Raw genomic sequence first — 144,179 nt, forward strand, 5'->3', positions numbered from 1 at the left:
ACATGTCGTGAATGGCACAGCCATCTGGAGGCTGGGGGAATGAAGCCCAGATTCCAGGATTCCCACATTGCACTGCATGAGGAGCATGGCGCATTGGGGATTGATTTATTTAACATATTCATATACTGCCCTAACTCACGTCTCTGAGAGGATTTCCCTGATGCCGAGCGCAGCGGAGCGCTGCCAGGCACTCTTGTTACCCAACACTATGAATGCTCGGGCTGCGGGCAGCCTGAGTGGGGCGGAGGCGTGCTCATGCCCTTCAATCTCACTATAAGCCTGGGAACAAAATCTGGGCTAACCTGGTGAAGAATGCAGGAATCGGGACCAATCCCAGCACCCCACATGAGCAGCCTATGCGGGTAGAGCTGTGCAAGCCCAGATAGAGCTACCTGTGTGAATGACCTCTTAGAATAACAAATAAGGTGGTTTCCTGTCCCTAGACATCATGAACCCCACAGAGGAGTCCCAGAATAAAGGGGTTATGACCTCTGAGACTGACTCTGACCGAGAAGACTCACAGGACAAGGCAAACTTTGAGGGGCCCTCTCACCCCCACCAGTGGAAATGTCAGAACCTACTGACCCACTCAACATATCCTTGGCTTCGTCCTCTGTTGGAAAATGCACCCAAAAGCATCTTTTTGGAAGATGCACCCCAAACCACCACAATCCCCACCAGCAGCCACACAGCTACACCGCAACCAATGATTAAGAAATAGGCTGCAGCCCCTTTAAGACATTCTAGGCTCAGGTGGGCTGCAGTTAGGAGTGTGCATGGTTCGGTCCGGAGGCCATTGACAAGGCCTCCGGACCAGTCCAGATACCCCACGGTTCGGTTCGGAAGGGCCGGGGGGGAGTTTCTCTTTAAGGGGGGGTGGTAGTACTTACCCCCCCCTCGCCGCCACTCTTCCCCCCTCCAGCACTGGCGGTTTCCAAAATGCCCCCGTCATTGTCCTTGCTAGCGTAAAAGTAAACAGAGCTGGTGGCGCACATGCGCCCTTTGCGGCGCATGCGCTCGTCCCCACCGCTGGCGCGCGCGCGCAACGTGACGTATGCTGCGTGCGCCAGCGGCGGGGATGAGCGCTTCTCTTCAGAGATGGCTGTTTGTTTTGGTCTCTCTCTTCAGCCATGAGCTACAGCTGAAATTAAGCTGCAGGCTTTTTTACATTCCTTTGTAACCTCTTCTTTAAATAAATCTTTGTAGTTCTTCAGTCCTAAAGAGAATTGTCTCAAGACCTCTTGCTTTGCTGCTTTCTCACCAACCTGGTTTTGTTTGCTATCTGGGGATTGAACTGCCATTCTTCCCCTAGATTTTGAAGTGTCACCTTTTCAGCCTCAAAAAGATCTTATCATACCAATAGTAGCAGTTCATTTATTTGTTTGTTTGTTTGTTTATTTATTTGTTTGTTTATTGTTAAATTTATATACCGCCTTTCATTAAAGCTACCCCAAGGTGGTTAACAGCAAAAAAAAATTAACACAAGATGGTTAAAAAGACACAATTAAAATATTAAGTGGGGGAAATATTAAACAAACCTGATTTAAAAATTTAAAACAAAAGCATAAAAGCAATAAAAACTATAAAGAGCAGCAGCAGAGAATCAAATAAATCCCTGGGGAAAAAGCCAAGATTTTACACTTTTTCTAAAAGCTGTGATGGAGACCAAGGAGTGAATAGCCACTGGGAGAGCATTCCAGAGTCTGGGGGCAGCAACAGAGAAGGCCCTGTCCCGCGTGCACAACAACCGAGCCTCACTCATTGTCGGCACCCAGAGCAGAGCCCCCTCAGGTGACCTTGTCAAGTGGGCAGCAACCCTTGGGAGCAGGCGGTCCCTCAGGTATCCCAGGCCCAAACCGTTTAGGGCTTTAAAGGTCAAAACCAGTACCTTGAATTGGACCAGTGCAGCTCTTTTAAAATGGGTGTGATGTGCTCCCACTGGGCAGCTCTGGATAAAACCCTAGCTGCCGCATTTTGCACTAGCTGCAGTTTCCGGATGTTCTTCAAGGGCAGCCCCACATAGAGTGCGTTACAGTAATCCAGCCTTGATGTGACTAAGGCATGGGTAACTATGGCCAGATCTGCCTTCTCAAGAAAGGGACGCAGCTGGCGCACTAGCCGAAGCCATGCAAAGGTACCCCTGGCCACTGCCTCCACCTGAGCTTCCAAAAGCAGAGCCAGGTCCAGTAATACCCACAAGCTGTGTACTTGCTCCTTCAAGGGGAGTGCACCCCATCCAGAACCGGTAAAATCTCCTCATCCCGATTGGCTCTCCTACTGACCAACATTACCTCCATCTTGTCTGGATTCAATTTCAGTTTATTAGCCCACATCCAAACCATCACGGCCTCCAGCCCCCGATTCAGGACATCCACCGCCTCCCTAGGATCAGGTGACAAGGAGAGATAGCTGAGTGTCATCCGCATATTGCTGACAACTCAGTCCAAGTCCCCGGATGACCTCTCCCAGCGGTTTCATGTAGATGTTAAACAGCATGGGGGACAAGACCGATCCCTGCGGGACCCCACAGGCCAATGGCCACGGAGCCGAGCAGTAGTCCCCCAGCATCACCTTCTGGACCCTCCCCACAAGAAAGGACCGGAAACACTGCAACACAGTACCTCTGATTCCCATATTTGAGAGGCGGCCCAGAAGGATACCATGGTCGATGGCATCAAATGCCGCCGAGAGGTCCAGCAGAACCAACAGGGATGCACTCCCCCTGTCTGGTTCCCGGCATAGGTCATCCACTGGAGCGACCAAAGCAGTCTCAGTCCCATATCCGGGGCGGAAGCCAGATTGAAAAGGGTCCAGATAATCCATATCATCCAAGACCCTCTGCAGCTGGGACTCCACCACAAGCTCTATCACCTTGCCCAAAAAGGGCAGGTTAGAGACTGGTCTATAGTTGTTCAGGTTGGAGGAATCAAGGAAGGGTTTTTTTTAATAATGGTCTCACCATCGCCTCCTTGAGGCACGATGGCATCTTGCCCTCCCTTAATGAGGCATTGATAATCATCTCCAACCATCTACCTGCCCCCTCCCTGGCAGCTGTTATTAGCCATGAAGGACAAGGGTCAAGAGCACATGATGTCGCCCGCACACTGCCCAGGATCTTGTCCACATCTTCAGGTTGTACCAACTGAAAAGAATACAATACAATAGGACCAGATGGTACTAGAGGCACGTCTGCCGGAACTGCCAAAACTCTGGAGTCCAAGTCAGCGCGGATGCGAGCGACTTTATCCGCAAAGTGACACACAAACTGATCACAGCGGGCTGTGGATAGTTCCTCCCCCATTACCTGGGGGGGATGTGTGCAGCAATGTCTTAGCTACACGAAACAGCTCCACCGGTCTGCACTGAGCAGATGCAATGGAGGCAGAGAAAAAGAGTTTCTTCGCTGCCCCCCCCCCCACGGAGTAGTCCCTAAAATGGGCTCTAGCCCGTGTTCGGTCGGATTTGTGACGACTCTTCCTCCAGCGTCGTTCCAGCCATCACCCGAGTTGTTTCATTGCCCTAAGCTCCAAGGAAAACCAAGGAGCTGAACAGGCTCCACCAAGCCGGAGAAGGCATTTAGGAGCAACCATGTCAACAGCCATGGCCATCTCTCCATTCCAGAGATCAACCAGGGCCTCGACAGGGTCACAAACTCTGGACACTGGAAACTCCCTGAGAGCCTTCTGGAATCCAAGCGGACCCATAAGCCTTCGGGGGCGGACCATTCTAATCGGTCCACCACCCCTGCAGAGGGCAGACAGAGCAGTCAAACGAAACCCCACCAGATGATGATCTGTCCATGACAAGGGAGTTATCTCAAACTCCCCCACCTCCAGATCATTTATTCCCCGGTCGGCAAAAACCAGATCCAGAGTATGTCTTGCCATGTGAGTAGGGCCCGATACCAATTGAGACAGGCCCATGGTTGCCATGGAGGCCATGAAATCCTGAGCCGCACCCATAGGGGGGCCTCAGCATGGACATTGAAATCCCCCAAGACAATAAGCTTGGGGGAACTCAAGGCCACCTCCGAGATCACCCCCGCCAATACTGTCCTACCCAGCATTTGACCAAGTTACATAGGAACATAGGAAACTGCCATCTACTGAGGCAGACCATTGATCAATCTAGCTCAGTATTGTCTTCACAGACTGGCAGCAGCTTCTCCAAGGTTGCAGGCACGAATCTCTCTCAGCCCTATCTTGGAGAAGCCAGGGAGGGAACCTGAGGGGAAGATCTTGCAGTGCTCACACATCAAGTCTCCCATTCAGATGTAACCAGGGCAGACCCTGCTTAGCTATGGGGACAAGTCATGCTTGCTACCACAAGACCAGCTCTCCTCTCCTGTAGGAGAGGTAGGAGGAAAACCTGTCATACCCATTTCCTCCTACCTTGATTCCCCATAATCACTTCTCCCCCCTATTACCTTGTTGTTTGCACCCACAAAACAAAACCAAAACTTGGAAGCACTCACACACCTCCCAAACCTGGGTAAGACACTTGTCTTACCCAGTTTTCAGTTGTGTGAATGACCTCCTTATTTCATTTGCAAATGTCGGAGGGTATGGGCTTGGCTCATCTGCATTGGTAATGTGAAATAAATGTGCTCTCCATGCACTTTATTACCTGCTTTCCATTTGTGGCATGCGTCTCATTACAATCGTGTGCCACACCTTCCAGAATGCTTGGCCACACCCCATTTTCAGTTGAGGAATAGCTATTGCTACCTAAAATAAAAAGCAATCAAAGAAAACACGGATTTCCTTGACCAGCTTTCCTCTGTTTACATTCTCTGTCTTGTAATTTAGCAGTAAAACAGAAGATAAATAGAGATTTTTTTTAAAAAAACCCCACAAATAATGTTGTTACAGAACTCTTATTCATCTGTTATACATATGGATAAAATCAGGATTTGAATTTTACACTTTTATGCTCAAAGTAATATTTTACTTTATCTGTAAAATATATTATACACTGTGCACAAGAGCCTTAAATTATCCAGTGCTTTATACTGTTGGAAGATGGTGAGGTTTAACTTGGAGGAACAACAGTCAGCTGAAAGTTGGGTGGTCTGGAGCTTATTGGACACCCAGATATTATATGGTTTCCAGAAAGACTGTGGTTTAGCTGTGGCTATTTCATTTTGGTTCTGAACACTAAACCATCATTATACATATATGTGTTTTACTGGGGAGGTAATTGCAACTCTATTGGCCTCAGCATGATATAATTATAGTCAATATCACACAGGCCTCCATTGTAATTGAAAAGATTTTGGCTTTTAGAATTATCTTGTGCACACCTGTCACTGTGTACACATTGCACACCACACAGACACACAATTGAGGTTAACAAGGAGAATGTATTGCCAATTATTATTAATAGTTCTTCTCAGCAAGCATGCTTTGTAAGAGATAATCCTTTTGAGCACCATGGGATATTTCCAGGGATTGTTTATCTTCTTTATATCCTGCATTTCTTCCAGTATAGAACTCAAAGCTGCCTACATGGATCCCAGGTGGTCACCCATCCAGGCCCTGACCAGACCTAGACCTGCCTAGCTTCAACAAAGCAGATGTATCATGTGCCCTCAGACCATGCCCCTGGGACCCTGCCTAGGTAAGCATGTTTAGGAGTGTAAACTAATCTAATCCCAGAGAAATTTCGACCTTTCTTGGTATTTTTCATCCCCAAGGGGACATTCTGAGCATTGGGACAATTTTCACTCCTCGTGCTTTGGCCTTTCACCATTATCTTCTCAATCTTCGCAAATTGCATGTCCTATTAAAGTTATTGATTAATTAATTTAAAAGGTATGCATACTGCCCCCTTCAGTATTTCTGCACCCCGTCACAATTCATAGATGATAGTAAAACAATCAAAACAGTACAATCGGGCAGTAAAAGGGGCAGAGAAATTAAAGTAGATTAATTGGCTCTTTGTGGGGCTGAGGCTCTGAGGGTATCATTTCTGGGGGCTCCAGTTCTAGAGAATCCTTTTGGCTCTGACCCAGGGTAGGGGCTGGGTTGCTATGCAGGGCTGGGATTATGACATAAGAACAGCCCTGCTGGATCTGGTACAAAGCCTATCTAGTCCAGCATCCTGTCTCACACAGTGGCCCACCAGATGCTTCTGGGGAGCCTACAGGCAAGAGGTGAGGCCATGCCCTCTCTCCTGCTGCTGTTCCCCTGCAACTGGTACTGAGAGGCATCTTGTCCTTGAGGCTGGAGGTGGCCCATAGTCACCAGACTAGTAGCCTTTATAGTGTTGGCTAGTGTTCTGAGTTTAATGAGATTTCCTTCCAAGTATGGGCCCCCATCTCCCATTAGGTTTTTGGTGGGGGAGACTCTGCACAGTGACTCTTTCCTGCACCACTTTAGTAAATATGAAGAATCCCAGGACACATAAGATGAGTGGGGTTATTTCCCCTTGCCAGCATTGTCTCTCCCAGAAACTGAAGCAATGTTGGTTTGGGGAGGAGCCACAATTAGAGATGTGTACGGATGTGCAGCCTGGTTCAGTTTGAATCCAAACTGAATTTAAACCAATCCGAACTTGGATTCAAATCCAAACTTGATTTGAACTGCCCCGACTTGGTCCAATTCCAGTTGAACTGGACCTGGTCCGGTTCAACTGCCGGACTGGTTTGGGGGGTCTACTCATAAAGGGGACTCCTGTGAGGCAACAGGGGGGCTTCCTAGAGCTAGAGAGTGTGGGAGGGGAGTCAAGGCTACTTACTTTAATTGGTGGGGGTGGCAGCAGGTCACCCCCTCCCCGCCGGCCTCCTCCAGAGTAGCCTGTGCCAGCTGTGATATGATTCAGGCCTTTGCACATGCACGGAGGCCATTTTAGTGACCTAAATGAGGTAAACAAAATGGCCTCCACACCAAACCAGGCAGGAGAAGGCCTGAACTGGGCCACAGTCAGCCCAAGCTCTTCTGCGCACACTTAAGAGAGTGAGCCCTATGGAACTCCTTGGGACGTGCTTCTGAGTGAACAAAAAGCTGCTCTTAATATGCTCAGAGGCTAGACAGACACTTCTCATTGATGCGCATGTTTATTCTTCACCCACCACCCGCTTTTTCTTTGCCTCTCTGCTTCTTCTGGAATTCTTCCTGGGAATAATTCTTTTTTGAAAGTATAGCAAGCATAGGATGTATTGGGAAAGGATAATCTTTTCTGTGGGAGCTCCATTGTACAGAAAATCAAAATCCCATCAGCTACTTGAAGGGTTTGAACCCTAGGACATCTAACAAATTTTCAAAATGAATGATGACTCCCAAGTATTTCTTTAAGACCTTCAAATTTACTGCGTAAAAAACAGATGATAAAACTTGTTAAAACGTTGTTTAAAATGTTGTTAAAAGCATAATAAATACAGATGTTTCAGCGTCAAACACCAGCCTCAGTGTTGTGAGGCTGAGTGTTGTGAACACTCAGTTGTTCACAACACTGAGTGCTGTGAACACTGAGGCTGGTGCTTGATGCCGAAATGTCTGTTTTTATTATGCTTTTAACAACATTTTAACACGTTTTTTCATCTGTTTTTTACACAATAAACTTGAAGGTCTTAAGGAAATACTTGGGAGTCCTTTTGCATCTCCAGCTTACCAATTTATTTGAATGATGACTGCAAATGAGCTCAAGGAACCATGGATGTTCTCCTTATGTGTGCATGTCATGACCTCACACTTCATTTACTATTTGTCTGGAAAAGGAGAGCTCTTGATAGGCTTCATTGTGGCTCTCGAAGAGCCATCCTCCCCACTTGCTGCTTAGCCAGTTGATTTTGGTTTTGGTTTTGTTTTCTCACTGATAACTTTCTTGAAGTGGATCTAACTGTCGTTCTTTGACGTAGTGATATAATTAACCTAATAGAAAAATCTAACTTGTGGCTCAAGGACTAGGGAAATTCATTTTCCTAGCAACAAAGGCAATAGCTGGGGGAAAGATGTCTGGATTATTCCTCAAGGGATCCAGTAACATGGAGAGCATCACCTGGGCTCCTATTTCTAATGCGAACAAACCCTCACCTGGAAAGGTCCTTAGCGCTACATCTCTAAATGATCAAATCTTTGAATATAACCAATCATTGCTCAGTGATGAGGTGTTTGTCGTGCCATTGTCGAAGGGGGAAAAGATGCTGTCCATAGTCTGTGACCTTCTCTATCTATATTTGACTAGTTGGTATGTAGTTTAAACCTGCTGTATGGCAAGGCCGGCTTAAGGCAGTGGCCAAAGTGGCTCTGGCCAAGGGTGCTGAGGGTTAATGGGTGCTAAAAAGAGCACAGCCAAGGTTGTCTCCTTGTCCTGTCCTGCACCCAGTCAGTGGGTTCGCCGTCTGGGAGTGTGCGCCCCAGCGAGCACTCCGTTAAGCTCATTCCGTTGCTCGCATGTCGCTACAGTGTGTGGCGAACACATGAGTAGACCCCCCGGCCGGGAGGCTGCAAGCAACCTCCCAGGCTCAGGGGTCTCTCCAGGTTGCCCTGCGCGCTTGTGCAGGGCATCCTGGGACTTCCGGGTCCACGCGGCTCCCGATCCCCGCAGCACCCGCTGGCTCCGTGACAGAGCTGGCAGTCATGTGGGTGGCTGATCCAGCCGCTGAGCTATGAGCGGCGGCTCATCTTCAGGGAGAGCAGGCTAAGCCCGCTCTCCCCTCAGAACCCCATCAGGCGCTTCACAGGTGTCATGTGAAGTGCCTCACTGTGTTTGTGATACCAGGGCGTAGGGGACTATTTTGGCCAAGAGCGTCACAACCCCTTGAGCCAGCACTGCTGTATTGTATGTAGGAAGCAATGGTGAACATTTCCTAAATATAATGTCAGCCCTTAATAGTAAGTGCAACTGTATATAGTATTTACCAGATAAAACTATCGAAGAAAGCAACATTTTATTTCAGTCTGCTCACACATTGCTCAAAAGTCCTCTTGGTTTTGGCACCCTTGCATGTGATTTAAGGAGGAAGGCATTACAGGATGTGTCTCCTGATGAGATAGTACTTTCCGTGGATGTTCTGCAAGATACAAGCCCAGCGGCCAAGTGACATCACCCAGCTCAGAAATAGCAATGACACATCCTGGAATGTCATCTTGCAATGTTAAAATGGTCTGGCCAGACATTTCCCTCAGTCCCTGTAAAGATATACTTACAGGCAATTTAAAATGTTTGTTCATATAGTTTGGGCACCATTCTCTGGAGGAATAATGGTGAACTTCTGCTGGTGAAACAAGAAGCCATTTAGTTGCTTAAACAGTAGGTCTGGAGAGGGAATATAATCTTGCTGCAGACTTCTGTGGAATGGTTCTCTCAGGGCCCACCCACCTAGGAGAGAACGCATGAAGGGCAGTTTGCTAAGCACCCCATGGCTGGCATTGTTGGGCAACTTCCGCGGGTCAAGACCTGCTGCTCATGCCTGAAACCACCTCTGTGCCCATAGCCTTCATGTGGTGGTGGCGGTGTGGGGCTACTGGGGCCCATGGAGGGCAACTTGCTGAGGATCACTTGATCTCTAAAGGCAGTCCTGTCTGTCAGGTTATAGAATTGCAGAGGACACAGCTCCTGGTACCAGAATATTTTAAAAAGACATAAAATGGGAAGGCACTTAAAGAGTGTATACTATAATTATAATAGATCAGAACACCCAATAAGACTTTCTCCCCCCACTGCTCTCTCTCTAGATATAGATATGTGTGTGTGCGCACGCGCACACACACACACACACACAGATATAGATATAGATATAGATATAGATATAGATATAGATAGGTTGTTCTATCTGGGAGGGCTCTATGGTGGGGGGTAAACCACAACAGAATACTCAGACAATTCAAAGGTTTTGCCCTGTCTATGGGAGCAAAAGGAAATTAAACCTATGATGAGATTTTCAAACGTACTCCCTCATTTTCAAGCTGTACTTCATGTTTATTTCACTTAATACTATGTTACATTTTATGGGTATAATCAGCAGCTGCTAAGGATAATGAATTCAAAACATTACAAATAATGTTGAATTTAAAATGCTTCTCTGTTATGATAGATAGATAGATAGATAGATAGATAGATAGATAGATAGATAGATAGATAGATAGATAGATAATGTGTATGTAATCATGTGGTGAGCTGGCACCAACCAGATTCTCCCCTGAATCTAGAAACTTAAAAATAAATAGATTATCACCCACGTTTGCAGAAGATTTTCAGCTTTCCAAGAACTGATGTATATCCTACTTGGATTCCAAACATTGAAAAGAGTTTGAGATGGTTCAGATAATCAAAGGTCTTAAAGCAGCACTACATATAATGATATCAGGCCACTGGCATGAACATGCCTGCATCAACACATTCTTGACATCACTCAAGAATGTGCTGATGTGATTGCGGCATGTCCTTTACTTGTGTGAGAGGGGTGATCATGTTACATCTCTACAAAATCCAGATTCAGATTATCAACCCTCTCACATGGGTAAAGGACATGCCATGATCGTGCTGGCACATCCTTGAATGATGTCACCAGCAGTCCCAATGTTATCGCATGTAGGGCTACTATGGGACCCTTGATCATCTGAACTGACCTTCTGTAAAGAAAATAAGCAAAATTATTAGCATAATAAATGCTATATATTTCTCATACTCTTGCTATATAAACTACTTTGTGAATCATTTTTGTTGTAAAGTGGTACATAATAATACATAATAATAATAAATTAATAATAATGTTGGCCAACATCCAGACTAGTATTGCAATAGCATAATTAGCACTGTTGTGCTAATGCAAGGATGTAGTGCAAAGAAACGAATGTCTGTTCTAGACTACTACTACAAATATTTATATACTGCTTTTCAACAAAAGGTCCCAAAGTGGTTTACATAGAGAAATAAAAATAAATAAATAAAATGGCACCCTGTCCCCAAGGGGCTCACAATCTTAAAAAGAAACCTAAAATAGACACCAGCAACAGCCACTGGAGGATTTTTGTGCTGGGGATGGATAGGGCCAGTGGCTCTCTCCCTGCTAAATAAAGAGAATCACCATTAGTCCTTGCACTAGCAGAAGCGGATGACAAGTCCTCAGTTGATAATGCTCACTGGGTGACTAATGGTCTAATCACTTCTTCTGAACCAAAGCTTGTGAGGACAAAATGAATAAAGAAAGAATTGTATATATTGTCTGGAGCTCCTTGGAGGGCAGCTGGGATATAGATGTAACAAATGAAAATATGAGAGTAATATATCTCTCTATATATAATTCTCAAAGGCATACCCGTGGCTAATCCTGTGTGTGGCAGCTCTCATGAGAGTTTGAGAGCAGAAACACCTGACTGGGCAGTGGGAATTCCATATGCAGATAGGGAGGAGGAGCCTGTGGCACCGTGGTGATTGGGCAATGGGGATTCCATATGCAGATAGGGAGGGGGAGCCTGTGGCACCATGGTGATTGGGCAGTGGGGATTCCATATGCAGATAGGGAGGAGGAGCCTGTGGCACCATGGTGATTGGGCAGTGGGGATTCCATATGCAGATAGGGAGGAGGAGCCTGTGGCACCATGGTGATTGGGCAGTGGGGATTCCATATGCAGATAGGGAGGAGGGGCCTGTGATGGTTAAGGTCAGTCTGAATGCAACTGTTACTGGTCGGATGTTGTTCTTAGAGGAGATTAATATATACTAGCTGACCCTGCACAGAGCATCTGTGTGCTCTTTGGGGCCAGCAATTACCTCTCTCCCCCCCCAGTCTCCACTTCCAGGCCCAGCTGCCTCTCCTCCCCACCGCCACTTCTGCCCCTCCTCCCCCCGCCCGGGCCTTGCCTTCGCAGCTGAGCTGGGCCCGCCGCTGCCTCTGGCCTCTGGCCTCTGTGGCCAGGCCTGACGCTGCCACAGCGACCAATCCTCCTGGGTACACCTCAGCCAATCAGGCGCTTCCGCCGCCCAGCCAAACAGCTGGGCGTGGGGATGCACATTCCAAGGCACACCCAGGAGAATTAATATAATCCTCTATAATAAGATGGTTAGGTGTGCGTCCGTGCCTTAGAAGGCTGGTGTCTGTGTCCGTGTCTCCCTTGGCTGTTCTGGGCATGCGTGGAGCGCATGCCCAGAACACGCTGAGGGAGACACGACCGCCAGCACCAGTCGACCATGTTGGGTGGTTGTTTGCCCAGCCGTGGAAAGGCCAGAAGCGGTCGCTGCGAAGCCGGGGAGGAGGCGAAGCCAGGGAAGCCCAGCGAAGCCGGGGAAGCCAGGGAAGAGGCGGGGGGGGGGGAAGCTGGCCGAGGTGTGGCCGAGGTGGCGGCGGAGCCATGGCCGAGGCCTGGCGGCACCACTGAAACCGGGCCAGGGGGGGAGACTTTGGGGCCATTACCCGGCCGGGGAGACCGGCCGCGGCATGGAGGCTGGCGGCGGTGGAAGGGGGAATGGCGGCGGGGGCCCGGAGCGCACAACTCTACTAGCGCCCGTTATTTAACGGGCCTCAAATCACTAGTAGATATATAAAAGGATAGTGGGCAGGGGTCTGCGAAGAGAGGGGTCATGAGGGAGAAAAGAGCCCCTACAGGAGAAGGAGGCTGCCGTTGTGTGAATTAGATGAGGAAACAAGATCAACAAGATCTGTTAACTCAGGAAGGGTGGGAGGGAGGGAGAAAGAAAGAGAGAGAGGGAGAGGGAGGGAAGGAGAAGGGAGGGAAGAAAGACAGAAGGCAAGAGCAAGTGGAGGAGAAAGAAAGAGAGAACAAGTAGAGAGCGGAAGAGATAAAGAAGGACGGGCAAGGGATGGGCCTGAGCCTGTCAGCAGCCTGAGGGGAATGAGTGGCCATGATGGTGGCAGCAGCAAGGAAGGGCCCAGTCAGCCGCCGCCGCCGCTGCTTCTGTGGGGAGGAGCAGGAGTGGGGCTCGGGTGAGGGTGGGGAGGTCTCTGGGGATAGGGGGCTGTAGCTTGGCCTAGGTGTCACAACACTGCAGCCGAAACCAAGAGGGGTGAGGGGGGTGGAGTAAAGGGATAGAGGAGTGACCAAGAGGGGTGAGGGGGATGGAAGCAATGGGATGGAGGGGGAGGAGCAGGAGTGTGGCTCAGGTGAGGGTGGCAAGATCTCTGAGGTGAGGGGGGCTGTGGCAGGGGGTGAGGGGAGCAATCAAGTACTAGTACGCAGATGCTCTATGAGGGTTAAGCTAGTTGTTCTTTAATTTGAGAAGTGTCGAATTGTTCATTTGTGCAGTGATGTGTGTGTAAAACCCCCAGTAATTTTTTTTAAAGTCTAAATGTACCAATCAGCCCAAGAGATGAAACCCATATGCAACCCTTATTCCAAACGGCTGTCTCTAAATGTCTGAAAGAATATTGTCCTGGGGGGAAAGCAGCACATTAGCCAAGTAATTATTTAGTTCTTATGTAGAATTGTAACAGGAAGAGAGTATTCACTGTGTCACTACAAATAGTCTGTTTCATCTCCTTCAGTGACATGTTTCTAGACACTGCAGCTGAAGCATTACTCTTCAAGAGACCTGCAGATTCAAATTGCATGGATAAGGCTACTGGATGGATAATACTAATGAGGAAGGTACTTCTCAATGGACAATGACAGACAAGGTACAACAGTACTCAATTCCTTAATGCAGAAGTTCTTCAGCTTCGGTTCCCAGAATCTGTTGAACTATAGCTTCAGGAACTGACATAAATTTCCAGGTGACTAATGAAAGCAATCCAGGAGCTTTCAATGGCTTGATGGTGTGAAATACATTTGAAAAAAAATATTGCAAAATAATGGAGCCATTCACACAACTGGTGTGACTGTTGCTGGTGTCTCTCTTATGTGTGTTTTAGATTGTGAGCCCTTTGAGGACAGGGATCCATCTTATTTATTTTTTATTTCTCTGTGTAAACCGCCCTGAGGCATTTTTGGAAGGGCGGTATAGAAACTTAATAAATAAATAATAATAATAATAATAACAATAGCAATAACATGGGAGTGAGGTGGCAGGCGGGCAGGAGGAGAGGGAAGGATGCTTAAACTCACCTCCCTGCCAGACGAGCAAGGAAATAGTGCTGGGAACGCGGACACCACGCAGCACAGAATTCTGGAGACCGGGACGACATGTCCCAGCCTCCAGATATCCCACAATGCATCATTCGACGTGTGGTGCATTGGGGGATTCCCCAGGAAATGGGCGCTCTAGGCAGCCGTCTCTGTGTCCACTGGCCTCAGGAAACACACGATGCCAGAGCCTGGGTTAAGGGCTTGCTTGAGACTTTAACCCCAGCTAAAAGCTGGGTTTAAAAGCTGGGCTAAGCGGTGCTGCCCTGCTGGGATCGGGCCCGATCCCCACGGTTTTCACATACAGCCTAACCCAGCAGGCTGGGCTTCCCTAGCCTGGGTTTGGATGGACATGAGAACAGTCTCAATATATCTTAAGGAATAAGGACAGTCAGTTGGCAAACCTGGCACTTACACATATTAGAATGTTAAATGTACACATATTAGTTTTATTTAGAATGTAATTTTAATACTGTCTTGTTTTGCATGTTTTTGTACACTGCCCAGAGTCTTCAGAGTGTGCAGTATATCAAATGTTTCAGATAGATAGATAGATAGATAGATAGATAGATAGATAGATAGATAGATAGATAGATAGATATGCTGCACAACTATCGGACAGAAATTTTGACAGCTTCTAACCTGTTTCTAATTTACAGCTTAAATAACATTTTATTCTGCTTGCAAGTAAACATGCCAACAGAAATCACAACCTGAGCTTTATTAACACCAGCATCCAATCCAGGAATGTTGAAGTGAGCCAGACGTCACATGCAGTTATCGATGGAGCTCTTCAATACCCCAGGGAATGTGAGTTATACCATGTGCTCATTTTTATAGAGTGTATCAGCAGATCATAACACAACACACCCCACCTGTCAATGAGCCTCAAAAAGAATAATCTTATCTAATAATTTAAGAATAACCTTAGAGGGGAAAATAAAAACTGCAGCATTCCAGTTAAGAAGATCCTTTGATAGTTTTAAAATAATTATTCCACCCCTGTTTTTAGAGATCACACAGAATACTAGGAAGGAGGAGGGTCAGGAGGAGAGGAAGACCCTCACGACATACATTCCAAAGTGGAAGAGCATCTGCCTTGCATGCAGCATGTCCCAGGTTCAATCCCTGGCATCTCCGAGAAGGGCTGGGAAAGACTCCTGCCCCAAAACTTGGAGAGACACTGCCAGTCAGTGCAGCCTATACTGAGCTAGAGAGACGAAGCGTCTGACTCGGTATAAGGCAGGTTCTTATGTTCAAAGAGCACCCCGTGGTAGGAAGGGACCCAGGAGGGCACTTTAGCGATAGTTCTCTGAAAACTGGAGCTTGCCTGGTTTATACTCTTGCGATTTTATCTGAAGAACGGTGCAAATCATAGTTTGATGAGGGTGCAAATCATCCCCTATTAGAGATCTCTGGCGCAAAGAACTATGCTGGGGGCAGACTATTAAACCAATTAAGTCTGTAGTGTACATTGAGTACAGAACGCCTAGAGGCTATAAACCAGGAGCCCAGCCCGGTTTCTGCTGCTCGTGTGTTGTAACAGGAGACACCCCCCACCTTAAATGAGGTAAGCTAACCAAATTCTTTTGGTCATGGGTCGCTGTGGCGCGACTCACGAGTACACCCCTGATGGGGAGGCTACAACAAGCCTCCCGGTGTCGGTGGGCTCCCCGGAATGCCCACTTGTATGGGGCGTTCTGGGACTTCTGGGGGCCAGGAGGCCCCCGATCCCCACCACCGCAGTGACGGAGCCGGTAATCGTGTGGGCAGCTGATCCGGCCACCCAGGGCGAGCTGCCTGCTTGTGTGTGGGGAGGAGAGCCTGCTCTCCCCACAAACCCCACAAACTGCTCGTGTGGCGAGCCTCATTGTGCGGTGGAAATCCATGTTGAACTGGCTTATGAAAGCAATGAGCCGACACTGAATTATGCAAGGTTTGGTGCCCATCTGATTATATATTTATTTATTACATTTATTACATATCAGGCTTTTCCTCCAAGAAGCCCACAGCAGCATACAGGGTTATATTTATCCCCACAACAACCCTGTGAGGTAGGTTAGGCTGAGAGAGAAGTGATTGGCCCAGAGTCACCTGGTGAGTTTCATGACTGAGTGGGGATTTGAATTTCGATCTCCCCAATCTAAGTCCAGCGCTCTAACCACTATGCGTGTGTGTATGCACATGTATGCACATTGGCAACTGCTCTGGACAGCAGGAGTGTGGGTGCCCTGACTTATTTGGCTCATGCGGAACCTGCAGTTTTGTATGTCAGTTGAGCAGCTAGATGGAACTCTCAGGTCTTTCTTGTGGTCAGTGAGGAAGGGCAAGAGGGCTAGTGGGGAAGAAGCCTTAAAAAGCTTACCTCCCCGCAGACAATCGGGGGCTCTGCCCAGATGATTGCTGGCTATTGCCAGAAGCTTGGAGGACTGGGGTGCTGCGACACGTCGCCTGCCCTGCCCCCCAGAACTCCCATAATGCACTGTGCAAGTGCATGGTGCATTATGGGAATTCCTCTCCCTGAAGCCGACCAGGAGCCCCTCAGTCTGGTAGCCCCAGCTCCTGGCACCAGGGCTGGCAGACAATCAGGAGCGCTCGCTCTCCTAACCTCATTTAGGAGGGTAGCCAAGGCGCTGCTGGGATCAGGCCCGATGCTGGTGATACGCATGTCTACGACAAAACTGGGCTGGGCTTCCTTAGCCTGGTTTTGCCTGCCTGTGTGAATAGCGTCTCTAGGCTTTATTCTCAGTGAATGAATAGCCCATCGGCCAGAAGTTGTGGTCAGCAGGCCCAACTGATTAATTTACAAAAAACTGTAATTGCTATGAGCAGGGTGGTTTTGTGTGTGTGCAGGCCTTGAAACCAGCATGAGGACATGTTTGAGTGACCACTGAGTTCATTCCTGACTCAGAGATACAATCATGGATGCTGATTGCATTAGGGCTAATATTGTGTGGTGCAAGGGTTCCCAGTCTTGGCTCTCCTAATGTCTTGGGAGCAGTGCAATGCGTAATCCATAGCGGGTATATTGTCTTATTCTCCCAAGGTTCTTGGACTTCAACCTCCATCATCCCCAGTCACCATGGGACCCAAGGTTGGGAATTACTGGTGGAGTGGATAGTTGTGGGGATACTGTAGATAGAATCACCACTGAGCGATGACTTTCTCTGGACTAGTCAGATTAAACCATTTGGGCTAATTTACACAGTTCTCGCTTGTTCTGAAGGCATTCTCAATCACACCAACTCTAGTCCCCTATTCAAACATTATGTTGTAAGAGTGTACAGCAGTGGTGTAACTACGGGCCTGTTTGCCACCTCCTCCTCCACAGTGCATGTGGCCTCTTCTCTGGCCACCTACTGCTGCTGTTGCTCTGATGGCCGCCTACCAGGAATCACCCACTCATGCAGCTTCTGGCGGGATCAGGAAGGGCGGGAAAGTGGCAGGGGCAGCAGAGTAGGAGGAAGAGGAGGCAGGCAGATGGAGGAGGAGGCGGTAGGTAGGTGGATGGATGGATGGCTGCAGCAGGTGGGTGGATAACAGCAGAAGGGGGAGCAGCTGGCTGGAGTGGGGGGGGGGAGAAGCAAGGTGGCCCTCAGGAGCAGCGCAGCTTGTGTTCCAAGGACACTTTGGAACACTGGTATCTCTGCCCCTCATGTACAGATGTCTGTACACTCATACATGCTTTTGTGTGATTGACTGTATCTGCAATTGTTTTAAAAGAGAACATGGGTAAAGGCCCCTCAAATACATGGTACAGAAAGGAGATGTTCCGCTGTGTCTGTGTTCAGCATAATGTGTGAATAACTGTACCCGGGTACAGATCTGTACCTGCATACACTGTACACTCATACAAGTGCTTAAGATAATGTCTGTATAGGGCTCCATGTTCAGGGTTCCCCCACATGGAATTCTTCAGAGTTGACTATAATGAGTTTTATTGACTCAGCCAGAGACTTGCAGTGGGTGAGAATAGATCCTTCGACCACAGTACTTCTGCATCATTTTAGGTCCAAACAGCACATTGCCTACTTTCCCATTCAAGTCCCACATACCAAACTGAGAGGGAAGACAGTTGTGGGACTTCTCCAAAGTGATGGCCATAGTGATAAAAAAACAATCAATGGCAAGCAGCAGGTTGATTAGTCATAAAGATCTTTCCAACTCTAAAATGATAAAAAACCAAAATATTTTGTTTTAGTTTCAGAGGAACACTGGTACATTTTTGAGTGGAATACTGGACTGGTCACTTTCTCTCAGCGTGTTTTACCTCACAGGTTTGATGTGAGGAAAGATGGGATAAATGTAAACCATCCTGAGCCATGTTTGAAAGGGCATTATATCAAACAAACAAACAAACAAACAAACATGTACCATATTTACGCCAAGAGGGTTCTGTGGGGAGAGCGGGCTTGACCTGCTCTCCCCCGCAGACAAGCCCTGGGCGGCCAGATTGGCCACCCACACAATTCCCGGCTCTGTCACAGAGCCGGTTGGAGTGGCTGGGATCAGGGGCTGTCCGCCTTGAGAAGTCCCAGAATGCCCTGCATTAGTGCGCGGGGCATTCTGGGGAGCCCCCTGATGCCAGGAGGCTTGTTGTAGCCTCCCAGTTGGGGGGTCTCCTCATGAGTCACCATGGCACGAAGCCGCGCTGCTGCAGCACACAATCAAAACAACAAGGTTAGTGGAGTGCTTGCTCCACCAACCTCATTTAAGGGTAGGGGGAATTAAGTGGGCTTGCCGGTGGGAACCACGCAGCTCTCGCCGGTTCACACTGTGCGAGTGAATAGCCTCACTGTTTCTTCCAAGTTTTTTGATGTTTGAATCTGAGGGTCATCTTAAATTCAGAGTCCTCTTTGTTTTAGGTAAATACAGTTATAACCTATATTTACTCTGTATTTTTTAAGGGGTCGTCTTACATTCAAAGTAATCTAATGTTCAGCTAAATACGTAATGTTAGCATGACCTCCTTGCAAGGCAGGTATAAATGTACTAATTATGTCCAGTGGTTAAACTATGAAGAGCCAGTGGGAAATAAACACAATCATGTTTGCCAGGCAACAACACTTTTGCTCAATAGTATCTCTCTGTATGGCAAACATACTGTATAGCAGATTGAAGTTGCAATTTTATTGTGAACTGACTCAAAAGATATGGTCCTTTTCTTTTGCCTCAGTTGCACATAATGTTTATGCACATCTGCTCCAGGTCAACTGCTCGCCGTCCACCAATGATGTCAGGTTACCAAATGCAACACACATTTGGAATTGCATGTCCAGGAAGCAAACGTTCCATAATAAAGCACAGGGTTTCTGCACGAAAGTCCTGCTTCAAATCTGCATTTCATCTTGGAGGTGCTCCATGTTTGTAGGCAGGCCCCATAGTTCATTCCAAGGAGGCTAATTCATTAATAGAAACCGTCAGGGAAGTTATGGCATGAAGTGGGTTGATCTATATGACCTTGGCTCTTCCTTAAAGTCTTGTGATTGCAAGATTCTGCAGACATCTGCCCCATATTTTACCACACCACAGACGTTGTCTCTTTCTGCTATATAAAAATGGTGTTTAATCATGGGCATGGAGTCAAGGGACAGTTAAGGTTGCTGTGCCTTATAGTGTGAAACCCACTGAGGTCATTCACATGACCAGAAGGAGGAAGCAAGGCAGAAACCTACCTGCCTTCCCCCAGATAACCAGTTGCCCATCAGGGCTCTGCCACTCACATGGCCACACAAGAGGCAAAGTAGTGAGCCCAGCAGCAAGCTGGGGATGGGGAGAGCAAACTTGAACTGCCACGTATCACTCATGGCAAGCTGCACACTGCCTGGCCGCTCTTCCTCCCCAGCTCTATCATAAAGATGGCTGTCAGCAGCCTGGGAGCAGCTTCTGGCAGCACAACAACCCAGACGGACCAGAGTGTGAGGTCAGAGGTGTGCAATTGTCCTCCTACCTCACTTTGAGCTTGGGTAGCTCATCAGGGCTACTCAGGGCAGGAGCAGCGGGATCAGGAGCAATCCCGGGGCCCCAGATAACCAGCCGTACCTCAGCTAGCTCTATCCTACCCGGGCATGGCTGTTCATGAGAATGGGCTCACTGCTGAATTAGATACATTAGCTCTGTTTGTTGGATTTTCCCACTGGCTGTCCACCAAGACAAGGCGATATTCACCAGCTGAGTTGTTTTTCAAGGGAATTTTGCACAAAAGCCTTGCTTCTCTCGAGTTAAAAATTTCCATTCTGTGGTTTTTGCATTCAGAATAAGCCAGGAGATGAAGAGCCCTACTGCAAAGCGGAGGCTTCTGACGTTAAAAGCTTACTTAAGCAGTGACTGGCACACAGCATGCTTGAACAACGGCTCCTTTGGAGAAGAATGTGAGTCGAAAGCATCAATGTTTGATTATGTTATGCAGCTACAGAAGGGTTTGGGTTATGTGGGCAGTTTGGTCAATCTGCTGTCAACCCCTGCTAACTTGGGAAAGAGGCACCTTTTAACATGGTGATTCCCTTTATTTAGCAGGGGGAGAGTAACTGGCCCTCTCCACCCCCAGCACAGTGCCTCCAGTGACTGTTGCTGGTGTCTATTTTGTGTTTCTTTTTAGATTGTGAGCCCTTCGGGGAGAGGGATCCATCTTATTTATTTATTATTTCTCTGTGTAAACCACCCTGAGCCATTTTTGGAAGGGCAGTATAGAAATCAAATAATAATAATAATAAGTCAAGGACCGAGTAGAAAAATGGAAAAATAAGCCGCTGCATGGTCAGTATTTGCACAATATAAGTGGAAAATCAGACATCACCAAGACCTGGCAATGGCTTAAGAATGGCAACTTGAAGGAAGAAACAGAGGGTTTAATACTGGCTGCACAAGAACAGGCACTAAGAACAAATGCAATAAGACCAAAAGTTGAAAAATCAACAACAAGAAGCAGATGAAACCATGGACCACCTAATCAGCTGTTGTAAAAAGATCGCACAGACTGACTACAAACAAAGGCATGACAAGGTAGCAGGGATGATACACTGGAACATCTGCAAAAAATACAAGCTACCTGTAGCCAGAAATTGGTGGGACCATCAAATTGAAAAAGTGGTAGAAAATGAAGATGCAAAAATATTATGGGACTTCCAACTACAAACAGACAAACATCTGCCACACAATACACCAGATATAACTGTAGTCGAGAAGAAAGAAAAACAAGTCAAAATAATCGACATAGCAATAACAGGGGATAGCAGAACAGAAGAAAAAGAAATAGGGAAAAAAACACAACAAAATACAAAGATCTAGAAATTGAAATTGAAAGGCTGTGGCAGAAGAAGACCAAAATAATCCCAGTAGTAACTGGCACCCTGGGTGCAGTTCCAAAAGACCTTGAAGAGCACCTCACACCATAGGGGCCACAGAAATCACCATCAGCCAATTACAAAAATTAGCTTTACTGGGAACAGCCTATATTCTGCGACGATATCTATAACAACAACAAGAACAATATTGATAACAAAATTCAGAAATCCCAGGTCCTTGGGAAGGACTCGATGTCTGGATAAAACAAACCAGTCAATAACACCGGCCTGACTGTGTAAACAAGACATAATAAAGCACCTACTCTACAGTAGCATAGAAGTAAGAACTGGCCATGTGCTCTACACATTTGTTATTTCGTGGCAGTCTATTTTTCATTCTCATACATCCTGTTTATCTTTGTTGGGGGGCGGGCACATGACATCTTTTTATGCTCCAATCCACCTTTTGCAGGACTTTTCAGGCCACTGGAGAGATGGAAATGCAGATGAAAATGAAAGTATATCTTTCATTGCCATATTCTGACTCTCCAAATTGGGGTGCCCTAATTTGCATATTATGTAAATTAACCTACATATAATTTGCATATTGTGCAAATCAGCAGGTGCACTTTTTATTTGACTTGCATTGCTCTGGATATCTACCAACAATAGTTGGGGAAGATATCTTTGACCATTTTCCTTTACATATTAACAGCAGCAATAGAAGAGAAAATGCACAGCTTTTCAGTTAAGATTGCAATTCTGTACACACTTACTTGAGAGAAGATCTGATTGAAACCAAGAGTACTTCCTTCTAAGTAGGCATGCATAAAGCCAAAGTCCTTAAACATTACAATACACAGCCTGGTAGGCAGGCAGTGATTTACATAAAAAGCAAGCTATCCTATCAACTGCCTGATAGAGATCCCCTGCTGATAAACAACAAAGGCAACATTCCTCAGGGGCTTATTGCATTTGTTAACCCCTCCCAGCTAGGCTCCTGTGCTTTACCGGCCTTAATCCAAGTCCAATGGTTGAACAGAATAGTGACCACATGTTTTGCTCCATAACTCCACTTCTACAAGGACTAGAGCTTATCTTAAAAAAAAAAAAAAAAATTAAAAAAGAAGAAAAAAGAAAGCTGAAATCCAGGAATCCGGGTAGGCCAGGTGATTTGCTTAAAATCCGGGTACTACCTGAAAATTTGGGGAAGATGGCAACTGTGATCTAACAGGATGCTTCTTCAGTGACTAGCTGACTGTTCAGTTTGCAACAGCATTCAGTAAAAAAAGAGCTTTCCTTTCCTTGTTGATGTCCTTCAGTTTGACAGAGAGCTTTGCACAAGTAATGAATTTAAGTTTTGGCCCCAAATCTACTGATACTAACACATTAACCTCATTGTCCCAAAGCAGAACAAGCAGGTGTTTCTTAGCATATGTTTGGAAGGCATGCCCTTGGATTTTACAGTGGCTTGTTGCCAAGCATTAAATAGAATCAAGCTTGCTTACATGACTGTTTCAGGTATGTGCTGTTGCAAAATCGCCTCCTGGCCCAGAATTTTGCTTTTCCATAGAAGATGGAATTAATTCCCTCTCACTTGCTGCTGGGTTTAAATGGTCATTGGACAGGGTCTAGACTCCAGATTGCTCTTAGACAGAACTGGTTGTTTCTCCTGCCAATGAAGCTGGTTCCTGGATATACGGAAAAAGCAACAGCCCAGTGACAGAACCTGAAAAGTCTTGCAGAAGCAGACCTAAAGTAGTGTCATGAGCAACTCTGAGATGCATGTTTTGCCTGCATGAGGGTCTCAGGCCCAGTCCTTGACATCAGCCAGCGTGGTGTAGTGGTTGGAGTGCTGGACTAGGACTGGGGAGACCCGAATTCAAATCCCCATTCAGCCATGATACTTGCTGGGTGACTCTGGGATAGTCACTTTCTCTCTCAGCCTAACCTACTTCACAGGGTTGTTCTGAGGAGAAACCTATGTATGTAGTACACCGCTCTGGGCTCCTTGGAGGAAGAGCGGGATATAAATGTAAATAAATAAATAAAAATAAATTTCCACTTATTCATTTATTTATCAAATTTGTATACCGCCCCAAACTTTCATCTCTGGGCGGTTTACAAGAACATAAAACCAGTTATAAACATATACAAAAACTTAAAAACAATTTAACAATTTAAAAATAACCAGGCATTAAAACTCAAAAATATTAGGAATCTGAGAAAGCTTGGGCGAAAAGATGAGTTTTCAGGTGTTTTTCAAAAATTGCCAGAGATGGGGAGGATCGTATCTCAGCAGGGAGCGCATTCCACAATGAAGAGGCAGCGACCGAGAAGGCCTGTCTCTGTGTAGCCACCAAATGAGTTGGCGGTAACTGGAGACAGACCTCCTCAAATGACCTCAATGGGCGGTGGGGCTTGTAATGAAGAAGACGTTCTCTTAAATACCTAGGGCCTAAGCCAATTAGGGCTTTGTAAGTTATAACTAGCACTTTTTTGTTCGGAAACCTATTGGCAGCCAGTGTAGCTCCATAAGTAAAGGAATTAAAGGATGCTTTAACTTGAACTTAGGTGATGGGGCCATAGATCAGTGGCAGAGGATCTGCTCTGCATGCAGAAGGTCCCAGGTTCCCTCCTGGCATCTCCACGTAGGGCTGGGAAAGACTCCTGCTTGAAACCTTGGAGAGGTGCTGCCAAGTCAGGAAATGGAAAGTTGGTCAGAGAAGCATCCTACCTAACTTTGGGAGTGATATGCACTCCTGATTTTCAGTCACATGCTTAAGTAGGAGGAGGGGGGAGTGATCGTGTGGGAAGCGGGAGCTGGGTCAGTCAATCTTTCCTCCTCCCTCAATAATAAGTTGGGTACAAGTGCCGAGTAGGATGGTGCCATCCAATCAAGTTCTTGCCTCCCACACCATCACTTCTCCCTCCGCCTACCTTGATTTTTGCAAGCACATGACCGAAAATTGGGAGCCTGCATAGCTCTCGAAACCAGATAAGGTGCTTCTCCAACCTGCTTTTCCCCTGTGAGAACCAGTTATGGGTAGATAATACTGCACTGGACAGACCGGTGGTCTGACTCCGTATAAGGCAGCTTCCTTTGTTCTCAGGTAAGAGAAGTGACGAAGCCTTTGCCAGAAACCCTGGACAGCAGCTTCCAACAGATAGGTCTGGGTTAAGGGGTTCCAGTAATATGCACTTCCTTTAGAATAAAGTCAAAGTAAAAAATAAAGCTAGAATCCATGATCCACTGTGGAACTGGGAGCTAGAACTTCTTCCCATTTTGCACGATTTGTCATGCCACCTCTCCTAGGGCTCTAAGAATCCACGACTTACCCTCAACAGTTTGGGATGAGGTTACCCGAGAGAGTGCCTTGCCCCATATGTCCCAACCCAGACCTTAAGATGTTCTTTGGAGGCCCTGCTACAAGTGCCCCTGCTAAATGAGGCGTGTCATGGATCTCACCATGTTGCTGCCACATGCCACGGCCCGGTCTCAACCAGCCGTATGCTTTTTAAGTTTAACCACTGCCACCAAGTAGACTTTTAGGCTTTCTCTGGCTGAGTCTACTGAAAACAGCCTTCCAACTTAGGCTGTATTAAACATTCAGTAGTGTGGTAAAGGCTTTAGGCATGGAGAAACAGACAGAAGCTACAGATTTCCAAATACAAACAAGAAATTTTACTTTAAAACAGTTCAATTTTAAAACAAGAGTTCCTTTGGAGAATTTAGTGCCAAAACAACCACCAAATGAGCACAAGGAAGAAATAAAATGAGATCAAAACGCATCCAAACTGACCTAACACTGGGCCCTAACTTCAGAGTCCTTACCCAGAGACTTCTGCAATCACCTCAGCTTCTCCAGCAAACCCAGCTTGTCTTTTGTTTAGCCTTAGGCCCTGCTTGTACTTCACAGTTCTGGAGTTTCCGTCCCAGACTGCTGGTAAGTGATTCAGCTCTCCAGATTGACTGACTCTCTCCTAGTGAAATTACCTAGCTGCACCTCTGGTCTGTTCAAGAGTACATGTTGTGTGAATGACTGTATGTGCATTCACTTTAAAACTAACCCTGGGTACAGCCTTCCTCAAATGCAGGGTACAGATAAGAAGTATACTACTGTATGAACATTGAGCATGTGAATAGTTGTATGTATGTACATACATACTGTTGGAGGGCCTGTGTGAGACATCTATCTGGAGGGCCACTGCGTGACTAGATAGGCCTTGGGCCTGATCCAGCAGGGCTGTTCTTTACATGCACATATACTGTACTCAGATTGTATGTGTGTTGAAACAGAATGTGTGGATAGCAATAAAGCCTTTGTAGGATCCAACAGACCCTGAAAATAATTTTAAAAATTTATTCAGCAGTTCATCACACCTAAATCTCTGGGAAAGTCAGCTTGGATTGTGAATTGTTGTGTGCAACATCTGAAAAAGAAACAGTCATCATGGAATTGTATTTGGAATTGTTTCTGTGACTACAGAAAGTATAAGGGCAACAGAAGATAATTATAGTGCCTATTGGAATTGCTAGCAGGTGTAGGTGGGTGAGTGTGGAGGTTTAGTGGATTTGAAAAATTGTGTGGTAGGGTGTGGAGAGTGCGTGTAATAGAAATGTGGGGAATATTATATCCTGTTTTATAATATATGAAGAAGAATAAAGAAAGATACATCTGTTAAACTGTGCAGTGGTTAATTCATATGCTGGAATTTGTTGTGTGTGAGAGAGACAGCAAAATGTTTGGTGAGCAAGTCTAAGATTTTGTTTGTGCAAGGTGTTGATTAAAACACGTGTGAGTTTGTTCCAAGTATGAAATGGCAGCTGTTTCACATACTTTGCTATGGAATCAGTTAAAGTATTGGTACTTCAGTGACACAAATTCTACCATGAACCAGCTACAAAAATGCAGAACAATATTTATTTATCCATCATACTTATATACCACCTGATTTGTGCATCTCTAGGCAGTGCGCACAATTTAAAATACAAAAAATATAAAAGACAGAAAAAATAGTTAAAACAGTTTCACAGAACAAAAAGCTAAAACAATCCCATGAGATAAAATATAATTAAAAGTTTAAAATAAAAGCCCGAGAAAACAGGTGCTTCTTGAGGGTCTTCCTAAAAGCAAACAGAGAAGGAGATGCTCTTGTGTCAACAGAGAGAATATTCCAAAGTCCCGGAGCAGCCACAGAGAAAGCTTGGTACCGAGTTGCCACCGAACAACAACCGGACCTCTCTAGTTAAGCTGGTCTAAGGACCATAATAAAAATTTACTACTACTTACTTACTAACCGGACCACTCCAGATGATCTTAATAGGTGACAGGGTTCATGACAGAAAAGGTGCTCTTTTAAGTACCTTGGACCCAAGCCATTGAAGGTTTTATAGGTAATAGCCAGCACTTTGTATTTTGCTTTGAAACATATTGGCAGCCAGTGCAGTTCTTATAAAATCAGGCTTATATAGTCCCTTCAGGTTGTCCTAGAGACCAGTCTGGCAGGTGCATTCTGTATCAATTGTAGTTTCCTAACTGTGTATAAAGGCAGCCCAATGTAGAATGCACTACAGTAGTCAAGCCTGGAAGTTGTCATCATATGTACCATTGTTTTAAGGTCATTTACCTCCAGAAATGGGTGTAGCTGACATATCAGCTGAAACTGATAAAAAGTGCCCTTGGCCATTGCTTCAACCTGAGAAACCAGAGAGAACTTGCGATCCAGGAGCATTCCCCAGCTACATACCTGATCTTTCAGGGGAAGTATAATGTCATCCAGAACTGGCAGCTCTAACCCATTTCTTGGGTCCAGACCCACCCACCCACCCCTGTCAGTACCTCTGTCTTTTTTGGATTCAACTTCAGTTTGTTATCCCTCATCCAGCCCGTTACTGCCTAGAGGCATACATTTAGGGAAGTTATGCCATTTCTAATGAAGTCGATATGGAGAAATAGATCTGGGTGTCATCAGCATATTGATAACACTCTGCACCAAACCTCCTGATTTCTCCCAGTGTTTTTATGTAGATGTTAAAGAGCATTGGAAATAGTATGGAGCCTTGTGGAACTCAATACTTTAGTTCTCACTTTGCAGAGCAGCAAACTCCAAGCAACACCATCAGAAATCTACCAGAGAAGTAGGAACGGGACAACTGTAAAACAGTGCCACCTGCTTCAGGCAACTGAGGATACCATGGTCAATGGTATCGAAAACTGCTGAAAGATCCAAAAGGATCAGTAGTCTCACATTCGCTCTGACGACAGCCAATTGGGGACCATCCATCAGGCTAACCAAAGCAGTCTCAACCCCATTGCCTGCTCAAAAGCCGGTATGAAAGGGGTCTAGATAATCTGTATCATCCAAAACAGCTTGGAGCTGAGAGGTCACCACCCGCTCAATTCCCTTACCCAACTATATAAGATTGGAAACAGGTCTGCAATTAGCTAACTCTGAGGGATCCAATGCAGGTTTCTTCAAGAGTGGTCTCCTCCTTAAGACAAGGCATCCTTAAGACAAGGATCCATTGTGCCCTGCCTCAGAGAAGCATTTACGTTACTTACCGGACCTTCTCTAATAATACAGTTACCAGATGAGATAAGCCAAGTTGGGCAAAGGACAAGAGGACAGGTTGTAGGATGCATAGTCTAAAACAGTTTGTCTACATCCTCAGGAATCACAAACTGAAAGTGATCCAATCTAATCCTATAAGAGGAGTTGCTGGACACCTCCACAGTAGGGAGATGGTATTCTTGAAGGTCACAGGCACACCATTTCCCCACCCACATTGTCTTACCTGCTCCATCATGGAGTAACCCACCGGGAGAAGCTGGGACCAAACCGGTCCACTAGCCTATCCCAACCAGGTCTCTGTAATGCATTCCAGGTCAGCTTTTTCATCCATAATCAAGTCAAGGCTGATCTCAGACTTGTTTTGGACCAACCTGGCATTACAGAGTAAAGAGGTGAGGTTTTGTGGATAATTGGTACTGCTCTCCAAGATCAAAGAGGTGGTAGGCCTGCTGAAAGGTGAAACAGTGATTGAATTTCTGAATTCCCTTCCCCTGTAATGGCCCAGTGACCTACCACCACCAGCTCTTCACCATTGCCCCATCACCACTGGAATAGCTGCCCCAGAGTCGTCCCCCACCTCCCCATCTCTGGACAACCCAAGACACATATCTGTACCAGGCCCAACTCATTACTAGGCAACAGGGATATTGTAGTCAGCAGACGTCTTCCTTTGAGAAGTCCATGTTTGGCTCCAGCCCTCAGTTCCACCCCTGAGGCTGCCACCAAACTCCGGTCCCCTTTGGCAGCTGGTTGCATGTGGCCCACTCAGTGAAGGGCCAGCCACTGGCATTGCTCCCCTTTATTAAGGCCAAAAGTTTAAAAGCCCAACAGGCATGGTTCTCACCCACCCTATCAGGAAACCTGGCCCAGGTGCAAGATGTTACAGCAATTAGTGAGCAAAACACCGGAGAGCAGCCAGGCAGAGGCTCATGGGAGGGTTGTGGGACTGTGGTTTGCATGAGAATACCTAATGCACAGATGGTTCTTTCATGACACAAGATGAGAAGGGCACCTCAGGGGGCAGAGCAGCTCTTCAGAACCGACCTGATCCTTGCAAGTTTTGTAAGGAGCACCTCTCATCACGTTCCACCACAAAAGTTCAGATTTTGAAGAACAGCAGTCTCCAAGGGACACCATCTGGAACTTGCCCAAGAGGTAGGAACGGATGGAACAACTGCAAAGCAGTGCCTCCCACCCCCAACCCCCTCAGACACTCCAGAAGGACCAACAGAATCACACTTCCTCTGTCAATTCCCAGTTGGACATCATCCATCAGGCTGACCAAGGCAGTCTCCACCCCCTAGCCTGCCCGGAAGCCAGTTAGAAATGGGTCTAGATAATCAGTTTCCTCCAAGACTGTCAGAAGAAGCAATGCTGTAGCTCAGTGGTCAATCTGAGATCCAGTAAAACCAGATAGTTATAACAGCAAGCAATAGCACAGCATATTATACTAGCTGGGATTTTGCCATAGCATTGTCTCAGTTCTTTGTGTGGGCATGCTTGTCTATGTTTGAATGTGGCTTGTGGATGGAGTCACAATTTGTCCTCTCTTTACTTGCTGTCCTGAATTCAGACTGAGAGGTTCTCCCTCTCTCTGCATAAGTCTATTTTTTTGTTGTTTTCGTAGCCTATGTTTTAGTTAGTAATAAATATCAAAATCTTGTTTCAGTTAAAATTGCTTCCTGTATAATTACTTATAGAGAATAAGTATTTTCTCTGCAACAATACTCAGCGCTGAGAAAAGAAAAGCACAAAATCAAACCTTCCTTCCTCCTCTCCTGATTTATCCTCCTCTTCTTCAAGAGAGGCACACAATAAGAGCTCTCTCTGCCTCCCAGTCACATGCGCAGGGGCGTAACTATAATAGGGCAAGGGCAGACAGTTGTCTGGGGGCCCACTGCCTTGGGGGCCCCCCAGAGGCAAGTCACATGACTGACTCCCCCAGCCATGCACCCGGCTGGGCTTCCTTCAGTGGTATTCATCCTCTGAAATTGATGTGAGTGTTAAGATCTGGAGCTACCAGAACAGCATGTCTTTCTCTAGTACCATGAAATGACTTGCATCATCTACAATTTACAAAACCTTTTAAAAAATAATTTAGGATGATATTCTATTGTGGCACATAGGTGTGTGTGTGTGTGTATGTGTGTGTGTGTGTGTGTGTGTGTGTGTGTATATCCTATATAATAAAGCCCTAAGTGAGTGTCCGTGGCTTTGGAACGTTAGGGATCTGCGTCCCTGTCTCCCTGGGCTGTTCTGGGCCTGTGCTTCGCGCAGGCCCAGAACAGCCCAAGGGAGACACGACCGCCGACACCAGGTGGCCATGTTGGACGGCCAGAAGCGGCTGCCGCGAAGAAGCTGGGGAAGCCCCCCCCCAAACCAGGGAAGAAGCGGTGGGGGAAACTGAAGGAGCGGGGAGGTGGCGGGGAGGACGCAGCGCGGCCGAGGTGGCGGCGGAGCCATGGCCGAGGATTGGCCGCGCCGCCGAAGCCGGCCGGGAGGAAGTGGCGGCGGGGGAAGCTGGCCGAGGTGGTGGCAGAGCCGCCGCCGAGGCCTGGCGCCGCCGCTGAAGCCAGGTGGGGGGGAGACTTTGGGGCCCTTGCCCGCCCTCCCAGCTGCCCGATCCCTCAGCAGGTGCCCGGGCTGACGATGAGGCGCCCCTGTCGCCTCTTCCTACCCCCAGAGGAAGCTGAGTTGGAGATTGCAAAGGCGGCCTGCTGCCATCGCGCGTGTACGCTCCCGCCTCCGCTTTGTTCCCGGGAGAGCAGCATTGCCGCCGGGACTGGAGCGGCCTCAGCCAGCCGCTCTGTAACGCAGAGTAAACTTTTACTGCTGCTGTGACTGGGCCCTGCCTCTTTAAAGGGCTGCTGAAACGGTTGCAGCGAGGAAGTAGTCTGTGCCCCGGCCAGACACTCCAGTCCTCACCGCTGCTTTCAGTTTCGTGGCAGCTGAGCCACGCTGCCTTCAGGCAGAAGCGCAGTGAGAGCAAGCCGCTTCCTTAGGGAGAGGCTCCACTCACAGCAAGCTGTGGGGTGCGTGGTCACATAGGCGTCTTCGGGACTTTTTCAGAGTGGGGGCAAAGCAAGGAAAGAAGAGAGTACAGGAGAGGAAAGGGTAAATTAAAAAAAGAGTGGAGGAAGGAAAAGACAGAAAGAAAGAGAGAGAAAGAGACAGACAGACAAACATAACAGAGAGACAGAAAACAAGGTTTGAGGAAGGGAGACAGAACAAAAGATAAAATAAAAGAAATAAAAAAGGAATAAGAGAGAAGAGAGAGAAGGGGGAAAAAAACCAAGAGGGAGGAAGGGAAAACAGGAGAGATAGAAGTAAAGAACAAAGGGGGGGGGGAACCGCCCCCCACAGAGCACGCCCATTAGAGAAAGAAAAAAGGAGAAGAGAAAGAAAAGAATAATTAAAAAAAAAAATAGAGAGAGAGAGGGAAAAGAAGAGCGAGAAAAGGAAGGAAAGGAAAGAAAGGAAGACAAACAGAAAGAAAAAAGAAAAAGGACAAGAGAAAGGAAGAAGGAATAAAGAAAAGAAAAAACCTAGCGCCCGTTATTATAACAGGCTTAAAATTACATATATATATATGTGTATATATATATATATATATATATATATATATATATATATATATATATATATAAAACTTCATGAGCTAAGCTTCAGTGGGGAGGGGTATTTTAAAATCGGCCGCCGGGAGGCAGCGGGACAACCTGGCCTGACCAGGCCATGCCGTCCGGGGTAAGGGGGGTAGGTGGCAGCAGCAGCGGCAGCAGCAAAGCCTGGCCTGTCCACAGGAGTCAGTGGCGGGACGGCTGTCCTGGCCGTCCAAGGTAAGGGGAAGGTGGTGGCGGCAAAGCCCAGTCTGCTGGTGGGAGGCAGCGGTGGAACAGTGCAGGTAAGGGGGAGGCGGCAGCAGAAGCGGCAAAGCTCGGCCTGCCTGCGGGAGGCGGTGGGTTGCTAGATTGGCTCCGTGGGACGGCCGTACCGGCAGCACGAGGCAAAGGGGAGGCGGCGGCAGTGGCAGCGAAGGGGGCGGGAGGCAGCATGCCAGGCCGGTAAGATAAGAAAGTGGCGGGGAAGCAGCAGAGAGGGAAAGAGAGAGTGCAGAGTGGGGCAGGAGGAAGGGGGGCAAGAAAGAGTGGGGCAGGAGGGAGGGAGGGGAGCAAGAGAGAGTGGGAAAGGAGGGAGAGTGGGGCAGGAAGAAGGGGGGAAACAGCCAGCCCCAAATAGCACACAGATGCTCTGTGCGAGTAGGCTAGTTACTAATTATTATCTATATATATAATTCTCCTGGGTGTGCCCAGGGAAAATGCGTCTCGGCAGCCCAGCTGATTGGCTGGGCTGCGGAGGCGCCTGATTGGCTAAGGCACACCCAGGAGAATTGGCTGGCTGGGTGGCCGCTGAGGCGCGGCGGCCGTGCGCAGGAGAGGCGGCCATGGCTGGGGAGACAAGCAGCAGGGGAGCCCGGCCATGGGGGCAAGCGGCGGCGGTGGAGGGTTCAGTGGCCGCGCAGACAAGCAGCGGCGGCGGCAGCGGGCCTGGCTGGTGGCCCCACAGGCATGGCCGAGGAAGCCAGAGGTGGCTGGCAGGCCCGGCGGCCGTGGAGCCAAGCGGCAGTGGCGGCGGGCCTGGCCGGCAGCCGAGCACACAAGAGGCAGCATTGGGGGGCATGGCCGGGAGACCAAAGATTGCAAGAGGCTCGGCCTGGGGGCAAGTGGCGGCAGAGGACCTGGCGGCTGTGGAGCCAAGCGTAGGCGGCGACGCGCCTGGCCGGCGGCCGCACAGGAAAGAGGCAGCATCGGCGGGCATGTCTGGGAGGCCAAAGATTGCAGGGGGCCTGGCTGTAGGGGCAAGTGGGGACACGTGACAGAGGAGACGGTTGACAGGCGAGACTCAACGCTTAGTCTCCCACACTGTATCGGCGGCTACAGATGGAGACTGAGGGACATTTGAGGAAACATGCTGAAAATGTACAGACTGACAAAGAAAAAGGGACCATAGTATAATAAATAAAATAAAAGAGGGCAGAATAAGTGGCGGGGGAGAAAACTGAAGGGATGAGGGGGTGGGGAGCTACGGAGAGCCAGACTGTGAGGAGAAACAAACACCAGATCTCTCCCCCCCGCCGCCCAAGTACTACCTTGAAAAACATAGGTCCAAGAGTAGCCACACTCAACACTAAAAACAAAAACATAACCCCCAAGGACTTTTAGGACAAATACTGGGGTAAGAGCTCGGGAGGAGAAAGATGTTCTGTGTGATTCCATAAAAACATTCAAACAAACAAACAAACAAAAAACCTGAGGGCTTTTAGAGACAACACTGGGGAAAGAGGTGGGCCAGGCGGCGGGGCAGGGGTGGCGGCGGGCCAGGCTGTGGGCCAGGCGGCGGGGCGGGGGGTGGCGGCGGGCCAGGCTGTGGGCCAGGCGGTGGGGCGGGGGTGGCGGCGGGCCAGGCTGTGGGCCAGGCGGTGGGGCGGGGGTGGCGGCGGGCCAGGCTGTGGGCCAGGCGGTGGGGCGGGGGTGGCGGCGGGCCAGGCTGTGGGCCAGGCGGCGGGGCGGGGGGTGGCGGCGGGCCAGGCTGTGGGCCAGGCGGTGGGGCGGGGGGTGGCGGCGGGCCAGGCTGTGGGCCAGGCGGCGGGGGTGGCAGGCGAGGCTGTGGGCCAGGCGGCGGGGGTGGCAGGCGAGGCTGTGGGCCAGGCGGCGGGGGGGGGGGGTGGAAGGGAAGACAATGGGGCAAAGGATGAGCGAGATGGCAAGCGATACACTGGGGCAGAAGGTGGGTGATGGAAGGCGAACAACTGGGGCAAGAGGTGCTGGGAGGGCAGGCGAGACACTGGGGCAAGAGGTGGGGGATGGAAGGTGAGACACTGGGGTGAGAGGTGCTGGGAGGGCAGGAGATACACTGGGGCGAGAGGTGGGGGGATGCAAGGCGAGACACTGGGGAAGTAGGTGGGGGGATGGAAGGCGAGACCAAAAAAAAAAGACAAACGGGGGGGGGCGGGCTTTTAAGGACAACACTGGGACAAGAGGCGAGGTGGATGGAAACCAAAACACTGGACTGTGAGGGACAAGGGTAGCCAGTCTTACCACCACCACCAAAATTAAAAATAATTTAAAAATGAAAATTAGATGGTCTACAGTAGCCACACTCCCCACAAAAACAAATAATATTTAGCTACTACCTGACCCTGCTAAGAGGAGAAGAAAAAACCCCCACAAAACAGCAGGGACAAAAAAAACAAAAAAAAAAAAAACACCTAACCAAATACTTGAAACACCAACCTCCCCCAAAGAATCCCAAACAAAGTGCACTGATGCTCAGAAAGAACTGCAAAAAGACAACGAAGACACATTGGGTGAGGGGGGGAGGCACAACTGAACAACCAGCCAAATTCTCACAACACAACTCCAAAAAGTAAGTAAACTACCGCACAGAAGTTCTGTGCGGGTTCAGCTAGTTGTACATAACGTGTGAGAACAAGGGCAATGAGCGGCAAGTGCCCCCATCCGTAGAATCACCGCCCCCGCATAACTGCTACACCTAGTCTATGTCTTCTGTGGCCTCTCAGAGACACGAACGCGTTTACCGGCACAACTTTCCCACAGAGCCCGCTCCACCCAGAACGACCCCTTCGACTAAGGGTCAGTTTGGTGGAGACGGGCGAGCCCCGGCCGCCCTATTCCCGTCCTCCATGCGCCCAGCCAATCAGGTTCGGTTCTGTAAGAGCGCAGACAGGGCCAGAGGTGGAGTGGGCGGGGATTCGGCTGCTCACGTGACTGCAGCGAAGGCAGGATGCGGGCCGCCGGCAAGATGGCGAAGGTCTCGGAGCTATACGACGTGACCTGGGAAGGTAACGCGTGTGGGAGCGGGGCGGGGAAGACGAGGGGTGCCCGGGGGCGGCGGTGACGGGCCCGTGCTGGAGCTGGGGGTCCCGCCGATTCTGGGGTGCGACCTGGGGCAGTGGTAGGAGCCCCTTCCCTTCCTCTCGTCTCTTAGGCTTCAACCGTCCCTTGCCCCGCAGACGCCCGCAGCTGGGCATGTAGCCCCGCGCTGGGCGTCCTCTCAAGCCCAGTCCACGCATCATTCAGGTTGGCGGACTTCACAATCTCCATCCTGTCGTCGTATTCGCAGGGGGTGGCATAGGAACACAGGAAGCTGTTTTCTCCTGCGTCAGAGCCTTGGTCCCTCTAGCTCAGTGCTGTCTACACAGACTGGCAGTTGCAGGCAGGAATCTCAGCCCCGTCTTGGAGATCTCAGGGAACTCCTAGCAGGCTGGCAGTTCTTTCCAAAGCAGCCCCATCCCCTGAGGATAATATCTCACGGTGCTCACATGTTGTCTTCCATTCAAATGCAAACCAGGGTGGACCCTGCTCAGCAAAGGGGACAGTTCATGTTTGCTACCACAAGACCAGCAGCTTTCCTCCCTACAAAGGGCAACCTTAATTACCCCCTTTCTCCATACTCCCCCCCCACACACCCAGTTTCTTTATGGTGGGAGTGGGAGTTATAATCCATCTTGGTTATTGCAGGTATTGAACCTGGAGGCTTCATAGCTAGACACAGGAAACTGCCTTACACCAAGTTTGATCTTAGCTGGGGTTCATATGCACTGATTGGCAGAAGCTCTCCACGGTTTCAGGCAGGACTGTCCTATTTCTGCCTGGAGGTGCTGCTAGGGATTGAACCTGGAACTTTCTTAATTCAAGCAAATGCTCTGCCACAGAGCTCCTGCCCCATCCACAACATGTAGCTGGTTTACTTGACTGCCTTCTGTGTTCCTCCTCCTCCTTAACATGGTTCTCCCAGATTCATTTCCTGAAAAATCTTTTGAGTTAACCCCTCAACCATCATTCCCAACTGAATAAGCACAACTGGACATCATTGGCTCTCTTTGTCTCCCTTTTCTCTGTTATTATTATTTATTATTATTTGACATTTATATCCTGTTCCTCCAAGGAGCCCAGAGCAGTGTACTACATACTTGAGTTTCTCTTTCACAACAACCCTGTGAAGTAGGCTAGGCTGAGAGAGAAGTGACTGGCCCAGAGTCACCCAGCTAGTTTCATTGCTGAATGGGGATTTGAACTCGGGTCTCCCCAGACCTAGTCCAGCACTCTAACCACTACACCACGCTGGCTTTCTCTCTGTTGCCTTACTCACTGTCAACATTTGGATTGCAAATTATTTGAGTCAGGGGATATGTCATGTATGTTGATGGCATTATGTAAGTGATTATCATCATAATAGAGAGATGTGATATATGCAGCAGAGTGCTATGTGTGGCCATTGACTGAAGGGAGCCTCTAATTTCTGACATATTTGACAGTGTCTCCTTTCTGTTTATTGATACATATGTAGAGGTGCATACTGAAGATAGGTAGTCCATATTAATTTATTAGCCTTCAGCATATGTGCAGTGAAAGTGCTTCCCCCACCCCAATACAAGCATGTACTTGTTTGGATGTGGTGATGTTTATGTAGAGATGAATAAGGTAAAATGTGCCATCGAGTCGGTGTCAACTCCTGGTGCCCACAGAGCCCTGTGGTTTTCTTTGGTAGAACAGAGGAGGGGTTTACCATTGCCTCCTCCTGCGCAGTATGAGGTGATGCCTTTCAGTATCTTCCTATATCGTTGCTGCCCGTTACAGTACCAGCGGGAATTCAGACTGGCAGCCTTCTGCTTGTTAGTCAAGCATTTCCTCACTGTGCCACTTAAGGTGGTAGAGATGCATACTCAGGATCAATTAATGTATTTCAAATATCCCTTTGTTTTCTCACTGCTTGAGTGCATGGTAATTAAAAGGTGTCTTTATTACTGCTGCGGTTATTCTAATCCATATTAATGTCTGTAAGTGTGAGACAAAGTGAAATCGGAGTGTGATTTTTTTTTTTTTGCATAATGATACAAGCCTGTCACATCTGTGTTTCACATCACACCTGTATCCTCTTCCTCACAAGAGCTCAGAATGGTATACATGATCTTACTTAAGTCTCACAGCTACCTTGTGTGTTTGTCTAACTTAAACAGTGACTTGAGCCAGATCACTCAAATTAGGTTCATGGCTTTGTGTGGGTTTATTTATTTGTTTACATTTGTATACTACCCTTTGTCTGAACCCAGATTTCCCCTGCCCAAATCCATACTGTTGTCTTCTACACTGCAGTGACCCTCTTCATACTACTGTTCTTTATCTTTGTCAGAATTTTGTATATTTGTTGCTAATAGACTGCCCTGGCTTTGAAGATAAAGCAATGTCAGCGTGTAGCTATGACTAGACAAGGAGGGACAAATGTCCCTGGGCCCCTGAGAGGGCCTCTGCTGTCTGGGTGACCGCTCTTTGCTCTCCTTCTGGTGCTTCTCTTGGGGTTGCGGGGGGGGGGGGGGGGGCGTGGCGGCTATCTTCATTTTTTGTCCCAGGACCCACTCTGACTATGCGCCTGAGCAATGCGATGTATTTTATTGTGTCTTGTGATCTGAGGCCAGATGGATGGTCTTGGTATTTGTTGGGGGTGTGTGTGTGGGGGGGAGATTTTTTGTTGTGATTCACCTATGCTGCATCTTGCTTGGCCTTATTCATAAATTCAAACTGCTTATGAAACTGGGGCGAGGGGTGGGCGGGCTGTATGTTTGTTTTGTTATGCTTCACAGCTAGTATAATTGCCCTCATATTGCTGATGCTGAATCTGAGAAGGTTGTCCTGCCAAAGGTCAACTTGAAAGTTTATGATGCGATAGCTATTTTGTAGCTCACTCTCTTAGCCACTATATTCTGCTTGACCTCAGTATATACCTATATAGAAAGGTGGTGGGGTTACTGTTATGGTGAACGTAAGACACTTGCAGCCTAATCCTGTGCATGTTTACTTGGAAGTAAGTTCCAGAAGTTACAGTGTATGAAACTTTCCTGCTTTCTGTGTTATTTTAAAATCATTTTCCTATGTTTTTCTCTGTACTTGGCCTCCAAGTAAAGTGTATCGTTAAGTGTTCCCTCTCTTAAAGCTTAACCTGGACTAGGAAACTGCAACTTCTCTGTTATGAGGAAAAATCTTCTCCAGTCAGAGGAAGTTTCACAAGAGCTGATTCTTTCCACCTTCCTCTTGTAGATCAGACTACATAACTTGAGACCCACAAATCTGAATGCAGCAGCCCACCAGGGGCTTATAAGCATATTTCTACTGACTCTGTGAGGCTGTAAATATCAGGGTTGTCACTCATTTTATAGGTCAGTATGTGGCTGGTGAGGTGCATTTGGCTTGATGGTCACACGTAGCAGGGGCTTGATCTAGGCTGTTGGATGGCTAACATGAGTATATGTGGCTATGTTTTTTGTGCAGAATCTTTCCCCATTTATTCACATCAGTCTAACATGAATAATCTATGGATATTATAGTACTAGCACAGTATTGTCAGGCTTTGCAGTTATTTCTTGTAACTATAATAATCATGAAACTATAGTGTGGAGAAGGATCAAAAGCCGGTACAACATACTACTGCTTCTACAAATATTTTTACATTGATTTTCAACAAAAGTTCTCAAAGTGGTTTACACAGAAAAATAAGTAAAAATGTTTCCCTGTCCCCAAAGGGCTCACAATCTAAAAAGAAACATAAGGTGGACGCCAGCAACGACCACACTGTGCTGGAATTGGATAGGTACAGTTGCTCTTCCCTTGCTAAATATTGGAGAATCCAGACTTTAAAAGGTGTGTATTCGCTCAGTTAGCAGGGATTCAACCCCTTGCTTTCTAAGTTAGATGAAAACAATTGCTATTAGGGATGTGCACGAACCTGTTCAGAGGCCCTTTTACAGGCCTCTGAACAGGTTTGAACGACTGGCGGTTTGGGCGATTTGAAGGTGGAGGGATACCTTTAAGGGTGGGGGGAGGGTGCTCTAACCCTTCCAGCCACATTTCCCCTGCCGGCGCTGCACTTTAAGAAAGTCTGGCGGGGTGGCAGCGTACCTCCATGGTGTCCACTGCCTCGTTCGACTGGAAGTGACTGGAAGTACCTGATGCACATGCACACGTTGCGCCTGTGTGTGCACATTGTGCTCACTCGTGCACACACCCACTGCACGTGCTCACACATTTTCTGATGCCCACTCAGTTAATTTTAGATCCCGCTCAGGTTGAATCAGGAAGGCCCCACTCTGAATGCATGTGCGCACTCACTGCCTTGATACTTCTGACCAGAACAACTCATTCCGCACAAAGATGAGAAAAAATTAGAGCGAACACTTTGGGTACTTCTTATCACTTCTGGTCTGACAAGACGACGGGGTGGCAGGGAGGTACTCTGCTGCCCTGCCGTACCCTTTTAAAATGCAGTGCCAGCAGGGGAAACGCAGTGGGAGGAGTAAGAGCACCCTCCCCTGCCCTGAAAGGTAACGCCCCCACCCCGGTTCCGTGCACATCCCTAATTGCTGTCTCCCAATGTGTAAGGGGAGAGCACTAATTGATTATTTATTTCATTATTTATATCCCACTATCATAGGCTCACAGAAGCCTGCAGCACTTCTTCTTTGATATATTAGGTACCTGAGCAGCATACGAACTGTTTCTACATGGCTGCTTCCCAAGCTTGTTGCAAACTGGGAAAGCAGCTATGTAGGTTGAGCAACCAGTGCCATTCCTTCCCGTGTTGGTTTGTCCAGTCCCCCAGGAGGGGCAATATTGGTGCAAGAGGGAGTCATCCGTGTCATGAAACCTGTCTGTCTTGTTTGTGACAGCTACCTGAAGTAGCACCATGTGTGAGAGGAGATTTCTTAGTAGTTGTAAGCATACCTGGCTGGAATTATTTTTGGAGTGTGGAATATTGCCCAAGACAGGATTATGTGGAACAAAAATGTTGGCGAACCATTCTAGTGATTCGCTGTAAAGTACCTAGAATGGTTGGATCATGGGGTTTTTGAATTGGCCACAGGCTCCCACTTCTGGAACCTGTGAATTTTAAATTGCACCCACCTATGCATACTCGAGTTAAAGGCATATCTGTTGTTGAATACGCAGGCTGTTCACACAAGCAGCCCTACCCAGGTAGGGCTGCTCGTGTGGAGCGCCAGGATTAGGCTTGATTGGGTAGCCCAAGATTTTTCCCTGGGCTGTTAGCAAGGTAAAAGGGCACAAGCGTGCCCTTCTACTTTGGTACCTGGTCATGTCTGCTTGGGTTGCAGGCAATCCTTCATGCAGTGCATTGAGAGATTTCTGGAGACTTCAGGCTGTTTCTCCCAGATCTCTGTGCTCCTCCTGGCATTGCCACTTGTGTGGGCATGCCAGCGGCGTTTCCAAGAAGAGGATTGTCTGGGAGGAAGATAGGATTGATCCTGCCTTCCCCCCTGCCCTCCCCAACCCTAAAGCTTAGGTCGTGTGAATGACCTTGGTGTTAACCAAAGCCATAACTTATTACCTCAACACAATCCAGCTTCTCATTAGACTAATATATATATATAACAGAGTTGGAGAATTAAGCCGTTTCATCTGAAGCAAAAGCCCTTCCAGTTAATCAGTAGGCAAAGCAGCTAATTTTCTCTGTTGTGTTCTGCTAATATAATAATCTTCCTGCTATTTAGTAGGTATGTTTTTAAATTTATTTTGTCTTATATGGATTTTATTGAGTTGTCTTGAGGCATGTGTAGAACTGCTAACTTATCTCCTTTCACAAGGAGTTATGGCCAGCAAGTTGTAATATAAACTTGGAAAATAATAATAATAATATTTATTACTATTAATAAAAAATAAAAATGTTGGTTGTACTTTCAAGATAACTGACTGAGGGATGTTAAGCAATGACCTACCACTCTTATGCTAGGAATTGCATAAAAGGCATTGCAGAAATGCAACATCTTGTAATCTGGGACCCACAATAGCATTTACCAAAAATGAATGAATATACAACAGTAATAGCACAAAATATATGCAAAACTGTGTAAAGTGATTGTGATGTTCTTGCTTATATGTTTCTAGGGTGCCCATTGGTTTGAGCTGCACATCCCTGAAGTGTATATAGAGTGGTGGCTAAGAGTGTGATCAGGAATATGATCATTGATTGCCATCTGCAATACTAGAGAGAATACTGTTTTACAGATTTGTAAAGATGACTGAGATGATGTCTGTGAGGTACTGTGAATATTCACAGGCTCTAAATAAATCATGGCTGACTTCCTAACTAATGAAGTGCTGGTTCAGAGACATATTTGGGGTAGCATAAGCAGCTGCAGAAGGAAGGGAAGATGGTTTCCACTCCCTTCAAGTTCCGGCACAGCCCTCTACACTGCTGCACCAGTTCTTGGTCAGGTTGTCGGCCACTAAGTCTTATAACCATTAATATTATGGAGGGAACAACCCCATTGTCGTCTTGCAAGTTGGGTAGATGGAAATGTAGATGCTAAGCTATGTAGATGTTAAGTACATGTAATGTAGATGCTAAGCAAAGCTCAGGCTTGCTTTCAAAAAGCAGCATGAGAATATCCCACCTCTCTTTATGATTGGATCCACATTGAACTGCATATAAAAGGAGTCTTTAATTTTCTGTTTACTAGAATATGACATTTTTTTGTAATGTTCACACCTCTCACATTAAAATGTTGCAAACTGCTAGGCCTCTTTTCATTATGGCCTGACAGCTGGAATTGAAGTATACATGTGCAATACTATAGAGAAAAAAGGAGGCTCTGAACTACTGGTTGAACTTCATGAGCTGTCATCATGAAAATAGTTCAGGGTGTACAATCTAATCCAAATAATATTGGGATCCCCCCCCCCCCCAAATCAAGTGATTCATTATAAAAGTTAAAGTTTGACAAATGAAAACTTGATCCAGACAACTGTTTTGTGAATAAGTATCGGAATTATAGTAAATATATGAAAGCTTGCCAAAGAAAATAGTAATCAAAATGGGTGCAAACTAATCCTGAGTTAAATCATTCTAGCTCTAACCATTGTATTTTATTTCATGACAAATGTATACTTTATATTTCTTTAAAAATGTGAACAGGTATACTTACAAGTTGTTGTTTTTTAGCAGCATGTTTTTCAAGAGTTTGTATGAGTAAATAGTTTTTAAAAGACAGTATTTTCCAGTGTCATATCCTATACATTATAAGGCTAACAAGCATACCTTAAGCTTGCTATTCATTGTACAAGCATCTGTGGCTCTTGCCATCATTAATTCCATATTGGATAGCAATATATGGAACAGTTACTACTGTTCTTTCTCTTAGGTTAATTCTGTCATTTAAAACTTGATATAAGTTGTTTTCTAAACATGAGAACCAATCTTCTTGACCAAAAGTAGAATCTGTTCTGGTTGAGAGGCCTGAAATAACAGGTTTTTGTGTTCTGTGCTTGTATTTTGGGTTTTCTTCTGTATAATTATGTACATTCTGAACTTTTCTGAGATGATCCATGAACATTTTATTTTTTTTAAAAATGAGATCCTGTCTTATTTTTTCCAGAAACAAACTCAGGGCAGTAAGCATTGCAGCTACTTAAAAAGAACTATCAAGCTGATAAACTGTACAATCCCAGTGTAGTAGAAGCAAGTCCTATTGACGTTCACTGGAACTTCCTTCCAAGGAAACATGCTTGGAATTGTAATCAGAGTCTCCCAGTGATTTGCACTGCACCGGCCAGCGTGGTATAGTGGCTAGAGTGCTGGGCTAGGACCTGGGAGACCCGAGTTCAAATCCCCATTCAGCCATGAAACTAGCTGGGTGACTCTGGGCCAGTCACTTCTCTCTCAGCCTAACCTACTTCACAGGGTTGTTGTAAGGAGAAACTTAAGTATGTAGTACACTGCTCTGGGCTCTTTGGAGGAAGAGTGGGAAATAAAATAAAATAAAATCCAAGCATAATTTGGAAAGCATTATTAAAAGAGTTCTAGAGTGACTGCTGCTGAGATAGTGCTCATTATTATGAGGAGAAAACAATATGCTACCCACATCTTACAGAATTCTTATGCCTTACAAGCTTTCCCCTCTACTAGTGATGGCTTATGGCAAGGTGATTTTGGTTAAGCGTTCGACACGGAGAGGAAAGGGTAAGGCCTCGATTCAAATATTCCCCCTCTCCTGCTGCTTGGAACTTCTGGAATCTTTTTTGTTTTAAAGCATCATCAGAACTCCTGCTAGATACCTTATTTGGTCTTTAGAAAAGTCCAGACCTATCCACCTTGTCCTGTGATCCTTCTTGTTGCAGTAGACATGGCTGTATTTCTGTTGACTGTTTTAAGCCGAAATACAGGTGGTTATTGGCCAGCTGCCAATTTGAATAGCATTCTGCCCTGGCCTCACTTCAATTCTAATGCACAGAATAGTTTTGCAGCAAGTTTTTAAATGTGAAGGGATGTGTGCATGTCCTCACTGATGTTTATGTGGCTCTTTACTATTGAGGTGGGGGATGGGGAAGAAGTGCAGTTTCCCTCTCAGGAGGGAATTTGTCTTGACCCGAAGTTGCTTACAGACCTTTCTAGGCCAGGGCTTCACACCTTTTGGCTCCCCAGCTGCTGTTAGATTACAACTCCTTAATGGCCAGTGTTCAGAGTTGATAGGAGTTGAACAGCAGCTGGAGGATCGAAGTTGTGCAGCCCTGTTCCAGGCACTTCTACAGTTGGTTTTTTGGGATAGAACTGTGAAAACTGCTGTTGATATGAAAGACTGGTAAGAAAGAAAAACTGCTATTGGTAAGCAGACTGGCTCCATTCCCCCCCCATAATAGCAGTTGAGGATTCCCCCACTTTCCCCATATCCATTACACTTGTCCAGTTGTCCACCAAATAGTCATCAGCTGCTCCGAAACTTGTTCGACGAGTGGCATGTAAGTGATATAGTTTAATAGCTGAGAGATTGAACTACAAATGGGTTCCCAGTTCAGGTTTCACCTCTGCCGTGAACTCGCTAGGTGGCCTTAGGCATATTATTCCCTCTCAACCTCCCCATCTACAGTATGATAATTGCCTGATATTATAATATTATTATAATTGCTGGTTATTACCTTTAAAGCTCTGAACGGCTTAGGTCCAGGTTACCTTAGAGAGCACCTTCTGTATGATCCCCACCATACGTTGAGGTCATCTGGAGAGGTCCATCTTTGATTATCACTGGTATGCTGCTGGCACCTTGGAATCAAGCCTTTTCTGCAGCTGCTCCTGGGCTATGGAATGTACTCTCAACAGAACATAAGAACAGCTTTGCTGGATCAGGCCCGAGGCCCATCTAGTCGAGCATCCTGTTTCTCACAGTGGCCCACCAGATGCTGCTGGAAGCCTACAGGCAGGAGTTGAGGGCATGCCCTCTCTCCTGCTGTTAGTCCCTTAACTGGTACTCAGAGGCATCCTGCCTTTGAGGCTGAAGGTGGCCTGTAGCCCTCCAACTAGTAGCCATAGATAGACCTCTCCTCCATGAAGTTATCCAAACCCTTCTTAAAGCCATCCAGGTTGTTGGCTGTCACCACATCTTGTGGCAGAGAATTCCACAAGTGGATTATACATTGTGTGAAAAAGTACCTCCGTTTGTTGGTCCTAAATTTACTGGTAATCAATTTCATGGGATGACCCCTGGTTCTAGTGTTATGTGAGAGGGAGAAGAATTTCTCTTGATCCACTTTCTCCACTCCGTGCATGATTTTATAGACTTCTATCATGTCTCCCCGCAGTCGTCTTTTTCCTAAACTAAAAAGCCCCAGGTGTTGTAGCCTTGCCTCATAAGAAAGGTGCTTTAGGCCCCTGATCATCTTGGTTGCCCTCTTCTGCACCTTTTCCAGTTCTACACTGTCCTTTTTTAGATATGGTGACCAGAATTGTATGCAGTACTCCAAGAGTGGTTGCACCATAGTTTTGTATAAGGGCATTATAATATTAGCCATTTTATTTTCAATCCCCTTACTAATGATCCCCAGCATGGAATTGGCCTTTTTCACAGCTGCTACACGTTGAGTCGACACTTTCAACAAGCTGTCCACCATGACCTCAAGATCCCTCTCCTGGTCAGTCACCGACAGCTCAGATCCCATCAGCGTATCCTTGAAGTTGGGGTTTTTCATCCCAGTGTGCATCACCTTACACTTGCCAGCATTGAACCGCATTTGCCACTTTGTTGCCCACTCACCCAGTTTTGTGATATCCTTTTGGAGCTCCTCACAATCCGTTTTGGATTGCACTACTCGAAGGAGTTTGGTATCATCTGCAAATTTGGCCACCTCACTGCTTACCCCTACTTCTAGATCATTTATGAATAAATTAAAAAGCACCGGTCCCAGTACAGATCCCTGGGGGACCCAAATTCTTACTTCCCTCCATTGTGAAAACTCTCATTTATACCTACCCTCTGTTTCCTGTCTTTCAACCAGTTAGCAATCCACACATGTACTTGTCCCCTTATCCCATGACTGCTAAGTTTCCTCAGGAGTCTTTGATGAAGAACTTTGTCAAAAGCTTTTTGGAAGTCCAGGTATACTATGAGAAGTGGATCACCTTGATCCACACACTTGTTGACACTCTCAAAGAACTCCAAAAGGTTGGTGAGGCAAGATTTACCTTTGCAGAAGCCATGCTGGCTCACTCCCAGCAGGACCTGTTCTTCTATGTGCTCTACAATTTTATCCTTGAGGATGCTTTCCATCAATTTGCCTGGAACGGACGTTAGGCTAACCAGCCTGTAATTTCCTGGATCCCTTTTTGAAAATTAGTGTTACTTTTGCTACTTTCCAGTCCTCTGGTACAGAGACCGATTGCAGGGATAAGTTATATATTTTAGCAAGGAGGTTGGCAATTTGACATTTGAGTTCTTTGAGGACTCTTGGATGGATGTCATCTGGCCCTGGTGATTTGCTAGTTTTCATTTTTTCCAGACAGTTTTGAACATCATCTCTTGTCACTTCTATCTGACTCAGTTCTTTAGCCTCCATCCCTAAAAATCCTGGTTCAGGAACAGGTATATACTCAGTATCCTCTGCCGTGAAAACGGACACAAAGAACTCATTTAGCTTCTCTGCAACCTCCATATCCTCCTTAATAATCCCTTTCACTCCCTGATTGTCTAATGGTCCAACCGCCTCCCTGGCAGGTTTCTTGCTTCTGATGTACTTAAAGAGGTTGTTGTTATTCCTCTTGATACTTTTGGCTAAATGTTCCTCAAACTCTCTTTTTGCCTCCCTTATTGTCACCTTGCATTTCTTTTGCCAGAGTTTGTGTTCTTTTCTGTTCTCTTCATTTGAACAGGCCTTCCAATTTCGGAAGGAAGTGTTCTTCCCTTTTATGGCTTCCATGATGGTACCTGCTAGCCATGCTGTCATCCTCCTGGACTTAGTGGTGCCATTCCTCCTTTTGGGTTTGCAGTCTAACTGGGCTTCTAGTATTGTGTTTTTGAGTTAATTCCATGCACTCTGGAGCGAAGTGACTCTCCTGATTTTCCCTTTCAGCTTTCTTTTCACCATACTACTCATTTTGGAGAAGTTTCCTCTTCTGAAATTCAAAATGTCTGTGTTAGACTTCCTTGGTGATTCTCTCCCCATATGTATGCTGAATTTGATGGCACTATGGTCACTGTTTCCTAAAGGGTTGATGACACAACATCCTGCACCAGGTCCTGGGTGCCATTCAGAATTATTTTATTTATTTATTTATTTATAAGGCTCAGGGCAGTTTACAAGTAAAACATAAACCATTAAAACCAACAACAATTAAAACAGAAATAACCAATTAACAATTAAAACATCTTAAAATACAATTAGACAATCCAAACCATTAAAATCCTGAAAACCAGGTTTGAAAATTAAAACTAATTCTAACCCTTGAAGGCCAGGCCAAACTCTTGAAGGTCAATAAAGAATTAAGATTGCGGATTTCTGCTGGGAATGCATTCCACAGCCCAGGAGCAACTACAGAGAAGGCCTGCCTCTGAGTCGCCACCAGATGAACCGGTGGTAACAGGAGACAGACCTCCTCAGATGACCTTAACATGTGGTTGGGATCATGTAGAAGAAGGCGCTTTCTAAGATAACTCGGACCCAAGCCATTCAGGGCTTTAAAGGTAATAACCAGCACTTTGTATTTTGCCAGAAACATATTGGAAGCCAGTGTAACTGTTTCAAAACAGGAAAAATATGGTCTTTCCGGGTTGTCCCAGAGACCAATCTGGCTGCCGCATTCTGAACCAATGGAAGTTTCCGGACTATGCACAAAGGCAGCCCCACGTAGAGCGCATTGCAGTAATTAAGCCGTGAGGTTACCAGTTGTTGCACCACTGTTTTGAGGTCATCCTCTTCAAGGAATGGGTGCAGTTGTCGGATCAGCCAAAGCTGATAGAAAGCACTCCTGGCCATGGCCTCCACCTGAGATACCAGGGTGTGGCCTGGGTCCAGGAGTACTCCCAAGCTGTGCACCTGCTCCTTCTGGGGGAGTGTAACCCCATCCAGCAAAGGAAGATCTAACACACCCCTCAGAATCTGAGCCCCCACAATGAGCCCCCACAATGAGGACCTCTATCTTGCTTGGACTCAGCTTCAATTTGTTCTCCCTCATCCAGCCCATTACTGCCTGTAGGCAGGCATTTAGAAAATGAGTGCCATTTCCTGAAGATGAAAAGGAGAAATAGATTTGGGTGTTATCAGCATACTGATAACATCCAGCACCAAACCTCCTGATGACCTCAGCCAGCAATTTCATGTCGATGTTAAAAAGCATTGGTGACGGAATGGAGCCCTGAGGGACTCCATATAATAGCTCCCGTTCTGAGGAGCAACTGTCACCAAGCTCCACCAACAGGAATCTACCCAAGAGATAGGAGCGGAATCACTGCAAGGCAGTGCCCACTATATCCAACTCCCCCATGTGATCTGGAAGGATACCATGGTCGATAGTATTGATTGCCACCGAGAGATCCAGAAGGATCAGCAGAGTCACATTTCCTCTGTTGATTCCCTGGGAAGGGTAATCCATCTGGCCGACCAAGGCTGTCTCAACCCCATAGCCAGCTCTAAAGCCAGTTTAGGTAATCAGTTTCCTCCAAGACTGCCTGGAGCTGGTCAGCCACCACCCTCTCAATCACCTTGCCCAACCAAGGGAGATTGGCTTGTAACTATCCATTACTAAGGGGTCCAGGGAAGGCTTCTTTAAGAGTGGTCTAACCATTGCCTCCTTCAGACAAGGAGGCACCCTACCCCCCCTCAACTATGCATTTATGATATTAACTAGGCTACCTCCAACAATCTCCTTGCCAGATAGAAGCAGCCAAGTCAGGCAAAGATCCAGAGAACAGGTGGTAGGCCGTACCGCCCTAAGCAGCTTGTCCACATCCTCAGGAGTCACAGATTGAAATTGATCTAATCTAATACTGCAAGAGGGATCGCTGGACACCTCCTCCATAGATCTTACAGAAATAGTGGAGTCCAAGTTGGCCCTAATACAGGAGATCTTATTCGCAAAGAACCCATTAAAGGCATCACAGCAGAGCAACCCCGGGGACTGATTGGAAGTAGGAGCAGAAACCAAACTCCTCACAACCCAGGATAGCTCTGCTAATTAAGTCCAAGGTCGCCTCTTCTCTGGTTGGTTCCAAGACCAATTGTTCTAGGACACAGTCATTCAGCATATCTAGAAATTGGCCTCTTTGTCATAACCTGACTGTGAATTTACCCAGTCTGTGTGGGTAATTGAAATCACCCATAATTACAGCCCTGCCTCTCCTTGATGCCTCCCTGATTTCCTCCTGCAACTCCCAGTCACTGTCAGCATTATGATCCGGAGGGTGATAGCACGTCCCCAGTAGCACGTTCCCTTTCCGGCCTTGTATAGTCACCCACAGGGTTTCTGTGGAGGACTCCAGTGAACCTAGGTTTTCTAGCTTGTTAGATTCTATCCCTTCTTTAACATACAGTGCTACTCCACATCCAGGCACCCCTCCCTGTCCTTTCTATAGAGTTTATATCCAGGGATAAAAGTGTCCCACTGGTTCTCACTGTTCCACCATGTTTCTGTTATGCCCACTATGTCTATTTCTGCATTAGCAACCAAGCACTCCAGCTCACCCATCTTGGCTCGGAGGCTTCTGGCATTGGCATATATGCACCTATACGCTGAATCTCTCACCTGATGTATGCTATCTTTCTTTTGACTCTTTGACCAGCTGGCACAGGCTCCTGTCTGCTCTTTATGCGGTTCTGCTCTGTCCCCTTCTGTTTTATCTGAATCCTTTGCACCCATGCTCTTTAAAGGATGGCTTTTGCCAAATGGGATACTGCCCAGCTCCCATTGGCTGTTCCTCAGGCATCATTTTAAAAGCTGCTCTGCAACCTTTTTGATTTTAAGCACCAGAAGTCTGGTTCCATCTTGGTTCAAGTGCAGCCCGTCCCTTTTGTACAGGCCTTGCTTCCCCCAAAATGTATCCCAATGCCTAACAAATCTAAACCCCTCCTCCCGGCACCAGCGTCTCATCCATGCATTGAAATGCCTCGGCTCTGCCTGTCTCACTGTACTTGCGCGTGGAACAGGTAGCATTTCTGAGAATGCTACCTGGGGGGTCCTGGACTTCAAAATGCTACCTATCAGCCTAAATTTGGCTTCTAGGACCTCCCGAATGCATTTCCCCACATTGTTAGTGCCGACGTGCACCACGACAGCTGTCTCCTCCCCAGCACTGCCTAGGAGCCTGTCTAGACGCTGCGTAATGTCCGCAACCTTTGCACCAGGCAGGCAAGTCATCGTGCGGTCAACACGCAGGTCACAAACCCATCTTTCTATCCCTCTAATGATCGAATCACCCACTACAAGGAGGCCCCCACTCCCCAGAGGAGTATCCCCTGTGCAAGAGGATATGGGCTCATCATCCACGGAAGGAGTCCCTTCTAAAGGAGCATTTCCCTCTTCCTCAGACCGATGTCCTCTTCGCCCAAGACCTTCATTCTCCCTGACAGCAGCGGAGCTACCAGCCCTGGAGTGGGATGCCTCTATCACATCCCTGAAAGTCTCAACAACATGCTTCTCTGTCTCTCTGAGCTTCTCCAGATCCGCCACCTTGGTCTCAAGGGAACGAATTTGTTCCCTGAGAGCCAGGGGCTCCTTGCACCGAGCACACACCCATGACTTTTGCCCATGGGGCAAATGGTCATACATGTGGCACTCTGTGCAGTACACTGGGAAGTGCCCCTTCTCCTGACTTTCTATCTTCATACTGTTTTTGTTGGCTGTTTACAGTATTTAGAGAGAGTTTTTCATAGAAATTCACAGACATTTTTGCATAGTTTTTCATAGAAATTCATAAATTCATAGGCTCATTCTTGGCCTTTAAGAGAGCCCTTAAAGCTTCTTGTTTTGGTCTGGCCTTCCAAGCTTTTTAAACTGTTCTTTAAAACTTATTGTTTTAAATAGTTGTTTGTGTGGTGTTGTACACCACCCAGAGCCTTTGGATGGATAGGGCGGTACAGAGATGTAATAAATAAATAAATAAATAAATAAATAAAACTGACTAGGCCTGTGGAAATATTTAGCACTGGATATCCACCCAGCCTCCCGGGCACACTATGGGTCGGGTGGGCTGGGGTGGAGTGATAGCTGTTCCCACCACTCACCTCTGCACAATGCTGTGATTTCCCCTTCTTTAAAGGGCTTGTAGGGCCCCTTAGAGAGAAATGGAGCCCTGCCAGCCCCAGCAACATCTGTGAAGGTATGTGGGAAGTGCTGAAAAAGACACCATTTCCCAGCGCTGCCCGTGTGCATGGTGCTGAGTGGGCCATGCAGATGATTCATCTTCAGATATTTGGAGCTGAAAATTTGCATAGGCTTAACACTGACCCAGTTTATATGCTGTTCTAAGCACTGCAAGTTAATGCCTCTGGAAGTGCATGTGTTGTGCGAAGACGTATTGCTCTATAAACTTCTATAATAAAGTAAATGAATGAAGATATCACTTCTGAATTAGTGCTAGTGCCACAGTTGTAGTTTGGTGGAATGCTGTTCTCTTGCTCCACAGAAATAATTGTGTGCAATCTTATTCATGCTCATTTGAGAGTGAGCCCAACTGATCAGAGTGGGATTCGTTTCGAAATAAACACGTGGAGGGCTTGTACTGCCAGATACTTAATGTGCTCATTTTCAGGGATCAAGTGACAAAACATGGCCTAGGACTGAAATCCACGACTTTGATATTGAATCATTGCGTTTGAAAAGTATGCTAGCATGGAGACTTTAACAGTGGGCCAAGTAAATTAATGGAGAAAATTTTCATTATTTTCTGTGTGCTTAGACTGTCAATTTCTGTGATACGCTTTGCATTCACTTTCATTCTTTCTGCCTAATTTTTAATTTCCAAGGGTCGTCTGGTGTCAGGAACCATTTAGTTTTACTCATGCACATGAAATGTAACCCTGTGGTGGTTTTGGTTGACTTTCAAAATATAAAATGCTGCACAGTACCCGTGCTGTTTTCTTCGAAGAGATCTGAGATCATTCTTTGTGGATGGAAGCACATGTGGCACAGGAACGGGAGGGAGCTGTGGACTCAAAATTGTTTAGTTTGAAGCTGACAGTTTTGTTAACTGATAATGTTTGAAATGACAGAAAGGCCAACACATTCAGAGTTGTATATTTTTATATAAAGATGTCATTTAAAAATAATGCTATATAAGTCATTTTGCATTTAACATTTGCATTTAACAAGCAAATTCAATGAGCTTCCCCCCCCCCAATGCCTTCTGTAGTAGTCTGTGCCTCCCTTCATAATAATATTGCTAGTCTGAAAACCAAATTCTTCACAATTTATGAAGGGTAAAAAGGGCACTAACATGTATGCTGATTTTAAGAATCTATTGCAGATCTTTCAAGTTCTGGTCTATAATAAAACCATTTTAAGCTTGGAAAACAATCTTTTGTATCCGTTAGTGGTCTGTTCCTGCCCAAAGAGTCGTATTGTTCCCTTAACATGGTTTGCTGTATTCTTACCAATTATATGTTGGTTTCTGTATATGTTTTTTTGAAGTTCTGAAAATGTGAAAAATGTAGCGTATTAAGTATTTAAAATTTTGCTTTTGTCCTCTTTATCTTAACAGAAGATGTTGTAATGCTCATGAAATGACTTATTGGGATATTTAGAATAGCCATCATATTTTAAAAAATCTATAAAAGATGTACATAAATGCTGTCATATTAATTTTAGTGGTAATATTGGATTTCTGCATCTCTCAATGTGATTTTATATCTGTTTAGGGGATATGGGGAAGACAACTGCATAAATTGATATTCCCATTTTACAATTCTGGCTGGGCTAGAAATGGGGAGAACCCACGCCACATTGTACTTTATGAGAACGCTCAAAACAATCTGCGAATTCCCAGATGAAGCTGTAGTGGAAAATGAAAGTTCTGGCTAGTTCCATTACAGCTGATACAATGAAGCAATGATAGCGTACTGTATAGCCAATTTAAGATGAAGCACTCTTCCTGCTTCTCTCCAAGCTTCAAAACATGTTCAACTGCATGTTTGTATTAAGAAACACTTCCCAAAGCAAGTGTAAAATGTAGTCAGATCTCCCATGGAAAGGGAGCTGGAAAAAAAGCAGTCACACATGAGCGTTATGACAAAGGTCACCCGTACAAGTACTTTTAAACTGACAGTTCAATTCCTTGGTGCCATAAGCCTACAATTCAGAAATTTGTACCTCGGCATGTGTTTGAAATCCCAAAGGTGTGTAAATGATGAGGCATGATGTTAAGCATGATCAGTCAGTCCAGAGTTAGATACATTGAAGACTGATCTAAGAAATAGAATAGGTGATAGAAAGTTTGAGAAGTTACAAGCACTGGATGCAGAGCTACAAATACAGAATGGGGGATCGAAAGAAACTAAATTATGTAAATTTCAAAGGGACTTGAGGGATTTCACTGAAAACAAGGTTTACTCCTGGCATAAAGCAAATAAAAAGTTGAGAGCTGATACAAAGTTGGTCTCTTTTGACTTGGTCACGGACGCATGTGGAGAGTCAGTATAGGTGATGCTTCTGGAGAACGGATTTAATATTCATCTCTTCCTGAGGGTACTACTAGAACATCCAGACTTCTTTAAGGTATCTCCAGAAATGGGGATTATGCCAAATAAAGCAGGGTATGGGAATAAAAGAAATAATACAGAGGACCTTGTTGTTGTTTGGGGCATTATTTTACGTTAAGTTGATTATTGTTTGTAGAATTGCATGAGATGTTTGTTGTGGTTTTAATGTTTCCTTTAAGGCTTTTAAGTACTTGTAGAAATGGTCCCTGTAAACTGGAGGTAGGGGAAGTAATTACTGTAGATGGATTACAATTGGAGCAATGTTATTTAAGCTTTAGTGTTGGGATAGGACTGCATCTAGGGAGCTACTCTACAGAGCATAGGAATTTTACTTCTGATAGCAGTACCATTGGTGGCTCACTGCGAGTAGTAATATTTTTGTCTTCCTAAACAGTTACGCTTGAAATGAAATGATAGTTCTGTAGTCTTAATATGGACGTCTATATTTATAGTGATCTGGTGGATACAATGAAGTTAGTACCAACATAGCCTGTATTTTGAGGCTCTGCCACTGAAGGCCTTATTTTGGCTGAAACACATCTGATGATTCATCAGGACAACAGTTAGTTTAATATTTGGCTTCTTGCTCACCACAGGAAAGCACCAGTGGTCCGTCTAATTTTTTCCCCATCTCTGTGTGGAATGAGTTTTGTTCTGTGCGGCAGTATTAAGGCAGTGTGTGTGCACCTGTATTCAGAATGGGGCCTTCCTGATTCAACCCGAGCAGGATTGAAAATGAACTGAGCAGACATCCAAAAACTTGTGAACGTACGCACGTGCACACGCCAGCAGTGGAAAGCACCATTGGATTCTTTATGGACTTCACTAATACCAGTATATCTGATTATGCCCTGGGTATGGACTATTAGTGGAACTGAGTAGTATACATATTTCCACTTTTTACTTTGAGGTGATACTGGTTTTATTCTTGAATTAAGTCTTTTGTGCCCTTTATTATATTATGAATTTGTTAGGTATTATAATTCTAAATAATATATTTTTATACATTAGATACGGTATGTATATATGTATATCTCATTCACATGACCTCTGGCTGCTACCTTCCCCGATAGATGAGCAGTGGTCATCTGTCCTTCCACTGTGCCATGTGTCCACACAAGCAGCAGTGCAGCAAAGGCCAGAATTGGACATGGGATGACTTCTCCCTCCCGCATCCCAGAGTGCCCTACAGCACAAGCAGGGCAGCTGACGCGGCTGCTCATTAGAGCAGCTGACGCGGCTGCTCATTAGAGCAGCTGACGCGGCTGCTCCTTCCATCTGGCTTGCTGCTGGAAATGTTGGTGGGCTGGGCGGAAACCTTTTAACCTGGCGGTGATGGTTCTCACGATTGTTTGCCGAGGTTAAATGAATTGCAGAATATCAGATGAAACTCATATTCTTTTTAAGCTTGGCATAATGGCAGGTTTAAAAGTTGGGCTAGCGGGGGCAGAAGCGGTGGGATTGAGAGCGATCCCAGTGCTCCACATGAGCAGCCCAAACCAGGTTGGGCGGAGCCCTAACCAGGTTGTGCTCCTCATGGTAATAGCCTTGATGTCTTTGTGAGACCATCTTGCTGCTTGCTCAGACTCCTGCTTTGGTTCCATATTTTTATTTTTATTTTTGTCTGCCTAGAAAACAGATTCCCAGTTTCTTAGTAGAAGAAATGTCTTAAGTTTCCTCCATTTCAAAAATTATCGTATTCATATCAAAGCGATCTGTATTGGAAACTAATGGTAGATGTCCTGGGAATTCAAATCTGCATGTGAGGAACAGGTTTAAATTCCCCCAAGTGATAGACTCGTTAATCTGGTATCCGAAAATTCATAAATCCAATAACATTAGTTTCCACAAGGTATGCCAAACATGATCTCAAAGCTCTGGGCTTGAAATTACAAGAGCAATTACCACTGAGATAAATCTTTTGTTGTCAAGGGTGAAATATATGTCTCATTCCATTCTAGAAATATTAATTGGTTATTTGCAATACATGGGAACCTTTATTTTTGTCTTTTAGAGATGCGGGATAAAATGAGGAAGTGGAGGGAAGAGAACTATCGGAACAGTGAGCAGATAGTGGAAGTTGGAGAAGAATTAGTTAATGAATATGCAGCCAAGCTTGGTGATGACAGTAGGTTATAATTATTTCAAACTTGTTTTATGTCTAGTTTGTTTTTATTCTATGCAGCTGGTTTTGTTACCACACTGATTTCCCCTATAACACCCTCCATATTATTTTACTTACTCTCCACTTTTCTGTTATACACTAATGTATGGTACACCCATTATTTTTGTAACCTCAACATCTGTCAGTATTCCTGAGTCTTGATCTGTTTTCCAACTGAAGGGTGTGGGCAGAAAGATATATACCTAATAGGATGTATAGCCTGGTCTGCTAGTCACGTGAATACATTTGAGAGAACCCTTGGCCAAGCATCCTTGGACAAATTTCACTCAGTGGTTTCCTGCACTCTTCTGAGGGATGGTAAGTTTGAAATGGAGAGGGAAGGTTATTCTTTAAATTAAACCATAACTTTAGCCTCGTGGAATCAATATAAGGGCTGCTTTTATTATAATGTTGGGCATAAGAATATAGGGTGTGCCTGGATTTTCATTATAGACAATATTTTTGCATTTCAGGAGTTCATAAGCGCACTATACTAATGCTCCCTTGACAGAAACTTGGCACGCCATGTTTTATACCAGGAGGGAACTGTTTAAAAAGAAAGTCACAATAATGCAATTTTCCTCTTTATAGAAGCACAGGATAAAGCATCACTGTGTTTTATGGCACGAAAGCTATAAGGTTGAGTAAGGCTCTTTTGTAGGCAGGAAGGGAATAAGTATCGGTGATTTGTTTTTAATGAGCTCATTCTACTTTCTCTTTCTTTCCTTTCTATAACTTAGTTAACCTAATTCAGTCAGTATGAGTTTTATTTCTGGCAAAGGTCTCAGAGATCAAGATGGGTATACCCTTTATTTAATTTTAGGAAGTTTTGGTCTCAATAACACTTAAGTTACAAAAAACTGAAGCAATATTTCTGAAATGGGTTCATTTCTTTTAGCACTCGACCGGAGAGCTTTCACTTTGGGGTGTTGCCAGGAGATGTCACTAATACATCTCATAATGATGAGCATTCACGGCTTTCTCCTCCTCCTCCTTCGTCTTCTTCTTCTTCGTCTTCTTCTTCTTCTTCCAGAGAGGATAGTCTGGATAGTGTATGCAGGGAACTTGCATATGATGATACGTCACAGTCATTTCTGTATTTTTATTGTACAGTTGTCTTGGGAATGAAAATGTGAAGTGCCCAAAGACTGGTTTGCAGTGGTCCCTCTAATTTTTCTCATCTCTGTGCAGAATGAGTTTTGTTCTGGGTGGCAGTATCAAGGCAGTATTTGCACATATGCAATCAGAATGGGGCCTTCCTGAGTCTACCTGAGTGGGATCTAAAATGAAATGAGTGTATCCAAAAACTTGTGAGCGCACGCACATATGCATGCCTTAGAGGGAACAGTGCTGGTTTACATGTGTTGCCTTTGTTCCTGAACCTAATGTAAATTCACTGGGTGGTGAACAAGGCAGGGAAGTTGAATACACTATTTACTGTTATCACTGATAGCAACGTCCACTTGTGGAGTATATTATCCTGAATGAATCCCCCTTACTTCCGTTTGTACGATCAGCTTCATTTTTGTTCTCATGGGCTATGTAGCTGCTGCTCTAATTATCCATAGAGGGCTTAGCCAAGTCTGTGTGAGAGAGCATGCCAGTTTGTATGCTTATAGAAGTGGTGGAAGATGAAGCAAAAATTATTCCATTTCTTCTGCTATACTGTAAGGGGGAACTTGCAGATCTCTCTTGTGATGTACTGTGAGCCCCCGATCCTTTCATTTTATAGTTTCAAGTACTGTAGGGATGTATCATAAAGGTCTACATACCTGTCTACTCTAGACTAGTGCCATTGCTCTTCAGCACTGAACAGCCTCAGCATAACAAGAGAACCTAAAGTAAAGGTAAAGTATGCCGTCGAGTCAGTGTCGACTCCTGGCTACCACAGAGCCCTGTGGTTGTCTTTGTTAGAATACAGGAGGGTTTTAGTTTCATATATATTCACCGATTTTAGATGGTTATAGGTAAATAGCCTCGTGTAAGTATGTGCATGCGAGAAGGAAGAGTAATAGTAATAGCAATAGCAATAGCACTTACATTTATATACCGCTCTATAGCCAGAGCTCTCTAAGCGGTTTACAATGATTTAGCATATTGCCCCCAACATTCTGGGTACTCATTTTACCGACCTCAGAAGGATGGAAGGCTGAGTCAACCTTGAGCCCCTGGTCAGGATTGAACTTGTAACCTTCTGGTTACAGGGCAGCAGTTTTACCACTGCGCCACCAGGGGCTCTTTTAATGCAGGACTGGGAGAGGTTTCTGTTAATTTTGTAGCCATAGATGAACAATGAGGTAGGTCACATTCAAGGGAAGTGCACATTTACCTGAATTCCAACATTGTTTCGTTCTCAGAAGCTGTCTCTCAAGAACTTCTGCAATCAGTTCTAGTAGTAGTTTAGGGATTTGGTAAAAAGAACTTATTTAAAGGAAAACTGGAGAAAAATAGCACACATGTCTTGGCAAAAATTGCCTTTTTGAAAACCATTCTTCAGCCAAATCCAAACTTATTTTGAATCCTGGCGAACTCAGGATCATGGCCTTAATCTGAGTTCACAAGTAGCTATGCAGGTTTAGTAATAGTGCATTGCAAATGTGGATCTGTGTATAAGAAGACAGATGCAAATTGGGGAGCTTTTAAATGTGTTGAGTAGTACATATTAAACTTGAATAATACTGTAACAAGTTCATATTTCAATAAGGAGTGGTTATACTCGAAACAGAGAAGAGGATGTCATCTCTTCTAATCTCCATAGGCTTTAGTAATTTATTAAAAATAGTAGTCTGCCTTTCATATGACTGGTGTCTCTTTTGTTTGTGTGTAGTCTGGATAATATATGAACAGGTGATGATTGCTGCCTTGGACTGCAGTCGGGATGACTTGGCACTGGTAAGCATGCTAACTGACTTATTGGACAAGTCTTCTATTTTCTTAGTGTGGAGCTATTCAGGCTGATTTTGTGGAGCTACAGTGGACTTTTCCAGAAGGCATGTTCCTACCACAACAATGCTGTTGAGGAATGCCAGTGTCTGTGAGCCAGGGCTTGTGGACACACCCCATGGAATAGAGGAGGTTGATGTTCCCTTGGCTGGTATTGTGGGGCTGGGTACTGTGGGGTTCCAGTGGTAGTGGCAAGGACCTTTGTCTGGCTCTCAGCAGCTTCTGTCTTCTACCGGTTTAATGGTGAGGAAAGACAGGAATGAGGGGTTCACATGGATGCCCTGGATGAGAGAGGAAACTTCATGTGTTAGCAAGGGAAAGTTCCACCCCCTCGCCTGTCCCCAACCTTCCTGCGGAGACAAAGTCCAGCAGCCAGGCCCAACACTATGTTTGATCACTGGCTGTTCTTTAGGCCTCTGCTGAGGAGCTCTTGTGTTCCTTACCTGGTTCATGGGGAGGTAGGTAGCCTGCTCAGCAGAGACCTAAAGAGCAACAGCCAGCCCTGCCAACAGTGGTGTCCTTGGCTGGAGTCTGCATATGTCAGACAACTATGAGCTTTCTTTGAGAGTTTTACAGACTACTGCTGCATTCTCGCAGACTCATGTTGCATCATTTGTTGTGGGGGGAAATGCACTCCCCTCCATATTTGTTGTTGTGTCACATGTTTGAAGGTGTCACAGATACCTGTTTTAACACTATGGATGTGTGTTGTTTGGAAAGGCATTTAGGTTTGTAGAAATATTAAAATAAACATACCTACACCAAGCTTTTGTTTGTAATGATTACAGATCTTTCAACAGTTAAAAAATTGTATAGTGATTTGCATACAAACTGACTTCCATATTGAGAAGGAAAATGATGTAAAATCTTCTTAGTTTATATCAGCTGTTCAAATAATTAAAAGTTACTTGATCAATCTAGTATTTTTTCTATGGAGGCTGCTGTCAATAACTTGCATGTGGGTTTCATTGCATAGCTCCTATAGGAATGTTGTTTATGTAGGGAATATTTTTCAATTTAACCAAAAAGAAAGATATCTACAAAATGGGTAACATGATACCAAAAGAGATTGCTCAGAAAAGGTAAAAGAGCATGTAAACATTTATATTATATGCTGAAGTTTTGATTGGAATGTTTGTTCAATAGTTCTGCAGTAGGCTTGAGCTCAAAGAAAGTGTGAAAAGGTATAGATTTCTTGTGCAATGCATTAAGACTATTTATGAATTTAAGTAATTGTATTTTCAAGAATAATATAATCATGATTATTTGTGCTTTGCTTTCATAAGAACAGCCTTGCTGGATTGCCCAAGGCCAATCTAGTCCAGCATTCTGTATCTCATAGTGGCCTACCAGATGCCTCTGAAAAGTGCACAGGCAAGAGGGGAGGGCATGCCCTCACTTTTCTGTTGCTCCCCTGCAATTGGTACTCAGAGGCATCTTGTCTCTGAGGCTGGAAGTGGCCTAAAGCCCTCAGACTAGTAGCCATTGATAGACATGTCCCCCATGAATTTGGCTAAGCCCCTTTTAAAGCTGTCCAAGCTGGTGGCCATCACCACGTCCTGTGGCAGAGAATCCCATAGATTATGTGCTGTGTGAAAAAGTACTACCTTTTGATGGTTCTAAATTTCCTGGCCTTCAATTTCATGGGAATATTGTTAATATGGTACAAGCAACTTATCTAATTCTGATACTTCAAATATGATTTGAACTTGCATAAAGTGTGATACAGTTTAGGTATTCAGGAAATCATATCAATATAACCCAACAAAAAGAATGTAGTGATGGCATAGCAGCTGTGCGTCAAGCAGGGAGTGGAGTTTTTAACAGAAAATGAGAAACATCTTACCTTATTTGGTAGTACATCATTTTACCCGCATCATATTTGTCTTCAGTAGAAATCTTTTTCTTACAGAATGCTAATTTTTTATGTTTTAGTTTAATGATTTCTACTCTGCCTTTCTCAGTGTTTTTTTAAAGACACATGGCAGCTTATAAGGAACAAAAATGGTAAAGCAATATCAACTATCTAAAATAATTCATAGTTTATTAAGATTCATGCTTCTGTGAATGGAGTTCAGTTGAACTGAATTGAATTGAGTTCAAATTGTCCTGAAACTCCAACTCAAGTAAGATTTCCCCCTCCATGGACTCCATCTTCAATAAAATAAGAGTGGTTTCTACATTCTATACTTAGTTCTTTAGTGTAAAGATTGGCTTGCAAAAAAGCATCTAATTTTTTAGAGAACAGAAGTAAAAGCTAATCAGGTAGTTAATTATATTAGTCTCTAACTGCTTAATTAACCCAACTAATCTCCAGCCATTGCAACACTGACAAGTGTTTACTTATGCAGTGAATGTTGACTGGCACTCTCTGAAATGGTGAACACATCCTTTTTCTACAAAGTAGTCTACATTGTGGAAGACAGAACAGAATTCCTGTTGCTCAAACTTTGCCAACATTTGTGAGACCAAAATAAGGAAAGTGTTGAGAAACTCCACATTCTGTGCTGAGACTTATTTGCACAGTTTTAGCAAACTATCATATGTTGATTTGTGCACATTGGTTCTCATATAAACAAGCAAAGCACCAGTGCTTCCAACAGGGTGTTAGTGCTGTTGCTGTGTTCTGTAATAAGGCAGTGTGCTCGCCCAGTGAGAGGGCATCTTTTGCTGTTTTCCCTTGTCCACCAGAAGTGGTCCTGGAAGTAGGTCCCTGAGGACAGCATGACCCTCAGGAACCTTCTAGGGACAACGGGGATTGACAAAAAATGCTCCCTCCTTGCCTAGACAAACAACAAAGCACAGTTGCTACTAAAGGCAGCTCAGCCATTTTTTGCTTGCAGAAGACCTTTTTATATCACAGAAATGAATTCCCCAAAAGCCTTTCCAATATTACTTGTCACTAAAAGAAATATGTCCATTTTATCCCCAGATTTGTTGATAAACAGGCCATTCCTCTGAAGCAAAATAGCTATCTTAACAATGTTTGCTACTTTGAGAAGCTCTTCCATAATTGTAGAAACAAGCTTACAATATCGAGCAGCTTTGGCTGCAACCAAAACTTCCTCTCAGTTTTACCACCCTTGATCCTCAGTCTCCAAAATATGTAACACAGAAATATGCAGTTCAAATTTTAAGCTTTGCCCTGCTGTTTGAAAAACTAACCTTATCCATTTGAGACCAATTGGTTTTAATATATGGATACTGCCACCATATATGGAAAAACGTTCAGTCATGTTGGCACTTTCTTGCATAACGTTTTTAGACATTTTCAGCACTTGATTCCAATTACTTTTTCCACATATTGGATTGAAAATCATACGAGAAAGTGGGAATGAGATATCTGGGCAGAAAGACAGACTGGGCAAGGTACTTATGGTGAAGGTTTAGACTCCTTGAATAAACAAGTTTTTTAAAAAAAGTCAAAACCCTTGATTCTAGAAGCCCCATTTGGTAGAAAGGAAAAACTGCAGCCAGATTTGGCTACAATCTCTGCCTTGGTCATACTGAGACTTTGTAACTGCTGTACTCATTATGTGGGACTACCCTTGAAGATTGTTCAAAAGTTTCAGCTAGTCCAGAATGCTATGTCTGGACTCCTGTCAGGAGCCCAGTATAGGGAACATGTGAACACTGTTGTCTTTGCCATCCAGTTAGTTCCCAGGCCCAATTCAAGTGGCAGGTCATTATCTTTAAAGCCCTTGGCGCCAGAGTACCAAAAGAAGTGCCTCCTCAGAGAGTGTTTGGAAGTACAAAGATCTAGTGGTTCCTTGTTCCAGGTCCCATGTGCTTCAGAGATACATTTGGTGGCGACCCAAGGCAGGTCCTTTCAGTGATGATGCCCAGATTGTGGAACTCCCCCTCACAAGAGGCTTGTCGGGCTTGTGCAGTGGCCTCCTTTTCCTGTCAGATGCAAACCTAATCTATTTATTGTTTTCAACATAGGTTCCACTTTGAATACACAAATAGAAAAGTGGTCTAGAAATTTTCAATAAAGTATTCCCAGCCTTTTATGTAAGCCTCGAAGGTTAGACTTCTGGTGTTGGTTTTCCCCCAGTGTGAGCTCAGAGGGCAACCAAGGGGGCCTGAATTACCTTCCTTATGAGGCAAAGCTACAACATTTGGGCCTTTTTAGTTTGGAAAAGAGGTGACTGCAGGAGGACATGATAGAGGTGTATAAAATTATGTATGGAGTAGAGAAAGTGGACAGAGAAAATGTTCTCCCTCTCACAGCACTAGAACCAGGGGTCATCCCATGACACTGAAGACCAGGAAATTTAGGACTGACAAAAGGAAATACTTATTTCACCCAGCGTATAATTAACCTATGGAATTCTTTGCCATGGGATGTGGTGATGGCCACTAGCTTGGATGGTATTAGAAGGGGCTTGGACAAATTCATAGAGTTCAGGTCTATCGATGGCTACTGGTCTGGTGACTTTGGGCCACCTCCAGCCTCAGAGGCAAGATGCCTTTAAATACTAGTTGCAGGGGAGCAACAGCAAGAAGAGAGAGGGCATGCCCTCACCTCTTGCCTGTGGGCTTCTCAGAGGAATCTGGTGGGCTACTGTGTGAAACAAGGTTCTGAACTAGATAATCCTTGGGCCTGATCCATCAGGGCTGTACTTATGATCATATTCTCTGAAATCTGCAGATAACAATTTCTAGACTATATTAGCTATGATGTTATGTAATTTTGTGACATGGTTGTAGTAATGCAGATTACATTTTAGGGCAGGGCTTGACAAATCCCAGGCACCAGAGAGCCATTGTGCCTAGAAGTTTAACTGTGGTGCCTAGACTAGGATATTCAGAAGCCAAATGGTTAAACAGTTTATATGGTAGGAGCAACAACTCTTGAATTCTCTGTTCAAAAGAAGCAAACAAAAATGATTATTCATGTGAAAATACAGAGAAATGGAGAATCTTTGCATCAGTACTTTCCCTGTTTAGATTTATATTTTGGAAAGGAACCAATCAACAAGTTTAAACCTGTGATTTTTTTAATAATACTAATAATTACAGCAACAGTTTTAAGTGTGAACTTCTGCCCCCAAAGTGTCCTATAAGAAACTCAGCATGATCCATGCAGTATATAACTACTTGGTTTTCACACTGCAATTTAAAAGCTTAATGAAAACTTCAGATTTTTATTTGTCCACGTACTTAACTGAAAGTCACTCAAACTAGCCATAATTTTGACTGGCCTTTTGCCACAGCTGCACACACCAGATTCTAAAGCAGTGTTCGCACTCTTAAGGTCTTGGCTGTAAGAAAACTTTGCAAATGGGAGGCCTCCATTGTGAGGCAGTGGTTACAAGTGAGGTGTGTTAGGAGACCTTCCCCTAGCTGTTGATCTGAACATTTGGTGGTCTTAGGACTGTTTCTTCCACCACCTTGTATAAGAAAGTCTTGTTATCAAGCTTAAGCACAACACATGGCTTTAGTGAAATCACCTGCAGTACCTTTGTGTGAGAAGATGGGAGTGTTATTTTCTTTGCCTTATGTAGGTTCAATTATGCGCTCTCTCACAGTTTTCTTTCAATTCTAGTATTTTCTTTCCATGTGTTTCATTTTTTCTCTTTAAATGAAAGAATAGAAGCAAGGGGTCTGGGAATCTGGTAGAGTTGGGGTTGCCTCAGTTAAATGTAATTTATGTAGGGGCTGCAAGACTGTAGACTCTGGGTCTGTATGATTAATGATCAATACATCATTCTGAGCACTGAAAATTTAAACAACAAAATAGATATGAAATAAGGCCAGTGGGCTGGTTTCTAAGATGCACTTTTAATCTTAATTCCTACTGCTGAAAATTTGATTCATGCTTTGATTTTCTTTGATCACTGGCTGACATACTGTGGAAAATTACTCAAAGTAATCCCATTGAAACTAAAAGGACAAGTTAAGAAATCCTTTTAATTTCAATGGGACTGCTCTGAGTAATTTTACTCAGTATGCCAGCCAGTATCTTCTTAGCCTGCCTTTGTCACACCATGATCACTGGCTGACATACTGAGGAAAACTCAGTAAGACTTTAGAGTAACTCCTGGGTAATCCTATTGAGTAACTTAGTCTGGATTTTGGTTACTATATCCAAAACAGTGCTGTTGATCTTATCTATCTTGGCTGCCACGCTGTTAAGCCTCTAGTCTGAAGTCATTTAGCTGAATTGTCAGGAGAGACAAACCAATTTCCTGACCGGCTTCTCTGAGGAGCACTGTCCCAATGAAATACTACAGATAAAACTGGGGATGGCCACTTGAATTGCAGAGGAGGGTTAATGGGAAGGGATGGAGGAGAAGCATTGATGGAGGCTCACCTAGTCACTCAGCCATTAGGTGACCCATACCATAGGACTACTGTTGAAGAATGAAGTGTCTCAGTTTCTTGTATCAGCATTCCTTTTTACATTTCAAGATTTTGTTGTGATCAGATCTAATTTGAGATCTTAATTATCTGACCAGTCTCACTCATTCTAAAAGGTCCTGTTCTCTCAGTCAACTTCATTTTTCTGTGATGCTTGGCTATTTATTTATTTATTTATTTGACATATTTATATCCCTCCCAAAACTTATGTCTCTTGGTTCACAATAAAATACAAATTACAAGAAAATAAAAAGGAGAAAATCACAATAATTTAAACCGTGTTAAAAACCATCAAAACAGCATCTAATTAAAAGCCTGGGTGAACAAATATGTCTTGACTTCCTTTTTAAAAGTTGTCAGAGATAGTGAAGCTCTTATTCCAGCTGGGAGCATATTCCAGAGCAACGGGGCAGAAATAGAGAAGGCCCGTCCATATTTTCCATATAGACCTTCTTACAGAATATTTTGTAATACTACTTTCATATTTCCTGCTGCTGAAAATTTTGCTCCACTTTCTTCTGATTTCAGGAAATCATTCACTTTGAATTAGTTTTACATCTAAAAATCTCTACATTTGCCCTTGATACCCTTTTATTAACATATCTAATAAGCAACTGTTTGCTTTTAATCAAAAGTAGCAATCTAGGTTATAGATTTAGTCTGTTACCATCTTATTTTAATCTTCCTGCATCTTATAATTGTATCCACAGGAGTGCAAACTGCATTATTCAGCTGAAACTCAAAAGAATGGTTCTGTTTATAAGTCATAGGGTTGTTTGGGTTTTTTCCTCTTTTTTTAAGATAAGGACTACAGGATATTTTTGTAGCCTGAAATTTGGGTTCTGTGTGTGTCCTAGTATTTCTCAAAACATTGCTAAAGAAGTGTTGATATGGTACTTCGGGTTGTATTAAGAGAGGCCACTGCCAGATGAATCTCTTTTACAGTACTCAAACACTCAAATGTTGGTTTCCAACTTGAGAGAAAACTGTGTTCCTTACCTTCTTTTTCTTTCCCCCCTGTGGTGTTTAAAAAATATAGTTTTGCCTTCAAGAACTACGACGGCAATTCCCTGGGAGTCACAGAGTTAAGCGGTTAACTGGCATGCGATTTGAAGCCATGGAGAGGTAACGGAAATTTTAAAAAATATTTTCCAGACACAGCTTTAAAAAGAAAAACTTCTCCTGTAATCAAAATTGCTTGTAGGAGTGAATTTTGAGTATTTGATAATAAGCATTGTGATTGTCAGTCAAAGATAAACAGACTTTAGCCATCGTGGTCTGGTATTAGAGAATTTAATGCACATAAAATGTAACAAATTAAAAATGCGTATGTTGGAAATGATTTCTACATTTTAGCAACTTTATCTTGGATTTCAGTAGCATAATCCATATTTTAGGATGTCTTATGAAAGAAAATTGAAATATCTCATGGGGAAGGCTATGAATATTACATATGCTGCCCTTGTGAAGATTTGGTAATCCACAGTGGAATTTGGAGTCTTGTGGATTTGTGTTTCTAAAATAGTCTCTGTTTGTATAGAAATATTTTTTTGAAAATATCTACTTGTAGCATCTTAGAAGTTGAGATGAATACAACATTTGGCCTGGCATAGCTATGCTGGTTTTTATTTATTTAAAATATATATATTCCACCCCTCTAGTACAATGATGCTTGGGGCAACTCACAAGAGTGACAGATCACAATAAAACAACATGACAATGGAAGTAAACAAGCAGCAGAGTAGTATAAAATTGGATTAGAAACTGGAACCTCAATTAAATACACAGACAGCAAATAAAAATGCCAAGGTGTTTATAAAGAGGTCCTTGCTAATAATGCAACTTCTCTACTTGGGCCACAAAACCTGTTCAGATATTTCCAAAGAAGAGGGTGGGGTGAAAGAGAAGCTTACCAGTGTGGTTTCTGAAAGTCATCCCTGTAAGAAAACCTGGAAATGTATGTACAGGGAGCAAATTTGGGTTCATGTATGAAAGGAGTAGAGCAAAGTGCTGGTTGGAGTGTCTGGTGTGGCTGCTTGCTTTCATTGCAGCAGGCTGTAGCATGCCTTGCTCTAATGTTTCCTTTAATGTAAACATTAAATAAGCACTTGGAAAAGATTTGAATCTAGGATGTTTCCTGAAGGACCTACCTGCACACACAATTACCACACAAGGAAGAAGAGGCTGCTTATATTTGACATGAGCCCCTGATAATGATGAAGGGCCATACTTCAGTAGTTGAGTATTTGAATTGCGCATATAAAGTCCCAGCTTAAATCTTTGGCATTCCCAGTTATAGGATCTCTGGTCACTGGATTGCCTGAAAACTCACGAAGCCACTGATAATTAGATTAGGCCGGATTGGGCTATGGATTGCTGGTCTGATTTGTTCTATGGCTGCTTCTGTTGTTGTTATAGTCTTGATCAGAAAGTAAGCAAGTTATTGAACACAACTCTCCATCCAGCTTCAGTCACACAATTTCCCAGCCACTCTTGCAGAGCAGCTGATGGCCCCTGTTGCACCAGAATGCATATCCACCCTGTTCAGTGGGACTGGATTAGCACCATGAAGAAGCTGCACATGCATATCTGCATATTCTGGCAGTACGCATCTTTCTCTTGCTGGATTGGGTCAGAAGACTTTAAGCAGATGCAGTTGCTAGAGCTCTATAGAATTAACTTGTATGTTTTTCTTTTTGCATCTTGCACCAGGTATGATGATGCGATCCAACTTTATGACAGGATTTTACAAGAAGATTCTACTAATACTGTAAGTTGAATAGAAAAATAATGCTAGAGTTACATACTTTGTGTTAATATTCTAAAAGCCTTGTTTATAAGAATTTTTGCTTAGAATTCCAAACTGGGAAACATTTGACATAGTTAGTTCATTACATGCGGCACTGAACTGATATTAACATTTCTAGCTTAGATGCAGTAGAATGGTAAAATTGGTCCTCATTGAGCATGTAATCTAGATGCCAATAAATGTTATAGACGTCAGGAGGCAAATCAAAAGAATGATTTAGTGTGTTGTGTTCAACTCTTACTATGGTTCTAAGAGTCCAGTTCATAATTTTGAAATTTTTTCCATAAGAGTGGGAGTGGAAAGTGGATTGGCAGAGGTGGCTGAAATGTTCAGCAAACAGAAAAAGCTTTGCCAGGCTTCTCAGCTATGAGTATAACAGCTTCAAATTCCAAAGGAGATGAAGATCTTGTCCTTGCTAGTCACCTTCCCATGTGTCTTGCTCCATTTAATTTATTAGTCTTCTGTCTTGTAAAATGGTTAGAGAAGGCAACGCAGTACTATTTTCTTATCACCTGAAAAATATAGTAAGGCATATTCCCCATGCTCATTATACTGCATTGCCTACCATGACCATAATGGCTGACATACAGAGCACGGATGCACCAAGGCAGTGAGAATAACCTAATAGAACTTCCCAACTAACTGCACCAGTGGAGCAGGTAAGGGACAATTTTTGATACCCTATCCATCCCTAGGAAGCTCTCTGTGCTACTCAAAAATATGTCCCCATGGGTTGCTCAACCCTCAGGGACATATTTTGGTGACATAGTAGGCTTCCTGGGGAAGTGTTTCAGTCTTCATAGCTATGTTCTCAGATAATGAGAAGTGATTGAGGTGATACCTTTGTTGGACCAACTGTTGTTTTAAAATGCTAGAAGAAAGCTTTCTATTGAAAGGCCTAAATGATCAGAGAAAAAGGTGTGCGGTAGTGGTGACGGCGGCTGCAGCATGTTGTTTATATTGCATTTCTAGATTTAGGTTTATCCATATCTTGTTTTCTTCTAGAACAGAAAAGCAGATGCTAATGCAAGGCATTCTGTTAGAATTTTGCAGATGTGGCTTATGTTATAAAATTCTTCCGTACTTTGAGAAAAGATTGGAGCAGGGTAATTTTATCAGCTAAAAGCAATGGACCACACCCTTGCTATTTGGTAGTTTTGTTTTTTGGAACAGGTCAACTTGGATATGGTGAGCCAAATGTTGACAAAAAGCCAAAATCCTCTGCATGCATGCTAGATGTCATGCTGAATGAATTAGAAAACAAATGTTATCAAATGATTTAGATGAAAGTATTTATTTGACCAGTTGCTGTAGTAATAAACCTGCTTTTTTTTCTTTTTCTTTTTTTTTGAGGGGGGAAATTTCTGCTTCCGTACCGATCTCTGTGTAAGAACTATAGAAAGTTCATGTACAGACAGGCTACAAGATTGCAAGCATTGCATTTCTTCTCTGTGTGTGTCTGGCTTTTTGTATTTACTAGGTACAACAAACTGCAACCATTAATACCTAATACGGCATTGGGTTTTCTGGAAACCTTTTCAAGACAACACCATTCATAACATTGTGTCTAAATAGTTTTTACACTCTTTCTATTTGTTATGATTTCAATTCCTGGTGTTGCTCTTTCAATAACATTGTACTAACACATTCCAAATTTGCCAGACATTAATACTGAAAACACTCGATGTTGCAACAGAACAGCTGATTACTTGCATTTCTTACCATTCTAGAATCTGTGCAATATTGAGTGAAAGCCTATTTTCTTCAGGTTCAATCTTGTGTGCTAAAGAAAGTAAGTTAAGCAGAAAGTTTTGATAAATTGTCAGGTATGGGAGTTGTTTATATGTCATCTACCTGTTAATTATTTCCATGCGCACATGTGGCTGCTGTAGGAAAATAAATGCTTCATGGTTTTAAACTGAAACTATTGCTGAGTTTGTCTTGGCACTAACCAGAGCTTAAAGCAGTCTCTTCTGGTGTGCTGACACATGGAGTTGCTTAGATATATTAAACATTTTCTCTTGTTTGGCAAGTGAAGCATAGACTTTTGTTCACATAAGTCATGTAAAAATCACGCATTGCAGGAGCTGACAGTTTCAAACAGGAAAGATAGGGCCGCACCAGGATTGAAAACAACTTTAATATCCAACAGCTCTTTCCATTAGGGTACAGAGAGTTGTAAACTCTAGCTTATGTAATCAACAGTGCATCTTTGTGCCAGTCATTGTTGCATTCTGAAGCTTTGAAATGGAGATGGGGCAACCATCTTGATTTTTAAGAACTGCTAAGTGGATTTTTGTTCTTGTATGTAACACAAAAGGTGTTTTGAAAAGCTTAAATTTAAAATGCAACACTTAAAAGTCATAGTCCAGTTCCATGGAAAGACTCTGCAACCTTCACACTCGGTGAGAATTGGTTCTCAGCAGTGTGTTTTACACAAGTCTAGGTTTTGTTGTCTTCCATTAGCTTCAGCAGTTGAATCCTTGCCTTTCAGGCTCAAGCTCTTAAACAGTTTTCTACCTTGAAAAAAAAAATGCGGAACCTGATCTCTTTGAAACACCACTGCCTTTAGAGCATTCTCCGGAAAGTAATTGAATTGCTGGATGGAAACATAAGTTGAGTTATGAAACTGAATCATATTATGAGAAACTGAGCAAATGAGTGGAAATGGGTACTGTTTTATTCTACCACAGCTATTTGGTCTCCCATCTCTGTCTTCCTCAAGTATTCTGAACTTCTAGAACTAGATCATTATTGTATCAGGCTTCCTATCTGTAACATGTTTGAAGTCATTTTGGTTGCAGAGAGACACTTTCTGTGTTGTAATACTTGGTGTGAATTACTGAAACTTGACAAAAACATACTGTCTTTCTTTTTAAAAAGACAGACTTCAATAAAAGGAGACTTTAGCACTCAAGTTCTGAGTGTTTTCGAAAAGACAAAGTAAAGAGAACCTGTGAACAAATGGCTTTAAACAATAAGGAACAAATAAGGCCCTTTCCACACACCTCCCTGCATTTTTTAAAATTCAAGCACCTGATGACAGGGAGCTTCACGGACACCAAAATGGTCTAACACATTATTTTGGTAAAAAGCTGCCAATCGTCTGCTTTTCTTTTTGTTCCATTTGGTATAATTCATCATTCATGACTGATGGACAGAACTTAGAGCTTTGGCTGCTATAAAACAACAATGAAGTCAGCTCAACTGAATCCAGTTTTGGCAAGTAGGGGATTGCTGAGTTATTCTCTGTATCACACCATTTTAAAATCCTATCATTACTGTTAAATATTGCATGACTTTGAAGGAATCCTGCCTCTGTTGATGCTGTGCCTTTTGCAGGCTAGGGTCCAAGCACCATTGTGTTGAGGCAAATCGTGGCAGTGGCTGCTGCTGAGGTACTTGCGGAAACAAACCAACAATAGAGACCCAGTGTACAACACTAAGAATAAATGCAGCATCTACTTAAAGATGCGTTCTACAACAAGCCACCAAGTATATTTCAATTTGAACATATATCCATGAGTCTTCATCAAGTAGATACAAGGAGCTTGTATAATACATAGTCTTGATTCCTTAGATGAAGAATGAAATGCATTTGAGTTCATTTCTTCCATACAGGCATCTTCAGCTGTTTTGTTCAGTGGAGACTCTTAACTGGTTCTTGTTATCTTGAAGCATCTAGAGGGCCACTAGAACTTCTTTGGAGTGCAGCAAGTATCCTTGTTCTTGATTGTATGAGCTGTTGTGGCCATAGGATCACATCTTATTAGTCTTGTCCTTGAAAATTCAGAAAAAGTTAGAAGTCAATATGTATTGTTCTAATGAGTTGAGTTTGAATCCAAAGGTGGCAGTGGAGAAAAAAGCCTTCTGCTTGTGCAAGATAGGATTCCCGAGTTCTATCCATTCTTTCTACAGCCCACTGTGCTTCCTGAAAAGCTACTCCTGAGGGTTGTGGGGGCCCTCTGGAACAGCATGGGATGTGGGACAGTCATCTGTAGTGGGTGCAGGATGGGTGAAGATAGGACCCCTACTTTGAGCGAGTGGAAGCGCTTTCTGCTTGAGCTCTTAGATCCAAGCCATAGTCTTCACTTGAAAAAGCTGAACAATGTTAATTTTGTGCTTCAAGTCAAGTTTTCACATTTTCTGGGATTTTTTTAATAACAAAAGAAATCCAAAATGTGGCAGACTTCCTTTTCATGAGAGAGTAATCAACTTCAAATCCATCTCCTGATAAAAGCTCTTTCCAAACTGTATGTTAGTCTCTTGCTAACCAAATGCAGAAGTTGACAAATGTTCAAATCCTCACTTTGCTTTGAGTCTGCTTAATGCTAATTAAAAAAAAATTATGACAAATGGAGGATTAGTTCTTGAGCCAAATTGGGTATTATTAGCCTTTAAAAAAAGAATAGCTTGGAATGGTTCATTGTATAATAAAGAAATATGGGACATACTAAGGCTCCTTGGCTCATTTGATACCGATTATAGCATAAGTGTTTCTTTAAGATGACATATATCTTTCCATTAAGAATGGTGGCTTTGCAGAGCCAGCCAGTAATCTCTATAGGGTTTTGTTCCAAATGCTGGGAAATGGATAGGAGGAAATTCCATGTCACCAGTTCTGCATGGTCAAGCAAAACGGATCTGGTTTCAGGCACACACATTTTTGACCAGGTCCTGAAATTCGTTTTGAATGGAATGGGGGTTGGGATCATCTTGTATATCAAGCTGGTTCTCAAGCATCTCTTGTTTTGAGAAGAATTCCAAATACCTTTGCAGATGCATTCTAGCCTAGCTATTGAAATGAATCATTTCTGACTGACCTACCCATCACGTCAACAATACTATTGGAGGGGCAGGCTACTGGTTGCACTTTTTGAATGAAATATTCCCTAAATCAGCTGCAATACAAATAGAGATAAATGATCTTTCTTACATCTAGTTGTTCTGACTTACAATAAATGCATTTGGATTTTTCTGTAAGGGCAAGCAGTAGAAGAGAACATTTCATATAGCAGGACAGAAATAAGTTTTTCTTAAAATAATTGTGTGATAGACTTCATTCTCTTTCATTGTTGATGGAGAAACAACATGCAAATTTCTGTAGGTCCTAAAATGATTGTGAAGCTCTAGTTATCCTGAAAAGAGATGATCACTAAACGCTGGAGTAAGTTTGCTTAATGAGTTGGATCATAAGATCTTCCTAACTTAATAAGTTTAACCTTACAGTCTGCCCAACTCTAAAATAGTTTCCAGTATTAATCTTTAAATTGGACCATAAGTTTGAATAGAAGTTTATAGTTGAGTGCTTAATTTCAGCTGATTCATACATTATAATTTCTTACCAAAAGCTTAATTGCCATCTGGGTAAAAGTGTCTGTACTATAATATATATGGTGTGTGTGTGTGTGTGTGTGTGTGTGTGTGTGTGTGTGTGTGTGTTAGATGGATTGTGCAATGGCTACCTAAACTTGGTACTCCCATTGCTTTGTTGTAGCCATGCCTTTTGCAACACAGTGATTACATTTCTGTTTGGAAATATCAATTTATAAAGCATTTACTCAATACTAGTAAATGGAACCATTAAAAATTTGGGTTCAATTTTGGATCAAGTTCATCAGTATTTTTTAAGATGCTAACTTATTTTTTTAAAAATTCATGCAAAATCAATATCAAACTTGCTTTCAATGTAACGCTAAAATGATATTTTTGTAACTTGCTAGAGGAAAATATTTCTGTTTTGTATGTGACACCTCCCCCTCCCCAAGATTCTGAATGAAAAGCAGGGGGGGGGGTGTCCTTTATTAAAAGCCAGGCAAATAAAGCATTAATCAAGCTCAGTGTCTTGATTGTTGAACCCCTTTATTTGAACCACATTTTGTGTTGCAGAGTTCAAAGCAACCAAGATATTTTTAGATTCAATTTTGGTTTGATTCCCTGGTCAATATTTAAAGCCACCTTTTATCTAATACTGTGAGTGTCCCTCCCTTCAGCGAGGAGTTGATGGATGCTACTAGAAGATGGGCACAACCATGTTATGTGGTAATACAGTTTGCCTGTAGCTAGTCAAGGCTTAGGACTGCCTTGAATCCCACATGCATTCCTGACTTAGGCAGTCCCAAGCCTTGACTAGTTATAGGCAAACTATATTACCAGTAAGCCACATAACATGGTTTGTTGAAAGAGAGAAGGTGGTTGAACACATTTGGGTATTCTAACTGTAAACTGGCACCTATAATGGGTTATAGATGCCTAGCTGTAGATTGTAGTACAACTTCCTCATAGCCTTGGCTTTTAGTCGGTAACGGAACTTCAGAGGAAAAAAGTATGAACACTTCATAAATGTGTGGAATTCAAGAAAGTTGCTTGATTGTAGCATAAGAAATTCCATATGTGGCTTAATACAGGTGACCTAACATATAGGTAGTACACGCTCTTGACCAAACCTTGCAGTCTTCTGATGTGATCGAATGTCTGCTAGGGGTTAGCACAAGATAACGATCAGTTTCTACATGCGCTCTAGAAAAAAGATATAATGTTTCCAACAGTCGAAGGATTAGGGGTCTGAATGGTTTCTGTTGTGTCTGAATACTGTGGCTTACAAATAGAGCAGCAGCCGTAGGAAAGTCTAACTCCAAACCATCTGAGGAGGCCCTTTCTGAAAGAATGGCATTCAGAGGTGGAAAGAAAGAACCCTTCTCATGGTGATGAACTGTCAGCTCTGTTGCTATAAAATTGTGGTGTGTGTGTTTTTTTTAAGTACAAGTTGGCTCAGTTATTTGGTCAATGGCTTCTGCTCCCAGACGGAGGTTGTTAGGGTGTGTCTCTTGATTTGTTTTCCATTTATGACATTGTTAATTTGACGGAACAGCTGCCAGATAACAGTTTACCTCTGCTAGAAACTGAAATTTTCCTAAAGCCTGTTAGGCTGCCAGGAATCTATGCACCACACTGCCCATCTTTTGTACTGTCACTGCAGCATGCAAACCCAAGTTTCTATTTTGCATAATGACACTTAAACAAATAAATTTTGGGTTCCTTTTTAAGACGACAGACAAGATCTTGGAAGCTTAGAGATATTTCTGCCACTACAGTGGCAATCGTTGCAGTGCAATGTTGTAATCTCCAATGACTGGCTATCCTTGAGGCATGGAGCACATGAATGATAGACTGGTGGACTCTGGGCTGGATCAAGATTAGGGTCCCCTGCAGCTTTGTAATTATCAGATTTGGCCAGTCACCTATTTGGATGAAATGATGCATACAGTTTGCACATGAAAAGTAAAACCCACGTAAAGCGATAGCAAGAAGAGTTCTTAAATCTCTCAGCAGGATGTCATAGGGTATATTTATAAACTGCAGCCAAGTAGTTGCTCTGCAGTGGAATTCCTCTGGCTTTGAGATAATAATTTGCACAGTCAAATTGCCTCCTTTTACAAAAACCCAGGGAATTATGAGCACATAATCCTCTGTTAACGTCAACCCACAGGCAGCAAGAAAGCGTAAGATTGCCATTCGAAAAGCCCAGGGGAAAAATGCAGAAGCCATTCGAGAGCTGAATGAGTATCTGGAACAGTGAGTGTTTTTATAAGAAAATGGATTGTGTTTTGCTATACTGATAAATCTTTTTTAATTAAAATGGAATTTACATTTGATTTACTCTTTCGCCTCCATGCTGTTCATTTGAAAGATTTTCTCTCTCTCCCTTTGTTTAGGTTTGTTGGGGACCAAGAAGCCTGGCATGAACTTGCAGAACTTTACATCAATGAACATGAGTAAGTTATTTGCAGAGCACAAAGGGCTGAAAGGGGTTTTTACGTGTAAGGAAGAGATCCTAATGACTTTTTTTTTTTTTTTGCCCTGAAGGTCTTTGTTGGAAAATACACAATTTCATTTTATTAGGACAAGCAACATATACATGTTTTCTACTGAGGCTGCCAATTTCCTTCCTTAACATTTATTTTAATTTAAGAAGCGTTTTTTAAAAAAATGATTTGGAAGAAATCTCACCTACTTATCAGAAACATTTTATTTAAATAGACACACAGCTTGGGTAGACAGGTTGTCAACATTATTTTGATTTTTGTGCTCCACGTATAAATGCTCAATATTTTAAGAAATTGTATGCATGAACTGCACTTCAACTTGAGGAGCTGCCCTCTGTGAGAAGACATATTAAAGACATGGGCTGAAAGCACACATTAGTGCTGCCTTAAGGAAGAAAATGCTGTAGCTTCAAAATAAGGGTATTTGGTCTCCTGGGTACAAGGTGCCACATAATGAAGAATGTTGAGTGTTGTAGGAACTTTCTTATTGGATATTCAATGTTTTTGTTAGCTTTTTATTGCTTTAGTGGCATGAGGAAATCCCAGTGTGAGTGGATTAGCTCAGAGCCTTAGTTCAAGTTTTCTAATATCGCAGCATTAATTCTGACCTTCATTCCAAGGCAAGTCATTGTGAGGTGGGTCTCTCTCCCCACCCCGCTGGTCTGTCTTTTTCATCCATGGCTTGAATTGTACCACGTTGTTTCCTTCCTTCCTTTTCAGAGCCTAGCAAAATAATGAGATTCTCTGCATTAGATTTCAAAAAGCAGCTCAGTTTCTCACAGCAAAGAAATAACACGGGTTCTTGTTGACCACAGAGCTCAACAGATAATTTTAGTGTCCAGATTTTTGATGTGTGTCAGAAAATAGGGTGGGAATAGCCTAATGTACGTGTGCAATATGCATAATAATATTCAGCGTAATACATATTTAAATAAATGATGGGCATATATGATCCAAGCAATTAAGCATGCTAAATCTCTTGTAAAAATAACAGCATCTTGTGGCATTTTGAGAACTAAACCTTTTTGATTGTAGTGTAAACTTTTGTGCTCTAGAACCAATTTTTAAGAAGTGTGAAATGCTTTCCTGCATTGACAGATGTGTATATTAAAAATATACATTGGTAACAAAGCAAAACAAAGTTTGTAAACAGTGGGGTCAAATGGCAAGGATAAGATCAAACTGACTTTTAAAAAAAATATTATTTTCTAAACACTTGTTTTAGTATTTTTCTAAAAGTGACCTGTTTCAAAATAAAATCTGAATTTAATACTAATGTGTGAAAGCTGGTCTGTTAAAAGTCCATCCATTACTTTCTATCAGACATACTGTTCTGGCTGATTGTATGTATGTATGTATGTATTTGATTTCTTTACCACCCTTCCAAAAATGGCTCAGGGAAATTACACAGAGAAATAATAAATAATTAAGATGGAGCCCTGTCCCCAAAGGGTTCATAATCTAAAATGAAACAAAATATACACCAGCAACAGTCACTGGAGGTACTGTGCTGGGGTTGGATAGGGCCAGTTACTCTCCCCCTGCTAAATAAAGAGAATCACCACGTTAAAAGGTGCATCTTTGCCAAGTTAGCAGGGGATTGTTCGCTTCATGATTACTAACCAAAGAATATGGATGCTTACTTGACATCTCATAGAAAAAATGTGTTTTGCCTGGTAGTTTCAGGAGCTTGCTTCTGGGCACTATATTGCAATAAAGAGTTGGAGGCTATACTTAATGGAGAGTTAAACATGCCTAAGCCCACTTATTGCCATGGGCAAAGGGACACTGAATAGTGAGCTGGACTGTAGTCCTTACCTTGCTTGACTTGTCCTTTCAAGTGCATGACCAAACAAAAATCCATTGGGTTCCATCCCAATGGCTCTTGCGCATCCAAAAAGCACTTCATTTGAGCAAGGCAGGGAGTGACTTTCACAGATTCCTCTGCATCCCACAAAATCCAGTTTCAGAGAGTCTCCTGACCCTCAGGAACAGATATTTGGGAAGTGCAGGGGTTGCTGTAATGATGATGGGGTGCTCCAGCTCCATTTACTTGGTAATTGGCTCCCATGTGTCTTAACAGTTGTTCTCTGGCACAAAGGATGTGGGCTTCATGAGCAAAGATTATGGATTCTGTTCCTAGATATAAAGCCTCTATTTAGCTACAAACCAATATGTGTTAGTTGTTATAGCAACCAGCTCACATGTATGCATATATACAGGAAATATATGGATTGCAAAGTGGAAAAGTCGACTTCATTTTCTTGGTGATCTATATCACTTAGTTAAATCATCATGGATTAAGTCTACCATTGTAACTACTAATTCTGCGAGTCTGAATTTCAGTCTTTCTGGGATTGCGAGTTGCCTTTTTGTACTTCAGTATCCTCACAGTTGATTCCCACATGGCTTCTTGTTCACCTTGCTCCGTTAATTAGTTGCCACTTGCTGATCTTGACAGAATTGCCGACTCTTCCCCATTTGGTGTAACTGTTCCTAGTAAAGAGAGAGACAGCATGGAACTTCGTGCTTTGGGTTAAAATGTGTGTGTTATTAAATGTAGGAGAGAGTGGGAAAGAAGGGTGCTGACTCTTTTGATACTGGAAGATGTTTTTCCCCTTCCATGTCTCCTCAGCTGTTCCTGGGTATAGGCTCGCACTGAGAGGTGGTTGTGAAACCAGCGCTGCACGGATATGGCTGGCAGCAACTTTGTGGTCATGGCGGCTCTCTTCCAGCTGCTTTAACTGCAGAAATCCCTGCTTGCTGTGCACAGCCCAGTCAATACCGAATTTTCTCCTTGTGATCCTGTAACTGGCATGCTGGGGGTGGGGATCAGAAGGCATGGTGTCAAGGAGCAAAGAAGCTGCACGTTGATGTGAGCTTGCCCCTTTCGAGTCAATTCAAGGGCTACGTCATGGGGGGAAGCAGCAGTCCACAATTAGTTTCACTAGTGCTTTCCTCACTTCTGCTGTAATGGACATACTGGGGCTTGTGAATCCCATCTGCAATGAGATGGGAAGTCCCTGATGGCCCCTAGAGCCATCTCTCCTGCTGTGGGTGAAGCTTGCCAGGCCCCCTTTGCACGTTAGCAGCAGAAGAGTGGAAAGCTGAAACCCAACTGCTTACACTTCTGCTTTCTCCTCCTCTTTGTGGTGGTGGTGGTTGTTGTGGTTGTTGTTTATTATTATTAATTTGATTTCTATACTGCCCTTCCCAAAATGGCTCAGGGCGGTTTACACAGAGAAATAACAAATAAGATGGATCCCTGTCCCCAAAGGGCTCACAGTCTAAAAGAAACATCAGATAGACACCAGCAACAGTCACTGGAGGTACTGTGCTGGGGGTGGAGAGGGCCAGTTACTCTCCCCCTGCTCAATAAAAAGAATCACCACATTAAAAGGTGCCTCTTTGCCAAGTTAGCAGGTTTGAACTAGATTCTACTCTAGACATTCTGACATTGTGCTCTGATATTGCAGTAGTAATAATAAGTGCAGTGGTCCAGAGCTGCCGTTTGCTTTAGCTCTCTTAACTGTCCTCGTTTTTCAGCTACGCAAAGGCAGCTTTTTGCTTGGAGGAGCTCATGATGACTAACCCACACAACCACTTGTACTGCCAGCAGTTTGCAGAGGTGAGCATTCCAGAATGTTGTGGGTGACTAGGAGTTGTCCTGGATGAGCAAGCCATTATCATTGTATACTGTGCCTTTAGTCTGAATGCTAATCATGTCCTACAGCTGCCACACTCACTTTTGACATCTTTGCATCACACCTGCAGCTTCTCCCCTAATTCATCTCTGTGTGTTCATTTCTTTTTCTAGTTGGGGAAGTTCAAAATCAGTTATCTTGTCCTTCAGTAAGTGGCATTTTAAAAGAGCACCTCTGCTTTCTGCCTTTCGTAGAATACCCTATTCTTTTTAATTCAATTTTCAAAGCTCTATTATTGCTCTGGTATCATTTTCAGTTAGAGCAGGGGAATGCCCAAATGCTTCCATTCATGAGTCTTATTTATAAAAGGTGCAACTTTTCAGAATGTTTTAAATAAAAACATGTGTTGAAGTAAAACTTAAAGCAAGTCTTACATTTACAGGTTAAATATACCCAAGGAGGGCTCGAGAATCTTGAGCTCTCAAGAAAATATTTTGCACAGGCGTTGAAGCTGAACAACAGAAACATGAGAGCATTGTTTGGACTTTACATGGTAAGACTGAAAGCACTTTCATGTTGATCTTAGAATAATTGAATTTGACTTTTAAATTTGAGCAAAGGAGAGGGGGTAACAAGAGGGCAATTGTTAAGCTCTGTAGCAAAAATGGAAGAGTGGTATGTTGGATTTCTCTTCATGATCTAACATTCATGAGTAACATGGTGTGTCTCCCCCCCCCCCCCGGGTCTCCATTATAGTTAAGCACACCTAAGTGAAATTCTGAGACTGAGTTTGCCACACGTGTTTAACACTAACTAAAAAACTTGGTCAGGTCTCAGATTTGAAATATAGAAATGTATTAAGCTGGAGGACTGAGGGACCAAATCATACCTAGTCTAAATTGTTCTAGGGCTTAGATTTAAGTGGGATCAAGTCTAAAACTCATCCATTTGAAAGATAGAACTGGGAAATCCTTGGCTTGAAGGATTACGCTGAAGGCAAATCCACTTGCTTTTTTATAGCTTGATATAGCCACAGTGTTTCCATACTGAAATCATATCTGTGTAGGAAGTTATCCATAGCTCTCACTGTGACAGAACTCTAAAGAATTTGGAGTAAGGCCAGAGGAAATGGGAACCAGAGGCAGAACAAGTGCTTTGATGCATATGTACGTAGCACGTTCCCAGCCAGCCTTCCAGTGCAAGAGCCACCATTGTGACTCTGCAGGACAGTGCTTGTTGTTGACATGGGCCAGACTTGGCTTGCTTGTGTTTTCACTACATGTATATAGAAAAATGAGGCTAGGGTGTGAGTGTTCTTCCTTCTCCTTGTCTGCCTGAGTTCTTTATTAGCAGGGAGCAAGCAACAGTGGTAGCGAGACATGCCTCTTTGCACTGGGTACTAGAGAAGCAGACAGAAGTTTATATTTAGATGGGAATCAAGACATTTTAGGGGGGGTCCCCTCTCTTAATTTAAGATAAAGAATATCTTGCTACCTCAGTGTCACTTGCAGCCACCTAATGGTGCAGTGGGGAAATGCTTGACTAACAAGCAGAAGGTTACCGGTTCGAATCCCCGCTGGTACTGTATTGGGCAGCAGTGATATAGGAAGATGCTGAAAGGCATCATCTCACACTGCGCGGGAGGAGGCAATGGTAAGCCCCTCCTGTATTATACCAAAAGAAAACCGCAAGGCTCTGTGGGTGCCAGGAGTCAAAATCAACTTGATGGCACATTTTACCTTTTAAGTGTCACTTAACTCTCAGCCTAACCTAGCTCACAGGGTTGTTGGTGGGTATAAGAATAGCTATTTACACAGCTCTGGGCTCCTTGGAGGAACAGTGGGATTTACATGTAAAAATAAACTCCCCAAAAGATGTTGTTTATTTATTTATCTATCTCCAAAAGAGCAAAGATGTAGCTGTATCACTGGGACACATATTCTCTTCCTGTTCTGTAATGCTACCAACAGAAAACTCCTGCAGTTATTAGATTCACGAAGCTCTCGTTTAAAAGTCTGGATTTATTTATTTTTTAAAGGTTGGGAATTTAGGATTCTGGGTATTTTATTCACTGACCTACTCATCCACATTTCAATTGCGTTTGTGTTTCATTGTGCTTCAAGCCCTAGTATTGACTCTTGTTAAATGACAGTGGCTGGTATCCTGACTTAAGGAAGTGAGGACACAGAGGGAGTCTGCATCCTCAAGCTTGAAATTGTCCCTCTTCTGTAGCATGCACGGGGAGGGTGTTTGAATTTCCCCTGTACCTTTTGAAAATATGTCACTCATGGTCATGCAACCCTTGGGGACATATTTCTGGAAGGCACAGAACAATTCTGGAGGCAGAGAAGATCCACAAAAAATCACCCCCCCACACCCCATGACTCATGTATGCATTCTGAAGAAATGGGAGATACATTAGGAGCATCCTCACCTCAGTAATCAGGATGTCAGTCAATCTTCTGGTAGAATTTGAGCATTTATACTGTTGTATTTTATGTTTGTATAGAGGATCAAATATTAATACTTTCCTGAAATTGCATTTAAACTCCCCCCGCCCCCCTGCCACACACACACAACCCAGGTCACTTGTGATTCCTGCTTTACTGTCTGTTGACAGGATCTGAAGTTCTTTAATTCTGCCAGATCAAATGAAAATTCCTGTAGAATAGCAGTCATAATGCGCTGTCTCTAATGTTAGCATTTTCTGGAAACAAGATCATTCCTGTTTTGTATGTGTTAACAGCAGTTCTTCTTTTGAAGCTGTCCTAACATTTCATTTTTAGGACTTGTAACTGAAATAACATGATTTTTATGCACAGTCAGGCATTCATTTTTAAGTGCTTCCTTCGAAGTCCCTAAATTGTTACAAAGGCGATGGCTGGGATCCAAAGGGCTGCTTTAGATGCACCATGGGGCTTACGAGTGCGTAGTGAGTTTGCTTTGAACAGCAAGTCTTTATGCCATATCACAATCTGACTTGGAAATTCCCTTGAGTTACAAGAGTGGTTTGCCATGTGGCAGAGTCCAGGAAAGCATACAACTTGAGTGCATCATTCTTTGGATGAAGTTCACTGCCATCTCTTCCTCTAGCAAAAAAAGAAACTCTCCTCTGTAGCAGTCTCCGAATGGCACACTTCTATCTGGTTGCTTTAACAACCTGACACTGTTTCTGTTTTCTTATTGGCAAAATGTTCACTTCAATAAAATGATGTCTTAATCCTTTCACTAAAGTCTTTTTTTTAATGCATAGTTTCATTATTTTGCACATGTATTGGCTACTTGAGTTTACTTCTCAAGGTTGTATTGCTGATTTTTGTTCCTTCCCGTTACACTTTTTTTAGTCTGCCAGCCACATTGCTTCCAATTCCAAGGCAAGTGCAAAAATGAAGAAAGACAATATGAAGTATGCGAGTTGGGCAGCAAACCAAATAAACAGAGCATACCAGGTGAGTATTGCGTTAAATCCTGATAAAACACTTCTACAGCCTATTGCGTCCTTCGCGTCCATAGTGCCAGTTAGGGAAGAGACTTTAAAGAGAGTGGAGCTCTGCATGCGAGCTCCTGTCTCCTTCTGTAAATAGATATTCCGATCAAGCGAAGGACGTGGTCCGGGGGTAAGGAGGTATCGGCAGCTGGGAAGGTGGGCGGTCGGTCGGTGGCGGAAGCCGCGGGGGCAAGTGCCTGGGCTGATTTGGCCCTTAATCGAGGGGGGGGGCTTGGTTCAAAAATCAGCTGGGAGGGCGGGCGGCGCCGCGGGGGCCAATACATGGGCTGATTTGGCCCTTAAACTTAGCCAATATGGCCGCCCATGTCTGGGCGGCTGTATCTTTTTCGGCATCTTTTCGAAAAAGACATGGGCGCACGGGATCACACTCAAGCCTTTTATTATATAGGATAACTAACACCTATCACAGAAGTTGCTAAATCTTACAAAGTGTAGAGTTGGATTGCAGTACACTAGTGGGCAAAGAGGCACCTTTTAAACCCTGCTAATTGGGTGAAGAGGCACCTTTTCAAGTGGTGATTATCTTTATATTAAGCAGAAGGAGAGCAACTCGCCATATTCAACCCCAGCACAACATCCCTCTTGTGGCTGTTGCTGGTGTCTACATCGTGTTTCCTTTTAGATTATGATCCTTTTGAGGATGGGAAAGCATCTTCCTCTGATTTTTCTTCTTCTCTGTTAACTGCTTTGCAAACTTCTTGTTGAAAAGCATAGGAACATAGGAAGCTGCCATATACTAAGTCAAACCATTGGTCTATCTAGTTCAGAAATGTCTTCACAGACTAGCAGCGGCTTCTCCAAGGTTGCAGACAGAAATCTTTCAGCCCTACCTTGGAGAAACCAGGGAGGGAACTTGGAACCTTCTGCTCTTCCCAGAGCAGCTCCATCCCCTGAGGGGAAATCTTACAATGCTCAGACTTCTAGTCTCCCATTCAAATGCAACCAGGGTGGACCCTGCTTAGCTAAGGGGACAAGTCATGATTGCTACCACAAGACCAGCTCTCCTCTCCAAAGCAGTATATAAATAGTAGCAGTGAATCCTTTTGCATTTATATGTCTAAAATATATATATTATCTAACTGGCTCTAAACATAATTTCTTTTAATATAGAAGTTTTGGTTGGTGCCTGAGATAGTGAAATTGGTCCAAACAAACATAGACAAGACAGGGGTTTCTGCATACTTCAGCATTTCCCAGGTACACAGAAGAATATTAGTTTTAAAGAGCAGGGGAAACCCAAATGGCCCAACAAGTACCCAAGCTCAGTAGCTTTCAGGACCTACAGTGTGTTGAGTGTAGCTGAGTCTCAGTTGGAATTAAAAATAAAATGAAGGGAGAGTGTGGGGGTGGGAGAAGAAATTGACCTGCTCAAATCTCTAAAGGCTAATAGTATGTTGGGGAGCAGAATGATTAGGGTTAGAATGAAGCACATAAAGGAGTTTAAAAGCTCCATGCTAAATGGGAAGGTTTCAGCAATGGGGACACAGGGGAAAAGGTGTCCTTGACTTCCCCTCCCTCCTGAAGTCTGCCCTGCAAGCCCCCATCAGCACTACAAGGGTCCTGTTCAAGACACTCAACAGGAGTACTCCTCTTAGAGGTTGTGGTTGCACCAACATTTTGTTGTGAGACCTCACTTGTAAATAAAATTAATTGCTGGCACTACCATGTTGTGTCATGGAAGCTTGTTGACTGGAAGGACAGCAAGCTTACCTCCGTTTGACCTTAAGTTTCAGACTTAATTGTGGAGATGTTACAGATCCTCCAACTGCATCACATCTTTTTTTTTTTTTTTTAAATTATCTATAAAGTAGTCTGGGTCACCCAAAAGGGAGGGGAAAGTGCCTTATGTATAAAACAAATTGGTACAATTTTAAAATCACACACGGATGCCAACATCAAAACTTACTGCTATTAAATCTCAGTTGAGTGATTTATGTTGATATATATTCTTTCTCGATTTAACATTAAAAAATGTAACTTCTATATTTTTTGTAACTGTCTAGTCCAGTTCTGTAGCTATTGTGAAGTTATGTTGGAGTTGGATCAAAATGATCTCAAATTGGCCCCTCTCTCAGTTGATACTTACCAGAACAGATCACATTTTTACACAACTAAAATATATTTAAAACAAATGTCAGAACTTCTTTGTGACTTCATATGTTTGTGATGTATTGCATACTTTCAGCTGTATTTTAGCAGAAAAGTGACAAATACCATATCTAGCTGAAAACTGCAAGGGGAATTTAAGTATGCAGTATGTAATTATGCAAGTTAGAACTTGGCCAGGATTTCAAGCTAACACCCTACTCTGGCAAAAGGTACCATAAGAACCTTTCCTGAATAAATTCCACCCTTCCTTGGCCTGGTTGTATATTTGCATTTGAAACTATTGAAGAAGCTAGATGCTCTAGCAAGCAGGCTGGACTCCTTCACAGGTGGTATTCTTCTTATTGAGTGGACATTGCAATGTGTCTTTATTGTGCTGCTGAAGGTTGCCATCTTGTGAGCAAAACAATGAAGTGTTGATATGCCAGATTCTCTCTTCTAAGAGAAAAAATGCTCTTTATGAGTTCTAGCCCCAGTAACTCAATACTTGTGAGCTCCCCCCACCCACCCCCTGAAGTTGAGATAAAAATTAATCACTCCATAGGTAACAATGTGGATCCCAGCAGCCCCAAGTGTGCATGGGATCTATGCTGATTTTCCCTTCTGTCTTCAGCTCCTTGCTTGCACTTGGGTTATGTCAGATACTGCTTTGTAACAAATTTGGCGAGGTGGAGGAAGAGAATGGGGTCTCTTTGTATTCTCATTGATAGCTTTGTTTTAGATTTCTTGTTGTAATAAGTTCTCCTCTGTTCTCTCCCATTCTACAACACTGCATTGGAAATCAGTATTGCTTTGTTGAGGGGATTCATCATGGCTAGGGCTGGAGCCACCAGTGGGTGAACAGGTTCAAAGAACCCAGGCTGCCATTCCCAGGGGCCACGCCTTGCGGCCCCAGACGCCCCCAACATGGATGTCAGATGTGGGGGGCATTATTTCAGTCCCAAACGGGGCTGTGCAGGACCTTTTGGGGACCTGTCTTTTAAAGGCAGGGAGAGCCGCTCCTGGCCTCACTGCCAGTGCAGCGCGTGCTGATCTCCCTCCCAAATGGAGCTGCTCGGCCCCATTTGGGAGGGAGACCACGCCTCTGCGGCTGACGTCAGGCGTGGGGGGCGTGGCTAGCACCTCCCTGTGTCAGATGCTGGGTGGCGGCTGCCGCCGAACATAGGCCACCGCCAGCCTCCCTCCGCCACTGATCATAGCAGCAGCAGCAGCATTGCTTTTTCTGTTGCAGGGTGGGAGGTTCTCTGGAGGAAGGGATGTGAATTCCTTGGATGAACTCCATATCGGTTTAGTTAAATTTCTCAGACTTAAAATCGTGTGGACATATGTGCAGAGAAACAATTAATAAATGAGAATGGAAATGAGAGCAGAGGCTGTCAGATCCCCTGTACCGCTTCTTATCACCCACAGAGAAAATACTCTATATAAACCCAAAATACATAAATGTCAATAGTTTCTATCATAAACGATAAGCAAATCTAGTTATACCATAACAGAAATTTCATTTGCATTTGCTCCTAAAGAGGCCAATATGTATTACTAAGTCATGAAGCATCGTGTATAATTTGCTAGCAGCTAGACGGCCCAAATAAGGCACTGAATAGGGCCCTCAGAAGTACTACATAAACTACTAAGACATATTTAATTGTAGATTTAAGTGCCAAACTAGATGTGACACTGGGAGGTCCATGACCGCAAAAACAGTGCAGTGGGAAAGGGTAACCCCCCTGCCTTTTTCTAGTGTGACAGTCCAACCTGTCAGGGCAATAGTGACTGCATTTAGTCTTTTAAAAAACACACACACCTGCAAAGGATCCAGTGATGGATCTCCTGCCATCTTGCCTGATTGCACTTTAAATCAGTGATGGTGGCTACATTATCACCATCACAGCAATCCTGGTTAATGAGTTAAACCTAGCTGAGGACACAGGTTTTCATGCGTTTTAACCAGGAGAGATAACGGGGATCTGATTCTGGTTATCTATCCTGGTTAAACTGCATTTAACCACAGCAGTTTGACCAGGATTGCCCAGGAAATCTATCTCAACCAGCTCCATGGGGTTAGCAAACCTGGTTAACTCATAATCCAGAATGAGAATGTGGCCAATTGTGCTGTTTTTTTCACTTACCTGGTGAGGGTGGGGGGAGCCCTGGGGGCTTTTGCTTCTTGCTCGAAGGGGGCCCTATTGGGGACAGTGTCTGGTGAGGAGTTGGACTGGGGCAGTACAGCAGTCAAACCATAATGCAGGTGTCTAAAGGCAAGCTCAGGGAGGACAAAAACCTCTTGTGGAGCAGAATGGCAAAAGCTCACTTGATCTGGATTTTCAGTATGAATACAGATCAGGAAAGCGGGGCCCCATAATCCTGACTCTTGGGGTTTGGGGACACTGAAGAGGTCCTTGTAGTGTTTTGCTTAACGTCAAAACAAAATATTGTCCCTTCTCTTGCTTCAATCAGATCATTAGTTTATAATCCCTATAATAGAAGCATTTTAGCAGAGAATGGCAAGTTTAATTTTCATGCAGGGGGCAAAAAACTATTAATATGATCCACTCTGTGATTTTCTGGATAAATGCTTATTGGAGACACTGCAAATTGTCTTGCATTAGGAATCCTTGTAGTGTTTATAAGTGGTGAGATGATTCTGATACAAAGCATTTGGATAGAAAATTAAATGATTATTTCAGAGCGAAAGGGAGGTAAAAGCTTTATCACCAGCTGAATTGATGCATAATGCTGGAGTAGTCAAAATAATTGGTCCCTAACTAAAATCTGAAGGGATTTAGATGTCCAGTAGGCCCTTTTTTTGTTCATTGTGCATGCACGCACACTGACTTGGATAATATGCCAATGTTATTAGAGGAGCTTTCCTCATGTTACTGTCAAATTTGTTCAAAGTGCCCCAAAGCAGAATAGCCAAGATACTTTTATTTTTATTTTGAGCACCCCATTTCTGCTGTAGATTAGTGTGACACTTTGTTGTAACTCTTCTATATTTCTTTCTGGATTTTCTATGCTCCGATTGAGGTTAATCTCTGTACATACCTGGGGCTGTTCCTGATCTGCATGTCTGTGGATTCTCCCCCCCCCCCCAATTTTAGCATTTGGAGTTAAGGTTCTTTAAGTTTGAATATAGTCCAAGGGGGTCAAAGGCAGGTTAACAGTTCCTGCATCTTGTTTCACCTGGGATATTGTCTGATCATCAAATGTTCTCAACAGGTCATGAGACATTTGCGAGATTGAGTTAATTACAAGAAAAAAAGGGACACATTATAAATCATGCAGCAGGGTATGCAGGGCAGCACCAGTATTTGAAGAAAAAACATTAAACTTGAAAATTTATTGAGTGCTCAGATGTTCATGTTTAGTTTTGAGAACAGTGTTTTACCAAATGAAACATTTTGGCTTGTGGCGCTTAAAAAATTAAGCATTCGAAGGTGTGTGTTTCAGTTCAAGAAAACAGCAACACATGATATGGCCCATATTCATTAGGAGCATCTCTTGCTTAAAGCCTTTTTGAAGTCTCTTCACCCAAGCTTTTTAAATTTGCCTGCAGTTTTAAATTGTGTTAAGGTTCTTATTTTCTGTGATTTAACTTGTTTTATATTGTTGTAAACAGCCCAGAGATGGAAGTTTGGGGCGGTGAAAAAATCTGATAAACAAATAAAATAATTTTTTGAGTCGATCTGACATATATTCTTATAATAGCGGTTTATAAACAAATAAAATGATTCATTATGCAGCTGTTCAGCAGCAATATCCAATTACAGAATAACATCTGCACAGTACATTCTAGTAAATAGAACGCACAAGTTTATTTTGCCATTTTAAATATAATCTTAGTAATTCTCCTGTATCGTGGTCAAATCTTAACATCCTGAGAAATATTAGTGTTATCTATATTGAGCTGGTTCTATCAAAATGCTGCTGAAAATTGGGAGAAAGCACACACATTCCTGATACTTGCTTGTCTGCAGTGTGAAGCTCCTGGCTGGAGGACCAGGAAGTTACTGTGTGTGAGCCACAATCATAGTGGGTGCAGGCACTGACATCCTCCACCCAAGATAAAATCTAACATTACTGGTTGGCTGCCTGTGCCGGCCAACTACAATTGGCTCCTTGCACACCATCACTTCCCGGTCTTCTGCCTGACATCTTTACTGCCCAGATGATCAAGTATCGGGAGCACTCACACACTTGACTTTTAGTGGCACTTTAATTGTGAGAACCAGCCCGCTGAGTTGTATTAAACTTCTAAACGTGGGTGTTTCGGTACTGAAATTATTTCCCCCTTTTCCGATAAGCTACATAAAGGCTTATAACAGCTTGGCTTTATTTGCTTCGTTTGTGTTTGAGTGTTTCTTTAATATTTTTGGTTAAGCTGTCCCCTTTTTAAAAAAAAATATCGTTATATCAGCCTTGCCTTTACCCAGTGCTATGGTTTCCATGCACTGTTGGCTGACAGTTTTAAATATTTAAGGGACATCAAAAAGGAGAACTCTTGTTCACTCTGTTCATATATTTCTATACCACCATTTTGAAAAAGTGTGTTTTTATTCTGCCTGTCCTTGAAGGCACTTAGGGCAACATACATTGTTTTCACTTTCACTTTATCCTTGCAACAGCAAAAGGCTAGGTGGCGAGATTAGGCAAACCCAGTGAGCTTCATGGCTGAGTGCGGAGTTGAGCATGGATCTCCACAACCGCATTCTGAAACGCTAATGAGAGTGAAAAATCCAATAAAAAAGAATCTGAAGCTCTCACATTAAAATACAAAACTATAGTAGTAGTAGGATCAACTGCAATTTGGCTTCTCCCCTTCTAGAACTATCCAACTCCATGAGCAGTTTTATTTGGTTACTTTAACAATTATGTAACAATGGCCTGGTTCCAACAGTAATCTAAATCATGGTTAGGAGACTGTGAACGAGTCTGCACCCTCCCCTCTCTGACACAGTGTGCCAGAGGAGGAGCTTTAATACTCCACCTTTCCCTTTTGAACTAACCAGAGTTCCCCATTGCATCTTAACTTGGAAACTGTGGTTTGATCACAAACCAGAATACAAACCTATGGCATGTGAAGGAGGCAATGGGGAGTTCATGAACCACAGAGAAGTAGGCTTTATCTTATGATGATCTAAACGTTGGTAATCTGAACCAGGCCATTGTGTGAAAGACTTAGAACCTGAATTTTCCTTACCTTACTCTTCCCTCACCAATCCCCCGCCCCTTTTTTGTATCTCTTACATTGTTAGGCCATGGGGATAATCATGTGTATTAATTTTTATACAACATGTAGACAGTTTAGGCATTTTATAAATACAATTATTTATTTATTTATTGTTAAATTTGTATACCACCTTTCAGTAAAACAATCCCAAGGCGGTTCACATAAAAATTAAAAACAAGACTATAAAAATGATAAACATTATTTTATACTGATCATAAGTCATAACTCTACAGTATATGTTATGCAAGTTCCAGAGTTATGAATTAACAGTAAATTACAAGAAGTGAGTAAAAACATTGGTATCAATAAAACAAAACTGCTACTTTATCAGTCACTACTTTAAAGCTCACGTCTACAGCCAGCTGCTTATGTGGCAAGAAACATTTTGCTGAGATTTTAGCTGCAGCTGATACAAACCCAGCCCGTAATCTGAAAATGTCGTTATTTAATTTCAGCTTGCAGTCCCATTTTCTGCAAACCTGACTATGGCTGACCTTCCAGAAACGGATAAGGGAAAGTTGCAGTGCACTTTCTCTGAGTCATTAATACAAATTAAACCTCGGGAAACACAGAGAAACCTCTGTGCTCCAGACAGGAAAATAATGAGTTTAAATGATAATAGTGGCTAGCATCCAGAGCAGGGCTAGAGCAATTACCCAAGCAAAAGCCACTTTCCACTCCCCCTCCCCCTGGCTGCACCCTCCAGGCCACTCGAAAAGCTGCTCAAGGAATCCTGGCAACAGTGTGAGATGTGGCATGGGGGTGGGGTTGCAGGGTGAGGAGGGAATTCAAAAACAATGGAGAAGGGAAATGAAGGAGCTTTGCACTAGCAGAATACTCCTTGGATCACTGCCCAATCATACGTTAGCATTGCATATAGCACTTCTTAAGTATCAGTCAGTATTATCCCCTGATACAGGGGAGGCTTGGAGATACTATTGTATCTAAGGCCACCTCTGCCTGGATTATGGGCATAGATGAGGATCTTGGAACCTGGGAGTTCCTGGTTCCAACATCAGCCTCTTACAAGCTGCTCCAACTCCTACCTCTATAAGGGCTTTGGTTAAACGTTGGGGAGTATAAAAGTAGCTAGCCATGTGTGGTGATGCCCAAGAGACTGAGCTCTGAATTGGGAAGGCTCTGATGTGAATCTTGCCTCTGTTACGAGCTCACTTTGTGGTTTTTAGCAACCGGTCTTGCCGCTTGCCCCCATTCTGCAGTGTGGGGGATAATACTGGCCTACCTTGCTAATGAGGATTACAAGAATATTTACGTGGAGTGCTTTCCGACTTCTAAAGCACACTATAAATGCGAAGTACTGTTGTTATTATTCATAAGTGGTCTGGCAGTAGAACAAACTGTCCGTGGAGACTGCACAGCCTCTTAAGAGGGTTTTAGAAGAAAGCTGGATGGATAGATATTGATGGTGTTTATAGCTGTATGATATCCTATATCATATATGATATTTAATTATGTTTTAATTTGTGGTGTTTTATGGTAAACCACCCAGGGACGCAGGTTTTGGGCGGTGTATAAATAAGTTAAATAGATCCTGCCTCCAGTAGTACACTGAAATACAGATGAGCATTGGCCTACTTCTAACTCTCCCCATTAGGTTCCATGTGTGGCAAGGTGTGTGTTTTGTGTCCCTTTGTTTAGTGTGGTCTGTGGACATGTGGTTACTCCTCTGCACCAGCAGCTACTCGAGGTAGCAAGAACAGACCTTTGAGCCAACATTATTGATGACATTTGCAGTCTGTTGGTGCAAATGTTTAAATTGATCTCTGTGTGCTTGGCTACTGTAAGTAATGTTGCATAGTGACTTTCCACTTACATGTTCTGTACAGTGAATGTGATCTTTCTTTTCCCATAGTTTGCTGGTCGCAGTAAGAAGGAGACCAAGTACTCTCTGAAAGCTGTGGAAGATATGTTGGAAGCCCTGCAGATCACTCAGTCATAAACCATAGAAAAACTCCCCAATGGTAGACTTTTTTTTTAGCTCCATGTCTAAACTTCAGTCATCTAAAACTGTTAATTTGAAATTCCTGGTTTTGTTAACAGCGGTTTTCATGTTAGTAAAGGTGACTCTTAAAGAATGTGTTTTATAAAGATGTAACGTGCCTATTTATTGCTGCTATATTAAAAAGCCACTGAAGCAAATAAAAATAATGAATTTATTGAACATCAGTCTCTCCAGGTCTTTTTTATATATAGCAATAACTTGATGAGGAAATAAACTTAAGAGACAATTTGCAGGATTATTTTCTCAGTGTGATTAGGAATGATACAAACCTCTGTGTAAAACTTTCTAAAAACAGATGAAGTTAGGTACATAAGAAGCTGCCATATACTGAGTCGGACCATTGGGCTGTCTAGCTCAGTATTGCCTTCAGACTGGCAGCGGCTTCTCCAAGGTTGCAAACAGGAGTCTCTTAGCCCTATCTTGAAGAAGCCATGAAGGGAACTTGGAACCTTCTGCTCTTCCCAGAGCGGCTCCATTCCCTGAGGGGAAGATCTTACAGTGCCCACACCTCTAGTCTCCCATTCATATGCAACCAGGGTGGACCCTGCCTAACTAAGGGGACAAGTCATGCTTGCTTCCACAAGACCAGCTTTCCTTTCCTCCTCCTCTCCTCCCCTATAAATGCACTAAGCAGTACTTCACAATATTTGCAAAGATTGCCTTATTCTTGGACATATTTTTTTTACAAAAGAATTGCTATTCACTTGTATAGAATCTAGGCAGTATAAACATGTGTGTCCCTCAGTTTTACCTGTTGGGACTAAGCCCCAATTTCAAATGATACCTGAGCAACATGGAAGCTGCCGGTCCTATAGTTTGCTCCCACACTGCTAAAGCAGTGTGGAATATTTCTGCCCATAGGCCTCATACATTTGGCATGATTCCAATCTGTGTCTGTGATAGTGGCTGCATTGGATTGTATTCAATGCCTTCGTGCCTTGAGAGCAATGGCATCCACATTAGAAAGGATATTGTTTAAATTGGACTCGGTCCCATGAGGTCAAATGTATGGATGTATATATTACAAGGTACACACACACACACACACACACACACACACACACACACACACACACACACACATATCTTTGAGAGGGATTTCATGCATGTCTCTTACCATGGGAATAATTAATGCCAAAGCTATTATGGTAGTAGGACACCCAATTCTGCTGGCTCAAATTTTGTTCTGCTCAGAACTAATTGGTTCTGTTCCGAAATTTTGTTCAGAACTAGTTAGGCTTAGATTTTTGTCTTCCTCCTGCACCCCTGCATCAAAACTGTTCCCAAGCATCTTGAAAAAAATATGTTTCTGTAGAGTGAAAGGTGTATTCTAGCCCTGAATTTCTGTGCTGGCTGGACTAATGGATTCCTACAGTAGAAAGAATACTACTACTTATATTGATCCTGCTACTGGCTTTCTAACACGGAAGCACTTTGGGGAGAATAAGTGATGCTTTATCTTCCAGCTCTCGTTAGAACTCTTTACATTCGTTTAGAACTGGACACATGCAATTTCTCCAATACCAGGAGTGTTTCCAAGTCTAAATAGAGCAGCAAAGCAGACTGCTGGAATTAAGTATGAACACAACCTTTTTGTATTAGGTCCCACGCTCCTGCCAGCCACTGGGTGCAGCTTTCTGTTTTCATTGGAGCTGTGGATAGCTGAGCCAAAATTCACAGCACTTTTTTTTCCTGGTGCTATAGGCAAGGGGTAATTTCCTCCAAGGGTGGTGTGGGGTGGGAAGTATCTAATTCAAAAGGGTACTCGTACATATTTAAATTATTTAAAGTAAGAAATCCATTCGTATAATCCAAGAAAGACTGGGTGGTTTTTTGTTTTTGCTCCTGAGCTTTGTGTGCTTATTAAGTTAGCAAGATAATCAGTTTATACCTGTTGTGTCTCCTTTTAAGTAACATACAGGGCTGGTTCAACCACAACAGGAAGCCATAGTTTGGCTGCATGCAAAGAGGCCTGTAAGGAACCTTGGCCTTATGCACTCCCTTCTCCTTTCACACACTGAGGTCATTTGTGCAGTCAAAAACTGTGTTCTACTGAGGGTTGGGAGCTGTGTGTGCTCCCAATTTTCGGTTGTGTGGAAGCAAAGTAGGAGGAAAAGCTACCCCACGTTTTCTTCCTACCTTGCTTCCACACAACCGAAAATGGGGAGCACACACAGCTCCTAAACTCAGGTAGAACACAGTTTTTGACTGTGTGAATGACCTCACTGTGATCCACTTCTTGGCTTTTGGCAAACCACGGCTTGTTATTTCTTCCAAGCCAACAGGGGAGAGAATTGCGGCATGTGAGCAGAGGAGGGGTGCACATCAGCTTAAGGGTCTTCATAGGCTCGTTCAGGTCCTGTATTATATCTGACCCTTGTTTTACTCCAGCTCTGAGTCTTTCTCCAGCAGCTGTTGGGGATGGAGCCATAGATCAATGGCAGAGCATCTGCTTTTCGTGCAGAAGGTCCCAGGTTCCGTCCCTGGCATCTCCAGGTAGGGCTGGGAAAAGCTCCTGCTTGAAACCTTGGAGAGCTGCTACCAGTCAGTGTAGACAGTACTGAGCTGGATGGACCAATCGTCTTTTGATAAATGACTGCTTCTTAGGTTCATATGACAGTGTGATAATTGAAGAAACATGATGGGAGAAACAGTTTGTTTAGGAGACAAAGAATAGGTGATTTCACTAACAAAAAACCCCAAATATGAATGTGTGAATGAATGAAAAAAGAAAAAAAAAGAAATATATATATACACACACACCCCTTTAAATTCTGAATAAATCAACTCTGCAGAGTTGTGCAGATCCTGGCCCAGCAGCAGTTGCAGGGATGGTGGTGTTTTGATAAGCATCCTGAATTTTTTCCCCCTGTCTGCCTGATAGGAAAAAGAGGCATGTTGTAAGGACTGTGAATCCTCCCCCACTTTCCCCCAAAGTTATTTTTGCTTAGCTGAGGTCACTTCTCTTGAAGTTCAGCTGAGGAGAAAAGCACTTGGGGGAAGAAGCAGGGGGAAGTACCTCACAGGTCGAAGAAGTCTTCTGCACTCCTCGCCTCCATGCCCCCTTGGCTGCTAAAATGGGACCCCTACCTCTCCTGCTGCACGATTGGTGTAGTTCTGTGTTTAAACACTTCTGGTAATGTAAATGTGCATAAATGCTGCTTCAGAAATGATGGCAGTATTCCAACTGTGTGTTAAACAATGTTGTCTTTTTATTTGGAAAATTTAGTTTATAGAACCTTTTAAAGGGCAACCAGATCTCTTGCTGCATCTGCAAACATACTGCGACAGTCTGCCATCTAGAGGGTGAAAGTGCATGAATGTTAGCTGTTCATTTGATCCTGTTTACGTTTCTAACAGTACCATTTTAAAAGCTCTGAACATTGTTTGTTTGTTGCATTTATATACTACCCGCTAGAAAAATCTCAGGGTGGTTTACAATCCACACAACCAAAACCTAAAAATCATATACATGGATTAAAATCACCATAAATAACACTTCAAAACACCATAAACCTTTACCTGTCGACAGTGATCAGCCTTCCGAAAAGAGGAAGGGCTGATGTGTAATGCAGTCTTATTCCTTCCCCCTACCAAGGAGGCACAAATCTGAAAAAGCTTTATGCTAAAATGCAAACATGCGCATGAATATTAATGTGTTGTTCCTCCAGCCCCAGACTTTTTTTTGTCCAGAGGGAAAAGGATGAATGCATGCTGGATGTCTGCAGATGTGAAGGAGAGGATAATCTGAGTCAGATTATTTGATCCCAGTCTCTTTTGGAGGAAGGGGTGGTGCATCCCCCTCCCATCCTAAAGATGGGGCATGCATGAAGATGCATAACCTTTGCAAGTCCCCTTGAAGCATTGCCACAGGCCAATAGATATTCTGGAGCTATCATGGAATACTTAGAAAACTATTGGCCAACATGCTATGCAATTTCAAGTTGTGCAGCAAAGCAAGTGGTGTTTTGTTGTGTAGAATGTTGGCAAGTATTTTTCATGTCAAAATCTTACATATATTTTGACGAGTGAGTTTGTGTAAAATAAAACTATCCTTCCTGATTACCCCCACATACCAAATTTTGCATATACAATCCTGCAACTGAAATTAGCTGAACATTAGCATTACTCTTTACACCGGAATATGCTGGATGAAAGGTTTAAATATAAAAGTATTTTTTAGCAGAAATTCTGAATATAATATTTTAACTGCTATTGTTCTGAATAGATCTTTTTTAAACACTCATTCAGATCAATAATTAAAAAATGATATGCCTCGGAGAAGCAGAAGATCTTTCTTGCATTAAAATTTACCATATATGGTCATTATTCAAGAAAATGAATTAAGTTTGAAGTTGACATCCTTCAAATTTGAATCTGTTCTTTTACTTCCCTTTTGCAAGCACATTAATTTAAAAATTATGTAATTTAATCTCCCTAACTTTCTGATATGTGTAATGACTGCACCTGGTCAATGATAAGGCACACCTACTAGTCTTAAGTATTTGTGAGAGCTGGGATATTGGCTAAATATGAAGGCGGATACATTGAGATAAAGGATATAGCAAATAGGTTGAATGATGTAACTGGGATGTTGATAGTTTACCCACCAAAGAGTATGCAGTGCTGACTCTTCTCTACAAGACACACTACACTATGCTGTAACCAACTCAAGCTCCATTTGCTATGAAGACTTTCGTTAGTCCGCAAAGGGTTCTCTCCTTGGCAGTATTTCAGCTGTGACGGCATTCATGTTTACTATGCATTGCATTTCAATGATACTTGGGTTTCAGACATTTTACAAGGGAGGGGACGAATAAAAGCAAATTCAATTTGATTTCCTGGCAAGAATCCAGTTGCTTGCTTGCATCCAAGACTGTACAGTATTTGAAAGGAAGATTTCATGACCATAGAGCCTACAACCTACAAGTGACTAATGGCAGTGCATTTACTGAATTATATCTGGATTTTGTGCAGAATTGCATACCTGCAAAAAGTCCCCAAAGTTAGATGTTACTAGTAGTAAAATATCACACTGCTTGCATGGGACAACTCGGGACTTCTATTGCAATAATCGTGTACATTACAACAGCAATGGCAGAAGAGCTATTGAAGACAACCACCCCGTTTGCCAACATCATTGCTTCTGTTTTGTTGAATGAGAACCAAATCTCATGTTCTTTATTTAAATAGTTTAGTACATGTCTTGAACCCCTTGAAGAACTGTCTGCAAATCTATAACCAAAAAGGCAGAACTCCCACTGGCATCCAAGCTGAGCTTTACCAATGGAATGAAGGATTATCCATTAAAGGTATCATATTTTTCAGTAACGAGCTTTAGTGCTTGGATAGTATAGCTATAGCCAGGCTGATGCAATTTCTCCAGGAACAGACTGTAAAATGTTCGCTCCGAGTCTCTAAAAGTGAACTGTAGCAATCAGGCCTTACTTAAGTTCATTTTGTTAATTGAGTTTGACAAGCTGTGTTTGCTTTTTTTGTGTTCTAAATATATGTACAACGCTTGAAACCGTCCTAAGCAGCCTGACAATCTATCTTTCAATAACCTTTAAAATCATGGGAGCATGGAAGGATTCCTATGTGGTTAGTACTAGAGAACCCACCCAAGATTTAGCTGTATCTTCTTTCTCTTGGAAATTGCTGTCCGTTCTGTTTTAATTGGGAATGAAAGGCATGGAGTGTGCAATGTAGATACTCAGGCTATACATACCCCTGCTCCACATATCTCAGGGCTATGCATACCCCTGCTAACTTGGCAAAGAGGCACCTTTTAACATGGTGATCCTCTTTATTTAGCAGGGGGAGAGTAACTGGCCCTATCCACCCCGGCACAGTACTTCCAGTGACTGTTGCTGGTGTCTATCCTATGTTTCTTTTTAGATTGTGAGCCCTTTGAGGACAGGGATCCATCTTATTTATTTATTATTTCTCTGTGTAAACTGCCCTGAGCTGGTTTTGGAAGGTATAGAAATCAAATTAATAATAATAATAATAATAATAATAATAATAATGAATAATTAATTGACATAGCAATACCAGGGGATAGCAGAATAGAAGAAAAAGAAATAGAAAAAATCACAAAATGCAAAGATCTACAAATTGAAATTGAAAGGCTGTGGCAGAAAAAGACCAAAATCATCCCAGTGGTAATTGGCGCCCTGGGTGCAGTTCCAACAGACCTTGAAGAGTACCTCAACACCATAGGGGCCACAGAAATAATCATCAGCCAATTACAAAAAGCAGCTTTACTGGGAACAGCCTATATTCTGTGACGATATCTATAACAATTGACAATATAATTCAGCCATCCCAGGTCCTTGGGAAGGACTCGATGTCTGGATAAAACAAACCAGTCAATAACACCTGTCTGACTGTGTAAACAATAAATTATAATAATATAATATACAGAACACAGCCCTGTTCAGATCATGTTAAAAGGCTCCACTCACAGACAGCAGTGAAAAACAGGGCCAGAAGTCCTTCTGTATCCTATCACCACCTCCTCCCCACCACTCATGGATATGCTGGTATTTGAAGAGGCAAATGCTGTATCCACGATGGCAGGTCCTTCTGTGATCAGGAGGGAGACTCCAGTGCCCCAAACTCTCAATTATGGAAGTGCCCCCCATCACGGATTAGCTTCTTCAGACAGAGGAGTAGCTATAATTGAGTGGATTGGTTCAAAGAACCCAGGCCCTCCAGCTCCTGCGGGGCCCCCAGCTCCACCCCTCCCTATTTTCTTCATTATCTCCTTCACTCCGAGGGGACCCTGAGGAGAGGGGCAAACACGGGCCCCCTCTCCCCTAGCTACGCCCCTGTCTTCAGACTAATACTGGCATATCCATGAGTGGTGGGGAGTGATGGGTCCAGGTAGAACTTGTGTACAGCAGTGAAAAGTTGGACCAGAAGTGCAGCCTTTTAATAATGTCTGAAGAGGATTACTGGTGGTAGGGGTGCATGTGTGTGTGTGAGAGAGAGGGGGGGGCGACCAAGCGGGAGAGGCATGCATTCATACATGCACGATGATGCTTAAGGCTTCAATGATATGACCATGCCAACTGGTGGTTCACCATTATAAGAGGCACAGTACAAGCAAGGAACAAACATGGACAGGAATGGATGATATAAACTGCATTGCCAATGGGCGTGGTCCACTGAACAACATCATAGGCTTGGGTGGTTCTGTCATGGAACAGAATAGTGAGCTATTCTCCAATTATTGTGATTAGGATTTAGCCTAATAGCAGTATGTGCTTGTGGTTTTGCTCAGCAGTTATCTTTTCTTCCATCCTTGCTACTGCAGAGTTTTTTTACAGGGAGCTGCAATTTTAACAAGGAGAGATTAGTTACTGAGCATTACTAAGACTTAAGACTTAACTGCCCCGAGCCTTGCTGGAAGGGCAGTATAAAAATTGAATGAATGAATAAATAAATAAATAACTGAAGTGTCAAGTTACATGACAATGGCCATGAACAGTAATTGGGGAGAGAGTCAGGAGGATGTGATCCTGCTTGGGGTACCTTGGGCCAAAGAAACAAACAAACAAAGTGGCTGGAAGTAGCAGGGCCCTCTGAGTGATCCTATCTCAACATACTTTCGGCCCAGAGAAGCTCCTTCCGCCACGGCCATCAAAATACTAGTAAAACTGGTTTTTGTTGTAATGGCCCTTTGGGTGGTTTGAGCACTGCTTTTACTGTGTTTGGATTTTTGCTCTTGCTCTGTGGTTTTATTGCTGTTTTCTGTATGACTTAGTGGCTGTTTTATATTATGATTTTGTGAGCCACATTGAATCTTTGGCTCTGAAAGGAAGGATATGATGTAGATGAACAAACTGATTTTTAAATCAATGCTGAGTGTTTTCTAATATTCTTAAACTACTGTGTGTAGTTGATAATTCTTAGTGGAATAACTTCATTAAGTGAGTTGACATTTCATTTTAGACTGTTCATCACCAGAAGCCTATATTAATTTAAATGTAATAAATACAAAATACATAATCAGCTGAAACATGGAGCTGAGATCCAAGGTAGCAGACCCCTCTACCAGTACCAGCCAAGACTGTGAGAATCTAAATTGGGAGCAGTCTTTCAACTTCAGGTGTATCCTGCTATTCTCACTCCTATCTCACCTGCCACCTTAGATCCAGAAGCTCACCCATGGCTATGAAGAGATTTATAGCCATTCTCTTCATCTGATTCATTTTATAAAATCAGTCTGGGATTACTGGCAGACACTCAGACTGACACTGCAAAAGTGAAGAGCAGTTGCGTTTCTTGTGTGTGCAAACCGAATACAGAGCAGACCTGGATCCATCCGCTAAGGTGCTGGTTGTTTTATTATTTTGCACATTGCCTTAAATAGTTGTATAGAGAGGTGAATAAATCAACTTTATAAATAAATCCAACTGAGAGATGTCCGTAAGATATGGCCTTACCAAAGGAAATTAGATATAAAGTGGCTTCTGCATTTATTTTTCCCAATGACTGTTTCAAAAGATGTTCTTATTCTCAAGCTATTGTTACCAAGGGTATTTAAAAAGGAACACTGGGAAATGTAGTCCTTGCTACCACTTTCCCCATTGAGCTCTAGAGGGAAAGTGCTGTGAAGGACTCCACTCCCTGCCACTCCGTATGTGCCTTCCAAGGCGAGAGAGAGAAGCTACTGTTTCTCTTCCAGGAGCCCCACTGGTGCAAGGCAAAGCACAGTACTGCATGGTGGGAACAGTCCACAAAGCACTAGAGGGGCTGTACTGAGTATTCTACTTCAGGCAAAGCTTCGCCTAGATGCAATAAAGAATTAGTTGGGGATTCGTACTTAGGGTCTTGTAGTAGCCCACATAAATTGTCCCCTTTGCTAATCAGGGTCTGCCCTGGTTTGCATTTGAATGGGAGACTACATGTGTGAGCACTGTAAGAGATTCCCCTTTAGGGAATGGGGCCCTTCTGGGAAGAGCATCTGCCTGCTTGCATGCAGAAGGTTCCAAATTCCCTCCCTGGTTTCTCCAAGATAGGGCCAAGGGAGACTCCTGCCTGCAATCTTGGAGAAGCTGCTACCAGTCTGTGTAGACAATACTGAGCTAAGTGGATCAATTATCTGCTATAAGGCAGCTTCCTATGTTCTTGTTTATGGGAGCCACCAATGGCTCCTGGACCTTGCTATGAAGAGCACTGCTCTAATAGCTGTGCACCAGTTCCCGAAACCGTACAGACTTAACATTGATGTTCATTGTAAAAGTATAACCTAGTGAAAGAAAATGAAAACTTAAGACCTTTCAGTCAACTCCACGTTGGAGTTGGTGAGCTCCCTTATTTTGTCAAGTTCTTTGCCATTACTTATTTTACAGTTCATATTACTCTGGTCTGTTAGCATCATAGCTGAATTCGGTTTGATCACTGCAATCTTTAAAAAAATATATGTTTGAGCAAGATACAGAATAACAAGCCAACAAGATGGCAAAGAACTTTTTGAAAATGGGAACTACATGAGGCAGCACAGTTTTTACATTCTTATGGTGCATTTTTCTTAGTTGGGGTGGGGGTGGGGAATCTAATTTACAGATTATCTTTAGTTTCATGGTTAAGCCCATTTTCATGTTTATTCACAAAGTGGCAGTACCCAGCAGATTTTCATGTATCTGTGATGGAAGTTTTCTATGGTAAAGAGAGGATTAAATTCGAAACTTGAAATTTTTGTTTCTTAGGTCCTCCTCCCTTCAATGGTTTTCCAACTCTGGAAAACAAGCACCATAGGTTTGTTGTTGTTTTTTAAATTATCATTAAGGCAGCTCTGCCATAATTTATGTTAAGAGGTTTTGGCCTGTTTATGTATCGTGGAATTTGGCAAAATTAGTAATGTGATATTCCATCTTTAGCAAACCTATCAAGCAATAAATAACGACACATGACTGTATATGAGTGCTGTTAGGATTTTTTCCCCTTTGCCTCCCCCCACCCCTTCTTTCTTTTTGGTGGTCGTGAAATGTCCAGGATCTTCCAATCCAAATTTTGCAGTATTAGGTGGTGCGTTGTACTCTGAACTAAACCAGATGCCGATCAGCTCTGTTCCTATTATCGACTCAATGTCGAGATGGTAACCAGACCTTATTTGCAATGTTAACATTTGGAACAAATTAACAGCAGTTAGACTGAAATGAGAAACCTCCACTTTACTAAAAGGTTCAAAACATGTAATGCCGTAAAATCAGAAAGCCTGTAGTGTGTTAAATAGAAATAAATAAGTTAACTGTCTGTCATGCTTTCCTTGCAAAGGATGTGTTGTTTCCACTTTCAATGCCCACTTTTAAAAAAGAGAAAGTATTGTTTAATGCACCATGGAAGGGATACTCTTTTGGAAGAAGGGATTATGCTCTTTTAAACTAATGTCCTTTGTTGAAGCCCAGCCACCAACGTTTGCAAAGCTTTTCTCCCTACCCATGCAAATTTGACACTCCTGCCTCAGAGGAAACATGGATTGAAAGCATCACTATAGCGTTCCATTTATTTTAAGACCATTAGAAACCATTTTAATCATGTCTAAACTGGCCGCTCACTGTTGGACTATCTATCTACCTATCTATCCCATCTACCACCACTTCTGAATAAATATTCTCTGTTGTTCCTCTCATCCATACTTCCAATGACTTAACATTTTTCCTGTTTCTTTTGCTCTGTTTCTTCTCTTGATCCCTTCCCTACGCTTACCATGCCACTAAACTCTTGACTTCAAAATTTAGGGAGAACCATCTACTAGTAGAATTGAGTAACATGTTCACTTTATGGAGAGGCATCAACAGTTCTGTCAGTAACATGGAATTAGGCTCTAAGGCAGGTGTTCTCAACCTTGGATCCATAGATCATGTTGGACTACAATTCCCATCATCCTCACCCATCATGCCTTTTGAGCATTGTGGCTGGGGGTGATGGGAGTTGTAGTCTGAAAACATCTGGGACCCAAGGTTGCAAACACCCGCTTTAAAGAAAGCTGGAACTACCTTTGGAAAAAAGAGTTAAAATGTCTTTTGCACAGAGCTAAATTTCCCAAATTTAGGGAACTGGTTAATGGGACAGTAATGCCTGAAATTACCCTCTCCAAATGCTAACACACTTCCTGGTAGGTACCAAACAGCCTCTATCAGCTTTCTGGACAGCTGCAGCCAATCTCAGCCAAACAAACTCAAGGTGAGAATGAGATGCTAGGACTATAGACAACAGAGGGGCACCTTAAAGATCACGTTCATATCAGGAGGTCACTAATAAGAAGGCATAGACACTTGTAACCTAAAAACAATCTTAAATAATCTAAAAACAAACAGAAAGCAGAATCATTCCAGCAACAGCCACTGTGCTGGGGCTGGATAGGGCCAGGTGCTCTCCCCCTGCTAAATATAAGAGAACAGCCACTTTAAAAGGTATATAAATGTATTCAATAAATGTATTAAATAAAGAATAAAAAGGTGTCTCTTTGCTCAGTTAGCAGGGTCTACTAACTATAAACAAACATTTGAATGCTAGAGCCACCATGGGGAAGGGGAAATAAACATGATGAAATATATAGAACAATAAAGACCAACAATTGTATTTTAGAGAGCTGAAGGTGGTATGATACAGCAACTTTCACTCATGGTGTATATTCATTCAATAATTCAGCAAATTTATTGACTGTCTGACTTCCTTAGACTTGAGGCGGTTTACATAATTTTAAAACAACAAAAATGAAGACAAGAGAAGGGAGGAGAAAAAGACCAAAAAACAGGGAAAGGAAGGGCCCCCCCCAACACACACACGTTAAAAACTAAAAGCCTGGCAAAATAAATAGGTTTTTCAGGAGCTTCTTAAAGGACAGAAGGGAGGGGGCATTACAAATCTCAGGAGGCAGGTTGTCCCATAAGGAAGGGGCTGCAACAGAGAAGACCCTCCCACGATCCCGGGCCCCATGTACCTCCCCTGGGACCGGAACTCTGAGAAGGTCCACCTGAGACGACCTCGCAGGGTGGGTCGAAGCTGGACGGTAGAGGCGGTCCTGAAGGTACACAGGTGCCAAATCCTGAAGGCTTTTATAGGTGATAACTAGCACTTTGAATTAGACCCAGAAGCAAACTGGCAGCCAATGCAGTGACCTCAACAAAGGTGAGACATGATCGTATATCTTTTGTTTCACTATTGGCTCCAAACAAATAGCATTTTGAAGCATTATAAAACCTTAGAAACCTGTTTAATCAGAGAACATGAGCCCGATTCAGACATTATTCTTATTCAGTGTACAGCTGTCTGTACACTTGTTTGTGACAATGACTGTTCATGTGTACATTTTTAAAGTGAACTTGGATACAGGCCCTTCAAATGGATGGTACAGATAGGAAGTGTACTTCTGTACCTGCGTTCAGCATAACATGTGAATGACTGTACCTGTATATACTATACAATCTTTGTATGAGTGTTGAACATAATGTGTGAATATGGCAATGGTGAAACACCAAAAAAAAAAGCAGCATACCTGCTATGAGCCAAGACAACTTAATGATACATGCAACTCTTTCCCCCTTTTCCCCCAAATCATACTTTTCAGCTACTTTCAAGAGCTATCTGCTGCTTTTAGCCCTTGTGTGCAGACAAGTGTGCTACATAAATAATAAAAAGATTAAGTCCAAGTGGAACATGTTAGAATGATTGGCAGGCAGAGGAAACCCAGTCAAATATTAGATTTCTCTATTTATTCCTTAGTGCTGTTAAAAGGCACCTGTTGTAAAAGAAACGATTGTAAGCTTAGTCATGAGTCTTGAACCCATTCCAGAAAGGCTTTTTTTGTTGATCTGATACCAAGTCCCTGTCTTTCTACTTAATATGGAGTTAACTTGTTACCCTTTCATGCAACCTTTACTCAGATGCAGGGCATTTTCATTTCAAAACTGTCAGGACATATTTTAAAAATTGGTCTTCCTTGCCAGATGTTGCTTGGTGTGGTCTATACTTGTGGGGGGTGGGGGGTGTTTCTGTACAATTCTGCTTGCACATGTGATATTCCAAGCCTAACAGTGCTTCTATTGCTTGGGGATTTAAAACCAAAACTCAAACCCATAACATTCCCCCTTCGATTCTTCGTGCAACTCATTTTAATTATTTGAAATGCTACCTGATAAATAGTGTAATCAGAAAAATTCCAACTCCACATTAACTACTTCCCCCATCACATTTTTCTAATTTGGGGCAGGTTTTAGATTACTACTTCTAAATTTATGTAAACTTCCAATCAGTGATTAATGTTACGGGCTAGAGGCTGTTCTTTTAAGAGGTTTTCTTAAATGGGGGTGGGACACGGACAAGGGTTTTGTCTGTCATGTTTGTGACTTCTGTGATAAAAACCATAACCTTTGGGCAGGTTTCCCACACAAGGTCATGATCCTTGGTAACCTTGTCGGTAAAACTTCATCACGAATTTCCCCCAAATTGGTCCTTTGTTTGGCAACGTGGGGCTGGACCCAACAAATGAAGCCAATCCTATCCAATGTTATTTGAAAAGGCAAAACATAATTGCCATGCAGGAAGCAGAGGATGGAGAGCCATGCAAGTCAAAGGGAAATGGATCTGTATGCAGAAGTGCACAAGCACGGGGACATAGGAACCTGCCTTATACTGAGTCAGACCATTGGTCCATTTAGCTCAGTATTTTCTACACTGACAGCAACTCTCCAAGGTGGTTCCAGGGAGGAGTCTTTCCCAGCCCTAACTGGAGATGCTGGGGATTGAACGTGGGACCTTCTGCATGCAAAGCAGATGCTCTACCACTGTGCTATGGCGCCATCTACTACATTCAACTTGAAAAGCGGGTCCGGGTTTTTTTTGCACATGTTCCTATTGAATAGCTGCAAGAGTGCAGGGCATTCTGGGTGTTCAAATGGAATACCCATAAATGCTCAAAAACTGCTTGCATAGGCCTGTCTTGGCCACCACTGACTTTCCCATCCCCCAAAGCCAAGAACACTGCTGCTGGGAAGGCTACAGCAGAGTTGTTAGCAGTGGTGGGATCAGTCCAAGGGCCTGGCATGATCTCCCCGCCAGGGCCTAGGCGAGTGATCTGCCAGGTCCTCGGTGCTGCTGCCACCTCCATCTTCCCTTTCCCCAGAAGTTCTTAGAACTTTCCCAGAACTACGTTCCCCAGAAGTCTCAGTTCCTAGCTTTGGGGAAATAGGCATACAGCAGCAGCAACTCCTCCCCCTCCCCCTGCTCCTCCTCACAGGACTGAGGCAAGCACTGGATTGTTGGTCTGCTGGAAGCTGGCTTGATTTGCAATGAAGCCTGTGCTTTTCTCGATTCTTCTCTCAGGCATTTGAACAGGGGCATTCAATATAACTAGCATGCCTGTTGGAATGGTTGTGACATCTCTATCTTGGGCTCCCCTGCCCGCACCAATGTGCAACTTGGCATGGAATGTGCAGTGCCCCACTCCCGGCAAAAGTGCCGTTCTAAAAGGACATTTGTGGAGTTCAAAAAACCCAAGTCACTGCAAATTGTATTATGTTAGGTGATGTAAAAAGCGACTCATAGCAATAAGAAAATTAAACTGGGTAGGCCAGGATCCTCTAGAACCCAGATGCTTCCAAACCATTTCTCACAGACTCTGCTGCTACTCCCCATAGAGTTTTCATGAATGAATATAACACTCTTCTGCGATAGTGCTGTCAAATTCCCAGTTCTGTGGATTTCTCTCTCACTCTATATAGGCTTCTAAATGTCATGGAAAGCAACTCTTGGCAACAAAGTATGTGTGCACAGACAACAAGGAAAATGCCCTGGTCTGTGTTGTAGTGGCACATGCTACACATGCAGCACAGGAATATTCAGCCTTTAATCCATGTATTCAGAAGTAACTGCTTGGAAAAGTTACTAGCTTACATATTACACAGTCTACTGTTGCTCTAAGCATGATGCCCACACGCTGCTGCATTCTACTCAAATGTGCAAATTCCCCATGGTTCCTAAGCACAGCTCCAGCGCTCCAGCAATGATGCTCCCATTGGGAATCCTGGGAGCAGCGTCGCCATAGTGGTGGTGACGCTATGCTAAGGAGCTACAAAGGCTCTGCACATTTGTAAGCGGTGTCAGCAGGCTTTTTTGTTGAATGCAACATCATGTGCGCATCTCACTGAGAATGACGTTAGACTGTGTGAAATGTAAGTCACTATTGTTATAGCATTGATATCCTATCCTGTCCTTCCTTCAAGGAGCTTAAACTGCCTCCATGGGACTAATCCCATACCAACATAAAATAAACTGGAACTATTCCTTCTCTCTTCAGAGGAGAAGGAGGAGCCGGAGCTGGAGCCAACAAAGCGAAGAGTCATGATTTCCATCTCTACTTGTGTCTTTTAATGTTTTTATGACGTTTTGTGTTGTCTGGGGTTTTCAGACAAAAGGAGGCATCTATATTATTAATTCTCCAAGACAGGTCATGCGTGGGGACGTGGTAGAAAGGAGGTGACTGGGTGACAGAGTTTGCAAGCAGAAGCACCTGATTGGGCAGTGGGGATTCCATATGCAGACAGGGAGGAGGAGCCTGTGGCACTGTGGTGACTGGGCAGTGGGAATTCCCTGTGCAGATAAGGAGGAGGAGCCTATGATGGTTAAGGTCAGTTGGAATGCAACTGTTACTGGTCGGAAGATGTTCTTGATTGTAGAGGAGAGGAATCTCTCTCTCTCTCTCTCTGTCTCTCTCTCTATATATATATCAGGCAGGGGTCTGCAAAAAGACGGGTCGTGAGGGAGGAAAGAGCCCCTTCAGGAGAAGGAGGATGCCCTTGTGTCAATTAAATGAGGAAAGAAGATGAACAAAATCTGTTAACTCAGGGAGGGAGGGAGGGAGGGAGAGAGATAAAAAACATGAAGGGAGGAGGAAGAAAGAGTGGAGAAAAGCGAGTGGAGGAGAGAGAAAGAGAAAAGGAAGGGAGGGGGAAGAGAGAGAGAAGGAAGGGCAAGGGACGGGCCTGAGCCTGTCAGCAGCCTGAGGAGAATGAGCGGCCATGCCAGAACTAGCAGCAAGGAAGGGCCCAGTCAACCACTGCTGCTGTTTGGAGCCACCGAGGTCATTGTCAGAGGGAGGCAGGCAGGAAAAGAACGGGCCCGGGCCTGTCAGCGGCCTGAGGGGAATGAGTGGCCATGGTGGTGGTGGCAGTGAGGAACGACCCAGTCAACCACTGCTGCTGTTCCTGGGGGGGTGGGGAGGGTTCAGATGAGGGTGGGGAGGTCTCTGGGGGTAGGGGACTGCAACTAGGCAGCAATACTGCAGCCATGACCAAGAAGGGAGAGTGGGATGGAAGCAACGGGATGGAGGAGGAGCAGGAGTGCAGCTCAGGTGAAGGCGGGGAGATCTCTGAGGTGAGGGGTGCAATCAAGTACTAACGTGCAGATGCTCTAGAGCGTGCAAGAGTTCCAGCATTGGAGCGGAGAAAAATAATGGCGGTGGTAAGAATGCAGAGGTGGAGGGCCACGGTGGATGAAGTCCCGCTGGCTAGGAAGAAGAGGCAGTGGCGGGGAGAAATAATGGCAGCGGCAAGGAGGTGGGCAGAAGGCGGGCAAAGCCCTACCAGCTGGGAGGAGGAGGTGGGAGGCAGCAGCGGGATGGCCTGGCCTTGGCCCACCCAATGAGGAGAGCTGCGGGGGGAAAGAGCTGCAGGGGGATGGCGAGCGAGTGAGCTGCGGGGGGAGGGTGAGCTAGTGAGCTGCGGGGGGAGGGTGAGCTAGCAAGCTGCGGGGGGAGGGGGAGCGAGCGAGCTTCAGGGGGAGGGGGAGCGAGCGAGCTGCAGGGGGAGGGTGAGCGAGTGAGCTGCGGGGGAAGGGTGAGCTAGCAAGCTGCAGGGGAAGGGTGAGCTAGCAAGCTGCGAGGGGAGGGGGAGTGAGCGAGCTGCAGGGGGAGGGTGAGCAAGCGAGCTGTGGGGGGAGGGCGAGCGAGCGAGCTGCGGGGGGGAGGGCGAGCGAGCACGCTGCGAGGGGAGCGAGCGAGCACGCTGCGGGGGGAGCACGCATGCGCTGCGGGGGAAGCAAGCAAGCGTGCTGCGGGGGGATGCCACAGGCTCAGTGCACAACTGCACAGATGTTCTGTGCGGGTTCAGCTAGTAAGTATGTAAAACATAAAATAAACAAACAACTCCGTGAGGTAGGTTTGACGGATGTGAGGTTGGTTCGACAGTAGGACTGACAGACCATAATCAACCTACAGACAGTAGGTTCGACAGACCATTTGCCTCAGCTTTGCATGGGTGGAGGAAGAGCCAGGTGGAGGAAGCCAGGGCACTAGCTGCATTGCAGGTTTGCATCACAGCACATGGGGAAGGGGATTGGGAAGCAATTTTTCACTTCTCTCCCCTTCCTGTAAAAGCCCTGTTCACTACCAGAAATATGTCCCTGAAGGTTGCACAGGCCTCAAGGACATATTAAAAGGTAAAGTGTGCTGTCGTCCTTGCTACCACAGAGCCCTGTGGTTGTCTTTGGTAGAACACAGGAGGGGTTTACCATTGCCATCTCCCACACACTATGAGATGATGCCTTTCAGCATCTTCCTGTATCGCTGCTGCCCGATATAGGTGTTTCCCATAGTCTGGGAAACATACCAGCGGGGATTCGAACCGGCAACCTCTGGCTTGATAATCAAGTCATTTCCCCGCTGTGCCATTAGGTGGCTCAGGGGCATATTACTGGCAGTAAACAGGGCTTTTGCCAGGAGGGGAGAAAAGGGAAAATAACTCCCCAACCCCATGGATTGCTCTGCACTATACTGCATTGTGAGGCAAGTCTGCTGCTCAGCCAGTGTTCTGACTCCCTGTGAGGGAGGGTGGAACTCTTAGGAAAATGGGAAGCTGCCTTATACAGAGTCAGACCATTCAGCCATCTAGCTCATTATTGTCTACCCAGACTGGCAGAGGCTTCTCCAAGGTTACAGGCAGGAGTCTCTCCCAACCATATCTGGAGATGCCAGGGAGGGAACTTGGAACCTTCTGCTCTTCCCAAAGTGGAGGCATCCCCATTAGAGTGTTCACTTGTCATCTCCCTTTCAAATACAAACCAGGGTGGACCCTGCTTGGAAAAGAGGACAATTCATGCTTGCTACCACAAGACCAGCTCTCCTCCTCTTGCTCCACGGGTGTAAGGCCGTGGGGAGTATAGGTCACTATCTTTAAGCCTAACCAAGAATATGAACCCAACCTACTCTGGGCTATCTCTCCACCACACCACACTCAGTGGGTCTACCCTTAATACATTTTTAAGGAAGGCTTTGAAATCCTTTGTGTGTGTGGGGGGGGGTAAACTTTGGGGCTGTACTGGTTGGGTCAGGCCTGCCTGTGAGACTGTGCTACAATCAAAAGCTATTTGGGAAATCTGACCGCTCACGGCCAACCACTTTCCACTCTGCTGTTCTAATGTTTTTCAAGACCGGTTTGCATAATATCACATCACCAGAATGGCAGAGATAAAGATGAGGTGTAAAGTATATGTAATGTGGCTTGTACTTAAGTGCAGTAATTGGAGTACTCGGTTGTTAGATCTGCCAAGACGATAAGGGAAGGAAAAGCTCCTTGGGAAAAGGTAAACTGTCTGAGGAGCTGACAGCGATATGCACAGGCTGGAAGAGGCCCAGAATTGTTTTAGGCTTTAAGACATTGGCATAATTGTACCCTTTGGGCCCAGACCTCCTGATAACGATACCTTCTGAACTGCAGTTATTGGTATAATTTCAATCTGATACAGGCCAAAATAACCATCTCTTTGGACACATGAGTTCAGTGGGAGACGCATTCTCATGGGGGATGTTGCCTACTGGGATTGATACATTCTCATGGGGGATGCTACACAGGCTCACATCATTGGTGTTCAGCAATGTGGAAAAAAGCAGAGCTACAACTGCACCACCATGCTGCAGAATGAGGTGGTATTTTATTTATTGTTTACATTTCTATCCCACTCTTCCTCTCAGGAACCTGGAGTGGTGTACATGGTCATGTTTATCCTCACCATAACCCCTTTCGGGTCAGGTTTAATTATTTTATTTCTCAAATCTGTAGACCGGCCCAAATGTCCATCTCTTAGGGATATGGCGAGTCATGATTCGGCTGGCCGGATCGCAATTCACCACATTCCTACTCTGTCTCTGGGTAGTTAACAACAACATAACATGAATTAAAATGAAAACCTTAAAACAATTTAAAGCCACAGTCAAATCAAAAAGCCTGGGTGGAAAAAATAAAGAGTCTTTAGGGACTTTTAAAAAGTAGTCAGAAATGGGGAGGCTCTTACTTGAGAGATTGAGCTATAAGAGTCACTCAGTGAGTTTCATGGCTGAACAGAGATTTGAACTCAGGTCTCCCGGTCCTAGGCCAACACTCTAACCATCACACCACACTGCACCATGTTCTATGACAGAATGTTAGAGCTGGAAAGGATCTTGCAGGTCTTCTTGTCCAACTGCCAGCTCATTGCAGGAAACCACCATAGCATTCCTGACAGATGGCCATCCAGCCTCTAAAACCTGCGGCTGCAGTAAAAGAGAACCAGCTCTACATGAGGCAGGTTGTTCCACTGTCCAACAGCTCTTACAGTTAGGAAATTCTTAATAGAATCCTTAGATGGTACCACTCATTTAAAATGCAGGAATAATTTAGAAGTCACTTTTGGCTTTACTCTTAGCTGCTCTCCTCCCTTGTTCCTACAACTTGGCGGATTTGCTGAAGTGTGGGAAATGGAGAGGAGGAGGAGATGGCAGATGAGAGAGCTTATGTCAAGGCATTATGGGCAGAGGTGAAATTTTTAGGGGATTAGGAACAGCCCGTAATGGATCAAGGCTTTCTGAATTGCGGGAGAAGATCCGATCTGAGGGGAAGAGAGCTGGACTTCTGCAGAAGTGCTGTTATGCTCAGGACTGCATGCATCTCCACAGGGCTCTTTCGGTTTCCATAGCCCTGCAGAGGATGTCGGCCACTATTGCCAGGAATAAACTTTGCTAGATAAGTGGCTGCTATTAGAAATCTCTTTAGATCAGATTTGTTCTTTGCATTTCAGCTGTGGTCTCTGTTTTAGTTGGATATGCTTTTCGGAATGCTCTTCTCTTTTCTATCATCATATAAATAAAGCTTATCAAGACCCTAGTCTGTTGGTTTACTGTCTGATATACTTCTGGGGCTGAAAAGATGCCAAATAGCAGTTGCTTGACTAACAAACAGAAGGTTGCGGGTTCGAATCCCTGCTGGTATGTTTCTCAGACTATGGGAAACCCATATATTGGGCAGCAGCAATATAGGCAGATGAGTCATACTGCTCGGGAGGAGGCAATAGTAAACCCCTCCTCTATTCTACCAAAGGAAATCCACAGGGCTCTGTGGGCGCCAGGAGTCGAAATTGACTTCATGGCAGACTTTACCTTCAGACGGGGACTACTGACCAAAACGTGTATTGAATGTACACATTCTAGAACAGGGGTTTCCAGTCTGGACCACAAGTTTGGGAAACCCTGTTCTAGAACTGTTGTCAGGCAGCTAATCTGCCAAAATCTACTCTCAGCAATAAGAACTGTAAATAGTTCTGCTTCTGCTGTGTTGTATAGTACAGATATGAGTCCCACTCCACAAGCCTATAGCAAATGTATTTATTGTTTGATTGCTATACCGTGCTCTTCATTAAAATAACCCCAAAGCAGTTTACAATATAATTAAAACAATGCACAACTAAAATACAAAAAATACAGATACTAAATATAAATATATCTCGGTTTAAAATCCTACATAAAACAGTAACATACAAAACACCAAAGCAGCATCTATTAATCGCAAGGAAGCATATTAGTGGTGTAACCATTCCGAATAAGGATCTGGAATAGTTAAAACCATTTCCATACATGTACTGTAGGTGGTAATTCATCACCGTACTTCCTCAGCCTTTCAGAAGTGGTCTTTCCTCTGATGTGTTTAGTTTGCTGGAGTACATTGGACTGTCACTCCTCCAGAATCATCTTAAATAGAAGACGGTTTGTATGACAGAGCAAACAGTATAAACTTCTCCAGCACACTTCTGAACATGCCAAAATAATAAAACAACCACCCACCAGTTATCTGCTTCGTGGCTAATCTCCCGTTAGGCCCATCATATTTCATAAGGGGCTGGTTTGCATGCATTTATTATTTGATTTGTTTGTATAACGCCTCTCAGGCCAACATCTCTCAAAGAGGGTTTGCATACAGTTAAAGGAGTGAAATAACCAACGTTCTGGCTGTGGCTGCTGCTACTTCTTGAGCCTGAGCAGGTCTGGTGTCAATAATTTACCCCTGCTAACTGAGCCAAGAGACACCTTCTCAAGTGGCGATTATCTTATATTCAGCAGGAGGAGAGCAACTGGCCCTATCTGTCCCCAGCACAGCATTCCTCCAGTGGGTGTTGCTGGTATCTGCCTTATGTGTCTTTTGAGATTGTGAGCCCCTTGGGGACAGGGGGCCATCTTATTTATGTCTTGTTTATTGTTCTATATAAACTGCTTTGAGAACTTTGGTTGAAGAGCGACAAATAAATATCTGTTAATAATAATAATAATAATAATAATAATAATAATTGCATTTGTTATTATTTATTAACACAGTCAGACAGATGTTATTGACTAGTTTGTTTTATCCAGACATCGAGTCCTTCCCAAGGACCTGGGATGGCTGAATTTTATTGTCAATTTTGTTGCTGTTGTTATAGATATCGTCGCAGAATATAGGCTGTTCCCAGTAAAGTTGCTTTTTGTAATTGGCTGATGGTGATTTCTGTGGCCCCTATGGTGTTGAGGTGCTCTTCAAGGTCTTTTGGAACTGCACCCAGGGCGCCAATTACCACTGGGATTATTTTGGTCTTTTTCTGCCACAGCCTTTCAATTTCAATTTGTAGATCTTTGTATTTTGTGATTTTTTCTATTTCTTTTTCTTCTGTTCTGCTATCCCCTGGTATTGCTATGTCAATTATTTTAACTTGTTTTTCTTTCTTCTTGACTGCAGTTATATCTGGTGTATTGTGTGGCAGATGTTTGTCTGTTTGTAGTCGGAAGTCCCATAATATTTTTACATCTTCATATTCTTCAACTTTTTCAATTTGATGGTCCCACCAATGTTTGGCTACAGGTAGCTTGTATTTTTTGCAGATGTATCATCCCTGCTACCTTGTCATGCCTTTGTTTGTAGTCAGTCTGTGCGGTCTTTTTACAACAGCTGATTAGGTGGTCCACTGTTTCATCTGCTTCTTTACAAAGGTGGCACTTGCTGTTTGTTGTTGACATTTCTACTTTTGCTCTTATTGCATTTGTTCTTAGTGCCTGTTCTTGTGCAGCCAGTATTAAACCCTCAGTTTCTTTCTTCAAGTTGCCATTCTTAAGCCATTGCCAGGTCTTGATGATGTCTGATTTTCCAGTGATACTGTGCAAATATTGACCATGCAGTGGCTTATTTTTCCATTTTTCTGCTCGGTTCTTGACTTGTTCTTTCTTGTAGGCCTGCTTTGTTTCATTGGTGTTGAATAGTTTCTCGTTCTTGACCATTTGAAGTGCATCTTCTTCGCTGTCCTTGATTTATTCTGCAAGGCCTCTTTTCTCCTCCTCTACTGTTTGATGGACTTGCAGCAATCCTCTTCCACCTGAGCTGCGAGGGAGGTATAGCCTATCTACATCACTGCGGGGGTGCAGAGCATGATTGATGGTCATGATTTTCCTGGTCTTACGATCTAGCATCTCTAGATCTGCCTGGGTCCAGTCTATTATTCCTGCAGTGTATCTGATAACCGGTATAGCCCAGGTGTTTATGGCTTGTATGGTGTTCCTGCCATTGAGTTTGGACTTGAGGATTTTTCTAACTCTCCTGATGTATTCACTTCCAATTTTTCTTTTAACTTCAGTGTGTGCGATGTTATCAGCCTGGAGAATGGCCAAGTATTTGTAAGGTTCTTTCTCTTCCAGGTTCTTGAACTTGCTTCCATTGGGCAGTTCTATTCCTTCTGTTTTTGTTATCTTTCCTCTGTTCATTATTAATGCAGCACACTTGTCTAGTCCAAACTCCATTGCTATATCGCTACTGAATATACGGACAGTGTTTAGCAGTGATTCAATTTCTGATTGGGACTTTCCATTCAACTTCAGATCGTCCATGTACAGCAGATGGTTGATTTTATTTGATGTTTTAGATGTTTGGTATCCAAGGCCTGTTTTGTTTAGTACTTGTGAAAGTGGAGTCATGGTGATTACAAACAACAGAGGGGATAGTGAGTCCCCTTGGAAAATGCCTTTTCTAATGCTAACCTGTCCAAGTGTCTCACCATTGATTGTCAACTGTGTACTCCACATGCTCATTGCTTTTTAAATAAATATCTGAATGTTTTTGCTGACACCAGTTGTTTCTAAACATTTTAGTATCCATGTGTGAGGCAATTATTATTATTTATTTACACAGTCAGACAGGTGTTATTGACTGGTTTGTTTTATCCAGACATCGAGTCCTTCCCAAGGACCTAGGATGGCTGAATTTTATTGTCAATTTTGTTGCTGTTATAGATATCGTCGCAGAATATAGGCTGTTCCCAGTAAAGCTGCTTTTTGTAATTGGCTGATGGTTATTTCTGTGGCCCCCTATGGTGTTGAGGTGCTCTTCAAGGTCTTTTGGAACTGCACCCAGGGCACCAATTACCACTGGGATTATTTTGGTCTTTTTCTGCCACAGCCTTTCAATTTCAATTTGTAGATTTTTGTATTTTGTGGTGATGATGATGATGATGATGATGGTGATTATTATTATTATTATTATTATTATTATTATTATTATTAATATTGCTACACAGTCAGACAGGTGTTATTGACTGGTTTGTTTTATCCAGACATCGAGTCCTTCCCAAGGACCTGGTATGGCTGAATTTTATTATCAATGTTGTTGCTATTATTATAGATATCGTCACAGAATATAGGCTGTTCCCAGTAAAGTTGCTTTTTGTAATTGGCTGATGGTGATTTCTGTGACCCCTATGGTGTTGAGGTGCTCTTCAAGTAGTTTTGGAATTGCACCTAGGGTGCCAATTACCACTGGGATTATTTTGGTCTTTTTCTGCCACAGCCTTTCAATTTCAATTTGTAGATCTTTGTATTTGGTGATTTTTCCTATTTCTTTTTCTTCTATTCTGCTATCCCCTGGTATGGCTATGTCGATTATTTTGCCTTGTTTTTCTTTCTTCTCGACTACAGTTATATCTGGTGTATTGTGTGGCAGATGTTTGTCTGTTTGTAGTTAGAAGTCCCATAATATTTTTACATCTTCATCAACTTTTTCAATTTTATGGTCTCACTAATCTTTGGCTACAGGTAGCTTGTATTTTTTGCAGATGTTCCAGTGTATCATCGCTGCTACTATTACTACTACTACTACTACTACTACTACTACTACTGATAATAATAATAATAATAATAATAATAATAATTATTATTATTATTATTATTATTATTATTATTATTATTATTATTTAATCCCCAAGCAAATGGCCACCAGGAAGAACCTGGCACCAGACTGCAATTGCAGGGGGAGCTGCTTTTTCTGCATGGGGACATAAATAGAAGAGCACCCCCGGCGGCCATATTTTCTTCTCTGTAGCAGCACCAAGCAGCAGCAAAGGCTGAAAGGACAAGATGGCAGCCATCCTCGCCACAGCACAGGTGTTTTGGCTGCTGCTGCTGTTGCTGTTGTGACAAGCCCAATGGAACCACACGGAGTCCTTGAAAGACACTCAGAGTGAAGGCAAATGACATCTGAGACATTTTTCAATTGCCACTTTGTTTCAACTTTACAACACTCACTGTGCGGTGGGAAACTCCCCAAGATGGCTGCTAGTGTTTGGGCTGGAGGAGGTGGCAGAAGCAATCATTGCAGCTTAGGCTGACCTTGTCATGGAGAGTGGCAGTGGCTCACTTCCTATTGCTGCTGCATCTGTGGCTGTGGAGGAATTGGTTGATTCACTGGTGCAAAATGGTCCCCACTTGCTGGTGCTTCTGCTCTCCCTCCTTCTTGAGGTTCAGCTGTTGTGCTGTGCCAGAAAGAGGGAGAGAGCCCAGCCCATTTTTAGCCCACACACCGCTTCCTGCCCACCCCTCCTCCTTCCTTCGATGTCTAACCATTGCTCAGGAGAAAGGGGATGATCTACCCAGTTGCATCCCTTCCTTTCATGGACAAGTGAGAAAGAGTCAGGATGGAAGGGAGTGGGTGGCAGGAGTGAGCAACTTCTGGTTCTCCAGCATCAGCTTCACAGATGCATGTCCGTCTCCAGCTCTAACAGCAGCAGAAGTGGGGGGAAGAGTAGAAAAAAGGGAGGGTTGCTTCAGGAGCCAACACCACCTCCCTCACCCCTCAATTCATAACATTGCTTCCTGTGGGAAGATACTTTAGGCTCCAAGTTAAGCTGTTTTGACTTGAGGCACAGAGGTCATTTACACAATCTGTGTTCTGCCCAGATTTGGGAGCGGTGTGTGCTCCCAAGTTTTGACTGTGTGGAAGCCAGGTAAGAGGAAAACCTGGATAGAAGTGATTGTGTGGACCTCCTACCTTGCTTCCACACAATCACTTCTAGCGATGTGCACGGAACTGGCTGGCCCGGTTTGGTTCAAGTCTGCACTGGACTCGAACCAGAACAGGCCAATTTGGTCTGGCACCCCCTTGAGCCCCCCTGGTTTGGTTCAGTCCGGGGGTAGTGGTTCGTGAACATTTTTTTAACAATTAAAAAAAAATTTGGGTGTGTGTGTGTTACTTACTCACTTCAGGGTAGTTGTTGGAGGTGGCGGGTGGGGTGGGGGAGTCCATGGAGGTTCCCTCTCCCCCCGCCGGCCTCTCTTGAAGCCCAGGCCGGCCCGTTCAGCTGGCTCTTCAGCCCATTCAGGCCTTCCCCCTTCGGCGCGGTTGCCATTTTGGAGGCTGCCGCGCCTGCAATTGGCCTCTGCATGATCCAGGCCACACAGAGGCCAACTGCAAAGGCCTATAGCTATTGGAGAGCACTTTACAGACAATTCGGGTTTTTTACTGGGCATTAGAGTGTAGCCCGATATATATCCAAGGTTAAAAAAAATCCACTTTTTGTGTGGGTTTTTTTGGGGTAACATTGAACTTGCAGTAAAGCCTTGCAGTAAACCCACGGTAAAGTGTGCAGTCTGGGAAAGCTCAAGGTGACTTACAGCAGTAAATGCGCACTATCATGAAAACACATCACAAAACCCACAAAACCATCAAACAGGAGGGACAGTAAAAGCAGCAAAAGCAGCTTCATTAAAACCAAAATCCACTTTTGAATGATTGATCCTTTTCAACCAGAAATGCTTTTAAAAAACCAGGAAAGGCGATCAGAAAACAGAGAAATAGAATGTTGTGGTGAAAGTGGGGAAATTCAGAGTCAACCTCATGCCCTGATGCAAAGAAATGGCTGCTCATTGTGTTTTCATTATTTATTACAATGACATCCTACTTTTCTTTCATGGATTCAAGTAGTGGCTGATATCCGGACTAACCCAACACAGCAATAAACAAAGAAGCACACATACAAGAAGGCCACAGAGCTGAGCAGATGCTCCGAGTTTGCAGGCTTTGCAGTCTCTTGTCTCCTTGTGCAACAAGGATAGCAAATAGCTCTGCATCATTCCCTGCAACATATATGAAGGGCAAGGAAAGAACAAGGAGGAGAGGAGACACTTAGATGCCTCCCAGACAGAGTGTCCCCTGTAACAGGGATTCCTGATGCTGAGAACATAGGAACAGAGGAAGCTGCCACATACTGAGTCAGACCATTGGTCCATCTAGCTCAGCATTGTCTTCACAGACTGGCAGCAGCTTCTCCAAGTTTGCAGGCAGGAGTCTCTCTCAGCCCTATCTTGGAGATGCCAGGGAGGGAACTTGGAACCTTCTGCATGCAAGCAGGCAGATGCTCTTCGCAGAGTGGCTCCATCCCCTTAGGGGAATATCTTACAGTGCTCACATGTAGTCTCCCATTCAAATGCAAACCAGGGCAGACCCTGCTTAGCAAAGGGGACTATTCACACTTGCTACCACAAGACCAAGTCACCTTAAGTGGTGCAGCGGGGAAAGGCTTAACAATCAGAAGTTTGCTGGTTCGAATCCCTGCTGGTACTATATCAGGTAGCAGTGATATAGGAAGATGCTGAAAGAGTAAACCCCTTCTGTATTCTTCCAAAGAAAACCACAGGGCCCTATGGTCGCCAGGAGTCAAAATCACCTTGATGGCACACTTTTCCTTTTACCACAAGACCAGATGTTGTTGACTCTCATAATACCCAGCCAAAGGCCTTTGCAGCTGGGGATGCTGGTACTTGTAGTCAACAACATCTGGGAATCCTTATTAACAGGGAACACTGCTCATGGGTGCATTTATTTTGGAATGACTCATTTCAGAAAAGTCCCTCTTCTGCAACAACTCTGCTGCTACTGCCATGCAAAGCACAGTTTTCACCTTCCTTGCACAACACTGTTGGCCAGGCTCCGAAAGTGCACTTGAAAAATAAACACACTTGTGAGGTATCTGAGGGCCTCCTCTCTTTCTGCTTCCTGCAATGTGAGTGGGAAAGAGTTCATAGCAGGAGGTGTGCCATAGGTTGCACCAGTGCAACATTAGTCTGGAACACACACTCTCAGCCTGATTACCATCAGCAAAGTTAGCAGAACTAGGGAGTACAAGATCTTTGCACTCATGCAGCACTAGTCTGAGTGTCAGCCAAGTGCACGGGGGTTCCTAGACACTCCTGTGCATCAGCAAATTTCAGCAGCAGCATCTGCTTTCAGGCTCTGTCCTGGAACCACCCACCTGCCATGTGGAGCAGCTTAAAGCAGGATTCACATGATGGATGTGATGTGTAGATTGTCTCTAATTGCATCCTTGATTTATAGCCCAAGCTGAAGTGCATCCACACAGGAGAAAACCCTATCCATTTCAATATCTTACTTGGTGAATGGTATGCTCAGGGTTGCAGTGTCAGAAGTTAATATTAAGTTTTAGGAACATAGGAAGCTGCCTTATACTGAGTCAGACCATTTGCCCATCTCACTTAGTATTGTCTACACAGACTGGCAGCAACTTCTCCAAGGTTCCAGGCAGGAGTCTCTCTCAGTCTTGTCCTGGAGATCCAAGTGAGGGAACTTGGGACCTTCCGCATGCTGGCATGCAGATGCTCTTCCCAGAGTGGCCCCAACCTCTAGGGGAATAGATTACAGTGCTGCTCACACTTGTAGTTTCCCATTCAAATACAAACCAGGGTGGACCTGCTTAGCAAAGGGGACAATTCATGCTTGCCATCACAAGACCAGCTCTCCTCCCTGTCCCAAAGAAAAGAGCTCCCCCTACCATGAAGTAGGGTGAAAAGGGCTGCTTCAGGTGGCAGATTGTGAGACAGCATCAGTCCATATGCTGAGTCAGACCATTGGGCCATCTAGCTGTCTGCTCTGACTGGCAGCAGCTTGCCAGGGTTTCTAACAGGAGTCTTTTCCAGCCCTAACTGGAAGGTGCCAAGGATCGAACCCGGGATTCAAAGCAGATGCTCTACCACTGAGCTGCAGGCCTATCCCCGGATTGGTTTTTTTAAAAACCAATTGGTTTTTAATTTTAATTGGGTTGGCTTTAATTGTTTTCATTCTACATTGTGTTCTGTTTGTTTTATTGTGTTAAATGTTATATTACTTTTATTGTTTACTCTTGTGAGATGTCCTGAGTAGTATTTATATTGGAGGGGACACACACACACGCGCACGTACACACACACATGAGTGTGTATGTAGTAACTAAGTGTAGTAACTAGCACAGTAAAACTTGGAGAGCCGAAATAAATGTGCTAGTCTTTAAGGTGCTACAAGACTCTTTCCAGTAGAAATCCAAATCCTATCATGGGAGGGAACCTTCTCCTGATAGTTTCAGGCCTACACTAGTGATAAGGTCATACATAGGTCCACTGCAGCCTCCCATACAAGTCTGAAGGCTCTCAACGGTGGGCCATTTGGTTTGGCACATGGGTTCCCCATAGCCAGAGGCTGAAGAACATCTGGTTTGGTTTAACATTAATTCTGGGAATATGCATTTATAATACTTTTTTGGAAACTGTTGCTGTTATTCCTGGAGAGCACTGTAATGAACAATTTTATGCTTGTTCTATTGGGAGACAAATTTCTACTTAAGAGATTGTTTTGCAGCCCTTAATTATATTAGTTGATATCGTCTTTTTATTGCCAAAACCGTGTCTTAGTAAAATGAGCGGCCGAAAAGGCTGCCAAAGGCTGTTATAGAGAAATCAGACTTCCTAATATTTTGGAGCAAGGCTGCTTGTTTTCCAAGGCTCCAGCTTAGAAACCTGGCATCTCTGCTGTCTACTCTGTAAGGAGAAACACACTTGTTCACCTTTTCTTGGGTTTCCGAAGAGCAGCTGAGCAAAGTAGTTACAAGTGGAGAACTAATTCTTGCTACTGGCAGGAAAGCAAGGTACTGACATGCTATAATCTTTTCCTAGGATGCCAAACTTTTGTGAACTTAACCTCTTTGCTTAATGAACTGCAACATAACCATCTCAGCCCAAGTCGATAAAATACATTTCCATTAGTTTCTAGCATTTATTTATTTATGTACATTGATTTATTATTTATGTACATTTTTAAAAGTTTTACATTTATATTCCACTTTCCTCCAAGGAGCCCCAAAGTGGTATACATGGTGTATCCCCACAACAACCCTGTGAGCTAGGTTAGACTGAGAGATAAGTGACTGTCCCAGAGTTACCCTGTGAGTTTCATGGCTGAACGGGGATTTGAACTCAGGTCTCCTTGGTTGTAGTCCAACACTCTAAAGCACTACACGATGCTGGCTCTCACACCTCTATAGGATGAAGGTTTGGCAGTCAGAGTACTAATTTGTACTTGCGCCTATGAACAAATAACAAGGAGAATTCTTTCATGGTAGTCCATAGTCATTTGTTTCTCCATTGTATCACTGGCTGACATACTATGCAACGAGCCGCAGAGGGAGCCAAGCGGCAGCCCGGGTGCTGCCTCCGCCGTGCCCCCCCCAGCCCCGCACGGACCCATTTGGGAGTGAAATCACACACCCTGCATCTGATGTCAGATGTGGGGAGGGGGGCGTGTCTGGGGCAAAAGGCGTGGCCCTGGTGGCAGCCAGGGTTCTTTGAACCTGTTCGCCCAATGGTGGCTCTGCCCCTGTATGCAACATTCTACCTGCTTTGTAATGGAACATTTTCACCAGTAGCATAGGGAGAGCATAGCTGCCTGTGCTCTGGCTACCCATCCACCCCAAACTGGCAGCAGCCCCCCGCAGCAACCCTCCCCCCACGGCACCCCCCAGTGGCCCTCATTCTCTTTCCACTGCACGCATGGGGCGCCCCTTCTCTCCCTGCCATGTGCAGCAGCAGTGGTGACAGTTGAGCAACAGGCTGCTCTCTCAGGAAGGCTGCCACTTCTGCCACCACTACCACCACACATGGCGGAGAGAAAAGGGGTGGCGCGCGCATGGTGGGGAGAAAAGGGGCACTGGGGGGCTGATGCCAGGGGCCTGTCACCATGAGTGCAGCAGCCCCGATGGAAGATGCACACGGGTTCTTGGAACCCATGTGCACAATTACAGCTCCGCCACTGATTTGCAAAAGAGTGCTTTTACACAAGATGCAAAAATCGTGCAACATAGTTGTGTGATGGATGGCTGTTGGAAATAATGGCCACCCATGGCACAACTGCATTTGTGAAATCCTTCCATCTTGTGCAGGAGCACGCTTGTGCAACTGTTGCATGACTGTCCATTGCAGGGCAGATGGAACACTGTGCAACACTATTTGGAAGAGGCACTGCCGAGAAAGTGACTTTTTGAAATGGAAAGAGAGCCAGCGTGGTGTAGTGGTTAGAGTGCTGGACTAGGACCGGGGAGACCTGAGTTCAAATCCCCATTCAGCCATGAAACTAGCTGGGTGACTCTGGGCCAGTCACTTCTCTCTCAGTCTAACCTACTTCACAGGGTTGTTGTGAGGAGAAACTTAAGCATGTAGTACACCGCTCTGGGCTCCTTGGAGGAAGAGCAGGATATAAAATGTAAATAATAATGTAAATGTAAATAATGGTGGTACTTGTTCACATGGAACTAGGCTGTGGCTGACATCCAGAATGACAAAGCACTTGTGCAAACACATTGCACTAGTGCAAGACTGTTGTGCTAGCTAGTTGCATTAAACATGGAGCTTGCATCTCAGACTAATGTTGCACTAACATAAATACATTTGTGCTAGCACAAGATGTGTACCCTGTGGCATGCCTGATATATTTTGCAGGGAACGTTTGTACAATAGCACAATAGCGCAGTAGCACAACGTTTAGCATCCCTGTGAATTTGATGCAGCTCTGTGATCCTCTTGCACTAGTTCAGTGTCGTCAGTTTGACAAGCACTTCTATGGTCTGAATGTCAGCCAGTGGGGGGAAAAATATATCAGGCATTGGGATGATGAACAACATGAGTGGTGCAAACCTAGTTTTGAAGCTGGCTGATCTCACCTTGGATTTTCTTCCTCCTAGCAATTTTGTTGCTTTTATAGAGTGCTCTTATTTGCAATGACTCAGTTGCAATTTTGGTTATACGAGTAGCTGGTCTTGTGGTAGCAAGCATGAATTGTCCCCTTTGCTAAGCAGGGTGCATTCTGGTTTGCATTTGAATGGGAGCACTGTAAGATATTCCCCTCAGGGGATGGGGCCACTCTGGGAAGAGGTCCCATGTTCCCTCCTAGCACCTCCAAGACAGGGCCAAGAAAGACTCCTGCCTGTAACCTTGGAGAAGCCACTACCAGGGATGTGCGAGCCAGCTTGATTTGAACTGCAGTTCGAATCAAACTGGCCTGGTTTGGGCGGTCCGGGTTCGGACTCGACCAGCCCCAGTTCATACCGAACTAATTTGGACTGGTTTGGGGATATATGGGTAAAGGGGCAGGGGGACTTCCCTAACACTAGTGGGGTTGGGTGGGAGTGGAGACTGTTGTACTCACAAATAGTGGTGGCGGCACCACCACAGAAACAGTAGCAGGGGCAGAGGTGGCTCCGCACCCCCATCCCTGCCGGCCTCCCCCAGAGTAGCCAGGGCCCGTGGTGGCCCAGTTCAAGCTTTCACTGGCCCGGTTCCACTGGAACTGGAACCAAACCAAGCCAGGTTGGTTCGAATGCAGTTTAGATCTGAACCCGCAGAACTGGTTTTCTGCACACCCCTACTACCAGTCTGTGTAGGTAATACTGAGCAAATGGACCAATGATCTAACTCAGTATAAGGCAGCTTCCTATGAGTGTTCCCTCTAACAGGGGTTCCCAGACACTGTTGACTACAACTCCCAGAATCCCCAAGCAAAAGCCATTGCAGCTGGAGATTCTGGGAGTTGTAGTCAACAACATCTGGGAATCCCTGTTGTTATTATTTATTATTTATTACACTTATAAACCGCCCCATCCAAAGGCTCTGGGTGGTGCACAACAACTTTTAATAGACATAAAAAACACACAATTCAAAACACAGTGCTAAAAACAATATTAAAACCAATTAAAACCATTTAAAACCAACCATTTAAAAACCTGTTAGAGGGAACACGGATTCCTATGTTTCTAAATAAGTAATCTGAGCAACATCCGAGGAACTGTAGACAGTGCACAGGATGAAGAATCCAGTCGCGTATTGTCTCCTTGTCAGCATGTAAGCAGAAGCCTGCTTCTGTGTGAAGGTTTCCCTTGCTGAACTGGGCTAAGAGTGCTTGACTAGATGGGCCTGCAGCATGATCTGTTCAGGGATTTCTTATGTTCTGAGAGGAGCTAAATGATTCTTCGGGCATGTGCTGCGGAAAGCCCCAGTGTTCTTCCAGGCCCTATCAGATGATCTTCCAAAGCACAAACTGTTCCACCACGGATTAATTGTGCCAGACCAAAAGTTCTAACGGTGCCTTTGTTAGCATTGGCTTCCTCTGCTCTAGGTGCAGCTTTACCTAACCTTCGTTCCAAAAATCTGGCAAGGCTGAACAGCTTTGCATCTTTTCACAGACTTGCTGTTCATGGGCCAACTATTGTGCATTTACTGCTATTCTGTCAAGTGTCACCAGCTAATATCGCCTCTAGAAGCGGGGTTGAAGGGAGGACTCATGTCCTCTCTTGCAGTTGTTCACCTGCTGTAAAGCCCAAATATTTCTTGAACATTTTCTTTAAAATAATAATAATAATAATAATAATAATAATAATAATAATAATAAATGTATTATTATTAGTAGTAATTTTCTTAGGTAGTGGTCAGAAGGCTGGTCTTGCAGTAGCAAGCATGAATTGCTCTCTTTGTTAAGCAGGGTCTGCCCTGGTTTGCATTTGGATGAGAGACAACATGTGAGTGCTGTAAGATATTCCCCTTAGGGGCTGGAGCCATAGCTCAGTGGAAGAGCATCTGAATGCTTGCATGCAGAAGGTACCAGCATCTCCAGGTAGGACTGAGTCTGTTTTACAGCTGCTTCTCTCACAAACACCAAGTAATCGTATATAGATTTAACTAAGAGTTTATTCAGAAACAACTCCATTTTCTCCTCCTTTTCCTCCCTTTTCCTTTCTGACTCCACCCCCCACACTCTCTACAGGATTCCCACTGGGACAAACTTCTAAACAACAAAACATTTTTCAAATACTGGATAGAATGCAACACAGACTCGTGCCTGTAACTTTGGAGAGCTGCTACTAGCTAGCCAGTGTAGACAGTACTGAACTAGAGGGACTCTGGACTTATACCTCGGGACTTATACCAAGGCAGCTTCCTATGTTCCTAAGGCTATCTGCTCCCCCTCTCCAGTGTTGGCCCACACGGATGTATTTGTTTTTAACAAAAGCTGGCCAAGGACTGTGGCTTAGTAGAGTTGTAATCAACAACATCTGGGGATCCCTGTTAGAGGGAACACTGTACCTCTGTAAGAGACAGAACATAAAGAGAGCCCTGCTGGACCAGTCCAAAGGTACGTGGCCAACAGTGGCCAGCTGGATGCCTCTAGGAAGCTCAAAAGCTGAACCTGAAGGAAATAGCCATCTACCACTATGACTTCCCAACAATTGGTAATCAGGAGCATACTGCCCCTGAACATGGAGGGTCCATATAGCCCTTATGACTAATAGCAGATGATAGCCCTTTCCTCCATGAATTCGTGCAAACATGTTGTCATTTAATTTCAACTCCTTAAGGTCAAACTATGGCTGGGTTCCCATTCAGACATAGCATGGAACCGCAGGTCCAATGGACATGCGATTCCACGCCCCCCTCCCCCCACTCTCCCACCCATGTTTGGAAGTTGGGGAGAGCTGGAAGTTGGGGAGCTGGCTGTTCCTTCCTTCAGAAGGATAGTGCCCAAAGCCAACTGGGCCAGAGTGAAGGAGGAGCTTCCTTCCTCAACTCTGGTTCCGTGGGGTCGAAACTGCAATGCCAATGTTTGGATGTAATGTTGGTGCCGCAGAAATGGATTTTGCGGTGCTCCAAGTGCTCTCTGAACCGAAGGGAAGGGAATCTGTGGGCCACTTCCCCCCAGCAAAATCAATATCCTCAAATTTGGACATGTGGGTTAGGAAACTGGAGGTGAAGGGATTTCCGGTTTCCTATTACATCTTAATTTGGCGATTGTGTGGAACTTCTCCAGCCCAAGACAGAGAAGAAACATAAAGACAGTGCTGCAGACAATTACATATTTTGGTTTGTTGGAAGTAGCTGCATTGAGCCATAGCTCCGTTCTTGCACGGCCTCCCAGCAAGGCCCTCAGTGCTATCCCAGCCTGACTTGTGCTGCCTTGGCATGGGTTCAGACAGTCATGGACAAGTTAGTTACCAGCTTTGTAAGGAGATTCTGTGCTATGTGTGAACTTGCCCTGCATGTCACATGAAGTATGTGCTTCACGCATCAGTTTCCTTTTATATACAGAAAACAGCAGGCAGATTGAGACCTTGGTGGAGGGGAGAGGGGCTTCAACCCTACTCTCCTGCCACAAGGCCAGTCCAGTTATTCACACTCTTGCTGCGTGTCAAGGGGGAATGCTTTCATTGGTGTCAATGGAAGCTCCCCCCTGCCCCTTAACAAATAGGAACCATGGAGTGCCCTGTTTGGATCAGGACTGTGGCAGACAGGTAGAGTGAAGGACCCCCTCTCCCTGCTGCATTCCCAGTTTGCAGGGGCCCAGATCCAGCTGCTATTTACTGTAAACACACACACACACATGTCCTGAGCCTACACTTTTAACTTATGGTTTGGGCCTTAGGGCACCAGGATTGCTGAGTAGATGCAACAGAGCTTAATGCCTGTTTATGCAAAGGACAAAAAGGTGTCTGGATTTTAAAAAGAGAAACAGAAATTGGAATTCCTGTAGGGGTCATTTGCAAAGAGTGAGAAGATATGCACCTGCTAAAATTTCCTTTTCTAGGTGACTGAAAATTAAAACACAGGATTTTACTCCTTATTTGTATCCAGCCACCGTAATGATTAGACGGGTGCCTAATTTCTTCTCCTTTGAGTCTTTATGTTGAAAACTTCTGTCGAACAATATGAGAAAGGGAATGAGTGAAGGATGTTGTCAAAATGGAGATGCACATACTAGGTGCAACATCCATGCCCCCAAGCATTTGCTCTCTTGGGGGGGATTTTCCCTTCCATTTAAGCTGATGACAAGATCTGTTTACGATTATGAAAATGAGGAGGTTTGATTGTACAAAGCACTGTATTGCCAAAAATGGGTAAGTCCTCAAGCCTGGACATTCCAGCTGGAAATTCCTTTCTTCCAGAAGTCCTCTCTTTCTTCGTCTTCCCTGAATCAGGATTCAAAGGATTTATTAGAAAAAGTCCACTGCTTAATTTTGTTAACAACCAGCTCTATACCTTCTCTATAGAGAATAGCCCAAGTATTCCAAGTTAAATTTATGATCAGATGCTCTTCTCTGTCCTTTATATTCAATGAGGGAAACAGATTCTTCATTGAAGGGGATCGCAAGACCATTATTGTAAACCTTGAAGTTTTTCTCTGATTTTTAAGGTGCAGTGGCATATATTTATTGATTATTTATTTATTCATTCATAAGAACAAAAGAACAGCCCTGCTGGATCAGGCCCAAGGCCCATCTAGTCCAGCATCCTGTTTCACACACTGGCCCACCAGATGCCGCTGGAAGCCACAGGCAGAAGTTGAGGGCATGACGTCTCTCCTGCTGTTACTCCCCTGCAACTGGTACTCAGGGGCATCCTGCCTTTGAGGCTGGAGGTGGCCCACAGCCCTCCAACTAGTAGCTGATGATAGACCTCTCCCCCATGAAGTTATCCAAACCCCTCTTAAAGCCATCCAGGTTATTCGCTGTCACCACATCTTGTGGCAGAGAATTCCACAAGTTGATTATATGTTGTGTGAAAAAGTACTTCCGTTTGTTGGTCCTAGATTTCCTGGCAATCAATATCATGGGATGACCCCTGGTTCTAGTGTTATGTGAGAGGGAGAAGAATTTCTCTCTAGCCACTTTCTCCACACCATGTGTGATTGTATAGACCTCTATCATGTCTTCTAAAGTAAAAAGCCCCAGGTGTTGTAGCTTTGCCTCATAAGAAAGGTGCTCTAGGCCCCTGATCATCTTGGTTGCCCTCTTCTGCACCTTTTCCAGTTCTACAATGCCCTTTTTTAGATGTGGTGACCAGAATTGTACGCAGTACTCCAGGTGTGGCCACACCATAGTTTTGTAGAACGGCATTATAATATTAGCAGTTTTATTTTGAGTCCCCTTCCTAATGACCCCTAGCATGGAATTGGCCTTTTTCACAGCTGCCACACATTGAGTCGGCACTTTCAACGAGCTGTCCACCACGACCCCAAGATCTCTTTCCTGGTCAGTCACCAACAGCTCAGATCCCATCAGCGTATACTTAAAGTTGGGGTTCTTCGTCCCAATGTGCATCACTTTACACTTGCTAACACTGAATCGCATTTGCCACTTTGTTGCCCACTCACTCAGTTTGGAGAGAGCCTTTTGGAGTTCTTCACAATCAGTTTTGGATTTTACTACCCAAAAGAGTTTGGTATCATCTGCAAATATGGCCACCTTGCTGCTTACCCCAACTTCTAGATCATTTATGAACAAATTAAAAAGCACCGGTCCCAGTACAGATCCATGGGGGACCCCACTTCTTACTTCCCGCCATTGTGAAAACTCTCCATTTATCCTTACCCTTTGTTTCCTGTCTTTCAACCAGTTAGCAATCCACACATGTACTTGTCCCCTTATCTCATGACTGCTAAGTTTCCTCAGGAGTCTTTGATGAGGAACTTTGTCAAAAGCTTCTCTGAGGGAGGGCAGGATGCCTCCTTGTCTTAAGGAGGCAGTTATTAGACCTCTTCTTAATAAGCCTGCATTAGATCCCTCAGAACTGAGCAGTTATAGGCTTGTTTCCAACCTCCCATGGCTGGGCAAGGTAATTGAGAGGGTGGTGGCCTCTCAGCTCCAGGTGGTCTTGGAGGGAACTGATTATCTAGACCCATTTCAAACTGGTTTTCCGGTGGGCTATGGGGTGGAGACTGCCTTGGTTGGCCTGATGGATGCTCTCCAATTGGGAATTGACAGAGGAAGTGTGACTCTGTTTGTCCTTTTGGATCTCTCGGCGGCTTTCGATACTATCGACCATAGTATCCTTCTGGAATGTCTGAGAGTGTTGGGGGTGGGAGGCACTGTTTTACAGTACTTCTGCTCCTACTTCTCGGACAGATTCCAGATGATGTTGATTGGAGACTGTTGCTCTTCAAAATATGAGTTTAAGCATGGCGTCCCCCAAGGCTCCATGCTTTCTCCAATGCTCTTTAACATCTACATGAAACTACTGGGAAAGATCATCAGGGGATTTTGAGTGGGGTGTTATCAGTATGCTGATGACACCCATATCTACTTCTCCATGTCAACTTCTTCAGGAGATGGCATAACTTCCCTAAATGCTTGCCTGGAAGCAGTAATGGGCTGGATGAGGGAGAATAAACTGTGACTGAATCCAGATAAGACGGAGGTACTTATTGTGCAGGGTCAGAACTCCAGAGATGATTTTGATCTGCCTGTTCTGGATGGGGTCACACTTCCCCAAAAGGAACAGGTTCGCAGTCTGGGAGTACTTCTGGATCCACACCTCTCCTTGGTATCTCAGGTTGAGGTGGTGACCAGAGTGGCTTTCTATCAGCTTTGGCTGATACACCAGCTGTGTCCGTTTCTTGAGATGAACGACCTCAGAACAGTGGTACATATGTTGGTATCCTGCAGACCTGACTTTTGTAATGCGCTTTATGTGGGGCCACCTTTGTACATAGTCCGGAAGCTTCAGTTGGTACAGAATGCGGCAGCCAGGTTTTTCTCTGGGTTATCTCGGAGAGACCACATCAATCCTTTGTTGACAGAGTTACACTGGCTGCCAGTAGGTTTCCGGGCAAAATACAAAGTGCTAGTCTATGCATAGCTATACTATGTCAACTGGAACACCTCGATCCACACACTTGTTGGCACTATCAAAGGTTCGTGTGGCAAGATTTACCTTTGCGGAAGCCATGCTGGTTCACTCCCAGCAGGGCCTGTTCTTCTATGTGCTTTGCATTTTATCCTTGAGGATGCTTTCCATCAATTTGCCTGGAACGGACGTTAAGCTAACTGGCCTGTAATTTCCCAGATCACCCCTACATCCCTTTTTGAAAATTGGTGTTACATTTGCTACTTTCCAGTCCTCTGGTACAGAGCCCAATTGCAGGGATAAGTTATATTATTTAGCAAGAAGGTTGGCAATTTCAAATCTGAGTTCTTTGAGGACTCTTGGATGGATGCCATCCGGCCCTAGCCATTTGGTAGTTTTCAGTTTCAATATGATATATCGATATTTGATATGAATGAAGTATTTGCATTCTGTTAACATGTGGCTAACTGATTAATTCAAATGGATTTTCTAAATGCAGTTTAGAAGCTGTTTTTCACACTAAGGAAATGTGACCCACAGGCTAGCCACTTCTCATGAGTAGCAATGAGCCCCTTTCACAAGGATAGTAGTAACAAGCATCTATTACCATTACTGGAGCAAAGCTAGTTCCAGGTTTGAGAGGGGTCCTCCTCAGCTGGGTCCTCTCCTACCTAGGTTCACTTTTAAAATGAATGCAGGTACAGTGATGCACAAAAACGTGTACAAATGTACATATATCTGTACACTTGTACCACAAAATGTTTGAATAGGGCTATGCTCTCAATCTAAAAACACCACCACCACCACTAAAACCCATGAAAGAAGAAGAGAGGCAACTTTAAAGTACAAGGAGAAAACATTTGCACTAGCTGAAAGAGACCAGAAGAAGCAGAAATGGTTAACATGTATAATAATGCAGGAATGAAGGAGGAATGAAAGAAGTCAAACAGAACATTAAGAAAGAAATACAAGGGGGGGAAAAGACGAGTTTTCAATAATTTCTTAGAGTGGAACAAGAAAGAGGCCAGCTGAATGTCTAAAGGGAGAGAGTTCCATACATAGGGAGATGGGAGAAAGAACATGTGGATATTAAAAAATAACTCACAGGAAAGCAGGAAAGTTTAATAACAAATTCAGGGTTTGGTGAAGAGAGACATCAAGTTTCCTCCGACTATTGAATGTAAACAGTTCAGCTTTGCAAGTGCAGTTTAACTGATGTGCATTTGTCTGGGCTGAACTTTACTTGTAATACAACATTTACAAAACAGTAAAACAGTAACCCTTTATATGTCTTTTATGAGGCTTCCGTATGGCTTCTCTGGGCACAATGAAGAACTATTAACATTCCTGTAAAACCATTAGCACCAAAAGCCCCAAACTGATGGAAGCGCTTAATGTTAATAAAGAATGAAGTGATCCTGATTTATCAGCCTGATAATTCAATATTTCAGGAAAGAGCTTTGATCTGAGAAGCTGTGAAAACAGGGCATGCACCTTAAAGATTATCATGACAGATAGAACCCTTTCAACTTTTACTGGTTTCAGGTCCTATTATTTAGAAACAAAACAACACAGCAAACACAGAAACCTGGTCACGCATATACATGAATGCAGAGATCACTGATCCTCTCCTTTTAAAGAACAAACACTCTGGACCATGAAGCGTGGATGCCATCCACATTAAAATGCATGTCGTTGCTAATTAAAAATGCACATGTACAACCTCCTCTCCAACAGTTTTCTTTGAATCAGTAAAAGCAAATAGATTTTGATCAATTTCAGTTGAATGGCTGGAAAGAAAAAATCTTAAAGTATATTTGTCTTCGTTCATTTCTACATATAAGTTTAAAAAATAAACAAAGACCATTCAAAGCTGTGCCAAAATAAAAATCATAATTATAAATAATGGACAACACCCAGGCTAATGCTGCACTTGTGTTAGAAGGGTTTGTGTGTAGAAGGATTTTTGCCAATCCTCCCCCTTCTCTCTGCTGACCACAGTGCCACTTGAAAATATGTCCCTGATGGCTGGGTAACCTTCAGGGACATACATCAAGGGTAGTAGAGAGTTACATCAGATGTGTGGGGCATTATTTCACATTATTGACATCAGACGTGGGGGGCAATACTTAGTTCCCAAATGGGGCCATGTGGCCCCATTTGGAAGGGAGATCAGTCCACGCTGCATTGGGGCTGTGGTGGTGGCCAAACACGGGCCGCGGACAGCCTCCTTACATCCCTGATCCAAAACCCTCTTTGGTTTCACAGGTTGAGGCAGTGGCCAAGAGTGCTTTTTATTAGCTTCAGCTGGTATGCCAGCAACACCCATTTTTGGAGGCAAATGACCTTAAAACAGTGGTGCATATGCTGGTAAGTGCCAGGCTTTACTCTTGTAATGCACTCTATGTGGAGCTGCCTCTGTACGTAGTCCAGAAACATCAACTGGTATAGAATGTCATGGCAGCCAGACTGGTCTCTGGGACAACCTGAAGGGACCATATAACACAGATTTTAAAAGAATTGCACTGGCTGCCAATAGATTTCTGAGTTATGAAGTGCTGAGTTACAAAATACAAAGTGCTGGTTATGACCTATAAAGCCCTGAATAGCTTGGGTCCAGGGTATTTAAGAGAGTGCCTCCTTTGTCATTAACCCTGCCATTTTTAGGATAATCTGGGGAGGTCTGGTTACAGTTGCCACTGGCTCGTCTGGTGGCGACTCGGGACTGGGCCTTCTCTGTGGCTGCTCCAGGGCTTTGGAATGCACTCCCTGTCAATTCTCCATCTCTGATTGCTTTTACAAAGACCCTTAAGATATATCTGTTTTATCAGGCTTTTAATTAAAACTAATTTTAAATTGTTTTAAATATTTATTCTGTCAACTTGTTTTAATTGTTTTTATTCTGTGAAACTGTTTCAGGTGTTTTTTAAAAATTTCTGTTTTTATACTGTATTATGGATTATGTACACCTCCTAGAAATACATATATCAGGTAGTAGATCGATAGACAGACAGATAGACAGACAGATAGATAGAATAAAAATTAGCCGTACTCTATAGTTACAGGGTATGACCCTGTAACTATACAGGGAGGAGAGCTGGTCTTGTGGTAGCAAGCATGACTTGTCCCCTTAGCTAAGCAGGGTCCACCCTGGTTGCATATGAACAGGAGACTAGAAGTGTGAGCACTGCAAGATATTCCCCTTAAGGGATGGAGCTGCTTTGGGAAGAACATCTAGTTTCCAAGTTCCCTCCCTGGCAGCATCTCCAAGATAGGGCTGAGAGAGATTCCTGCCTGAAACCTTAGAGAAGCCACTACCAGTCTGTGTAGACAATACTGAGCTAGATGGACCAATGGTCTGACTCAGTATATGGCAGCTTCCTAGGTTCCAGTGTTCCTATGACCATCTTTCTCCCTAGTAGTTCTAGGGCAAGATCAGGAAAGGAAAGGTGGTGATTTTAAAGAAGCTAATCTTCACTAAAGGTAAGCCCTCCACCTTATCCCCAGCCAATTCTATTCAATACAAAAGCGATATGATGCCATATTGGATTGAATATTCACCAATATCAGATAAATTTTCCATCAGAATAATTTATGGTAAATAAGCTTCCAAAAGGGCTTGCATCTCCTTGGACCCGATTACTGGGCTGATGCGATGCACAGTCCTAGTGGCTGCTTTTTTATTAGGATGACACCACACCAATGTGTAAATGAAAGGAAAAGAGGGAAGGTGGTCATGTAAAGTAATAGTGTGCCATCAAGTCGGTGTCAACTCCGTAAAAATAAAAAACTTCAGTTACCTGTTAGAAGCCTTTCATTTTTACTCATGTACATTTTCCTCTTAGGAAGAAGTTCTTACCTCGAAATGCATTGGGACTTGTCCTAGTAATAATATGGTTGCACTGTCCCTCTTTTCTTCCTTGCTTTTTGATTTTTGTAAAAAGGAGGAAAGTTCAGGTACACCTCTTGTTTGAAGTCCATCCATTCGTAGTAGGTTTCATGTAACATGGAGTTTGACCCTTAGCGCTCCCACCTATGTGTCAGGTTTGGATAAAATGGATCTGAAGAAAGGTGCTCTTGAGCCTGATTCAGACATTATGCTGTACTAGTGTACAGGTCTGTACACTTGTACATGTGTTTGTGTGAATGACTGTACCTGTGTTCATTTAAAAAATGAACCTGGATACAGGCATGGTACAGATAGGAAGTGTACTTCTGTACCTGCATTCAGCATGACATGTGAATGACTGTACCTGTGTACACTGTACACTTGTTGTATGAGTCCTGCAGATAATGTGTGAATGAGCCTTTGGTGTCTCAAACTCTCTCCGAATGGACATTTCTCTAAGTTTAAAACCACTGTAAGGCCTGTATGGGCCATCTTTGGTGCTCCAGCTTATGTGGGCAAAAGGATTGTGCATGTGAATAATTCTCTGACATTGACATGAATGGGGTGATTGCTGCTTGCCCAGAGTTCCACCATAGGCCCTGGGATCTGGTTCATGGACAGTTCATGTTTTTTAAAGTCTGAAGTTGAACCCGGTAGCCATTGAAGAACACAGATATAGATATATAGATTTTACAAATATGTGAATGATAAGATAAGGCACGTGAAAATAATTCCATTGTACATCCAGATGTCACTTTTTTCAAGGGCAAAAGGGCTGAGCCAGAACTCCCAAGGTTTTGCTTTCTCTTAAATATGAATGGTAAAAATGCAGTGTTTTGTTCTGGAACCATTCTATATACAACCTGTCCATTAGACACCTAATCCATTTTTTATCACTTCATACTTCATTTTCTTCCTTTGACCTTTGAGGATTCCTGAGGAATTCAAAAACCCATTAGTATCTATGAACACTCACAGCAAATCCATAAATGATTGCTTAATGGCCATCGCTAATCAGTATTAAGCAACCTTGGCACCGTTAAAGATCTACTGTGATTTTATTTTTAACGAGGGCACACACATTTTTTCCTCCCTTTCTACATTTATAATACAGATTTCAAGAATCAGTGGTCAATGCAAACATTTGCAATTTAAAAATGCTGAAAGCCAATAAAATATGTCAGTTGCCAAATGTCAAAAGCTCCAGAAAGGCATTACAGTGCGGGCTAATCATAGGAACATAGGGCACTGCCTTCTACTGAGTCAGACCATTGGTCCATCTAGCTCAGCATTGTCTACACAGACTGTCAGTGGCTTCTCCAAGATTGTAGGCAGGAGTCTCTCTCAGCCCTACCTTGGAGATGCTGCCAGGGAGGGAATTTGGAACCTTCTGCATGAAAGCATGCAGATGCTTTTCCCAGAGCAGCCCCATCCCCTGAGGGGAACAGGGGTGCACCAAGGTAATTTGAGCACCTGGACCGTCCAGCTGTGAGCCCCCCCAAGCCCCCCTGGAACCTCCTTTGGGGGGCCTGCCCTGCTAAAGTTCCATTAAAAAAAATCTTACCATGACTGAGGGGTGGCTGCAGGGGTGGGGAGTGGAGCAGTCCTACTCCCTTCTCTCCCCCCTCCCCCGGCAGTGGTGGGGACCAGGAGTGATACTGGGTCCATCTGTTCGGGCCAGTGTCTTTAAGCAACTGCGAGGTGAGCCTGCACAGTTTAGAGATTGTCGCAATCCTGTGATGTGAGGACCAGACTTGGTCCCCAAGGTCTGGGGGTTAGTGCACCTCTGGAGGGGAAATTTCCAAACTCTGTGCACAGCTGCACTCATGTGAGAACAGCTGGTGTGTCATGAAATAATTGATTAAATGATTCAAGGCTGCCTGAACCCACAGCACCTGCCTGCAGAAGAAGGTGCTTGCTGGACATTTCATTGCTTTGGCCCTGCCTAGTTCTAGTCAGCCTTCACTGGGTGGGGCTGTAATTCTACTGGATCTCTGCATCAGGAATGATTGGCTCATTCAGTCACTCCCAATGCAGAGCATAGTAGACTTACCCTCAGTCAGAAAATGACGGCTGTTGGGTCTCTGCATGAGTCATTGATCTGGCCTTGCCTCCTCCCAAACAACCTCCTTTGGGTGGGACTGGTCATTTTGCTGCATCTGTATATCAGGAGTAATTGGATCGTTTACTCACTTCCAGTGCAGAGTCAGAACAGACTCACTCGGCATCATTTCATTCATTCATTCATTCAATTTCTATACCACCCTTCCAAAAATGGCTCAGGGCAGTTTACACGGAGAAAAAAACAAATAAGATGAATCCCTGTCCCCAAAGGGCTCACAATCTCAAAAGAAACATAAAATATAAACGAGCAACAGTCACTGGAGGTCCTGTGCTGGTGGTGGATAGGGCAGTTACTCTCCCCCTGCTAAATAAAGAGAATCACCACATTAAAAGGTGCCTCTTTGCCAAGTTAGCAGGGGTTAGCATAGGAGGATGACTGTTGTTTCTCTGCATGAGTTGCTGCTGTGGCCTTACCTCTTTCCAATCAGCCTCCACTGGGCAGAGCTAGTAATTCTGACACACCTCTGTATTAGGTGTGATTGGATCATTTACTTATTGCCAACGTACAGCAGTAATAACATACATACCAGACTTACTCTCTGTCAGGGGAGGGTGCCTGTTGTGTCTGCACACTTTGGGCAAGCCTTCTTGCAAACAGTGACTCATGAAGAAATATGGGGTCCCAAGGCATGGTCTGAGACCACATAACACAGCAACCTTATTGAAGCTAAGGAGGTCTCAATCTGTTTGGTGCCCAGAAGGGTAATCGCCTGGGGAACCCACATACAGTACATTGCCCTAAGTTCTATGGTAGAAGAAAGGCATGGTATGAATGTAGCAAATAAATATAGGACTTACAGGTCTTACTCTAATAGTAAATACTAGCCAACCCTGCACAGAGCACCTGTGCGCTCTTTGGGGCCAGCAGTTACCTCTTCCCCCCACCTTCTGACCCAGTCTCCGCTTCCTGACCATGGCCGGCCCATGCCGGGCCCATTTGCCTCTCCTCCCTACCACCACTTCTGCCCCCCTTTTCTCCCCCCCCTCCTGGGCCTTGCCTCCGCCACCGGGCTGGACTGGCCATGGGCCCACTGCCACGGCGACCAATCCTCCTGGGTGCACCTCAGCCAATCAGGTGCCTCCGTTGCCCAGCCAATCAGCTGGGCGCTGGGATGCACATTCCAAGGCACACCCAGGAGAATGAAATATATAGGTTTTCAGGGGTAAGAGTGGAGAAGGCTTCCAATATATTTTCTTTTAAAGCGGGGGGTGTCCCTCCGCTATGAGACATTTGGAAATTTTGCTTTACAGCGTCCCAGAAACTATCACTTTAACACTGGGGAACATCAAGGCCATGACCCCTTTACAGATTTAAGCTTGCTTAAGCCAGATGAAACCAGTGGGCTTAAGTGAGCCTAACTGTGAGCTGAACTGGGTCCAGAATCTCACAGCAACAGGTTAAAGGAGCAATACACTTGAAAAGGGATTGCCTTGTTTAGTTCTCCAGATGTTTAATGGTGCTTTCCTTTAAAACTCCTACACAGGGTTAGGATGTGAGCAGAGCAGCACCTAGGTAATTTTGGGGCCTGGACTTAAAGGCCTTTGAGCCCCCCCCCGCACATTAAGCATCATCATACTCGGCCAGGTGACCACATCACCCGTGACAGACTAAAGAGGATTGGGGGGGGCAGGGGCTGTGGAGGCCCTGGACTTCAGCCCTGAAGTCCAGGGGTAAATGCGCCTCTGGTTGTGAGTACTTGAAGGAATGCCATCTTCTGTGCCAATTTGCCCAATCATTGCACTTGTCATCAGGGCCCGGGGCAGTCCTCCTCCAGGATGTGGTACGCTGCTCTGTATGTCAGCCACTAAACATGATGCTGGCACACTGTTCCTGACAACACCTAATGAGGCTGTTCACACGAGCAGCCCTACCCAGGCTTGAGCAGCTCTACCTGGGCAGGGCCGCTCATGTGAGCTGTCGGGATTGAGGCAGATCCTGCTGCTGCCCTCCCAGGGAGCTTGGGATTTTTCCCTGACCATTGGAATGCACAGTTGTGTGTGAATGCATGGGTCATGTGCACACAGCGCGAGCAGACACAGAGTCCGGCTCCTAGATCCCCCAACTCATGGTAGGATACCTCAATGCGCCATGCTCATCATGCAGTGCATTGTGGAATATCTGGAGGCCAGGATGCATCTTCCCAGCCTCCAGAACACTGCACAGTTTGCCAAAGTGCTGGTCATGTGGACACCCGAGCCACACAGCCCAGAACTGCACCAGATCATAAGAAGGGGAAGGCAGGTGCTATCCTGCCTTTCCCCCTCCTCCCCTCCCCAGTGCTCTCAAAGGTTATGTGAATGTCCTCAGTGATTTGCCTCACCAGATCACAGAGTCAGCAACCTGTGGCAGGAATGAAAACATTCTTGGAAGGAAATGGGATTGTGTTTCTTTACCAGCAATGAGGGTGGCCAGTATTGAAATGGAACAAACAGAACTGTCCTTCCATGGTTCTGCCAACTGCAAAAGAAATCAAAGTGAGATAACTATCACGAATAAGCATGGATCTACGTGGCCACAATTTGTTTCTTCCTTCGTGGTCATTCCATCATTCACCGCAAGCCAAGAGGAAATACCAGAAGTATCTGCCAGTGTAAATTATTAAGTGTCTTCAGTGTGTGTGATTCAGGCCTATAAAACCAGTGAGGAGGGTTTCCCCATGATTATCAGCTTCCTCTTCTCTGCCACTGAAATTCAAATAAAAGAGGATAATTCATATCTCATATTTGATGGTCAGGCCTTTGAAGATTCCAACTCGAAGGAAATTTTGCACAGTAGAGTCTTCCAGAAGTGCTGAGGTGCTTAGTGAGGTATGGCCTCTGATTTCCTTGTTGTTGTTGTTTGTTGGTAGAACTCTAATATTGAGTTTAGTAATGCTACTTCATTAATGATTAATAAATCACACAGTTTAAGACTTCAACGCTAGGCACTCTTACTTGGAAATAAGTCCCAATTAACAACATCAGAACTAGGAGTAAACATGAATGGGATCAGCTTGCACAAATTGCCACAGCAGAAATGCTTACTTCTGTTAGTAGTCCACAAAGGCTAGTGTAAAGATTCTTACCCTGCACCCTGACCCATACACAGAGAGGATCAAAAGGCAGAGAGATGTGTTCCCAGCCAGGCTGGGATAAATCAAATCAAATCAAATCAAATCAATAAAATAAAATAAAATAAAATAAAATAAAATAGTTAATAGCAAGCAATAGCACAGCAAGCATCTTATACTTGCTCAGTGTTGAGAAAACCACGAAATAAAACCTTCCTTCTTGCCTGCCACAAAGAGACATGAGGACAGAGCAATCCTGGCCTGATGGACAAGAAGAAACAAAGTTTCTAGATTCTAACCATTAGAAGAACTCTTCCCTTCCCTTCCCTTCCCTTCCCTTCTTCTCCAGCCAGCATACATCCCTGCCTGCCTGTGTCTGGATAACACCATGGCCTCAGATTGGTGCTTGGCCCTTGCTGACAGCCTGACACATGGGCCAGGGCACCAGTCCATATCTCACCATCAGCCAGGGCAGTGGTGTGAGTGTGTGTCTACGTGTGTCAGCAGCACTAACGGGCAGACTGTGACACATCTGGGTTTGGGGTTGGCCTGGGTGGGGTGAGCTGCCAGTGGTGTTGCAGTGGGTGGGGGTGGCCATGAGTCAGTCATCTTCCATGGCCAGCTCGGGATAGGCCAGCAGGGGGAAGCTGGTCTTCAGGAAGACCAGCCGCACCACCACGTCAGCATCTATATGTGTGCGATGGGGTGTCACTATACCCCTGGCCATGGAGAACACCCTCTCACTCTGGATGCTGCTTGGCGGGCATGAGAGGAACCGTCTGACAACCATCACCAAGTCTGGCCAGACTTGGCGAGATGTTGCCCAAAACTGGATTGGTTCCATCTCCTGGCCTGCCACCAGCTCCTGCAGGTACTGCAGTGTGCACTGCTGCAGGGCTTGGTGTGCTCCTCCAAAACCCCTGGCAAGGTGCCAAGGAACCCCTTCATGAACCACCACATGGCATGCAGAGAGAGGCAGAACTGCTGGCTCACTTGGCCATGCCAGAAACACCATGCTGTTGGACCAGGAAATGGTGGTGATGCTGCTCCAGCACTCTCCTCGTGGTTGCACCTCAGCCTCCTCTCCTCTGCTTGCCTAACCTCTGCAACCAGGAGGTCAGGGGTGACCACTTTGCCCTTCATCCTTGGGTCACATAGGGAGGGCAAAACATGCACTGCCGATGCATGCAAGGGGTTTCTGTGCGGATCCAACAGTCTTCAATTGACCAGCCAAGGTGATTGCTTCCCCAGTGGTCAGCTTGGTGTGGATCTCACCCATTGTCTACTCGAAGGTGGGCAAAGCCTGGCTCAGCATTGCTTTCTAGGCACACAAGATGTCCATGGCAACAAAGAATGGCTCAAGTGCCAAGACAACCTCGAAAAGGAGCATCCAGTCCTGGTTGGGTAGGTTGCACACTTCAAAGCCACACCTCCTTGCCAGGTGGTGGATGGCTGCCTGTTGCTCCTGCAGGTGACAGAGCAAGAGAAAGGCGGAATTCCACTGGATCAGAATATCCCGAGGGATCAAGTGTTCAGGTAGGTGGAGTTCAAGCTGTCTCTCCTTGAGCATCTGCCTATCCTTTTTGCTCTGGTGGAAGTAAGCTGCTATCTTGTGGCACCTCTCCACAAGATCAGCTGCAGCAGCAGCAGGATGGTGCCCAGCACCTCCAGAGGAGATGTCTCACCTGGCCACAGCCCCAGAAGAGCCAAGCACAGCCCGCACATCCAGGTTCAGAATGTGCGGCACACAATGGATGGAAACAAATTGATTGATTGATTGATTGATTGATTGGCCCTGCTCGGCTGCCTTCGTGATGTTGGCAGCATTGTCAGTGGTGATGAGCGACAGCCATCCCCTCATCTGGCAATCCATGGCCACTGACAACTCACCTGCTGTGTAGTTAGTGTCCAGCACCTGTGCAAGCAGTACAGCCCACCTGTGTTTTACTGCATGGGAGGGGCAGGCCATGCCACCACCAGCAGATGTCCCCTCACTCTCCTGCCCCCACCAGTGCACCGTGAGGGACAGGAAAGCAGTGCGCCTCCCGCTGGGAATGGTCCGCAGATCCGCAGTGAAGTGCATGCTGATGTCAGGCAGCAGCCCTGAAGTGGTCTCCTTGCATACCTGCTACAAGGAGGGCATCACCCGCCTGCTGAAGATGGTGCGTGAGGAGATCTTGTAGTCGGGGGCAAGCAGTTGGAGCAGCCAGTGTAAACCAGAGTTCTCCACCACTTGGAATGGCTGATCGTCCAAAGCGATCATCTCCCCAATGGCCCTGGTGATGAGATGAGGCATCTGGGCAACCAGACTGCTTGCCCACCAACTGTACCCAGAGTGCAGGCAACTTGCCCTGCTTGGGAGCGGGAGCAGGTGCCTGGCTACCCAAGGACACCAGTGTTCCCTCTAAGGTTTTTGATGTCCACTCAGTTATTTTTAGATCCCGCTCGTGTTGAATCAGGCAGGACCCACTCTGAATGCACACGTGGATACATTGCCCTGATACTGCCACTCAGAACAAAACTTATTCTGCACAGAGATGAAAAAAAATCAGAGGGACCACTGATGGACACACCAGGCCTATGGCTGCCAGCAGGAGCAGGGACCCCCAGGTGATGCCCCTCATCCCAAGTCACTTGGGGTTCTTCCCACTGCTGACTTGTGTCCTGCAGTGGATGCAGGCAGCATGGTGTGAGTCACCATGGCAGAACTCAAAGTGGTCCCACACCGGCCTGCTATCGGTCTGGGACCATTTTAGTGGTGTATTGGGGCTGCTGGTTCATTCTGGGAGGCCACCACCACTGCCACCCTCCATCTGGGGCTGAGAAGGTCAAGGAAGCAGAGGTACTTTCTGCTCCACCTCAGTCTCAGACCCGTAGTGTTCCCAACAGTCCCATATTATATGGGAAGTCCCAAATCTGAGGCAAAAATCTCTTGTCCTGAACAGGATGCTGTTTTCCCCTCTATTATTGGCAGAGCCTGGGGCTCTCCCTCATTGCTCAATGCATTTGCACTGAGCCCTTTGAAATCCGTGTGAAGTCCATATTATAATGTAAAAGAAACAACACAGTTCACAAAAGAAGCCCCAGTTGCTCTGCAAACTTGCAGGAGCAATTGCCTGGTTTTATCTACATCTTGCAAGTTGCTAATTGTTTGCTTATCAAATGTAAATAGACCTATAGACTCCTGCTAACTGACTGCTCACCACTTCTGGCAGATAAAAAAGCCTTTCAGTGGGAAGGTGCGGGGATGTAATGTGTGTGTAAACCTGGGGGATTCTCTTAATTTTTCAGCTGACACTTGCTCTGTGTCTACGTGGGATGGTCTATGTAAACAAGAAGCTTTGTGAAATCATGGGGCTGGTTTTGTTGTTGGTTTTTTACAAATGCATTGCTACTCAGGCTTCTAGGAAGACTCCACCCACAGATGACCCCACCCACAGATGATCTCACCCCCAAGACACCCCCCCCCCCGCATGTGTCCGGTATTCAGGCAATGGAATGTTGACAACCCTACAGATGGGGCAGTTGCACTGCCAAAGGGGATTGGGGTGGATGGAGAGAGTGATCTGGATGGGCTAGCAGCCGACGTCACCTCCTCCGCCGCTGCTACAGGAAGAAGAGCTTCTTCTCGGACATGGGAGGACATCCCCCCTACTTCTTCTTCAGCTTCCATAGGCGGCTGTGCTGTGGGACCAGGCTCCTCCAGAAAGGAGAGCCTGTGCACAACCACATCAGCGGGGATGGGGATGACCCACCATGACCAGCAGCATTGCTCTGCCCACTGCCCGCCACTCTGCTCCTGGCTCTGCTTCACACTCTTCTGGACATCTTGTTGTTGTTGTTGTTTTAGATTTGAGCCCTAGCTCTGATGGGGGGCTGAGGGAAGAAACAGCTTTAAGGGGTGTGGGCTTGTGGGTGGCCTACATGTTCTCTTTGTTGCACACACAATGTTATCTATAGCACTGTGGTGCACACACAGAAGCTAGAAACATTAAATCCCCCCCCAATAAAGAAGCAGGCGTTGGGGGGGGGCTTTTGGGGGGAGGGAATCAAGCAACAATGGGGGCAAGTCTAAAGGAAGGGAAGGCAAAGGACAGGGGATTACTGTGGCCTGTCTAAGCCAAGCCCATCCCTCCTGTCCTACAGTCCTGCCACCACCCACCTCATCCGCTTTCCCAAGCTAGGCCCTGTTTAAAGAGCTCTCAGTTCTAATAACCTGACCAAGGCGGAGGGGCTCTCACCTTCTGGTGCCTTCACCTGGGGGCTTCCGTTCTGGCGTCTTCGGCTGGAGTCTGCCAGGTGTTGCTCTCAGAGGCACTCTGGACTGAGCAGACACCATGACTCAATGGCTAGGGGGGAGGGGAGGTGGGCACCCACCCAAACACTCAAAACAAACAAACAAACACAAACAAACAAAAGGGAAAATGAGAGGGTCTGCCAGGCTGAGCACCACATACCAGCCTCTAAAAACTAAAAGAGTAATCCACCAGGCAGCACACAGACAGCAGCAGCAAAAGTGGCAGAGCTTTAAGAAAGAAAGAAAGAAAGAAAGAAAGAAAGAAAGAAAGAAAGAAAGAAAGAAAGAAAGAAATCAGCACAGCACCCAGTTATTAAAGCCACTGGGGACTGGATAAGATAAAATAAGCAATCCAAATAAAATAAAGCTCCAAGCAGCATCCAGTTAAAACTACTGGGGGTTGGCATAGTTTTATTTTTAAAATAAAACAAAAGCAATTGCAAAATATATATATATATATAAAATAGAGAGACAGATAAGCCAGCAATGCTCTCTCTCTCTCTCTCTCTCTCTCTCTCTCTCTCTCTCTCTCTCTCTTCTTCCCCCCCACCCCAGCCCTCTCTCGCCCCACTCACTGGGCCAGGCCGGCCGGCCCAGAACACCATCACCACCAGCAGCACCAGCTCAATGTGGCTGCAGTCTCTCTCTGATCCTTCTCCCCTGAGGCAAAAAATGGCTCTCTTTCTCTCTGCCTGCAAGCAGCCCCTTAAATACATTTTGAAACTCCCTCCTTTGGCCTCCTCGTCC

The 144,179-nt window shown here is 44.3% G+C and overlaps 1 protein-coding gene and 1 long non-coding RNA gene across 2 annotated transcripts; both read left to right on the plus strand.

Annotated features, from left to right (window-relative positions):
- Positions 1–11,586: 11,586 nt before the first annotated feature.
- Positions 11,587–14,815, plus strand: LOC128324338 (uncharacterized). Its single transcript, XR_008306797.1, has 3 exons — positions 11,587–11,605; positions 13,445–13,576; positions 14,681–14,815. It is a non-coding gene; the product is annotated as an uncharacterized LOC128324338 (long non-coding RNA).
- A 19,775-nt stretch (positions 14,816–34,590) lies between these two features.
- EMC2 (ER membrane protein complex subunit 2) lies at positions 34,591–91,698 on the plus strand. Its single transcript, XM_053246914.1, has 11 exons — positions 34,591–34,739; positions 54,935–55,048; positions 57,912–57,976; positions 65,433–65,518; positions 67,106–67,163; positions 74,692–74,777; positions 74,918–74,977; positions 78,575–78,656; positions 79,115–79,225; positions 82,017–82,121; positions 91,390–91,698. Exons 1-11 carry the CDS (start codon positions 34,682–34,684, stop codon positions 91,474–91,476), a joined length of 912 nt encoding a protein of 303 aa, XP_053102889.1. The 5' UTR covers positions 34,591–34,681; the 3' UTR covers positions 91,477–91,698.
- The last annotated feature ends 52,481 nt before the right edge of the window (positions 91,699–144,179 follow it).

Source organism: Hemicordylus capensis, chromosome 4 (genome assembly GCF_027244095.1).
Source record: "Hemicordylus capensis ecotype Gifberg chromosome 4, rHemCap1.1.pri, whole genome shotgun sequence".
NCBI lineage: Eukaryota > Metazoa > Chordata > Lepidosauria > Squamata > Cordylidae > Hemicordylus > Hemicordylus capensis.

What these genes read in the sequence shown, in the direction of transcription:
- EMC2 (XM_053246914.1), top strand. Translation starts at nt 34,682, where the DNA reads ATGCGGGCCGCCGGCAAGATGGCGAAGGTCTCGGAGCTATACGACGTG. An exon ending in GTCGGGATGACTTGGCACTG is followed by an intron (nt 57,977 to 65,432) that starts GTAAGCATGCTA and finishes TAAAAAATATAG; the next exon opens with TTTTGCCTTCAAGAACTACG. An exon ending in AAGAAGATTCTACTAATACT is followed by an intron (nt 67,164 to 74,691) that starts GTAAGTTGAATA and finishes GTCAACCCACAG; the next exon opens with GCAGCAAGAAAGCGTAAGAT.